Source organism: Helicoverpa zea, chromosome 5 (assembly GCF_022581195.2).
Source record: "Helicoverpa zea isolate HzStark_Cry1AcR chromosome 5, ilHelZeax1.1, whole genome shotgun sequence".
NCBI lineage: Eukaryota > Metazoa > Arthropoda > Insecta > Lepidoptera > Noctuidae > Helicoverpa > Helicoverpa zea.
This window is the reverse complement of record NC_061456.1, coordinates 6,788,317-6,932,495: the sequence shown is the minus strand read 5'-3', so window position 1 is coordinate 6,932,495 and position 144,179 is coordinate 6,788,317. Positions and strand designations below refer to the sequence as shown.

The following is a 144,179-nucleotide window of genomic DNA, read 5'->3' as shown; positions in this document are numbered from 1 at the left end:
TGGAACATATATGATGTAAACGGGATAACGAGCCCTGTAAAAAAACACTTAAGTGTGTGATGTTATAGCAATTACTTTTGACTGCTTATAAATTGTGACATCTACAAACCAAGAGTTATGACAGATTCTGGTCAGCAATTATTTTGTTGCTAATCGAGCCTCCAATCAGACTAACTTAAAAAAACATGAAGTACAGTTTGTGACACCTAATCTGCCTGATCTAAAATTTTAACTGATTTATTCGCTGTATTTTAAAGATTTTATCATACTTAGTCTTAAAATCTCTAATGACGTAAATATATTGCCCATTCGTTATCTAACTGTTAACATAACACTGTGACTGATTTAATCATAACCTTACCTCAATAATTGATTGAAAATGTCCCACAAAAATTGTATTTTTTATATTTACGAATCAGAAAATGCTTTACCTTCAGAGCAATAAGTAATAAAAAACAATGCAATTTCAAGATTTGATCAGACATTTCAACCAATTTTTGAAGCCTGTGAATGAGTATTAAAAGCCTTACAACCTTCGTTGCTTGTAAAGTGCAGGCCTAAATGGAGTTTTGAAGTATATAAGGTTCATTAAATTCCAATTTGAGTAGAGAGACTAAGTGGTTGGGTGGCAACGAACCGTTGATGTGGGATACCAATGACGCGTTTCCCTGGACAACATTCGATTATACTCAAGTAGGCTTCGTCAGCAACCATAAAGGTATAAAAGATTAACATAATCTGATTTTGAGTGTAATGTATAATTTCAATAAAATGTGATTAGGAATTCGAATAAAACAATTAATTTTTGTCTTAGAGTAATTACGATGAAATGAAAATGTATTCTTAACCTGCTTCTAAAAGAAAAATAAAGGAAAGAAAACATAAATAAATAATTCAAGATAATGGAAACTTCCAGAAAGTTCAATAAGTTGTGCATCTATAATTCGGGAAGTTAAGCTATACAACAAAATATGCATTTTGATTGTTATTTCCATAATAGTTATTAAAATAACTTGAAAATCAATGATATATGTAAAGTAGCCACAATCTGTGACGCGGCATTGAGCTTGAAGTTGACGTATTTCTTCCAAATAGAATAGTCTGGTTTTTACGCAGCGTGAGGTAACCGTTTCTAGGTTACCGGCTCATAGTCTGAATTCTTATAGGTCTAATAAGTTTCGTTGCCACTGGCTTGACCACACAAGACAAGAAATGGATCAGCTCAATGCTTTCACCTGACAGATATTTTCAGTCATCAGCAATTAATAGTGTGCGATGCAATGTAAAGAAAAGTCATAGACGTAGTATAAATTAATTATTTTTCTAGAAAAGTGGCGCACAATAATTCTCGTGGGCGGCGTGCGCGACGCGCGGCGCTAGCGTCGCTGCGCGAGCGCATTCCTAGTAGGAAAGTTGTTTATGACGTCGGAAAGTGTCACGTTGAACCATGGTGAACCGCGACCGGTGTCTTCCGCGGTAACTGGCCTACTCACCAAATTGTCATTCTATCAATCCGTCACCATGACTTTATCTTCGCCATCTGAAGGGTACTGACATTTGCACAGCTCCAAGACGTGTCGCGCTCTTGCCGGAGTTCGACATGAACCGTCACATTCACCGTAACACTCTTCTTTGTTCCAATGAGATTTGGCAAACGTACTGGCACTGTTGAGTGACTGTGTTTTAAGTCGTGCTGCTTAATCTTATGCCACTGATTACAACATCTAGATAATACTGCAATAAAATTTAGCAGCTTAATGTCAGTGTCAATCAGACTTTTAACTGTAACTTTTCTATTTAAACGCAATATTCATTCAGATTTATAATAAGCTAACTTTTTATTCGTCTGGGATATTAAAGTTACTTTTGTGCTTATTTAGACGAACCAGTCGCCTATTAACAACACCCTTAAAAGCTAAATAATGTATTCGAGCTCAGTCATAATGTTATAAAGCGACGATGGCCGTGATAGTTTAGTTGTAAGTGTTAGTTTGGTCGGGCTGCCGTAGCAGGCGTGACGCGAATCATCGACCTCTCTCGCCATTTGTAATGTTCGGTGGCGAAATAGAGGTCATTGACAAGGCCTAGCTCGCAGCATTATTCCATTTGAATCAACAATGCTTATTCAACGCTCTGTTCCCACTACATCAGTTTTCTTTCTAATGAAGAGTAATGGAAACATAATACGTGTTAATGAAATCCTTCATCTGATGTTTTTGCTGCACATCCGGCTTTTGCAAAAATATTACACCATCTATTGTCATAATTTTAGGATCATGCTATATTTGAGAAGGGTTTTCGTATCCTGTATTTCATTATTTTATTAATATTTTGATCGCCCGTTGATCTATTAATTGATGTTGTCTAAGAACCACGATTTCAGCTGTCATGTTGTCGAGGCATTCAATTTTTGTATGTGTGTATGAACAATGGCTTGCATAGCTAGTCGTGATCTAAGTTGGCGGAATGGGGGGCTTCGCTCGCCAAGGGTGAGGGGGGAGGAGGGGCGGCACGCACACTACGCCAACGAAACGAAAATTTGTGAGGTGAACGAACGCAAGTGGCCGCGCAACCAAACGTCAGGTTGATTCACTTTTCATCTACGCTCACTCTGTTATGGATATTGTTAACTTCTTTATTTTTGATATAATGAAAACTCACTTTTTACATTTTAGACGTTCTCATTTGTTTTTTTGACGCAATGCTGCAGTTTAGCACTGACTGAAGTAGTTACAGCTTAACTGCGATACTGAGAATTTACTATGGCTTTGTGAGAATAGTATTAAATATATACATTTTCAAGTTCCGTTTTATTGAAACACTCTATTTTTACATTTGAAATATTAGGCTAACTACCACTATAAGTTACAACAGGGACTTGTTGAGGCATATGCAATTGCGATCTATATTTATATATTACTTTAGAAGGATGAAAGTTAATTTTATGCAGACTCGTATGTGGTCTCCAATTTTTTGGGTAGCAATTTAAGAGTAAAGTCTCTCATTTTGAATCATCAAAATTGTTGAAACTTTAAACAACCTGAAAAGACAGGAAGACATATGTAAGTAAATTCGAGTCCACAATAATTAATCGTACACATTGCATCCTGCAATGTCCACTAGCGCTGTACATTTAACATTTTGTAATAACGCGCAAAGTATGAGTTTTTACTTTTATCGAGCATGTGAGTGGCGGTCATCGACCCCGCGGTGTCCGCATTTGGCGGGAATTCACAGTTCGCGAGCGCGCACTTTTCTGATACGCCACATACGAAACTTGATGACGACTACAATCAGGATTACTTGGGTTTTTACTTCTTGTGAGTTTACGTATGTGATTCATTACTTAAAACTATGACGGGGGAAATTTCTCTGAAAAATAACCATGACTGGTGCAGAACTTTCATGCAGGCTATAAATATAGCAAATCTTCAGAAAATATCTTCTTTATTTCATTAAATATTGTATACCTAAGTTAGGAATATATTTATTTAATGACTTTTAAAAATAGGTACCATTATCTAATATTAATGAGCAAAAAAATATTTGAAGTTCGTTTACAACTACAAAAATCAGAAACAAAGTTTAACACAAATAAAGCTAGATGAACAACACATACGAAATAAGACACATAGTTAAAAATCATCTAAGCAGGTACCAGTTCTCGACGTAGTGAAGTCAATGACTGCAGAATCACAGAATGAGTAGGGAAGTGGCGTTTATTAATACACTTATTATATAATGATGACTGATCGTACATTTAGCCTGCGCGTACACTACAAACTTTTAGTCGGCCGACTGGGGCGGCCCGTTGGTTGGAAAAATATGTTTTTTTAGAAAATCGTAGAGTCAATCAAAGTTTTTAATCGGTCTGATACCGAACAAATTGTACTTCCATTCATCTTTATACTGATTTGTGAGTATAATGCCCGTTTTCACCAACAATCTCTAAACGTTTCCCTTACTAAGTGTCAGTTAGAATAAGTGCTTTCACATTAATAAAGGTTACAAGGGACACTTAGGCTTTGGTGACGAAATTCATTTCGAAACGAAATTCGTATTAAGTGTTGCCTAAATGCTGTTAGGGGATCCCTAAATTTAGGTATTTGTTGGTGAAATTGGGCATAAACCAACTATCGGCCGACTAAAAGTTTGTAGTGTGAGCGCTTTTACTGTTCACAGTTGAGGCAATCAGGCGCAGTGCGCACGTTGATGTCGTTTGTTCTATCTAACGTTGCTCCGGCGCCTATTGTGTGCACTAGGCTTTGTTACCAACCATTTTTCATGTTACTCATAGCTTGTTATAACAGTGAAATAGTGTGATAAGTAGTAGTAAATGGTTTTGACAAATAATTTGCTATGAGAGATAATGAAACAGTTTCGTTTATTTACTACAGTAGAAACCATTATATACAGCACTAAGGACAAAATAATATTAATTGTAAATATAAAGTACATACATCTTCAACTAAAATTAACCAATAAGTACCTATGAGATTTTTTTAATTCACGACCAGGTACTTAATCCAATACGGGAAGTCTTAAATATAATCTAACGATGAACTTACTTTACAATCCCTTACATTTTCACAGAAAAGCAAGCATTAAACAACATTTTATAAAGCAATAAGAGTAGCTGCAATAAAGTAATATTAAGCATAATGCGATACACGCACTTATAACATCAGTATCGTGATCAAATCCTCGATAATATGTTAGTAAATATACCTTAGCAGTCTTGAAGTAATGACAGTAAACGCTTATCAGTGGCCCTAGTGGATATAGTACCGTTTATTATTACAGTGTTTAAAAGGGCTCGTGGCTAATTTAAAGCCACACATCGATCGATCAGAAAGTAAAGCAACGCTTGGTGCGGTCCGCGGATGGGTGACCCTCCTGTCATCTTGGGTTCTTCTGTGTTTCGGAAGGCACGATTATTTGGTGGGTCCCGGCTGTCATTTGAATATCTTTGGCAGTCATTAGGTACGGGGTCCCGGCTGTCATTTGAATATCTTTGGCAGTCATTAGGTACGGGGTCCCGGCTGTCATTTGAATATCTTTGGCAGTCATTAGGTACGGGGTCCCGGCTGTCATTTGAATATCTTTGGCAGTCATTAGGTACGGGGTCCCGGCTGTCATTTGAATATCTTTGGCAGTCATTAGGTACGGGGTCCCGGCTGTCATTTGAATATCTTTGGCAGTCATTAGGTACGGGGTCCCGGCTGTCATTTGAATATCTTTGGCAGTCATTAGGTACGGGGTCCCGGCTGTCATTTGAATATCGTTGGCAGTCATTAAGTACGGGTAGTCAGAAGCCAGAAAGTCTGATAGCAAGTCTTATCAGGGAGTGCCGGGTTGCACGGGTAACTGGCTTCAGGAGGTCAGTCTATGTAAAACACTGGTCCGCTGTAAAACACTCAGCTGCATCCGGTGAGACTGGAAGCCGACCCCAACATATTTGGGAAAAGGTTAGGCAGATGATGATGAATTACAGTGTTTAGGCGTTTTCACACAGCCTCTCAGTGACTGTTCAGACATATTATGTAGTGGGATGAAGCTATAAATAAAATTAATCTACAAGTGACTATGTAAGATTGATACCTTAGCTTGTCATGTATATAAATTATCTTAAGTTTGTTGAATGAGCAGTAGTTAGTAGCGGTTGTTAATCATTAAAGGCTATAGGCATAGGAACATTGACCTGTGTGTGTGGTCCTTCAAAATTTTAATATTTATTTTCGTGATTCTAATGTGGCCAGAAAATTACCCATATAATAAGATTAGTGATGAAAAGTATTAAATCATATTGTGTTATAACAGTACCTACATACATTGAGATTTACATGTTAGATAGTCAATTTAAAAAGTAAAATAAAGTTGCATTAATTTATCTTTGTAGGATATCTATGTATATGTATATGGATTTGACATGTTTCATCATAATGGCAACTAAAATTATAGGAATTATTATTTTTTACAAAAGTAGAGGTATTCTCTTTTCCTCCTAAAAGAAATACATTAAGACGTATACGATATGTTGCATTGAATATTTTCCGAACAACTTAAAAAAAGGTTTACTGTAAGGTTCTTTACACAACTTTCTTCTTCACAAACGATTGATTAACAAATGCAATATGACGTTGTAGAGTTTTTATTTTAATTGATATCTGCAGTGTTGCTGCGGTGTGCGCCTGAGCAAAAAGCTGAGTTTCCGCATTGCGCGCGCAGATCGGCGCCCGCGCCGCCGCTGCAGCTCGCGGGGAACATTTCCGCGCCCGTTGTCGAGCCGCCTGCAACACGACAAGAGGGAAACCTCAACAATTTAGTTAATATACGAAGACATGTTATTAAAAAGTTTGTTTTCAATGATGGTGCCCCTCACTGATATTATTTTCATCAGTATGTTCAAGGGCAAAAATAAAAATATGCATTGGAAGATCCATTGTTTATTCTATGATCTTATATTTTCAGCAAAGGATTAAGTGTTCGTGTGTTGCAAGAATTCCTACTTTGTTCTCACTAAGAAAATCAATTATACTGAGCAATAAGTCAATTTATACTGAGTGTACGTTTTAACCAAATCAGCATCTAATAATTCCCAAGTATTTTTAAATAATGTTTTCGTTTCATTCGATGTTTTTGTAAATGAATTATTGAATTTTAAGCGTAATTACATGCAACACGAACACATGATAGACAGGCCCGCCGCTAGCTGTTTGTTCGCCCGCGTGCAAAACTGATTATGCCGCCCTACGACTACATACGTTTTGTCAAAAAATATATAAGGGGGGGGGGGCGGATCCAGGTGGTCCGGACCCCCCCCGCCCATTCATATCCATCTTACTTGTCCAACAGAAAAAAATATGTACATGCACCGCTCTGATTGCAGAAAACCCACCTACTTTTGGATAAATAACTATTGCAATACATAACATACATTACACATAACTTTTTATTTACTTGAAATGTTCAAAGTAACCTAAGCCCTAAGCAGTCCTGGGTTAGCCCATAAGCAAACTAAGCAATTGCTTAGGGCATCAATGCAGTGCAATCATTACCCAAGTGGCCCCTATGTATTGAAAGATTGTGATTAACTTAAACTAACGCACTTAAATATCTATAACAATGTTTAAAGTCAGTAAAATACGTTATTTGGTGGGTTTCCCTTTGAAAAATTATAAGCCACTTTCCATATGTAAGCAAGCGCGAGCGGAGCGAGCGCGAAATTTTTATTTTTAAAGGTCACAAAACAAATAAAAATCACTGTAAATTAACAAAGCAAAGTCAAAAAGTAAGATATGCACAGAAGTGAAGTGCAAAAGCCGCGAGCGAAGCGAGCGCGATTTTTTCCTTAGAGTTTTCATGAAGTGAACATATCATAAAAAGCCATAACGGACGTGCGCGAAAAATTTTTATTCGGAATTGAATGCCTCAACAATTAAACAAAGATAAAATGCGATATCTGACATGGAGCCGCGAGCGCAGCGAGCGCGAATTTTTTTGGGGATGCAAAGGGTGAAACAGTCAAAATTGATAGGAGACGACCAAAGCTAGGGCGGCTTTTTCCGAAATTTTATTGGTTTAATTTTGCCGCCCCCTAAATAGCATTTGCCCCACGCTACGCCACTGGTTGATCTTAAATCGTTTTTAAGAATCTTTAATTTTGAAAATGTCCTTTCAACAGATGTACCTAACTGAAACCGGCAGTATAAGTAATATTCTTAGCGCTATTGCTGAGTTCGGAAATATTGAAATCAAATCATTAGTAAAAAGATATTGTATTTTTTAAATATTACGTGATAATTAACTCGCTAGATTTGCCGCCCCCTAGGACGTGCCGCCCGCGTGCTGTGCACGCGCTGCACGCCCGCTTACGGCGGGCCTGATGATAGAGAGTAATGAGCTGAAACGGCGATGAAATAGCGGTACATCACATATTGAAAAGTTCATTTTCAAAACTCGTTTGCAACCACAGGATCGTTTTAGTTCTCGGTAGACCTATAAATAGCGTTCGATTTTACGACATGTGTGGTTGACGGTGAATAACAATAAAGTGCATTGCGTGGTCCCGCAGGTTGACGACGCCTGTCGCCATCGGCGGCTAGCGGTTCGCAAGGTTTAGGTTCACTCGGGTTCATTGCCATAGTTTTGTAACCCTTCTTGTGTAACTCGCTCTCGGCCCTTCTCGCACACCTCTCACTTGGACTCATTATTGCACTTATTTACTTTTCTCGAAATGCCCATTCCATATCTCATGGCGTGGCGCTTCCTCATTGGACGCAGGTACATCTCAATCTCAGTGTTTAAATAATGTAATTAGCAGCTCGAGTGAGACGTGTGATAGAACAATTGAATCTGTAGGCAGCCGGGACGTGGGTGTTTGATTAATCGCGTAGGTTCGGTCACCATTCCTTTAATTATATGCCTTCGTTTATTGTCAGCTATAACTCATATTTTGCAACATTAATTTTATTTATATACAGGCGCGCCAACATTACGGAATACACAGACAAATTGTCTTTGCATGAAAGTATATCTAATGAAATAACGGGTTACGGCTGTTGGCCATAAATTATCTTCGAGATTGTTACATATTTATACAATATACATTATAATACAGGGTAATATTGACATTGAACAGTTTATGTAAATAAAACATAATTCCTTGCATTTTTTAGCCGGTCTTTGACCTATGTATTGAATTATTTAAGTGGATGGAAGTGTAAGAATGTCGATATGGTAAATGTGTGATGTTTTATTACATATCATATATCAATAAGAGTGTTCGAATGTGATGATGTTCCATGGTGTGGGTATGGGTATAATGTACATGCGGAATGTTTAATTGAGCAGTCGTGTAGGCTGCGGTTCCGCGTCTAGCGGCCGTCGACCCCGCAGCCTTTCGAGAGTATCGAACCGCATGGATTACGTCACCGCGCAAGCCTCCCCCCCATGCCGGCCTGATCACCGCGCCGCGACGCCTAGTGCCAACTGACGAACGAGCTATGGAATATTCCTATACTTCACTATTGCCCAAAAAAATGTTCGTTAAACTTTTTGCTGAAGGATTCAAGTTCAAAAACGATAGCTCAAATTCAAGGTTGATTTTTTTAACCCATAGAGATTTAAAACTATCATGTATTTTTTGCGTTTAGAAATTAATAAGAATCAATGTAGTTTTTTTTCGGAGCAGTTTTTGTTGGCTACCGCAATTAAGCTTTAGCCATGTAATCGTAGCAATGTAATAAACGTGCTACGCCGTAGTCGTTCAAACTCACGCAATAACGTGTAGCGCTCTCAAAAATTTTGGGCACAAAGTTTGGCGCTGGACTTTCGTTGGTTACGCTCACTCAGTCGATAAGGTAAACATCATCCAGTCAGCGGCAGTCATCGACCCGCGCCGCTCGCAAGGCCACTCGCTTACACAACTCGCCACTAAATTTTTATTGACTTACTTCTTTTGGACCTCTTTAATTTGTTTAACTTTACCAATCTAATCGAACTTTATGCGCATTGCGTAAGATAGTTGACTTTACAAGATCGTGTAAACCGACCCATGATAAATAATGCAAATGATGTTGAAATATAACTGTATGAGTAACTGAACTTAACATTCTCCTTAGCCATTTTATTTTGAAAAGCTCTTTGTTTTGAGCGAAGTCATACTAAACAACGACGTTGTTCTCAATACGGTGAACTCGAGCGATCGGCTGTGTAAGCGAGCAGTGTGGCGCGAGCAACCAACAAAAGTACTTTCGGCCGAGTAACGGGACCGCGCGGAGAAATGCTCTACGAAATCGAAACACGCGGTCCCGTTAGACGGCCCTCGCCCTAAGAGCCTGCCGGGATAATCTTGGTAAATCACAGCCGACGATCCGCCGTTACCTCGTATTAGTGCTCGTAATTTCCGCTGTGCTGGTTTACTGCATAGTTTCGCAGTTGCCTGTAATTTCGTTGAGTAGTTAAACTCAGTTTTAGATCTGTTTAATTTGTTTGAGAAACTATGCCCACTTTGCGGCATACGTGAGGTTAGCTGCTAGTTACGATGTTGATTACTTCAACGGTTCCTATCAGACCACAAAACATTTATATATACAGTTAAATTTTATAAGAGACATCGCAGAACCTGAAATGTATTGTCATCCCAAAACATTTCTAGATACGTTTCGACACGCATCTCTTTACAGTAATAAGTTAATAAGTTCTGCCTGACATAATTGGTACAGTCAACTTCAATCAAAGCATGTTACGAGGAAGCATTCTAACATCATTGAAAAAAAACTTAAGTAACTTTCATCGAGAACTATAAACTTTTCACAACAGAATCGCTGACGTCGCCATCTAGTGACACTTATAGATATCACTTCGCTTTCCCCCGGTATAAAGCTGTGATTATGTGAATAGAAGTAGAACTGCTCTACATTATAGAGTAGCTCCGCAGTTTATATAAAATTCACGAGAGGGCAGCACCTTCAACTTTCATATTAGAATGCAAAATTGTAAAAAGACTATGTCCAATTTTATCCATTTATTTGATAAAGAAATGATAAAAAAATCTTTGTTGAAATGAGTTTGGTAAAATAAGAAAAGAATACATTTATTTAATTTCCAATTTGTAGTCAAAATTGAGCTTGTTTTCTTCATTTTTCTTGGAAAACACGAAGTTCACTGTACCCATTACATTATTTGTTTTGAACAATAGTCAACATAGTTCGTGAATCTTTGGTTTTCAAATTGCAACTGTAAATTATTTGGGCAAATATACAGTTGTCGGGTTGCACCATGATTCATAAGTTTTGGGCGATCGATTATATTATTGTGTTATGTTGATAACGTGTCCTACATATTCTTAATCGGCCAGTTCTGTAGATATTAAAACATGCAGTTCTTATGAGTCAGCTGTTACCGGAATTGTTTTTTCCTGTAACTGCATTTGGTTGGTAAAATTTTAATTTTATCTTAGGGAAATTGTTGCTTTGGAAAATGTAAAAGATGGATAAGATGTGTATTGATTTTTAATTTTTATACTTAGTGCCAGAATGGGAGAATGAGGAAAATCAGAAAATATGTTTTTTTTCCTAAATATTTTTATTGGATTTGATAGAGTTTTAAGGACTTATATGCCCTGGACGTACTATCTTCTTAGAACGTGTTTACTTAATAGTACAGAGATCTTTATCCCCATTTTTTTATAAATTCAATAGGACATACCTATTGTTGTTTTTACCCAACTGTGTGAGTAATCTTTTTATTACCGAGCTTTCCAGATTGTTAATGTTTTTTTTTATTTCAATTTATATGTGGGCCAAAGTTCAGGTCATGTAGTTCAGCAAAAGTGTAATTGAGGAAAAAATATTCAAATGCATATTTAAATATCAAAATGACAGATATATCTAATACTTACTCTGTTTAGTTTACCTCTACACAGAGGTGACCATCAGCTACGTAAAAAAAATATTGATCTGAAGTTCATGTAGTTCAATTTTATAAACATCATGTACCCATTAGTGTATTAATAAAAAAACGCAAACACACAATGTCAAAGGTCACATACATCTCCCACAGCAATAGACCTGCAACAACCGCTCATACCATCAATCATGTAACTTTACATAAGGGTACATACAAGTGGTTCGTAAAACGCGTACGTTTTTTATCATTTTTGTTCTTTATTTAAAAAATAAGCGAATTGATTGGCTGCGCGGGTCTCGGAGCGAGCTCGCGCCGCGCGCAGCGTCCCTCCGCGAACCGACCAATAGGAGCAAGGGTCCCTGTGAGGGTGCTCGCCCTTTAACATTATACAAAAAAAACATTTTGTTCTCCAATGCCAAAATTTGGTAACGCAGCAAATTGAAAGATAAATCGATATACTGCTTGCAATTTTGCAATATTTTGCTGTTTCACAGGAAAGCTAATTTTCAGTTGTCAGCTTAGAGGTCAATAAATAGAGCGTGAGTCTTTACACGTAGCCGTATTTTAATTAAAAACCTGAAACCTTTTGAAGAATCTACACTATTTTAAAATGGTGAAGAATTATTGAAAAACAAGTGGGTAATAGCAATGAGCCAAAGGTAATTTACTAGAGTTGATGTAAAGATTATTGGTAATAGCAATGAGTAATAATCTTTACATCAACTCTAGTAAATTATCTTTTAATGTTATTTGGATTAGATTGAATCTGTATCATTAGAAATTCAGTAGCTCCGAAATAGTTAAGGTATCCTTGGATATCATGTGTTAGCAACCTGGGCCGTATATGTAAATACTAGTACTGCTCGTCTGTACCTCAGAAAAGAAGCGCCAGTTCTTTGATTCAATGGTACTTATGTTACGCCACCTTTATGACCAACTTGAATCTACCCATCCCTTGTTATCCGTTCTTTGTGACTAAAAAGAAAAAAGCTCCTGTTTATATTTGTGTAGTTAAATGTTTTGAGCCATGTTTGCGAAGAAATCTAACATCCACCTAATTCTTCTAAAATAAGGGTTTTTCGTGACAGTTGTCACTTTTAAAGAACCTTAAGTTCTGTTTGATATAATTATAAATTACATTTCACGTCCTACAAACCACTTTTTTGCTGTCGCAATCTTGTAAAACACAACAGCGTTCACAACTTTTATATTTTTTTTTTAAATAAAATTGATTTGTTGATCACTTTATTATATAGCAGCCCAATACAGACACTCAAAAATATCTATTGAAACACCCCAAGTATTATCAAATATTAGTGCTAAACCTACCAATAAACAAACTCACCGTGACTTCAACATGTCACATTTGATTCCGTCATTGTTCGCGACAGTTTGTTTCGCGAATATGTAAACTGTGGACGTGACGCGATGATTGAGTGACTGAGCTGTATTGTATGTGGGCTGGTGAGCTCCTCGATGTGTGGGCACAAAGTTGTTAGGCCGAGGGTGCACTCCCCCGCGGCTTGAGGCTGAAGTGCTCGCGAATGAGCCGCGATGAGATGATGACTTCACAGAAAATGTTATGTAAAAAATATAGGAGAATTATATGGCTGAATGCGTACTCAAATTAGTAGTCTGTTCTTATTTTTTTTTGTTTTCAGTTGGGAATGGGTTAAGTTTAGTGCCTAAATATGGCTTTTGCATATTTTTGTGAAATAAAAACAATATAGATCCCATTCTGAAGTCGTATAAGTATTAATATTCTGAACTAGAGACGTGAGTCAATTTCGTAGACAGAAACCATTGCTACGAGTATGATAAATTAATATTACCTGTCTCTATGAACACAACAAATGCAACTTATTTACACATTCACAAGAAGATGGAAGTTGAAAGATGACATAATCTACATATAGAATTAGTTGAACCCGAACCAGTTGCCTTTTTCTAGCGATTATTTTGATCATTAAATGTTCTAGAGTTATTGTTATACGCGGTTTCTTTACAGGATTTTTTAGAGAAAAGCGATAAACATAAATCAGTGCTTGAATCCGTCGTGTGCTAATTTTAAAATATATCACTGTTTATTGGCACGAGGGGTGGCACGCGACTCAATCCCGAAGAATAGTCTTTCCTTTAATATGAGGGTTTATTCGGAATCCTCAATTTGGTTTTTTGGGACTATTGTGATTTTTTTCCTAGCTTTTTTTGTATGGTCAATGAGGGGTCAGTTTTTTGGAAGCACCCCTGCCTCGTTGAGATTGATTGACAGGCAACGGTCACTCGCAAATTGCCATCTGCATTTATGTCAAAAGTAAAATTCTAGTTCGTTTTACCATATTTGGGGTTTTTTCTGTAAATTTGAAAAATAATAATTAAAAATCTATTGTTTAATAAAAAGAGCACTTTGCTTAATTCGCCAGAGGTATAGCAGATAGTAAGTTACTTGTACCTTACTTGTACCAATCGTTAAAGTGTTAGGAGCTTGCAATAATTTGTGAGTTCACATACTAGGTAGCAAGTATCTACAGAATTCTGACTTGATTTGTCTTTTAACTTACTGAGAAGTAAATCATTACAACAGACTAAACAGAACAAACTTATAGGTCTTTTTCTTTTGTCAATCTCCATGTTTTTTTTACTATATTATTATTTATTTTCTATTTCCAATATTCCGGTCTCATTATCGGACTAAGCGTGCCCATTGTCCAAGTTGAGGAGTATCGCGCGACCCATCACATTTTTTGTCACATTCACTTTTTCACAGCTAATATTTCTGCATTAATGGATAAAAAACCTCCCCTATTTACAAATAACAGGGACCTTTAATCCGAACGCTTATTAAATATAAATATTTCATGAAATATTATTGTGACTGATTTTTATGGCAGTTTTAGTGTTTTGTGAATCAATTATCGTATTCGAATAAAAAATGTATTGTGTGTTATATGTTCAATATTTATCGATAATACAGGTACAGATATGAACATGAAGATACCCCCAACTTGAAAAGCATTGCTAACTTTAAAGTTAGAGGATTGCCTATCAATTAATTTACATTATGATAGAAAAACAATCATGCGAAGAATATGAAACCAATGTGTATTATATTCTATTTAAGGTACAGTTTATTAACTCTATAATTTATGACAAAAGGAGACCAAGTGAGTAAGTAGTAGGCACATGATAATAGTTTATGACGTCGTCAATTAATAAAACAAACATCGAAGTTAGAGTTAGTATATCCACTGAAGGTAAATTATGCATGTTAATAAATAATTTAAAAATGTATAGGTAACTAGCTTCTGCCAGCGGTTTCACCCGCGTCCCATGGGAACTACTTCCCGTACCGGGATAAAAAGTAGCCTATAGCCTTCCTCAATAAATGGGATATCTAACACTGAAAGAAATTTTCAAATCGGACCAGTAGTTCCTGAGATTAGCGCGTTGAAACAAACAAACAAACAAGCTCTTCAGCTTTATAATATTAGTATAGATAATAACTATTAACAAAGTAAAATTTAATTTTGTTTCTTGAATATTAAGCTATAGCAATCAAAATTCATACCGAATATTGACTAGTTGAAATGTGCAAATGTTCAAAATGTGCATATATCAATTCGCATAACATTGATTTTGAAAAAAAAATGGAGCATTAACGTACGCGCGCCTAGCGTCGCATGGGTCAGGTAATTGTACTGCTTCCATGATTTTATAAACTACGGGACATTCCTGTGTAAGCTTAACTCAGTTAAATTCAGAAATGTTTATTACTCAATCTAGCTTTACAATGTAATATTTCTGCTGAGATTGTTAAATTATGTTTTTGAAACACGTAATATGATATGACGTGTTTAATATTGCAAAAAAAAAACTTTACATAATATTAAAATCGCAGTAAACAGCACGTTTTTCATACCAACAGTTTCAAGTACAAAAGACTTAACACATTCACTGCGTTACGGCAAGTATTTGGCCGTATTTGACTCTCAGCCAGTGCGGTAGCTCGTTGTCCTTGTTTTGCGTACTGTGCGGGGGCGATTTATCTAAGTTCCCTTGCGCGTAGGAATGAGATAGTGATATTTTCAATATTGTTGCTTTTAATATAATAATATTGTACACTAACAATATACGGCAAAATAGTTGCCGTAACGCACAGTAAAATAATTATTTTCATTCAGTGCGGTACGGCGAATATCTTGCCGTACCCCCCCAACCCCGCACCACACTGCATGCGTCCGCGCGGCGGTTCAGTGTGCGCTAGTGCTGGCCGTAAGCAAGACGTAACAATATTTTTTGTGAAAAATATTACGCGGTTCTGCTACAATGAGACGTTCACATAAAAAACTGGATTTGAGTAGAGAGAGAGAGGGGAAATCATCATCTTGATGCCAAAGATGTCAAGTGTGAAAATAATTCAGTGGAATAACTACCTACTTACTAAGTTTCATACACGTCCTTTAATAGTTTTTAGTTTTTTTAAAATTTGTCTGTTGGCGTAGTGGTTGTGGGTTAGATTCCCACACAAATCAAACATTCTTTGTCTAGTTGTCTTGGTCTGGGTGTATTTTCTAACTATACTATGCATTATATGTATTTGGGACTAGGTGGCGCTATAGTGTGATTGTGGTAGAATATAAATACATATTTATACATATTATATAATTAGGTTACATAATTATGTTGATTTATATAATAATATAACACTGATAAATATGAATATTTTATCTACAATAAAAAATATTTTTAAACCATCGACTATCATTCCAGAAGTAAACCCCATCCCTAGCATTTTTTCACTTCTACGCTGTACGGCATATATATTGCCGCGAATGAAAGATTTTGAAAAATCTCTGTATCTTTCAAAGTATAACAGAGAACCCGGGGCGACTGCAGCTAGGTGTATACAAGGATATAGTCTATCGATTTGTTGATAAAAACCATTGATATAGGTGGTTTCCACGTCTGTATAGGCTTTGAAAGTCAGGTTCTGGTACGGCAAAATAGAAGCCGTAACGCATATCAGGAAATATAGATACGGGCAGCATTTGTCTCGTATCGCACTAGTAGAAAGTTTAGATTTAACGCTGCCGCAGTGAATGTGTTAAACGCATTGCGTGTAGAACAACATCGACACTTATCGATTATATTATCGATAAATTAATAATAATCGAATAGTATCGTCTCGGATATGTTTAAACATGGTGACCATAGTCGGCATTGTGTCCACGAGCTGACCAGCAGATGTGCGGCCGGCTGTTTGTATTCAGTCGTCGCTCTGCGCATGCGTGCCCTCCACGAACTTTCGCAAATATGGCCGCCGACCAACTCACTTATTTGGCTTTATTTTAATTCTCAAGATTTTATTACTATATCATATCAGATTAATTTTGATTTGTAGCTCTGAAAGAGTGAAAGAAAAATACAAATAGGTACTTGCATTATTGTATTTGTCATGTAGCCACAAATTAAGAATGATGTTTAATTGTTTATTTTTTTAGGGGTTTTACATAAATTAAAATACTTGAATATCATTATCGATAGACTAAAATATTCAAAAAATTAAAGTTGAGAGAGACAATATCAAACAAGAGTTTAGAATACTTAAAGAAACGTCACAGAGAACAGACACGCGCCTCAACTTGAGTAATTCTATCAAAACAGAAATCAATTTTACTATTTTTTTATTATATAGTTGTATATATGGTTATAGGTATTTTGTCCAGTTAAAAGTTACGGATATTATCTTGAGGTAGGTTAGCTTTCGCAAACTTTGCAAACCAAGGGCGAAACGCATCTGTATCTAAGCTTTTCTAACGTTCATTAATTAACAGCATATTTGTATTAATGTAAAAGGTATCAAAATGAAGAGAGACACAATGTCATATATTTACAACAATAACTATTTTATTAAAGAGATTATTGTTTACTCACGTTTGTTTTGCTGCTGGCTTGCGATCGAAACCTTTAGGCAGAAGAGCTCTTTAAACTGAAATACCCTATACGTAGTTATATATTTAAAAATTCCAATAGCAATTTATTCGTCTCATAACAACAAACTGTTACTATTGTATTTACTTTTAGTAAATGTAGGCAGCATCCCCCGTCCATGCGCGTCACCCCAAATCAAAACGCACTACGCAGTCCTTCGGTAATCGCCACGCGCGACGCACTAGCATGTATACCACTCTCATTTTATACTTACGACACAATAAAAAACCTTATAAATATTCCTTAAAATCAATCAATCAATAGAACCTAAAGAAACCGGCGCGCTTTCAACACCCATTCGGGTTTCGTCACCAAGTAACAAGTGCGGTGTTATTGTGTATATTTTTTTGTAACACAAATTATGTTGGACGATATAAAAAAGCTATGTATGAATATTTTTAAGTAGCCGTGCTTATGTGATTCGGTCGTTGGGGTTTCTCTGTGAAGGGGCGGCTCGCGGCGTACATGAAGGGTGAGATGTTTTTATGTACCTACTGCTTGAGAACGATCAATTTGTCGAATGAAGAATCATTGAAATTGAACGCAATATTACTGTGAAATGGATAAAAATAATCTTATTGGTTTCGTGAAGAAAATAACAAATCTGTCTAACTATTATCTGCGAAATTAAATGTCATGTAAACAAATGCCGTTATACCCTAATTCTTTATAATCCAGAAAAAAATATAACATAAATGCATGTGCGATAACCTACTAAGTGCATCACTGTGCTATTAACCTATAAAAAGTTGTCAATTTTATAGTTTGGCGCAATAACCTAGATGCGTTGCATCCGCTGACCCCAAACTAAATAGATAAAAAAATACCAATACTATATAGTTCACTTATCTCTAATGTTAAACGCATAGTAAATTATATAATTTGAAGAAAAATAATTGAAGATAATTTGCAATACTATTGTCATTTTTTTTCTTCATTAAATTGTTTTATATTGTTTATTTAAAATGTTTATGTAAATTTTCATTAATTTTAAAAGGTCGAAATTGTATTTTTTCTATGAATTGGTCCGGAATAAAAAAATGCATTTCCAATATATATAGCAGTTCAATTATCACTTTACATTATATATAGCAGTGATTTAATATAATACAGCCTCATTCTAATGCAATTCAACTCTTTAATAATCTTTTAAGCCTCGGTTTATCTTACTTTCAAAACAAAGATAGACATGTAACTTTGTATGATATTTTTTATATTCTTATTTGCTTCTTGCAAGGTAGAAGATCTTTATGTACATGAGTTGGGCAAATCATCAAGTTTAAATATATGTAGGTACACATGAAATATAAGCTTTTTGAATTATTATTTCTTGTATCCAAATAGTCAACCATAGTCAACATCAACCTTAAAATTAAAATTGATATCATTTATTCCTAATAAGTAGATACGTAGAAACAATTAATATGAAATTGGTAAAAATCTAAGCGCATCAACTTAGCATGAAACTGAGTCACATCCATGTTATTCGAGCATAACGCAAAATAAATGGAATTGAAAGCTTAGTTAAACTTTATAATATAAATATCTAGTGATCTCTCAATAATTTATTATAGTGTCTAATTATTCGTAGAAGTATAAGAATGAAAATTTTGTTTTCGATAATAGTTTAATTGATCTTGACATGTGCAAAAGTAAAGCTGCTATAAATGTATTATGTATTTTAATACCCTTATGGATTACATGTGTAGGTAAATCGACCATTATAAAAATAATGTAAAACAATTGAATTCTAGCTGTAAACATCTAATTAGATTTTTTTTGCAGTAAATGTATTTCATTTTAGTTCCAGTTAGAAGTAATAGCGGCGATTATCACACTGCCCCGCATGATGCAGCGTAGTGCGTGGATGCGTTTTTTTCCGTTGTATGGAAATATCTCCGTTTGTATGGAAAACACGCATAGTCCAACACACTGAAAATGCATCCACGCGCGTTCATGCGGATCACGCACATACATGCGGAGAAACACGCACCCCCGCGCGTAGGTGCGGGGCGAGACGCAAGGTATGGCACACTGAATCCCGCAATGCCGCGCGTGATTTTGAATGGGCGTGACGTGAATATTTGAAAATGGAAGTCGCTGTGCGTGAATTTACAAAACGCACCTACGCGCGTGAGTGCGTGAAAAACCCGCACGATGATGCAGATCTGCACTCCCGTAGGAACGCGCGTAGGTGCGTCGACACGCAAGATGCAGCGTGATGCGGGGCAGTGTGAAGATCACCTAAGTCTTGGAAGATATCCTGATGTTTTTAAAGAAAAAATATGTGTTAATCTAGCGCGAATTTATTAATTATTTTACGTATTCTAATGTAGGTATTTATTGGATATTCTCCTTGACCAAATTAAATGTTTTTGTGAATAGTGATAAAATAAAAAACAGGTTATTTAGCTCAGTTCTGTTTATAAACAAACATCTAAACATCCAAATATCCAAACCCGAAATCTTTTAAATTTATAAGTAAGAAGTAAAACATTCTTGAAGTAAAACATTACTTAAAAGACCTTCTTTTATGATCACTGTGAAACTGCGGCAACAATGTATTTATCAGAAATCTAAGCCTGTAGGAAGCAGAAACTCAATCAGGAAGCTACTAACAACGGGTTTAAATAAATATTCGTCAGTTGTATCCCAGTCTAAAAGCTTTTCTAAAAGAAAAATCCGTTTTTCAGAGTGCAGCGTGTGCGCAGCGGCAGCAGCCGCCGCCGCAGCCGCAGCGGCCGCGGCCGCGTCGTGGGCAGCCAACCATGCCGCCGAGATCAGCAAGTCACCGCCACCTATCGTCGTCGCCAACGGCACTCTTAAGCAGCAACTGCAGTATAATGGAAAATGTAAGAAAAGTCAAATTTACTTAAAAATAGAAATTAGGCTTATTAAATAAGGACTTGTTCACGTCAAAAATCATATGGGACAGCACTCCCAAAAGAACTTTTTAACTTCAAATTACACAGGACAGTACCCCCAAAAACCTTTCACAGCTTTGTAGTGTTATGGCGTGCATGAAGAAACGGCGATGAACAAATTCCCAGCAACACGACAGTCTGTTATAATTAAATAAATATTATAATAAATATTAATTACATTGTTATATACATACAAAAAAGTAAAAAAAAATGGATGTATTACTATTAACAAGCAATTTTAAATTGACCATATTTATATAAATAAGGTTTTAGCTGGAAGCTACTTGCCGATTCATTAAAAATCCCGTGGAATAGCGAAGCACCAAAACATCTTCATAAGTTCATAGTAGTTACTTTTTTATATAGCCAATTATTTATCATGCTCATATGCTATTGTTACGATGACTTCCTATGTATCTTCTTATAATATGACAAAATTACTCATCGAATAGTATACTTTTTCTGTCCTTATTTAAATTGCTTCCATCAAGAACATTGGCATTCGTTTCCAATAAGAAAGCGTGTTATCTACTTGCCATAACGAACTTATAAGATTTTTCTATATTAAGCTATTTAGTTTATTGTTAGTATAAAACTGTTTTGTTAAAAGCTAATACAAAAATTGTCTGCCAATGTTACTAATACTTACAAAAATATCGTAGCGGTGGCGTAGGCTTGGCGTAGCACAGTCATAAATTAAAGAAGTCGATGTTTTAAATTCTTAGTTTCGACAGTTTATTTAGCAATCTTAAAGGGGATATTTTGAATCCAATTCATGAATCCAAATCTTTGAAACCATCGCTTATAGTTTATTCAATCAGTGCAATATCATTGCTCGATCTATTCCTAAAAGACTTCTTGAATTTAAATACAATTTCGTCTATTAAATTAAATAATTTTGAAACGGTTAGGTGATCTTCACACTGCCCCGCATCACGCTGCATCTTGCGTGTCGACGCACCTACGCGCGTTCCTGCGGGAGTGCAGATCTGCATCATCGTGCGGGTTTTTCACGCACTCACGCGCGTAGGTGCGTTTTGTAAATTCTCGCACAGCGAGTTCCATTTTCAAATATACACGTCACGCCCATTCAAAATCACGCGCGGCATTGCGGGATTCAGTGTGCCATACCTTGCGTCTCGCCCCGCACCTACGCGCGGGGGTGCGTGTTTCTCCGCATGTATGTGCGTGATCCGCATGAACGCGCGTGGATGCATTTTCAGTGTGTTGGACTATGCGTGTTTTCCATACAAACGGAGATATTTCCATACAACGGAAAAAAAACGCATCCACGCACTACGCTGCATCATGCGGGGCAGTGTGATAATCGCCTTAGCGTATTTACATCCGCAAATATTAAAATAAATAAATACTACATGATATCTTAGAGCAGTACACACTTTGTTGATACCTTTTGTGCATTTTGTTTACCAGCACCGTGTTGTATTTTGGTCACCGTGTTGTGGGAGCGTGTAAATATTACTGAAAATTGGTCACAGTAACTCATTATTGAGTTATATTTTTACTATAAACTCAAATTCGTTACTCAATAACTTACATCATTTACGTACGTTTAATCTAACATTAACTAGAGATATTCTTTTGTTTTAATATTGTAAGATAAATGTGTAAACGATTCGATGTTTAAACCAGTCAAGATGAAAGTGTAGGCGATCGAATTTAACCCAAACTCGAAATGAGAACGAAAGTAACCAGAACATACCTATTTTATAAATATTTTAGGGTGCCAGTAAGCACCACCCCTCGCAGGGAACGCCTTTTAAAGAGAATTAACATAACGCATTGGGGTCGCTTGTAGAAGACTCGGTCCACAGTACTCTATGGTCCCTGAGCCCATCGTTTTAAAGTTCCGCTGTAACAATACAGATGGCGCTACGACTTAACTACGTCAATGCCATCTACAGTTAACTTAACAAACTAACAAATTGGAAAGCACACCACGGTTTATGATCGTATAAGCTTTAAACGCTAGAGGACACTTTCAAGCTGGTTTTAACCATCTTTACTTTCCCAACGAATATTACTACTGCTTTTGGAAAAGAAGTGATATTCAACTTTACGGAAAACAAATTTTCCGTTATTATCATTCAAAGCTCATCTTTTGGAAAATAAAATTGATTTATTTCATAGTTTCATACAATGTTTCGTACAGTCTTCTCAAAAAGATAGGTTAGAGGACGTTACTGTCAACATTTTCCAAATGTTCATACACGATGATTTTCTCACTTTATTTTTCTTCGTTTTAAATACAAGTGTGGGAAGTGTGCGCCTACATTGTTCTAACTAAAAGGCTACGATTTGTTGGTTTGTACTCCTAGTTACAACATAAATTGCGCATTAGTTGATACCAGTAGGTACTGAATAGGAAAAACTGTCCCTACCAAATGTTAGAACCATTTGAATTATTAATATTTCTTCCAAGTTTATACGTTGTATTTGATTGACCTCTATTGTGGACAGAATGCTTAGAAGTAGCTGTTTGGTAATAATCTTTTCAAGGTCAACTAAATAGATGTTTCTTCAAACCCTTATGATTTACGAATTTATTACTCATCTTGTTTGTTAAGTTTCTGTTACAATATGAGTCAGATTTCTAGGAAGGGAAGTAACAATCGATTAATCAGTCCGTTTTAATTTACATCGAGTATTAGAAATTAAAAACTTTAACTAGCTTTTAGCTGGGGTGAAAAGATCAGTGAAAGTGAATACGACAATTGGTCGAGTTTCATTATTTACAAAACTTGTTTTTCTTGTGAGACAGCCATTGTCGCATATTGTTGATGCATAATCATATGTGGATTAGATCAGTGACAATGGGTTCGGGCCAGGTCGTCAGCATGTGACGTGTCCAAAGGGGACTCCTTTAACGGTTGGGGAGGATCCGTCCAAATTTCGCCAAACCTGGGTTACAACCGAAATATAGAAAAGCAAACGTGAAATTGTCACACTAGTAACAATGAATTAAATACGAATTCAGAGGGGATCAGTGATTTAAATAATCAAATGATTCATTCATTGATCTGTTTATTCAACTTTTTGAGATCATGGGATTCTTATTTTTTTAAACGAAAGTGCTCTCGATCGGTCTGTGTCCGTTTTTGGCATATCACAATACCTGTATCCATTTTTTTTTCAGAACAGCATAAAATCATTTCACATTTTAGAAAAGAGGAAAATGACGCCGCCATAATCTTCTATTTACTTATTTTACACGGTTCTCACAGCCATTAGCAAACATGTTTTGGTTCAGAGTTGAATGTTTCTAGTAATATGCGTGGAAAGTCTATGAATGCGGTTATTCGTTTATGAGTACCTATCTAAGTAATTTCTGTTGAAATAAACAAATGAACATTCTTGTTGGTTAAAAAAACTATAAGTATTGTTTCGATTGCTTGCGTTTTTGAGACAAGATGTTATTTATTTATAGATATATTTTTTACAGTCGACCACACTATAATCTGTGAGTGTTGTGCACGCCTATAACTGACTTATTTACACAGGACTAATAATTTTAAATTTGCGTAGGCAATTGTAAATAAGTTGTTGATGTGCCTTGTAAATAAAATAAATATATTGACCAGTTTAAGAGAGAAGGTTCATTCAATAAAACAGATTCCATTGAGTGTGTATCAGTTCGTCGTCGAGGTATCCGGAATAGATGCACACATGCCACAGACTCGGATGCGAACTCTGCATTCCGATCAAAGTTGTCTCCCAGAAGCTATGTTGACACACAAGTTTTGATACACGTTAGTTTTAACTATGCAGCTAGTTTAAAATTGTATGTGAACTTCGGTTTCACATAGTATTATATACGAACCATAACATAGTTTTACTCTGATAGAAATAAGCGGGTATCTACTAACTAATAATTGATAAAAAAACGCTACGTTGTTTGGTAAAATTAGAATATGTATTTTGAAAATATTTGTCTTGTGTATCTATAAAATACATAAGAACTGTTAGTATTTAAATGACGTATTTCATACCTGTTGGCCCCCGTGCATATGGGTTTAAATGAAAATAATTGACTTAGCAAAACATGGACGTAAAGTCACAATATTATAAACATATGGTAAAAACTCTATAATGAAATATCCCCCTTTTCTAATTCATAACACTTCCTTCGGTTTTAGATTATTTTATTGGAGAGAAGTCAGCAAACGATGAAAGATAGACGTTTTTTCAGTAAAACTTCTTAGTTTGCATACAGGAAGTCGTAACATGTTACGTAACATTGTTTATTTTGGTTATAATTCTGAAAATATAATAACAAAAGCATTTATCGTTGAAGGATATAAACAAAAAAAAGGCTTGGAAAGTTGGTCATTCCCAAAAGATCCCTTCTGCGGTCGGTTGTTCGCGGCTGCTATTGAGTATATTTTTTGTGAGGTTTGGAGATGTTGGGTGTTGTGAGCATGTGAGGTAGGTAGTAGAAGCCGTTCACCCTGCAGCGTGCTCGCGTCGCAGGAACGCTCCACGCTGGGCTGCCCGCCGCCGCGCCAACAAGTGACACAATTTGGGTTGGGGTAAAGCGGCCGGCGCTTTCGGGCGGTGTACACGTTTCGTTAGCTTCTCTATTTTAAAAACTACTTGCTTGACGATATCCGGGAAGGGACCGACCGCATCACCGCGGCGTCGACTCCACACCACTGTCACTCATTTTCGATGCAGTCGACCTGCGTACGCGTCGTTGGTCGCTTCGCGCGCACGCGCGTCCGCCTTTATGCACTTAACACATTTTTATAGTTAAAAGTTTTAAACGTGCAGAGGTAAATGAACTTATTATAAACAAAGTGCCTTTTTCAATCAGAGGATGTATGTTACGAAGAGGTGATATTTGTGGTGCCAGTTGATAATTTATAGTTACCATGAGCGGGAGGGAAGGCGGAAATGCAGTTCCCTCTTCAAGTAAGTACACACTTAAGATTATTTTTCTTTAAGATTTAAATTATTTAACCTATAGTGTGGCTGTTTACACAGTTTTAATATAATAATAGATAAAGGTGGAAAACACAACGAGGAAGCAATAAAGTCAAAAAGCTGTTTCATGTGTTGGAACTTGACATGGCCCTTATCGAACGGATGTATTGTACGCAATGCCCAGGGAGGCAATCACAAACAGTTCATCATTGAAATTATTCAAATTGAGGTTAATAGAGTCTCGTTTTACTGATGTCACACATATGTGTGCCATGTTTACTGGGTATAAAGTTGATCAACAACAAGATATACTAATTATAAATTCGTACTTCCTAATTAGAGAATGTCTTGTATGGTATGACGTCATTTTATACGCGATAATTATATTTTTGGTGAACCTGTATAATAATAATTTAAATTATTTAAAGGACTACAGAGTTAAAGAACTTAACTGTTAAGTTCAATTTGAAATGAATTAAAAACAAAGTGCGTATATTCATGAATGGACGTAGAGAAGTCCTTGTAAAACATGAGTATCAAGTATTGAATTGGAAACATGTGACGTGAACATTTTATCAAACAAGGTCTACGCATCGAGCAGTTAATTGTTTACTATTCCTACGATACCGTTTTAGTTGCTCGTATGCGTGCTGCCTGCGACTTGGCGCCGTTGCGCGCCGTTTTCGACTCTAACAACACTCTTATAAGCTATATACTACCAAAATACTTTCTATTTATATTTATCTGTGTGAGTGATAAAAGCTTGAATGTGTTTAGGTAAGCCGACTGCATTTTAGAAGGACCTTAATCTCGACCCCCACTCCTCTTGCACTACGTGTTTTTGTCGTCGACATACCAGAGTTCTAGTGAAGAACGCACTATCGATATTTTTATGCTGATTAGAAAATTGTTTACCTTATTACGCAACAACATTATCTATACGGACCGAGGTGTTGTAGCACATCCTCAACATGCGCACCTACCGCGGATACCTTTTGGGCGCAACTTTACGTTGTGCGTCGTAGTTAATAGTAGGCACTAAACAGGAAATTGTTTGTTACTCTATAAATGTTACATTTTTTTCTTGATTTAAGAAATTGATTTGTTTGTACACATCGCACCTATACACAAACTCAGAGACAGCATTCTGACAAACAGGAATTATCGTAGAGAGTTATTGAAGTACCATCCGGAATTTTTAGAAAGTCGATGTAAAGTGAGGTGACGTCCCTACGGCAGGGTCCGAGTTCGTAACCAGTCAATTAAATCCGAATGGTGGTACATTCGGCTGTCTCTTTCTCTCCTAGTTCAAGATACCCAAGCACAAGCGCCACTTGACGATGATTCACGTTCAAATTCCATACCTACGATTGATAACAGCAAAAAGTGGTGAATGGTACAATGTTTTAGGTCATTTCATTTGCTTGCTCGACATGCGTCCTACTATAATATCGGTATGCGTTTTGTTTACTACACGTGCGACTCATTCCATTCAAATAATGAATGAGCATTCAACATACATATGTATGCTAGTTTTTTATATCCTAATGGTTAACCTATATAAACTTCGTTTTACGTTTCTAGAAAACCATGATATGATTACATTTATTTTCAATAATAATCAAGGCTCTTCTAAATCAAAAATTACTGATAGTTGTTCTAATAAAGCATTGCAACGTGAATTGTGATTAATAAAAAATATATAAATGACCTAGAGGCGTTTAATTATGTACAAAAAGATAATTTGTTTAAATTAAGCCATATTAATAAATAAATGAAGTGTGAGCATCGTCCCACGCGTGTCAACAGGCATTGCATTCGATCACTGAGTGTCGATCTCAGCGTGTGATACTAATCGGCCCATTGGCCCGCATTGTGGGGCACAACACTATCAAAACATAACATTCACATCCTAATAGAAAATCCTTAAATGTGAGAAACATTGAGACACGCTTCAAAGTAATCTGTCATTACAATCCAATTGTTAGAGATGCTACTGCATGTAACACCAATATAATGTCTATTTTGCTAAGCACATTTAATTTCTCAAAAAGACAAGACTGGTATACTAATTTAGAAAAACCATTGAGAAATATGACAGATACGTAATACTCATAAAGACTGAGACAACAGATGTGTAGATCAACACGTGTTCGTTTATTGACTTCACTTTATTTTCATTCATAGAACTATCCTTTACCTCATGACGCTTAGCGAGGATAAAATAACAAAACATTATTTATTAAAAATGTATGTTAAATAAATTTGCAGATGTAAACAATCATTGGAAAACGTCATCTAGATAATAAGTAGGTATTGTTTGCAACTACTCTATGCGCACGTGCTTTAAGACAATAAATAGTTTTATTCATACCTATTAAAATAAAAATGATTCCTGCAACGATTCTTGAGAAATTCTGTACATAGTGTACATAGTATTTACATGGTGTGAAGTTTCGTAGGTATGAACAAAAGAAACAAGTCCTGAAAAAAAAAATATGTATCGCTCTTGCGTAAAATTTTCGAATTAATTGTAATAGTAAATATTTGAAAAATAAAAACTTAAAATGTCTGATCTAAGTTTCTCTTTCTATTCTATGATGCAGCATTAAACAATTTTTTATCATCATCATCTTCCTGCCCTGTTCCAAAGTCATTAAACTATTCTTTATATGATACTCTATTTAATTTAGTAAGTTTTTATTGATATAAAAAAAAGTAACTGGATGGGACATCTTGAAATTATATAGATCCTGGGATGTGTCATGTCTCAAGACTTTGACAATGAAAGGACTTTCCAAACCCTCTAGCCGTCAACGTAAATTATTGTAACAAGGCATGGGGTGCGCGCGAGCAGCAAATGTTCCACTTAAAATATGCGTAGAATTTCCCCTTCCTGCTTTTAAAATACCACGAGCTTAAATTTAAATTCCAGTTAAAAATAGTGCACCTAATCGCTTTAGGAACTGACAATAAACCAGTAACGTCACGATTTCTGTCCCGTGTTTTGTTATTAACGTCGAGCAGCTAAACATTTTTCGTTATATTTAGTTGAAAGTGGGACATTTTAATCAGTCCGTTGCACAACAGTCGTGGTAATTTGATACGAAGTAGAAGAGGCAGAATAATGGTTAAATATTTGAAGAGGCGCGTCGGTGTTGCATTAGACGAAACAGTGTAATGCATCTGTTGCATAGAAATTCCGAGGCACGTTGAGGTGTAGCGTGGAATGTGCGTAGTTGTGGCGGGGCGAGGCGCGGGCGCGCGCACCATGCTGAGTAAACAAAACTACAAAACAGGCACATAGTACGCCAGTCGGATGCGCCCGAGTGCTACCTCACGCGGTACATATACGTATATAAATAACGTGTGGCTACCGTACGCGCACTAATACCATGTATTGTAATGCACACACCACACTGCAATTTAACATGATAACAACTTTATTTCAGTGTAACAATCAATAGAAACTTGTTTCACATGTCAACAAAATGAAAGCTTTTATGAAATGTCTTTAAGCTTTCGGGCAAAAGCCACGTTTAGAATTATTGTAACTATTAGAAAAAAAAAATTCGAAACTTATTAGAAAATGCAGTAACGAAACCTAACTAACGAATTTTTGACTATATTAAAAAGCGCCCTCAAAATTACATGTTTTTTAAATGCAATTTGAACGGAGCTCTTTTTATTCTATAAAGAAGAATTAATTTATAGGATCATGATTAATTTTCAATTAATAAAAGATTTTCATGTTTATTAGAATTTGACCATTGCGCAGCAATATTAAACTTCAGTCATTCATAAACGAATAAGCTTACTTCTCTAAGAGTTACTCTGGTTATTACTTTAAAACCTTTAAGAATTTATGTTGGTCATATGACTTCACTTTAATAAATATTTAAATACTACAAAAACAAGTCTCTACAGAGAATAGAAAACATTATTTTGTAACGGCAAACAGTTTGGATACAAGTTGATTTTGGTTTGTATATTAAAAGTAAGCCTCCGATTGAATTTTGTTAATATGTAGCGTGTTCAAATGGATCCCACGTTATTAAAAAACAAGTCTAAAAGCTTTCTCATTAATGTGGGATAGGGAATAATAAATATTGAGTATGGTAAGCAAGGTGAGGTGGTGAGGCGGCGGCGAGGCCGGCTAGGTGCAGTGTTACGGCAATGAATGAAAAAGGTACCAGAAACTTAACCTAAATACCGAACATTCTTCGAGTCCCCGCCGCCGTCGCCACGTGTGCTGCCACCACGCTTTTACCGCTGCCGCCGCCCGAAATAATATGCTTAGCTTACATACCAACACATGGAAATGTATATCGAATTAGCAAACCCACCAATAAATTCTCATATAACTAACATTTGAGTAAGCCTCCGCGATACTAACGCTCGATTGATGAGAGAGCGTCGTGAGAACTTTTAGCTTGTTTTATTTAAATGTTGGTTTGTTTGCCGGAGATTGGACCCATATTATACATATTTATAAAACTGCTATAAGTACATGCTTTAGGTAGGTCACGATTACAGTATATGTTGCTGTAATAAATTAAAATTTCAGTATAAACAAAATGTATAATCTTGACATTAAAAGAATTGATAGCCCCATTTTTAATAGGTAGGTAATGAATAAAAAATCAACTTCGGTATTTGTAGTTAAGTCATTCACTACTGGGAACTAGTGAAAAAAATAGTAGGTGCTAATCAGTGTGAGTATGAGAATCGTTGTTTGTCATCTGAAGTATTTCCGGATATTTTTAAAGTTATTAGTCACTAAATATACTCGTATAGGTAGGAATCAGTGTAACATTAGGTACATTACTCATTGATGTTTTCTATGGAGACTTCACTTCCACTATTCAAAGATATTCTCCATTTTAATTTGCTTGAAACTTAATATGTTCAAACACACGTGGAATTAATAGGCATAGTGTAAAAGGAGTTGTCTTTTATTTCATTTGGTTCCCACGTTTTTATTTTGTTGTCTCGGTGCCCGATAAGGGGAACATATACCCTTTCTTCGTCGAGTTTACGATTGTAGGCCCTTATTTATTGCTAATAGATTTCCGAACGTTAGAATGTCTATGCATGCATTTTAAATGTAAGGTACAACCCGTACAACGACCCACTGAATGCAATTTAATTATCATCATTGGATTCTCTACGACCTTTTTATTAGAAAAATGTAAATGCTGTTTATTCTAGTATTTTTTTTTTTTTGATAAAGCTAATAGATAAAATATTATGCCATTCGGAAATATGGCATCGCACAGTTTGGATAGGTATTCAAATTATACATATTATGTTCTACGGATTTATTTAAACCCCCTTAAAGTTACAATGTCTCTTACGAAAATTACGCATAAAGCCTGTAAATTAAAATCGAAGTCTTAAAAGAGCTTTATAAGTTGCGTTTAAGACGCTACGAACTTAACAGTTTTTTCTGTAATAGTAGGAAGTTCAAGAATTATTTGGTAGATTTGATAACAGGTAAATGGGGAGCGGTGCGCGGGCGCAGGACAGAGTGGTGGTGGAGCGTTGCTAACAAAGTGAACTGTATATTGGTTGCAGGTGCAGCGGGCGCGAGCGGCAGCGGAGTCACAGGGGTGACGCGCCGCGGACGATGTAAGTGGTTCAACGTCGCGAAGGGCTGGGGGTTCATTACCCCTGACGATGGCGGCCAAGATGTTTTTGTACACCAGGTGATTGTTATCATTTTATTCCACGAAACGTGCACGCAACGCACATAATTTTAAACTTAGATGTGACGCAAATTCGAATCGTAGGTCGTACTGTTAATAAAGCCATTCCATTTACGATACGCTCTACGATAGTTAAAATAGTAAAATAAATCTATTCAGAAAAAATATTGTGGCGTATCTAGCGGTTGACCCGATAGTGCGCTTATTTGTTTGCTCGGCTTATCAAGGCCGGATGTTTTTTCTATACATTTGCGCCACCAAACTTGTACTTCGTTCGGCTGCAGCGACGCTAGCGGTAAAAACTTATATTAGGTCAAGTCTATGTTACTGGATGCCGATAACGTTGATTTTTTTCTCAAAAGCGATAAGTAAATTTATAGCCCATTGAAGGGACCCACAGTCAATAATAATAGTTAGCATAAAGTTGTTATTTTTATACCGAACTAGCGGGCCGCCTCGCAGCGCCCCTGTCGCACGCACAAATATTATAACTTTGTAGCTTACACTATATCGACTTTATTTGCTTTTACAATTATCAATAACCTTTCAAAATTGTGCTTAAACATGAAAACAAATTACTAAGTATTAGATCTGTTCGTAGTACATACATGAGCACATACACAAGCTTTTTTTGTGTACTGCTTTAGTTAACAATTTCATTTGTATAATTCGAGAAACGTATGTAACTGTTTGTTCATTTATTTTCAGAGCGTGATCCAGATGCCAGGCTTTCGATCACTGGGCGACGAAGAAGAGGTTGAGTTCGAGTGCAAGGAGTCAGACAAGGGGTTGGAGGCGACACGTGTCTCCGGGCCCTCGTCCGTGGACTGCCAGGGATCACACCGACGCCCGCTCTCCAAGAAACGGTTCAGAAAGATACGGTAATCTTTGCTAAGTAGCGTAGAAGGAAGTACCCAACGCCTGTATGTATGAACGATACTTCCTTGCTTGCGGACATTGCTGACCATATTATGGGGATGATGAATCTTATCTAACCACGTTAGTCACTGTTCTTGTGGAAGAGGAATGACATAATATCCAATATCCATGCTCCTAGTTGTTAGGAATGAAATATTGCAGATAACTTGAATAAAGACTTTCTGAACTGAATTAGGTAGCAATAATGGCGCCCAAAGCCTATTCTGACTTGAGAAGATCAGCCATCATAAAATATCTAAATCCTGAAATCTCCACAAAACCAACACATATGAATATGAAGTCTTGTAACATCTTTCATCTTGCATTTGATCCAGTAGGTATGTAGTGAGACACAGAGTTGGTTTTAATAAGGCCACGTGGTATTTTCAGAAGATGTAACAGGATAAAAGTGGTTGGTCTAAAAGCAAAGTTAGGATGTAATTCACAATGAAACAATACATTCAGATTATCCAAATAGGTAAAGGGCTATTTGGCCATTATTAACTGATGTCAAATGAAGGCAAACACTCAGTTATCAAGCCATTAAACTATTTCATGAAGTACCTAATAGTCAAACGATAACCTATTGAAATTAATATCGAACGATTACGAAATAATTTGACTATTTAAATGATGTTTGATATTTTGTTACTTGCTAGTTAACAACAGCCGTTATATAATGACTACTTATAGTAAAACATCAACGCGGAGTGAATCAGCAAAAACTACATTTGTGAGACAATTTATGGAACTCTCAGATTTCTTACAATGTCACAGAATATCTAAATGCTTACTGGTAAAAGTGTCAAATACTAAATCAGAGGGTTATCGTGTTCTCACCATGGGAAATTGTCGAAGTTCAGAGCACATTCATATTCTGAGAAACCACATTGCATAGACAGAAACTAGATAAAATTCTATTTTGAGCAATGTGAAATAGATAAGGGTCGATCGTCGTATTTTTTTAAAGTAGTTAAAATGACGTCTTTTGCTGTTAGTTTTGATTTTTATGAACCTTATATATGTTAGCCGAAGGACATATAGTGATACATATACCATGACATGTATTCAAATGAAGGTGATCAGATATTTATTCCAAGAACTACTAGCGTAAAGATTCAATTTAATAAATATTCGAACTGATGTCACCATGGAGTAAATAAAATGTATACCTAATAGGTATATTATTTTAAAAAGCATGTAGTTTTCTGCAAGGGATAAAGACATCCCTTTTTGCTATAAGGGGCATTTTTATAGCTTTAGCGGTTTTGCTTTCGTTTTTATAGCTAGCAACGCATGCACCTTTTGATTTTAAAATATAGAAGTTATCAAGCTTCAGTTCTAAATAAAATGTTCGATGTTACAGTTGCTACAACTGTGGCGAGTTCGCTAACCACATAGCTGCTAAGTGCAGCATCGGCCCACAACCAAAGAGATGTCACAACTGCAAGAGTGAGGATCACCTCATTGCCGATTGCCCAGTAAAGGTAACACCATTTTTATAAAATGAAATATTCAGGATACATGTACCTACCTAATAACTAATAAGGTTCTCGAAAGTCTTCTTTGAAATAAACTCCTACAGAAACCTGCCATAAGTGGTTTGAGTACTTTAACTACAGCCTTTTCTTCTGTATGCTATAACCATTTATGTAACTGTCATAAAACAATAATAATTTTCAAATTCTAGGTGGAAAAGAAGAAGGACGAAGGCAAGAGTAGTTCAAGCAGCTCCCAGGGCGGGCAGCAGGACAGCCCGCCGCACGCGTAACTCCATCACGTACTATATTCCAGCACCCGGCGAAACTTGGACACTTTCTAACGGCATTTCTTCGCTCTTACTTTAACTATGTTATGACGTTTCGACAACTTTAGACAAAGCTTATTTCCGTCTAGATATTCCATTCCAAATTGAAAGGACCCAATGGAATTACCAGGTTTTACTTCAAAATATTTTCAAGCGACCACCATCATCATAATGTTAACATTATAAGGACACATCTACCTCACTATAGTTACAGATAAACTATACAAATAAGTACAAGACTGATTGGTACAAATCCATAATTCTAGTACAAACTATACAATATTTACTTTTTAAATAATAATTTTAATGATAGTAATTTTACAATCTAAGTTTGCAAACGTAACGTAAGTACAAATTTTATGTGTTCGAGTGACCTTAATTCTTTTACGTATATATTGGTGTTTATCCAAAGTTAAGTGTGTGTTTATTTTATTATTACTTTGTTGCTTTATTATATTATGACCAACTTTATGTTAATTCTAGCTCATAATTAAGAAAACGACAAGTTAGAAGTATTACAACTGGCTATGAAATAACATAAAATTGTAAGGGTCTTACATACGCTTAACTCGGTGAAGAAGTAATAACTTGATACCTACTAAAATCAAAACAAATAGTAACATTTAAGTATAAAATCCTGCATTGTAATGTAGAGTACAAAACCTTCAAGGTAAGAGTAGAGCCCGCATATACATACGCTGCAAAATAGAATTTAATGTAAGCCCTTAAATATTATATTAGATGGTTAGCTTAGGCGAGAAAATAAATATCAATTTGTTTGTATATTTTTTCAGATAAATACAATGTAAACGTTGAAGTTAATGTGCCAAAGTCAAATTAACATTGTTGCAATAATTGTAGAAATATTATAATTAAGTGTAGATTCAGTACGATTTTCTATTACTTGCCCTAAGCATACGAATTACGAATGCTATACTTTATACAACAGATAGTACAAACTACGATAATTATTTTAGATTAACTTTGCCATGTATAACATTTGCGACTTAGTTTGCTCAAGAGCCTAATCATAATTAAGTAGAAGAACGCGAGTATAGTGTGGGTACTTAAACGATCCTGCAATCAGAGTTTACCAAAAAAAATATTACTGGGTAAGAGTATTCAAACGCAGATTTGGATCGAATGATGTACGAGTAATATAACTCAAACATGATGAAGGCATTTTTAAATATAAAGCCAATAGGGTAATTCATAATTAATGGAGTTACTTTGAAAATTAGAATCTGCCTGTGCAGTAAAGCATCAGTAAGTTACTCGGGAAACTAATGTGGTTGATACAGAATGGAAATTGTATGTTAAAATCTGTTACATTAAGGCATTGCTATCCAAAGAATTAAAGCGGCGTCCTATAATTGAGCTCAGAAGCACAAACATTGTTATTAGAAACAATAATTTCAGTATCCTGTTCATAATAAATATTTTTGCTATTGCAAAATATTTCCTACCCATCGATGTTAATTGAAGACTTTGTTTTTTACACACAAAATCTTTTTAGGTAGGTTTAGATTCACAATAATAAGGAGTAATAATCTACCTCAATATTTATGAATATGTCTTAGTTATTGTAGTAAAGATATTTTACTGTATTTGTTTTTAGGTTATAAAACTGACTGTCGTAGCGCCAACGAGTTATCAAGATCACTTAACATAGGCCCACTGAAACTGTCTCTTGCACTTTTCTTATTAAATTCTATACATATTTATGAATACTTCGTCTACGGTAATTTTAAGTAGCAAACCACATACACAGGTAATGTACAATTTGTCTAGTTAAGGAATAATTAATGTGTAATGTCCGCCTGCGTTAGATACCAATGAATTTAAGATTTTGTTTTAAGATTTTACAATTTCGTAGAACAATGTTCGATAAACCACTTTTTATTAATACTTATTAAAATGACATAGTACTTGTGTAACACGACAAAAAAGGCTCAGTTTACAGTGGTGCCTCTGCATTTTGTTTAACGGCAAAACAATGTTTGTATGTAAAAATTTCAATTTTTACTTTTGGATAGAAATATAATTGAAACATTAAATTGTAGAGTCGTAAATAATTTTTGAGTTAAAAATGTATGCTACATACTTCATTATTGTATGCACCGGGCACAGAAGTTGGAAAATTACTTAAAAGTTTTCAGATTACAATTTAACAAATTGTACAATAATTTTCTAGTAACTTACATGTTAACATTAGTTAACATACTATATCAACAAATAACATCAAATTATATGTCATTTATTTTTAAATTGCAGTTGAAAATGATCTGTGTTCGGTGACATGCGCATTAGACAAGAATTACAATCATGAATTGTTCAACATTCAGTTTAAACACTGACATGCTTGTTAAACTTGACCTACATTTTTCAATAACAACTGAAATCTTATCTTTTCTATAAATAATTAATTAATGAAACACTTAAATAGTAAATGGTATGTAGTAATTGTAGTCGGCATGACATCACGGTAGCGGCAGATCGGTTAATAGATATTATTCACTACGGGTCTTTTTGCATTTCATTTTATATAGCAGTAGTTATAATATAGTTTTAATTTATAAGATTTTAATGAAAGACTATTTGCAAACATCTACCTCATAATTTAATTACGTTAAATAGAGTTTATTGATAAGTTAATTAACATTTATAAATTCTAGCAATTATTATTTCCATAATTATATCTTTGCTGAATGCCGAATTTCTTTCTTAGAGTTTAAATTTTGTTTTTTATTATTATTCAAAGAAAAATAAATCTTAAAAAAATGTTGTTGTTTTCTTGAATTCCCATTTTTTATACCTTTTAATTTTAGTCGTTGGACAGAATAATAACTCTTATTATAAAAAGTTATACTGTACATAATTTTACACAAAGCGAACACATTAGACATGAGGGGCATTCATTCAAAATTAAAAACAACAAATCTCAACGACAAAAGGTTAGTTCACGTCAAAGTTATTTCAAAAAACAAACTTGCACCGAACCAAACGTCGAAGATACGTCAGTATTTTTTTACTCAAAAATTGATTTCCAAGTTATTTCACTTAATTGACTGATTTAAAATGGAATACCTTATTATAAGTAAATTAACTAATATAAATGTGACCGTACCCGTAATTGCATCTACGTAATGAGTTTCTACACAAAATGACCACGAGTGAGTGATGGTACGGTCCTTGGAGAGAGATGGAGCGGGGCGCGCGGGGAGCGGTCGGCGCGGAGCAGAGATGTCACGTTTTTCAGCGAAGCCGGGCGAAGATGGGCGCTCGGAGGATGCAGTAGTGCGGGGCCCTCCCCCCGGCCCTGCGCCCCGCGCTGACGTAACGCTGCCGTGTCCGCCGCCCGCCCTAGTGTGTGCCGCGCCGCGCTCCGACCGGGCCATCACGCACGCCGCGCCCTGCACGACATCAGTGCTAATCACTTGACGTTTCCCATTTTTGCGCTCTGGTTCTGAGCTTAAAAAGTGAATGAGGTGCATGACAAGGTTGTGCATACGTTTATGTACGTCCACTAGCTTTTACCCTGTTTTGTAATTGCCGTAAACACTCGACACCGCCCTTAAAGGCCGGATGCATCGGTGTCATTCTCAAATGAGTTATCGCGTTGCAAAATCTCGGTTCTTAAATTTTTCTAAGGCGTTGGTAGTTCATGTAATAGAACATTGGGGGTTAATTTAAATAATAATTAACTAACATTTTGTGTTTCAGTACAGGATAGGGGTTTTAAACAATTTCTTTTAATGAAGCGTAGTAGGGACCCAAAATGCACAGGAGTATTGATGTTATTTGTTGTAATGAGATCAGTATATGCTAGAGATTTTGAATCATTTGTAGTTATAGCAAAAACGTAGTATTGTTTACAGAAACAAAGTATCAAAATTAAGCAAAGAGATCAATTAAATACGGACTTTTAGGGGCAAAAGAGATAACTACACGATATTTCCTTTTAGGTCCCATGATATCTGAAGTTGTGTAACATTAAACAACTAAACGGTTAGTAAAATCTGATCGATTGTGTGTCAGCAGCGATGTGTATCAAATAGACCAGCAGTCAGCTCTATACACAGTATTGATAGTTGGATTATAGTTCCGATTGATATGATCCTACGGTAAGTTAGATGTGATCGATCCTGACAAGCGTATGTAGTGTAAACATTAAGCTTTTTAGTGATTAGAAGCATCATTTACTGCATTTTATATCTTCGAGCTTCCCAGAACGAGTCATCTGGTGTTTGCCTCGTGCATACCATCATCCATCTTCATTGTAGTTTTATTTATTCCAGCATCGATGGCCTTGAATTAAGATGAATGTATTCGTTATTTTTACAAATGTATAAGCAGCTACTACTCAATCACTCGAACTGTTACTTCAAGTGGTATGCCTCGGGTATACAACATTTGTAGTTCAAATGCAGCGGTGAATACTTTGAGAGCATCGAGACGGCTAACATAATATCGATCTGTATATAATTAAAGCTAAATATTTAACTCTTTAGAGGGGAATAGGAACATCGGCTGTGATAATGGTATTGAACATCACGACTTGTTGCACTAGCTACTGTCACGTCAAGCGAATTGGGCTAATCGATAACTGGTTCATCATCTTTTATACTTAAGTTAATACACATTTACGAGAGTAAGAACACAAATAATTGTTGTTACTGTTGATATTTATTTTAAACGAGAAACTTATTTATTTCTTATATCTTTTTATTACTGAATATAGCTAATTTATTTTTACTTTCCAACGTATTTGCTAACGTATTCTAAATTAAGTTTGTCTGTATACCATAGTACCTACCTTTAATGGCCACATAAGTTTTACATCGAATGACACATTGACGTTAAAACTTTTTGAAGGTAATAGAAAAGTTTTTCAAGTTAAACTTCCATTCCATTTACGAAATTGGTTGGCAAAGGTCTAGCTTTGGCTGCATTTCACTCTTGATAATTAGACTTAGGTGCACTATGCGGTGATGCAAAATTTGAGACCTTGTATTTTACTTGTAGAATATATTATTGTATAAATGCTTTCAGTTTTTAGTTTTCTTTTACAATTGTCATTTTTGTATGGATTAAGGTTCTCTGAGTACCCTGTACTCCTACCATGTTGATATATTTTGATTGCGCCATCTGTCCATTTACGACGAAACTAAGGAAGTACAGTTTTGGTTTTTACGGATGTAGAGGTCGCTACGAGCAACAATTAATGGCTCGGTTGATCTAAATGATGAAAACATGGTATTTGAGTCCCTTTATGAATTGAAACTGATAATTTTAACAATATAATAGGTACAAATTTTTTATATAGATCGATTCATAAATAAAAGCCTTAAGAGATTGACTGATTGCATCGAGTGCTCTGTAGACAGACTAAAGTATCAACTATTCTTCGGAGTTACTTATTTAATGCATAGAAATAGAAGTTTTCTTAGTCTTTCTGAGGAATCACTTGGTAACTGGGTTATATATATAGGTACTAGTTCGATGTAAGAATGTTGATGGTCTTCCGTAGCACCTAGCTAGACGCTATTTTCGCGTATTCACAATTATCCCTGCTAATATTATTAACGCGAAAATAACGCTGAACTGATTTTAATAAAATTTGGTACAGAGATAGAGTTGACCTTTAGAAAGATCACAGGATAATTTTTATAATGGACGTTTGAAGAGCTCTCTTGGAAACGCGATATAACCGAACTTGACGCGGGCGAAGCCGATGGTGAAAACTAGTATTCCATATATAGGTACTATATGTTTATTCCATATAAGTACATATGCTCATAAACATTCTTATCCCTTTTGTTCATTCCTTTTATGAGCCACATCTTTGTACCATACAAAATAGTAGGTCTAACTTTGGTCTTATAGATTTTCCCCTTCGATGCGAGGATAATTGATTGACTATGCCATTGACTACTTACCTGTGGCCATTTCATTCAGTATGGACTGGGAACCCCATCGTACCTACATTATGGGAAATAAGTTCAACCTGCAAAAACAATAAAATATAATTTGGTTTTAGTATTTTTTTAAAAACTTTTTTTATTTGGCTCGATGGCAGAAGTGACAACTTCAATGTAAACAGAAGTATTTGATTAGAAATAAATTATATATTATCGCATTAAAATTATTCTGTAAAAAATATAAGGAAGTCATAGAGATCACAGGTCAACAGTTCCTCTTAATTACTTATAGCGAAATGTATACAAATATTGCATTTTTTTAAATTACTTGTTTGGTCTAAAACATTTGCTGATTTAGAATTAAAAATATTTAAAAAGGAATTTATGCTTCGATTCAATCCGTGTTCGATTTTGTTCTAAATCATAATTACCTCATCAGACCACATAAATATCGTCCATACCATCGAAATTGAAATTGGTTCAGTTACTTTCAGAATGAACTCGAAACGCCTCATTTTCAAGTATCTTGCCACATTTTCAATTTAATACATGTATAGTTAGCAAAAAGTTGCCAGTATCTTAAAATGATTTAACTATAAGCTATAGTATCTGTCAAGTTACATCAAAATAGTTTTTACATGAAAGAGAAACATTCATACATCCATCAACCATACTTTAAAAAATCGCGTTTATTATATCAGTAGGATCCACTGAGGACCTAATATTCTACATAATAATATCAATACATATGTATATTCTACATTTGTACTTTTGATTGCTCTTTTCCATTTTAGAAGTCGTTATAAGTAACAGAGATTTCACACTAGCGATTTTTTGCGCGCGTAGCAAAACCGAGCGTAAACACGCGACACGCTACACGCGGCAAAAATCGCTCGCTCTGTTTTAAGCGTAATTTTATACCAGTACTTTTCGATTGTTGGCTCGAAAAAGTCGTGGTGGCCTAGTGGGTAAAGGACCAACCTCTCAAGTACGAGGGCGCGGGTTCGATCCCAGGTCAGGCAAGTACCAATGCAACTTTTCTAAGTTTGTATGTACTTTCTAAGTATATCTTAGACACTATTGACTGTGTTTCGGATGGCACGTTAAACTGTAGGTCCCGGCTGTCATTGAACCTCCTTGGCAGTCGTTACGGGTAGTCAGAAGCCAATAAGTCTGACACCAGTCTGACCAACGGGTATTGGGTTGCCGGGGTAACTGGGTTGAGGAGGTCAGATAGGCAGTCGCTTCTTGTAAAGCACTGGTACGCAGCTGAATCCGGTTAGACTGGAAGCCAACCCCAACAGGATTGGGAAAAGGCTCTGGGGATGATGACTTTTCGATTGTTGGCTGGCAGTGCCAGTACCAATCGACCAGTATCACTCGGAAAAACCGAAGGGAAAATCCGCTGGTGTGAAAACGCTTTTCTTGTCTTTTGACATGCAAAATTATTACCGTCTTACCACAAAAACTTTTAAACGTCAGTTTATGCCTTGTCTAAAAAAATGACAAATTATGACGTTGACATATGGTTCATTTTGCAGCCAATTTTTTTTAGACAAGTGTAAAACAGGGGTTTAAGTTTTTGTAGTAAGGCCATTAATGTTTTATATTAAATATAAAAGACGTACTAGTAATTATATCAAGACATATTTATTATTCTATAAAACAATAAGACGGTTAACTTTGGTCAGGTACGTTGAAAGTAAGAAATTCAGGGAATATATTTTTTTTCATTTCATTGCACGGTGCAAGCCTTAGAAAAATACTTTAATTGCTTTCAATCAGTCGTAATTCTCATGATTAAGTTGCAATAACATATTTATCTTGCGCACAACCATTCCAATTATGCTGTTGTTTACAACTGCATCGTTATTTCCTATACAATTTTGTAAAAGGAAAGTAGTTACAATATTACGTCGATATCGTTGATATATTGCGTTCTCTGAAACGTCAATTGCAGTACTTTTTTTAATTTTTCTTCTTATTTATTAAAAAAAGGCAATGATTTTTAAACATTTTAGATTTATTTACCGCTTTTGCTGTTTACCTTTGCCATGAAGACTGAAACTTTAACGTAAGATTAAAAAAGGGTCGATAAGTTATTACATTATAATATTTTGGAAACAAAATAGCGCTAGAGACAAAATCCTGCAGTGTAGGTATATTGATGTTTTAGATGAGCACAGGAGTGAAATGATAGGGCATTTGGGCTTAGCCTTGCGGAAATCGATACTAGTAGCCAGACCTGCAACTCACACATATTTATATCTACTCGTATGAGCGAAGAAATTTGAAAGGCTGCCTCGTAAAATGTATCCACCTCTGTCTACGTAGGTATTCATAATATTCGGTCATATATTGCTGTATTGCCAATAAAATAAAGTAGTCGTATTTCAATAAGCGTTCATGCGACATTATTTGTTTTGCCCAGAGATTTTAATTCGACAAAAAATAATATTTGCTTATATTGCACTTAGTAAAATCTATTTTTACTTATAAGAAAATCATCCCCATAAATAATTAATTTGATGAAACAGACGTGGGTGCATCACGATTAGCCAGTTAATTAATATAATTCTTGGTAAAGTACTATCGCTCAATGTCAAACGTGATTAACCAAAAGCAGAAGATTTACCCACACCTTCGAATCAGGTTAATTTTTACCATTTTCTTTTAATTAGTAACGAAATTAAATATGTTTCCAGCAAATAGTCAAATTATGAAGTCTTCAATAGAAGCAATAAATTCAATTCATACACCGCGTTGAAAATGTTGCTTTCCTCACCAAGTTTTTGTTGTTTTAAAACACGACGTCATTTCGGACAAAATGTTATTAAAAATTAAGTACTGAGGACAACGTTGTGTGTTGACAAGGGACATAAGAACAGCTAATCCAATTCATTTGACGGCTTCCCTACACTACCCGGCTGTGCAGATTATGATAAAGTATTTATAAACTCCGTGGGAACACTGTGGTCGATACTTCGGTAGTTCACCTACAGTCCATAGTACAAACCTAGCTAATTATCCATGACAAGTTACAATGTTACGATTGTTGCCAAAACAGTTCCAACCGCGTCGATACAACTGATGTTGCGGGTTCATGGTTGACAAATTGGAATATGAAGTGATATGTTGCCAAGCCATAGCCTAACGACATATTAATGTAATTATAAACCCTTAAGGTGATCTTCACACTGCCCCGCATCACGCTGCATCTTGCGTGTCGACGCACCTACGCGCGTTCCTGCGGGAGTGCAGATCTGCATCATCGTGCGGGTTTTTCACGCACTCACGCGCGTAGGTGCGTTTTGTAAATTCACGCACAGCGATTTCCATTTTCAAATATACACGTCACGCCCATTCAAAATCACGCGCGGCATTGCGGGATTCAGTGTGCCATACCTTGCGTCTCGCCCCGCACCTACGCGCGGGGGTGCGTGTTTCTCCGCATGTATGTGCGTGATCCGCATGAACGCGCGTGGATGCATTTTCAGTGTGTTGGACTATGCGTGTTTTCCATACAAACGGAGATATTTCCATACAACGGAAAAAACGCATCCACGCACTACGCTGCATCATGCGGGGCAGTGTGATAATCGCCTTACTGTATGTGATTTTAAACGATAATCAGCTGCGTTCTTCTAAGAAAACCATTTGATGATCTGCCTATTTTTTTAGCCGTAATTGATTGACAATTTTGACTGTTTGTATGATTCCATTTTGATAAATTGGTAATCGTTTGGATTCTAATACCCATTATATAATTGCATAATATTGTCTTTATTTAAGGATGATTGATTCATTGCCAGTTGAAGTTCGGTTAACCATCCATTTAGTGTTACTGCTGTCCGATAAAGTTTGGATGAAATGAACTGATTGTTAGACGGTCGAAGCAAACGTTGCATATACGCTACCTTTGGATGCGATGCTTAATGGGAAAGTTTAAATTAAATTTTGCAGGCACAGGGTCGTACTACATCAAGTTCAGTTAACATATTAGGTTTAATAACCAAATTATATGTAACCTTTTACCAACTGAATATCAACAGAATTTTTGATTGAAGAATGCATTTTTAAGACGTTAGTACGTATTTAAATGGTTAATCTGCATTTCTTTCTAAGGAGATGGCCAAAAGCCACCAAGAGTCAATAAAATTATTATTATGTGAGGATTAAAAAAATATTTCATATAATCTAAAAACCATTTTTATAACGTTTTTTTTTGATCATGATTTTAGTTAAAAAAAAAGTTTACTTTAACTGTTTCATGTTCAGTAGAAGTTGAATGTAGACTCGTGATTGGTCCGTTTCACATCGCTAAGTTATTACATAAGAGAGTACATAAAAGAGTACATAAGAGAGTACATAAGAGAGTACATAAGAGAGTACATAAGAGAGTACATAAGAGAGTACATAAGAGAGTACATAAGAGAGTACATAAGAGAGTATTTAAGAGAGTATATTAGAGAGTACATAAGAGAGTACATAAGAGAGTACATAAGAGAGTACATAAGAGAGTACATAAGAGAGTATTTAAGAGAGTATATTAGAGAGTACATAAGAGAGTACATAAGAGAGTACATAAAAGAGTACATAAGAGAGTACATAAGAGAGTACATAAGAGAGTAGATAAGAGAGTACATAAAAGAGTACATAAGAGAGTACATAAGAGAGTACATAAGAGGAGTACATAAGAGGAGTACATAAGAGGAGTACATAAGAGGAGTACATAAGAGGAGTACATAAGAGAGTACATAACGAGAGTATATGAGAGAGTACATAAGAGAGTACATAAGAGAGTAGATAAGAGAGTATATAAGAGAGTACATAATAGAGTACATAAGAGAGTACATAAGAGAGTACATAAGAGAGTACATAAGAGAGTACATAAGAGGAGTACATAAGAGGAGTACATAAGAAGAGTATATAAGAGGAGTACATAAGAGAGTACATAACGAGAGTATATGAGAGAGTACATAAGAGAGTACATAAGAGAGTACATAACGAGAGTATATGAGAGAGTACATAAGAGAGTACATAAGAGAGTACATAAGAGAGTAGATAAGAGAGTACATAAGAGAGTACATAATAGAGTACATAAGAGAGTACATAAGAGAGTATACAAGGGGAGTACATAAGAGAGTATATAGGAGAGTACATAAAATAATATATAGGAGAGTACATAAGAGAGTACATAAGAGAGTACATAAGAGGAGTACATAAGAGGAGTACATAAGAAGAGTACATAAGAGAGTACATAAGAAGAGTATATAAGAGGAGTACATAAGAGAGTATATAAGAGGAGTACATAAGAGGAGTACATAAGAAGAGTACATAAGAGAGAACATAAGAAGAGTATATAAGAGAGCACATAAGAGAGTATATAGGAGAGTACATAAAATAATATATAGGAGAGTACATAAGAGAGTACATAAGAGGAGTACATAAGAGGAGTACATAAAAAGAGTACATAAGAAGAGTACATAAGAGAGTACATAAGAAGAGTATATAAGAGAGCACATAAGAGAGTATATAGGAGAGTACATAAAATAATATATAGGAGAGTACATAAGAGAGTACATAAGAGAGTACATAAGAGGAGTACATAAGAGGAGTACATAAGAAGAGTATATAAGAGGAGTACATAAGAGAGTATATAAGAGGAGTACATAAGAGGAGTACATAAGAAGAGTACATAAGAGAGTACATAAGAAGAGTATATAAGAGAGCACATAAGAGAGTATATAGGAGAGTACATAAAATAATATATAGGAGAGTACATAAGAGAGTACATAAGAGAATCCATAAGAGAGTACATAAGGGGAGTACATAAGAAGAGTACATAACAGAGCACATAAAAGAGTATATAGGAGAGTACATAAGAGAGTATATAGGAGAGTACATAAAATAATATATAGGAGAGTACATAAGAGAGTACATAAGAGAGTACATAAGAGGAGTACATAAGAGGAGTACATAAGAAGAGTATATAAGAGGAGTACATAAGAGAGTATATAAGAGGAGTACATAAGAGGAGTACATAAGAAGAGTACATAAGAGAGTACATAAGAAGAGTATATAAGAGAGCACATAAGAGAGTATATAGGAGAGTACATAAAATAATATATAGGAGAGTACATAAGAGAGTACATAAGAGAATCCATAAGAGAGTACATAAGGGGAGTACATAAGAAGAGTACATAACAGAGCACATAAAAGAGTATATAGGAGAGTACATAAGAGAGTACATAAGAGAGTACACAAGAGAGTACATAAGAGAGTACATAAGAGGGTACATAAGAGAGTACATAAGAGGAGTACATAAGGGGAGTACATAAGAGGAGTACATTAGAGGGATATATAAGGGGAGTACATAAGAGGAGTATATAAGAGAGTACATAAGAGAGTACATAAGAAGAGTACATAACAGAGCGCATAAAAGAGTGTATAGGAGAGTACATAAAATAATATAGGTATAGGAGAGTACATAAGAGAGTACATAAGAGAGTACATAAGAGAGTAGATAAGAGAGTACATAAAAGAGTACATAAGAGAGTACATAAGAGAGTACATAAGAGGTGTACATAAGAGGAGTACATAAGAGGAGTACATAAGAGGAGTACATAAGAGAGTACATAACGAGAGTATATGAGAGAGTACATAAGAGAGTACATAAGAGAGTAGATAAGAGAGTATATAAGAGAGTACATAATAGAGTACATAAGAGAGTACATAAGAGAGTACATAAGAGAGTACATAAGAGAATTCATAAGAGAGTACATAAGGGGAGTACATAAGAGGAGTACATAAGAAGAGTACATAAGGGGAGTACATAAGAGGAGTATATAAGAGAATACATAAGAGAGTACATAAGAAGAGTACATAACAGAGCACTTAAAAGAGTATATAGGAGAGTACATAAAATAATATATAGGGGGTACATAAGAGAGTACATAAGAGAGTACATAAGAGGAGTACATAAGAGAATCCATAAGAGAGTACATAAGGGGAGTACATAAGAGGAGTACATTAGAGGGGTATATTAGGGGAGTACATTAGAAAGTACATAAGAAGAGTACATAACAGGTGTACATAACAGGTGTACATAAGAAGAGTACATAACAGGAGTATATAAGAGGAGTGCATAAGGGGAGTACATTAGAGAGTACATAAGAGGAGTACATAAGAGAGTACATAAGAAGAGTACATAACAGGAGTACATAAGAGGAGTGCATAAGGGGAGTTCATAAGAGAGTACATAAGAGGAGTACATAAGAGTAGATACATAAGAGGAGTACATAAGAAGAGTACATAACAGGAGTACATAATGGGAGTTCTTAACAGGAGAACATTAGAGAGTCCATAAGAGAAGAACATAATATGGTTTGTAGAGGTATAATGTTAGTGTACCTCGTGTTTATGTTCCTTGATGTAAATAATTTTTAAAATCAACATAAATTGAACGTAACTTATTTTTGTGATAATTTGAGAGTACATAACAGATACAATGATATCTCCATTCAGCAAGATATTTTGAATTGTAGCTACACAATAATCAATTGAAGAAGTCAATTTGTAATTTTTATGAATTCTGAGACTGAAAAAAATTATAATACAGCTTTAAACAAAAACCTTAGTTTTGTACGATGAGAAAACACGTGAACATTAAAAACGAAATTCGCAAATAATTTCCTTTACTCTGCGCTTTTCTGCTTCCAAGTATGTAATATGAAAATATTAAGAAAAACACCATTTGTATGACAATATTATTGTTTTAATGACATAAAATTTAGTTAGTAATTAACATTAAAAATCATATTTTTAATACACGATTCTAGGCGATACACGATAAGCTTAATCCCATTTATTGAATCATACAGTTACTACTCAAAAAACCTAAGGTTATAGTTACGAAAAACTAAAATTACATAATGCGTGGTTGAATAAAAAATTGCAGTTTTTGTCCAAATAGTAAATTCGATCATTGAATAATTATTCGGATACTATATACTACATATTATCGGATTTATAATATTACAGAGTAGCACGCATTCACGCGCGTACGCCTGCTACGGATAAGCGTGGCGTAGTAATTAGGTCTACGAAATAGCAAAAGTCGTAGCAAATGAGTGATGCGAATGTACTAGCTAGTAAATTAATCGTTTGATTATGATAACACGACAGTTGACAGTACAAATCTATACTAATATTATCAAGCTGAAGAGTTTGTTTGTTTGCTTGAACGCTCTAATCTCAGGAACTACTACTGGTCCGATTTAAAAAAATCTTTCAGTGTTAGATACCCCATTTATGGAGGCAGGCTATAGGCTATATATTATCACGCTAAGACCAGAAGGAGCGCAGCACCAATGAAGAATGTTTCAAAATGTTTCAAAAGCTTACGCTGCGTGCGCTGCGTAAACGGTTAAAGTTTCGCAAAAATCATGTACGAATTGTTCCCCTTTAAAAGTGCTAAAAAAAGTCCGCGACAGCATATGTCTATCTTTTAAGGTTAGCTCACTATAACTATTCCACGCGGACGAAGTCGCGACCAGAATCATTTCTAAATGGCAAAAATATTAAAATTAATCTTGCTTTTAAATATAGCAACCTCACACTACAATACAATATTAAAATTAAGAAAAAGTATTACTTATTATATATTTTAACTAGATTTTTTAATCGTTGCCCAACTAGTTAGAAAATCAGTTAAAACTAGTAATCATTTGTCTTCCCAAATTATCTAAACCCAGTATACCTACTACAGAATTCCTATGTAAGTAACATTGGCGTAGTGCAGACGTTATAAAACTACTTATCTAAGAGCCTCCTAGTATTCCGTGCAAGCAGTATTCCCAGCGGACTGAGAGAGATGACACACTCTGGCCGAATTTCATTGTCCATGTACTCTGGAACTACAGTGTTCGTATCTATGTCCTTCCATTCGATAATGGATTTTCATAAGTCTTGCTGCATCAGGAAAGCTTGTATAGTAAAAAAAACGAATTTTAAACTATCAATAATTATCATTGAAATCATATTTTTTTTGTTTCTGAAAATTACTTAATTTCTTCTTCGGTACTTTCTGCATTATTTTGCCGTTTATTTCAAGGGTGGAATGAGTGAACTCAAGCTTGAGGCTTTGCTATTTTTGGCCTGTGATGCAGACGACCGACGATTTCATCAAAAGTTTGTTTCTCTATTTCAAAGTAAGGTCAGTTTTAAGAGTTCTGTTTAATGAATAGTTTTTAGCGGTTAGTTTTTAGTAGTAGCCCTGTTCAAATCAAATATGTTTATTCTCAGGCTGCATTGCCTCAAAATCAAAATAAAAACCATAATCAAAACTTACGTATTTATTTTAAGTGTCCACCAATTGTTACCTTAGGTACATGTGACTTTATATTAATTTCCTATATAAATCATTTTTTCTCTAGTGGTGAGGAAATCTTACATTATAATTTACAATTGGGCAGCCGTATAAAACTTCTCAAAATAGGAGGATATACATTATCATAATACTTGAAGAGTCCATACGAACCACGGCCGTCTTGTGAGACAAATGACGTTTATACTACTCATTTGCTACCCACGAGTTACTTGGCCAAGATTATACAAAGTTATCTTACTGCTTTCAGTTATCATAGTTAATGTTTGACCTAGTCGCGCCGACGTGTATGGGCCGAGTGGTTTGAGTGGTGCCTCACGATATCATGAAAACAATGGGGCATTCTGTTTTGAGTTTGATACAATTATATCTCTACTAGATGCACAAATCTAGCAGATGATATAGAAATAAAGGAGATGGCCAAAAAAAAACCCAGAGTCGACAGGAACTTCATATGTATGATTGGATTCAGTATAATTTGTGGATTTTAAAAAGTATTTCAAAACATCTAAAAACCATGGGGTTCTCTTTTTATAACGTTTTTTCGATCAAGATTTTAGTTCACAAAAAAGTTTACTTTTACTGTTTGATGTTCGTTAGAAGTTGAATGCAGACTCGTGATTGGACCGTTTTACATTGCTAAGTCATTTGTTATATTTGACAATGTCACATGGCGCGATTTTCAAAGACAATTTCTCCAAAAACATTTCATAGCCAGTTGTGAAGGTTGCATGTAACTGCGAAACCTCTCCAAGTAGGTAAGGTCGGTGCTTAATCGTATCTGGAGTGGTTAAATACAAGACCTTTTAATCACCAGGCCAACTCTGAAACTATGGGGTTGTTACTAGTGGCTTGTATAATGTTAGTTTTCTTTGCTTTTTTATGTCCCTTGATGTTAATAATCTTTAAAATCAACATATATTCAACATAACCTATTTTTGCGATAATATGAAATAGCTCCTATACCCCATGGATTTCAGTCTGGATTTTTTGGCACCATCAAAGGTCTATCATAAAGAACCTATTGGTAACCATTTCATTGCTGTCGATTCTGGGTTTTTTTTCTATGAAAATTTGGCCATCTCCTTTGTATGTTAGATATTGGATTTGTAGAATTTTCACAAAAATATTTACTTACGAAATACGTTGCTTCTACAGAGAATAGTTACAAGAGAAGACATAGGTTAAGGTTTCAAATTGATCCCACTTTTGTATTGTTGGTTGCCATTTACACTAAAATGATTAAGGAAACCTGTATAGGTGGTAGATTGTATTTTTTTTTAATTTCCTTTTTATTGAATTCGATGCCTATCAAAGCTGAAGTTGAAGTAATTTCTGACCACATCAAAAGAGGTCCTAACTGCTGTGTGGAACTCCATTCCGAGCCCTTTGTTCTCGAGTTGAATACTCTTGCTTGTTTTCACACCTTCTGCAACCAAACGCACGTGCTAAAATCAAAGCAATGTGACGCATAAAATCGTAGCTTTTTTTCATGCTAGTGGTGGCTAGCTTGGTTTTCGAACCAATTTATTATTTCAAAGTTGTCACAGCTTTCGAATTTCAGGTTCCGAATACTAATCCTGCCGGCAGTGCTGGTTGCATCAAACGACATTCACTTATCGATTTCCACATTTTCTCTAAACACTTTTACTAAATGAACTATGTCTTAACCGTACGGATAACGTTTTTTGCACTGAAAACTAAGTAATTTTAACAAGTGGCAATGCAGCCTCAGGCTGAGAAAAACTTATTTATTGAAATAACTAACTGTATCAAAAGCTTACGATAATCTTGAATAAATAAGATATTATTCCTATTGTTTTTACTTTGCCCACTGCACGCAGTTTATTCTAGGTAAGGTTACTGTAAAAAGGTTTACACGCAGTGTATACTAGGTTACTGCAAAAAAGTTCGGACTGCATCTTTCACCGACTGGCCGATTAGACCATGCAGTAAAAGAATTTAGGTACCACCAATGTCTTTCTGCACAAAAACCACACATCTCCTAAGATCAGGTGTTGGGGGTAATGACACTCATGTCTCGAGAGAGGCACTTAGAGGTTGGCTTGCCTTTATTGGTTAGGGTGAGTAAACCACCATAGCCAAATTTTAAGGAGGTCTTAATGAACCTTCAATTTGTTGCTAATTTTTGTTTTTGTTGTTAATAAGCGAACCTGATTAGCCTGATAACCTAAATGTCCAGAAGTAAAAATAAAAATTGTTTAATTTTAGTAAATAATGCATGTTAGCTGTACATTTGAGGGTATGTGATGTTTTTTTCTGACGTTTCGTGCTTCGGTTTATTTTCAATCAAACAGGTGCTTTTTTTCTACTAAGGAAGTGTAAAAATAGGACGTGTAAATCGTATTTTAGATTAATTTTTAATTTCTTCACAACCGACTGAAATAATAATTATGTTAGAGTTTTACTAACCGAAATGGTTCGTGTAATATAACCCACGGCCGGTGTGTCGCTTTTTTTGCTCGAACTTGGCGGACACACTGCCGTGTGTCTAGATTATCTCACCACTTTAGTTACTTTACTCGTTGACCATATATTACTGGTGTAGAATTGCAATCCTCCTGCAATTATAAAATTGATAATTTCATAGAAACATGAAATAGAGCAGCCAGGTGAGAATATTTGATATGCCGACCTAAATTTCATGTTTGATTGAGCGTCTTAACAAAATAACCAGCTGTGCACTAGTCTGACCCAATTTTGCAAATTTTTGCTATTCTCGCGAAACCATCCCCAATTTCCGTACTTGTTCCTAACAGCTGACTATCAGAACTGCCATCAAATAGTTTTCTGCATGAAATATTTTATACCTTCAATATTAGCTGTTTTAGATACCCTACTTTTAACGTTAGGTCCTCTTATTTTGTTCTCAGTGTTACTGACTTGTATGAAGCAATATGGATTTTTTGTGTACCACATATAATTATGACGTTGTGTTGTTCGTAATTAATGTTCGCTGAACAAGAGATTGCATAAATAATTCTATATCTTTCGCAATAATCGCTCTAAGTAAAAAGCCAGCCAAACTGCGCATGATGAGCGTCAATATTTCATTGACCTCCAAACCATTCCTGTGACGGACATTATCTTATAATGACATTCTATAATAAAGCTGATGAACCAGTTTATGTGATTACTGACTTTATAGTACTGATGTTAATGTGACATGTCGTGAGCTTTAATGCATATATTAAGTTATAGGGGAAAATGTTTCATTGCTAATGATAGAAAGTATTATTTAATGTTTGTAATGTAATCCGTTCAAATGATTAAATAGTCGTGTTCTCGGTCGTAGTCTAGAATGAACTATTAAAGCCTTGGTTGGGCCACAGTAAGCATCCAACAGTCATGGACCAAAATCGAATGTTGTCTCGGGGAGAGTGCGCGCGCATCTCCCGCCCCACGCCGCACCGCTCCGAACGTCCATTGATGATCTTCTTAATCTCGATACATGTTATTAATACTATTTGTATGCAAACTCGTATAAAGCGCACATCTCCTCATTTTTTCTCTAAAGATTGATTTTATTGAGGAAGTGAGCTGAGATAAAGTTAAGGACATACGGGGGCGACACATCTCAGTGAGATGGAGGGCGCTGGCCACCGTATCGTTTGCTAGGTTTGGGCGTCGCTGCGTCTCGGCTTTCGGCGGGCGGCTGGTGCGCGGCGGCGGCCGGCGCGGCTGTGCGCACACAGCGCCGCCACGCACGCTTGTATCGCGACCCAGTCTGCTCTGACGTTTAGCCGAGCCGCCGGTGTCGCCCTGCCGCACCGTTCGCAAAATCGTATCACCGTACATTTTATTCTGCGCACTTTGAGATATCGGGAGATAATCGAAAGTGTTAGGTGTCGGCGGTGGTAGTGAGGTCGTGCGTAGAGGCTAGGGCTTGGACGGTGCGGCCCGGAGTGCCAGGGTGCGGGCGAGCTGCCGGCCGCAGCGTGCGAGCGCCGCAGCAGCTGGCGGTGTTTACACGCGGCGCCTGCATCCGCCCGAGCGCCCCGAGCGCCTCGAGCGCCTCGGTGGCTGTGCGCCCGTGCGCCCCGTGCGCTGTGAGCTGCAACATACAACACCCCTCATTTACTATTCAGCGCTGTGAATTTTTAACTTTGCGAACGACCGAAGATAGAGGTATTTAAATGCTTATTAAACCTGACTCTCGCAGAGAGACCGGCCGTAGTGCACATTAGTGTCACGAGCTCAGAGCATACGCATCGAAACAGAATTGTCATAGTTCATTCGAGTGATTTCACAACATCGTAAATATGGGTGCTAAAGAAAGCGTGGAGGCTGCTAAATTTTCTTCGCAAAATTGGAACAATTTCGAGGTTCGTAAATACCTTTAAATTGATTTGCACATGGAGTGTTTGTATTCCCCTACCTCCCTCGTGAATGTCTGTATTATGGGGCGTTTTTGCCATTAAATAATGATAAACTAACGTTATGTGAAATCATAATTAAAATTTCATGCACAGTAACTTTGTATCAAGCAATCAGTATATGCATGTTCACACGTTATGTTTAAAATATATCTAATATTAAAATGCAATAACAAGCTAAGCATATTTAAATTAAGTAAGTATTAATATTATATTGTGTGTAAAAGTATATGTATTGAACATTTTCGCTATATAATATGTAGTATATTCCCATTTTACTATAAGTATTTTAGACGATCCTAAATATTTAATTAACGTGTAACACGTAATCCATACGTTGACGGCAGTACAGCGCACTTATATGCCAGCTGGGGTCACGCAGATACATCTGAACATCGCCTGGACAATTGACCTAACGTTTATTACCTGCCATTATGTTATATTAAATTATGTGCAGAGAGAGCATAAATTATATCAGTATTGCCTAGGGATGTATGTATTCTATGTATATAATTGACACCGTTATATTGGAACCCTGCTGACTAACGCCTTCACGCGATATGATTGTCGCATACTATATCTGTGGCTAGACACTATACATAGCCGAGTAGCTAGCGCAGAGTGTACTATATCATATACACTTAAGTATTCAAACTCAATACTTTGAGTATATTTACCCTGAAACATGAATGATTTTCTACACACTAAGGTGTTTAAGTAATCAGTCAACATAGACTTGGCACTATCAGTGAGCAGTTGACGTAATGTTTAATGAATACGAACAAGTTGTGTACGAGTAGGTTGTATACTAGTAGGTTGTGTATAGCCAGTTTTAAATAAGAAGCCAAACTAAGCTGACCCACATACAGTCGGTATAATCTAACATGATTGAAGGCACTGCCGTGGAGATCGAAATGCTGCGTTAGAATTTTAATTACCATTCGATAGCATAGAGTTGGAGACTGAGACATATCGATGGCCTAGATACCTTCAGATCGAATAAACACTATCAATATTTTATTTTCACTAGTATCTGGGTGATCATTCCATACTATACAAAACTAAATTGATAGAAGTTATGTGCCTTTATGAATAATGAAATGCATACATATTATATGTACTTATACTCTTATGCACAAAAATATATAAACCTGGCTTAATTCATATTTATTACTTTTACACATAGCCAAAATATTGTCATCAATAAGTGCTTTTCTAGTATGAGAAAGTTACCTATTTCAACATCAGCACATTACAAGAAGAAGCCGAAGAGTTTTATCAATATTATATCAGTTTATAGAAAAAAATGATTTAGAATATCCCCCAGGTAGAATTTTGGTGATCCCCGCAATACCACCTGATCCGTATCTAATGAAAGTCGGTTCATGAAACTTGCATCTTAGTGAAAAGAGAGTGACGATCTATATCAACGTAGAGGGTTAGAAACTTTTACCTTATGAATAGCTATGGATACCTATATAAAAATATTGCCTACCGTACCTCAATATTAAATACCCATAGTAAAGGTTAAGGTAATATTGCGTTTGGAATTAAAAAGGAGTAGGATATTATAAGATGATGGCATACATGTTGATGTTGACTATAGTTAGCGAGCTGATAAAGGCGTGTCAGCTGTGGGTGACTTAATAATATGAGTCACGTGTCCATGTATAGTACCTTGACTAAAACTTAGCTCACGGTGTTGATTCAGTCGCACTTCGATTACCACGCTTTACAAAAAAAAAGCATCTAACGTCCTTTTCTGATTAGTAGAAAAAGTGAGAGACAAAGTCAAATTAACTATTGACCGGTGAAGCCGAAGAATAAGTGAATTCACACTTTCGGAATCTCTGTGTACACATATAAAGTGACGACGCTAAATGATTCCACAAATATACCACAGAAATAAATAAAAGCCATGTTGTGACATTTTGTGGCCACGTTTCAATATAAATTGTAATATATTTGTAGTTTTATATACCTTTATGTTTTCATGCATGTTTTTCTACAACATTATTTTTAGCTATAGTTATATTTCAGAATCACTGTTCTTTTACAAATCTTTTCAACACTTTTATATATTTTTATTCTTCCCTGAACAAAAACAAAAATAATGTTGTAGCTATATCGCTTTACATCCTTTTCCTATCAATTGCTCTCATTTAAACTCATATTTATAAAAGCAACATCTATAAAACAAATCCGTTCTATCCTTAAATTCCTTAACTAAAATGGTTAAATAATAAAATTTTGTTTTTTATTCCTCGACTATTATAAACACACACTACTATGTCAGAGATACACCAACTCAACATAAGAAGAAGGTTAAAAAGAAATTCGAATTTTCGAATCTGCAAACCTGTGCTGTGTTTACATTGAGTGGTAAGTTGTGTAAGGATGCAAGACGTTTGTGTTGTGGTTGCAGCATGCCGTTGTGAAACACCAGTACCGACACGGCACGCAGCGGTCGCAGAGCTTGAACCGCGGCCACTCGCTCTCGCGCACCGATGGGACCTGGTGACATCACGGGACCGCGGGTGAGTGCACACTCACTCGTGCAGCACTAGCCACGAGTATTTATTGAAGGGTACTACACAACACTAGTTCTCTTCGATACCCAGCAGGGAAGTAACTGCGAGTATTTATTAAAGCGAACCCATCGCCACAACACTAGTTCTCTTCGATATCCAGTAGGGAAGTAACTGCGAATATTTATTAAAGCGAACCCATCGTCACCACACTAGTTCTCTTCGGTAGCCAGTATGGAAGTGACTGCTCATATATGGCACCTCAACTAGTTCTATTTATATGCAGATCATACAGCCTACACCATAAAACCAGACGTTCTGTGCAATGTATATTCGGCCAGTATGCGATTATTTACTCTACTAATGATCTTTGCAGTCAGGTGAAGTTGCAATGCAGCTTAATATTGATGCTAGTTTGACTAATTAGGCATATTAATTTAATTTTAATGCAATTACATCTTAGTGGATAATAAACGTTCGTGGATACACTAAAAGTATCATTTCAGTTATAGGCATAGTAGTTACTTCTTAGCTGGTTTTTACTGCGCAGTCAAGGTGAACCTTTCAATGATGGCAAAACAGCTTCTGATATGTAAATATTGGTAAATCTTTGACCATTTGTATAAATATTTACGTAGTAATTCGAATTTTCAACATACTGTTTGGGAAAATAGAATTTCAGGTAAACTAATAGGGGGTTGAGGTATCTTAATGCAGGGTAGTATTATCAGATTATGGGCTATTTTTATGCAATTTTTTTCATTTATTTATTCTTGATCATATAAATTACATTATTAAATATTAAATATAAAAATAAAAAACATTTAAAAATATAAAAAATAGGTTGCCACCGATATCGGGCACAGGGTCCAAGGTACCGGTGGTTAGGGTCAAAGAGACAGAAACCTCCTCACAATACGTGCCGTATCAAGGAGTACTGCCTTCTGAATCAGTCCCTTGATCCAGCCGCCCAACGAGAGCCTCATGAGGTGTGCATTTATTATTAAGAAAATCATTACATAATATTTAAAAATAATGAGGTAAACCTATGTAAATATTACAGCTTATTAAAATGAAAATGTAAAATGCGGCGCAAAGGCTGAACATTCTGAATAACAAGACGTGCTTTAGAGTGTACATTGATATCTAGCTGAAATTAGGTTGCAGAGGTCAGGTGCTAGTCTGAGTGCAACTTTTATAAATATTTACATGAAATGGCTGGTCGCAAAAAAATATCTGGGAAAATTAGCAGCGAAATGCTGTCATCATACCAAAATAAAATATTTACTTGAAGTGAAACTTCATAATTAAAGGATAATAGAATATGTCATTGGTTGTTGCAACTAACATTTACAGTACCAAGTGTCTTATGCTTTTTCACCATTTGGAATAAGATTCAGACTTTTTATGTCGCCTTAATGATAAAAAACACGCTTTGTTTATGCTTTACTAACTCAACAAACACAGGTGCACAGATGCGTCTTAACGATTAACTAATTCTTGTAGGTGCTTACGTGCAGTACATATTAAACTAACTAATAGCTTAGCTTATACTATAAGTTTTGCATTCCTGAGATCAAATGAGGATACATGGAGAACATGAAGGACTGTCAGAAATCGTTAATAAGTTCTTAGGTGCCCAAAGGTTGCTAAAAGACTTTCGGTACACAAATGTACTTAAATAGCTAGTTCAAAAAAGCTTACCTATATAGATTTTTAAGATCTAATATAAAACCTCGATTTTGAATACTATAATTTTTAACATGATAACATGATCGAATGGCCATTTTCTTAGGTAGGAAACCTATTCTAGGAATAAGTTACGTTGATTCAATAGGTTTCTTATGGAAATGGCTACTGGAATGGTAATCTGTAGTGTCACGTGTTAATGAGTATCGGTTTCCAGGCAGCATAGTACAGTGCGCCGAGTGTGGCACGCGCACGATGGGCAACAAGCTATCGTCGTGTTCCTGCGCGCCCATCCTGCGCAAGGCGTACCGCTATGAAGACAGCCCGTGGCAGAACTCGCGACGAAGAGACGGACATTTGCTAAGGTAACTTACTTATATACCCTTAGCGAAGAGCACGTAAATGTCGGTCCAGCGCTTCATCTCTCTCGGGTAATTTCGGATTGCCGTCCCATCGGGCTATGAGAGTGAAGGAACAGTGAGTGCACTTATGTCTGCGAAATGCTTGTGCAGTTGGCTAATCTCCTTATATGAGAACAGTCACCGTAGCCGATAATCGGCTAGGAGGACATCATCACACCCAATTCAAATACTTCCAGCACTTGAATAAAATGTAACCTATGTCCACTAGCCTTAGAATATCTATGTATCAATGTTAATTTCAATTGATGAAGTAGTTGGTAGTGGTGTGATAGCATGTCAGCCAGAGTTACTTTCGCATTTATAATATCAGCAAGAATAGAACACGATGTCAGTCAAGTAGATAAAAATAGAGATACAGACCATATACTTACTTACAAACCTGTAATAGGTAATTCACATTGATAGAAATAAAACATAGGTACATATCGATTAAAATAACTTTTTTTTGGATATGGCTCTTGTAAGTTCAGTACCAGATAGTCCAGAATTGAACTATTATTTTCTAATCAAGCTTTGAAAGTGGGTATAGTTTACCTTGATTATAAAGGTCAACTTATCTTTTCTACCTGCGCAGGCTAAGAATAACTTGTGATGTGGTGAAAATATTACTACATAGCTAATTATTTGTTGAGGTAGTTTCGAGGCCTATAAGGTGATACCGTTTGGGTTTTCGGCCACACTAAAAAGAATAATATGTCAGGTTTTAAATTTCTTGAAAAACGTACGGATGTTATACAAAAGCGATTGGGATCCTAATTTAATTATAACAATCGCTGACAATTAACAGTCGCTGTTAATCTAATATCATGGAAAACAATATGAAAGTTTCCAAAGACCGCAGCTTCATTTACTCCATTGTACTTGTACCATAGTCCATCTGGACGTGCCTATAAATATTGGTGAAGTAAGTCAAACTAATGCAATACTTGTATCAACGACCTGACAAGAAGAAAGCAGTGTAAACAGAATACATCACGCTTATCTACTTTATTTGTTGCATCAAAGCGACTCGTTCTAATTTTACTTACTAACATGTTTCTAAGTAAACTTTATGCATCCAAACGTACCAGTGGAACTTTTAACTACATTTTATGCGAATGCAGTGGCAGTAACATGTTTATTTAAAAGCTGATGTTTTCTGTTCGGTTAGCACCTTGGTACGCGTTCTTAATTTGATTCATGGAAAATACACACTCGTGCATTGCTATTAAGTTATTAACTACTGTTATCATCCACTTAAAGTCAATACTTCACTAGTGTCAGAACAAACAAATAAGGATGCAAATGGATGCAAACAAACACGTTTGCTGTTTTATTGAAAGAATGCCATTGCTGAAAGTATGATTTTTGAGTATTTATGTAGAGAGAGTTCTATTAAAAAATAGTAGTTACGGAATATTCTGAATTTAGAGCAATGTTAAAGTAATGTTGAACATACGTAATTGACAAAATAAAAACCAGTTCAAATTATGTAAGATGAGATCTTATGAGGTTTATCAATATATTGTAATTCATATCTAAGTATTCCTAACCTATTAATATTCGCAGACTATGGGCAGAGGTATTCCACGTGTCCGCGAGCGGCGCCGGCACGGTGAAGTGGCAGCAAGTCTCGGAGGACCTGGTACCCGTGAACATCACTTGCATCCAAGACTCGCCCGAGTGCGTGTTCCACATCACCGCCTACAACTCGCAGGTCGACAAGATTCTCGACGTTAGACTACTGCAGCCCGGTACGTTATACTTAAACTAGCGACCTGCTCCTGCTTCGCACGGGATAACAGTATTTCCCCACTATTCAATGGATGTTATTATTACATATATCCCTTCCTCTTTAATAACTCTATCTATTAAAAAAAAAACGCATAAAAATCGGTTGCGTAGTTTTGATGATTTAAGCGTACAAAGGGACATAGGGATATTGGGATATAGGGACAGAAAAGTTACTTTGTGTCATACTATGTAGTGATACCACTAATAATCGTTTATACGAAATCAAGAGAAAAAGTCATCATCATTAGTTTTATATCGTCCTACTGCTGGGCACAGCCTAGGCTTCCTCTTACGGAAGAAAGGAAAAGACAAAGTATAGTTTTAAAAAAGATTATATTCTTACACTGGCATTGAAGAAAACAACTAAAAACAGTTCAATCATACAGTGATTGAAGTGAAAACGTTCGGTGATGCAATGTTTATAAAATATTTTCTAAACTGTTGCTGGCTGGACTTCTTTGGTTATTTACAGCCGTCCAAAAATAGTCGTACTAATGTAATATCGACATAAATCTTTCTTATGTGTTAAATACGCGGATGTATTACATTGTGGGCTACTAATAATAGCGGCTGATTCGACGATTATCGGTACATTAGCAGTGAGAGATCAAATGTTAGTTCGACTAAGTTTGGTACAGTGAAAACTTATTTGGGGTTTTGAATAATACTTTTAGCAATAATTTAGTTGACCTCAATAAAGTTGATAATTCTATGTAGGTAGATGTATGTTAGAAAAAGCCTTCTTATTTATATTCTTAGGGATAAAACTATTTACCGTTACATCAAAGACTTTAAAACCACTTATTTACTTTATGCGTTACATAGATATAGGCAAGGTACACTTTTATCTGACTAAATTTACCTAGTCAAGGTAATAAACCTGACATATAATGATATAATCAAAGAAAATAATATATTGATATTCTATTTTTATTTCAAATAATACCTACTTAGTAACTGATCTATTACAATAATTAAGTGAACCCCAGTGTAAAGCAATATAGCAAACAAGTAGCTCAAAATTACCATGCTGAACTACTTTAAGACCATTATTATGATTGACTTACAAAACATGCTTTTGGTGCGGACGTAAAATATTGTTCCCGAAATAAACAATTTTATAACAAACGTGGAGATCACTGACAGTGTAACTCCTACATTTTACTAGGGCAATTCGGCAGATACGACGCCAGCGGCTCTAACCTAGTTTTAAATTTACACTGGATAGCAAGACGAGTAATCGACCGAATTCACCAGTACCAACGTCCGAGCATTATTTCCTTTACAAGCTTGCAGTATTAAAACTGTTGCTGAACTCATTTGGGTTCAGATATGAAAACAATTGAAGCTCGCTCATTGTCTGTCTGAATATTTGCTATCCGATCAAAAGATCTATGTAGTATAGCTATGCACTTGCTGTTATTATATTAATTTGTCCAAATATATGAATGATTAATGTTTTCAGGCACTCGAATCGGTCAAGCGTCTGAATGCTTCGTGTATTGGAAAGATCCCATGACTAACGACACATGGGGCCTAAATTTCACTTCTCCCATTGATGCCAAACAATTTAGGGAATGCTGCGTAAGTATCTTAACATTAAGTGTATGTCATTCCAATACATTATACCATCTTAACTAGATCCATTGTTAAGTCTTGAAGTTTATTTCTAAAACATAAATACATACATCGAAACCTAAATAAAAATAAGACCCAATAAATGTCAAATAAATCAAGCACTTTATGAATCTTGTTAATAAAACACAACAAATGAATATAAAAAAGCTATAAAACATCAAAGCATTTACGTTCACTTGTAGTGAATTAACAATTTTTATGATTATAGTCACCATCATTCAAATTCTCCCGCAAGGCTTCATCAAGCTACAGCCTGAAACTGGAGCCTCCTGGCAACAAGCAAAAGTTCAAGGCTAAGAGGAAGCCACTCTCTACACCTGCAAGCCCTAATCGATCCAGGTATTCATATTATTTTCATTACTATATTACCCTATCACGAACTGCCATGATATTAATCGTTTTGTTGAAGCAACTAAATGCTGACTTATTTCAAAATTCGTCAAAAATACTTGATCAACTGGGGGCCTAAGCTTCCCCAGTACCAAGGTGTTTAAACTTTAGGTATTTTTTTCTACAAAAGACAACACAGATATCAAAGGGGGTAGCGCTTAAAAGTTCCCATTGTACCAACTCATATTATTAAAAATTGCTACAGTGACCTAATAATTTCACAAAAACATGATAATTATAACCTGTAATAAGTAAAAGCCAAATATAAGGAGTATTAAAGTACAATACAAATGGATAGTTGCACAAAACTTCGCATAAATATGTTTATATAGTCATAAGGTTAGTGAGTAATGACCATTTGTGATTATAGTCTGACCTACGGCCGCGAGCCTCAATGCACATGCATGACGCAAGAACAATACGCACGACTGAGAGCCCAGGATCCACGTTACCGTGAGTATATTTATTTATTTAAGTAACTTGTACTCTTGTCCTAAAAAATAAAAAAAAACGATACATTGGAAATCATGCAATGCCCCCGGTGCAGCGGAGGTTTATACTATTTCTTGTTCAGAATTTCGATAAATAACACAAAAAAGTTTCCACCATATTTGGACAACATTGGAAAACATAAAAAGGTCAGGCTCCTGTTTCGTAAATAATACACATCATTGCACAATTATTCAAGCAGAAATTGCACCAATAAATAAATACCAAACACGGATCCCAATAATTAACTAGTGGTCCTTTTGTAGAATGATTGTTCTAATGTAATGAAATGCATAGGCTCGTCGACTCTGCCCCGCACTACAACCCGTGCGATCGAGACGGAGGCGGGCGCTGCGGGCGGGACTGCTGGCCGCTCCGATAAAGTAGCCGCTGCCACTTCATCCACGTCACTGTATGACAATGTGTCCAACTCGCAGCCAGCACATCAGCCGCCACCTAAACGTCAGTATCGAAACGAGCAACAAACACAAAACAAACATCCGAAATGAGAACCTCCTTCTTTTTGGGAAATGGGTTGATAAAACAGAAATACTCAATGAAGTAGAATTTTTACAATCATTACCTTCTGTAGTTACTCTTTAGCTACGATTAAAAACCAATGTCAACCAGCAAAAGCTAAGCAGATTGAAGTTGATTTGTAATAAGATACTTTGATCTCGTGAAATATTTTTCATTGTCAAGCAGCATTGTTAGGAAGGTAGGTTGAATAAGCTGAACTTTTCCAACAAATCTATAATGATTTCTTCTTTTCAATTTCAGCGGCATCTCGGCAGTCAGACACACAGCCTCCGACACGACCCCCGAAGTCACAAGAGACGTCGACTATGACTACGAATACTTCTACAGCTCCTAAGACTGTCACTGCTTCAGTGGGAACGCATGGCACTAACGTAAGATCCTAATTTATCAAATCATGGCCCTCTTTTACATACAAACAATAGATTAGAATATAACCGTAAGCTCGATTAGGGAACTAGGCAATCAGCTTGCAGAACAGCATTCATTTTTGATCTGCCATAATGATAATGATGATGCGGCTAATCTCATGTTGACATTTACCAGACAAACGAAGAAACTCAAGCAGGCGGCGGTAGTGGTTCCTCTCAGCACACTCAGGACCTGAAGTCAGAAGGTGTGCAGGCTGGCGGCACCCTCACGTCTTCTAAGTCTTCGGCTACCTCGACGCGCTCCGGCAAGGAACACCTGCAGCACATGCCTAAGAGTGTCGACTATGGAGACGGCAACGAATCAGTACGTGTAATCAATTTACTATTGCTTGATAAAAAATAGACATTAAAAATCAATCTGTCTAATGCCATTGACTTAATGGTCTAATGCAAACATAATCATCGTCAAACCATTTCTTTTTTTTTTAAGCAGAAACAATATCGAACACAAAGTAATATGCTAACCTTTTTGGAAACTCAACAGGACTGTATGAATTTTCAGTCCCGTGAATCGGATAGACATGCGGCCCATCATCACAACGTGATCAACAATAATACTTCAGGATCGCGGCGCACTAAGTCCAAGAGCACTGAAGATATGAACATGGGTGAGGAATTTGTATTTCTTTCCTATGACACTAACCCCAACACGTCTAGACTGATCAAGCTCATAAAGCAGACCGATTCACATTCTATCACTATATTCCACTCGGCACTTGTGTGATTTTAAGGAAATACACAAATGTAACATAACACATTTAGATTATCATCACAAGAGCCTCTTATAACAGTAAAGTTTAAATACAAAACATCTGTGTGCTTAAACAGTTGATTAAATTCCACAACATTTCACCCACTTGCCTTTAAAACACTGAACAATAAAAATAACATGCAAAAAAATCATTTCTAGAAGAAATGATTGACGTATTACTTTTAGACTCGAGCACTTTGAAGCGCATGCTGAAGCCGATGCCATCGACAGACAGTCCGGTGACGTCACCGGAGATGGGTCGGCGCCGGTACGGGGGCGCGGCGCCATGCCCCCCGTCCTGCGGCTCGCACGGCCACCGCCATCCGCAGCACATGCACCACGGACACTACTCACATATCGTCAACAATAACAGTCGCCAGAGCTCGCAGCGGTACGTACAACTTGCACCAGACACATGCTTACCTTTTGCTAACCTTCATAATCGAAAACCGCTATTCCTAGAGCAACATATTTTTTACGTGGCATTGAAATAGACAGGCATTGCAAAAAGACAGGCAAACTGAAAAACAATCAATCTTCACTGTTTGTCTATAATATTTTCGGAGTCAGTAACACCCTGCAAGACTGGGAATTCTCACCAACTTTTTTAAACTCACCTCTTGTTTGTACAGTCGCGGTGTCGGGGTCGGTGCAGCACCCAGCGGCTATCCTGGCCGTGGCCTATATCTGGAGTTGGGTGGTGGAGAACGGGACATGTCGCCTCCGTCGGACAATGTGATGTTCGATAACCAATGCTACGCGACCACGCCATCTTCTTCAAATGGCAACTCAGACCAAGAGCCATGTCAGCGTCGCGATTCGAGACAGCATCATCACGCGGTAAGTACTGTTGTTGCCCAGTGGGGTGGTTTGAAAGAGTTACTGCTGCCCTGGTACATAAAGGGCATGATGGATTGAAAAAAGTTCTGCTGTAGTCCTTTCAAGCTTGAACATTTTAATCTTAACTAAGCGAAATTCAAACTCATACATCTTATCTTGAGTATAGAGCTCACAGTCACACAAAAATCAACCCTTCAGAAGATCTTCCTTCTGACCTGAAAGAATTTAATCAATTACCAGTTTAGTTTGCGAAATTGCGAAACACTAAACTAATTGATATTGCTTTTATGATAAGAACACGTTTTTAGTTATTAATTCATTTTAGTCGCAGCGATTTTAAAGCTTTTTAAGCTTAGAGCTATTCAAAAACTATTCTGTATACTTATTACACTACAACTTTTGTTTTTATGTAACGAGGCCCTTACATAATACAACTTTTCCCCCAGAAGCCTTGCTTGTCCCGTCAAGCATCACAGTCGAGCGCCACTCCAGCCCCCGGGTCACCCACCTCGCGTCTTCTGCTGGAATATGAGATGCATCTGAGAAATACTCTGGCCAAGGGCATGGATGCTGAGAGCTACAGTCTGCACACATTCGAAGCTCTGCTAAGTCAAAGCATGGAAGATTTAGGTATGTTACATTGTCATTTTATACTTTGTTGGTTTTATACTGCAATTAAATTAACTAAATACGCTATCGATAGCGAGCGTCCATTTTACCTTCTCTTAATAATATTTTCGAAAAATGTTATTAACACTAAAGAAACATGTCACTATCCTTTAAAGTCAAGTCACATAGTCAAACTCCCTCTCCATATATTTATTAATATTATTTTGTCACACCTATGCTAGTTCATTTTGTATTTTAACTGTAAATCTACATTTACCTACTCGTATTGTCTCGTTTTGCCACGTAAAAAATGTGACTGGAAGCCGAAGCCCGATCTAAGTGGTTCGGAGCAATCATACTAGTTAGGTACTTATGATTACTTCCCCTTTCGAAATTGTAGTGTGATAATGCCCTTAAAGTTTACAGTTGACGATTGTGTTAAACTTGAAAGTTGTTGTTTATGACTTAGAGACTTTTCTTGACCGTTTAAACAAACACTTATAAAATTGATTTTGTTTAGAATACAACGACAACGTGTCATCTTCCAATCAACGCAGTCCATATCCACCGAGACGACGTAAGTATCATAATAAGAGCTAAAGTAAAATCTTTGAAAAACTTTAAAGTTTGGCTTTTTGACACTTTTAAAATTTAATTATTAAATAGCATGTAGCCAACTTTGGTAAATCTAACTTTAATAATACATTTTTACAACATAAACTGCACACAATTCAACCTTGTTTAGATTTAATTTCAACCCTTCTTTGTTTTGTTGAGGACCGACCCAAGAATCAATTCTACAGTCTTTGAGACACCTTAAGGAGGCTGCGATAAGGGACCGAGGTGATAACAATTGATTATTTATTGTATGAATGGTATCATTGCATTACTGTGTATATCTATGCAATATATACCTATGTTGGAATGTTAATAATTATTATGTATTCTATTATCCTAACCTGTTATTATGTTATGTTTTCTTTATTTGTTTTCAACCATGAAGACTTTACGTTCTTGTAAGAAAGCATGACTCACATCTCTGTTTCTCACATTGTAATAACATAATATTCTTTGTCACCTGTGGAGCAAAACAAAAATAATACAAGATGATTATTTTATGCATAGTAAATAGTAAGAACAGACTAACCATCAGTGGTGTTATTTCAAAAAACTTGCCGTTTGACTCGTGTTTAAGAAAATTTTGTGCTCAGTATTTTTTTCTAAACACTAAGCAAACGTCGGTTTACCTTTTTTGTATCTAATAAAAACGCAAATGTTTTGCTCCATAACCTGAAGAACACACACTGTATCTTGTATTACATATTATTGTTCCTATGTATTCACGTAGTTATTCAAGTATCTAAGTTTTGTTTGATTTGTGTAATAAGTTCTTTATAATAATATTTACAGGGCAAGACCAAGTTATTGCCGCAGGTTGTTTGAACCATATTTTGAAAATAATCATCATTAATTTAATAGTAGGTGGTTTTAAAATAAACAATCAAAACTGTCGTAATATCCACAGTTATCTATGTATCAATGTTTGTGTCATGAATTCGAAATTGATATAGGTATGTAAAATGTGGTACTTCAGTTCATAATTAAACTTTAGGTTAGGGCAGAAGTGCCGCAACTGAACCGCATAAAAGTTTTCAGTATCTAATTCAATATGGCAGGACCTACACAATCCAGCTGTAAAAAACTTTGCAATCTAAAAAAAGAAAAAACAAGCTACTAGATCAAATGAGGGTATCATTATTTAAATGTGCATTTGAAAATTGATATTAAAGTATATTTTGCAATGCGTATTTTTTAAATGTTTGTATTTTTTGAATAGGTACTTAGAGAAATATAAAAAAAAAATCATAATAAATCCTACGCACTCAATAGGCATGGGCATGGGCGGTGTCCGACCCCGTCTTTTCAACAAGAAGCTAGGTGCGACTATGCGAGTGCCCCGTGGTTTTGCTACAGGCAGATTTTTGCGAAATAAAATCGATCGAACATTTAGATAATATGTAATTCTACTGCGTAAGTGTATTAAAAACGTCATTGGACAAATTTGATTTTAGAAGATGGGACTTACCACACTTGCATCCCAAGTAAGCAACAGTAAGATACTGTATGCTGTAAGTCTCAAATTGAGCATTTAAAGAAAATTGCAATCTTAAAGGCGAATTTGAAAGGAAAATGTATAAACGTAGTATGGTCAACTATAGTTATTGATTATGATATGTTACAGGTTTGAAAGTAATTAAATATAAGGGATTATCTTTAACTGACCTAAAAAAATTAGATGCGAATATGGTGTTATTTTTCCACTGATCGCCCACTCTTTGATAGTTCTGCATGATTTCTAAAAAGGTCAAACATCTAAAAACAAATAGGGGTCAGTGCCCTGAACTATGAATTAAATAAATCCTACTACTTATTGCTAATAATATTGTTCTAAAATATATTGTTGTTTTGGTAAGAAGCAGCGTCCCAGTGCTCCGGGGGAGGCAGCCGATCTTCAACGTTGCCGCTGCCACACCGACTTGGCGTCGAAAGACAGCATAGTGCAAGATCTGATCGCGATGGATATTACAGGTTCATATTTTCATTATTAGTACATTATTAAAACGCCCGGGAAATAGGCAATTCGAGTATGAATTACACGGGGACTGTAAATCATGCTCTGCTAGGCCTAAGCCTTCACTTTTAGAAGAAGGGCAATTAAAAAAACTAATTTTTACATTAAACCCTTATTAATTACATACATACTTCAAAGGATATTTAAAGTGACATACGTTATTCGTATTGGGACAATTATCTGCCAATTTGTCCTCTGATCGTAATTCTAGTGGCGTATTCATTAATCTCCATTTAACTCTGTATACGTGCAGAACTCATTTTAATTATTTAATGTTATTTTAGTATACAACAATATCATGAATAACAAATGAAGAATGAGCTTTTATTTTATATTTAAGTCGAAAGGCAAACACAATTACGGTTACACTGCCAGAGTTATATAGGCGGCCCCAGAACTACAACATTGTGCAATATTACAATATTATTATATTGCAAAAATTAAAAGTTTATGCAATATTAAGCCTATATTAAGCCTGTTCAATTTAAAAATATTGCACAATTTAATTGATAGTCTGGGAAGCGCCTAATAATACCCTTATTTCAAGAATGATAAAAGAGGTCAAATCAAAGAGTATTTAATAACCCGATCACGCCTTTTCCTAAAACGTTGCTGGAGCGGTGTAATGTTCCAAATTCAAAAAAACGAAATGGATTTGATTTCATTGTCCGTAAATTCGATCATTTGCGATTCTTATTTTGAAAGTTGCGACAACATTTCCATGCATGTTTAAGAAAATGTGCTTAGATCCATAGAAAGCTGTTAATGATAGCAAAGCTAGTTTTAGATTGGTATGGTCATTTTAAGACATTGACCGTTGAAAGCGGGTACTAAAAGACAAGACAGTCTTTCGAGCAAAAGTTTATACAAAGGCTGATCCAAAAGGTGACGTTACAAATCTGCAATAAGATTCCTCATGATTAGGGGCACACGAAGATACCCGGTGTATGTTCTGCGATTATTAGTGATCTCCAAGTTATAAATGTTAAGCTGCAGTTCTATTTTGTCCACATTTATAGCTTTCCCAGTAACTCTGTCATACAAAGGTACATTATTTCATTATATAGAAGATTGGTACATGCAATAAAGGCGGTTACAAAACTCTTTGTATATCGAAATGAATACTGGCTGTTTGAAATTTTCACTTTAAAAAAAAGAATATAATTTTCCCGCCTTCCATACTTCTGCGTCTTTACTTTTGTAATTATTTATTGTTTTGTTTTATTGTGAAAAAAAATGTTGAACGTAGTTTTGTTTTCAGTGATCGCAATGAACTGATGCGCGAACGCGAGAGGGATCGAGAGCGGGGTTATTTGAGTGATCATAACACCAGGTACGTTAATTTATCTATGTATATATATAAAAATGAAACCCGCTTTCCGTTGTGACGACATAACATATGAAAACGGCTTGACCGATTTGGCTGAAAATTAGGGGGGAGTTAACTTAGACCCGGGAGAAGGTTTTAGGATAGTTTTTGTCACCATCCGGCTACGAGACGCGGGTGAAACCGCGGGCGAAAGCTAGTACTATAAAAACATGAATTAATAATTAATGAATAAGATATAAATGCAAACTTATAACTATTAATAGCTTAGGGAAAAACGACTTGTAATGGAAAGTTACCGGGCATCACTAATTAAGCACGCGGCATTATTAATTAAATCACGAGCCTTTTTGAAAACAAGTCTGAATATAAACGTCTGAGATGTTTACAGTAAACAATTTTGAGTCAGCGTGACGAGGTCTTATCCGAAATAAAAACAGCCACGAGTTTCAGTAAAAGAAAAAAAAACTTATTTGAATGTTTTCATTCAGCGAGTTTTACTTTCTTTTTTTTTAAGTACATAAGCATAGCTACTGCATTCATTGTTCCAAATTCAGACTTCGTGTTCTTTACTGATGCAGAATTCTCTAGCGCTAGAACCTATTAAGTTTCCAGGAAACGCTAGAGCGCAAAGCTAAGCCCTGTTTTGTATTCATTGACATACGTTAGGGTGCTTACATAAAGAAACAGGTTTCCGGTACAGACAAACCTGTACGCGTAGGTACCGATCAGTGCAGGTATAATATTTCAATACAATCTTATTCACTCACTTATAAAGAAACAGGTTGTTTACCTGTTTCAACTTACCTGTTTCTTTACAAGTGAGTGAATAGGATTGTATTGAAATATTATACCTGCACTGATCGGTACCTACCCGTACAGGTTTGTCTGTACCGGAAACCTGTTTCTTTATGTAAGCACCCTTACGTGCAATCAAAATCATATCGTTCTTTGACACATTTTCTCACAAATACCTAACGTTTTAAAATGGTGTAGGTATGTTTTTCATTAATAACATATTGGTTATTGGATTTGTACTTTATGGATTGGTAATAGGTAATTCTAGTACGATTTTTAAAACGGTTGGAACCGGCAAATAAGCACTGCCATAATACCAAAAAACTATAGGCACACGTATATTTTTATCGCTTTTATTTTTATGGCTTTGTATGAGGTATGAGAACAACTTTTCATTTGTTGCAGGGACAGAGTTCGAGATCGCGACCAAGGGTACCTGAGCGATCATCAATCAAGGTCAGTATCAAAAATAATATAGTTTTTTCATAAATTATTAATTATATTAGTAACCTAGGTAGGTACGTCTGTCTTCAAGGTATCTTCCTGACTATGTAACAAATTGTTTCAAACGGGTCTCAGGTCACTCCTTTTAAATTTGGGTACATTATACAGGAATGAATTTTAAGCAGTGTGCAAAAAAAACTGGTGGTCCAGAATCGTTAACAGAACATATCTGCACCATCAGTAAAATTTTTTTTTTCATTCTTTTGTCCGCCCTAAAATCAGCAAAATATGGATACCAACTATTCTTACGCGCGCCGAGCGAAGCTCGCGTCAGTAAACCGGTTTCGCGTTGCCGCCGTGCATACTATGACGACTGTGACCGTACAATCGGTTACAAAATAAACATCTTTCGATATCAATAACTTTTCTTTTTTGTACTAAAACACTGTTACTGTTACAGCCTTTTTATCGTCCCACTGCTGGGCACAGGCCTCCTCTCACATGGAGAAGGATTGAGCATTAATCACCACGCTTGCTCAATGCGGGTTGGTGATTTCAGACTTTTTATAGTCCAGGTTTCCTCAAGATGTTTTTCCTTCACCTTTTTATCAGCCATTGGTGTCTAAGTATACTTAGAAAGTACATACAAACTTAGAAAAGTTGCATTGGTACTTGCCTGACCCTGGAATCGAACCCACTAACTAAAACACTACAAAATAAAAATATACGTATCTATAAAACTTATTTAACTATAAGTTCACAAAGTTTGCGCACTGGATAAAATTCATTCCTGTATAGGTAAATAGGAAATAGTTTGAATTTTGAATACCTACTTGATTGCTGAAAATTACAGCATACATAGGGTTTTCACATCGAAATCCTTAACCAGGTTATAGCATAATAGCTCGATCGTTCACTCTGGTCGTCAGTTTTGAACGGATCGTCAGCTTTAGAGAGCGATGAAATTATGTACATATGAGGTGTCTACTGGGTTCGCAAATTGCAAGACAAGCCGATAGTCACCACACGCCTGAACCGAAACATTTCTCCTTTTGACAACATATCATTAACGGGGTTATGTCAAAAAGGGACAGAAGAAAATCATTAATTAAGAAGCCGAATTGAACTACTTAAACGTGAATCTCTGATGACAAGCTCGGAGCTCAATTCCCTGCCATGAAGACTATTGCGTGTCGCTAAGTAAGCTAGTAAGCTTAAGGGAGGCAAGCGCAGAACTAAATGTCAAATTAGACAATATTATCCCGGTAAATTACATAAACGTGTTACACTGTAATACTGAAGTAATTAATCTCCTTTTTCTGACTTCCATTCCTGGCAAAGAAATCAGGGTGTGGCAGAAGCCAAACTGCAGGAAAAAGATGAAATAAATGCCCACATAAAGATTTCATCCGTCTTTTGGTCCCAAAAGTATACCATTTAGTTATAAATGTTAAATCAAATCAATTCAAATACAGTAATTGGTTTTCAGTGTGATATAGTCCAAATGACTATCTTACTTACAGGATTTCTAAACAATTCCTCTTAAATATTGTCAGAAAACAGAAATATTCAATGACAAGTTATTAAGTTGCACTTGGATTTATGAAGCAGCAATTGATACGTTTTGAATTTTCTACCTATTATACTTTTGTACCCACAGACGCAGCTTCTATAACAGAGGCTAAGCTCCCAGTGCTAGCTTGAAATTTTATTATAATTTTAAGCAATTAAGCTGCACAAAATATATCTTATCAAAATGTTCAGTACCCACACTCAAGACACTTCGTGTTTAAATATGCAATTAGTTTGATGTGAATATGTAAATTGAGTCGAGATGCGCTGCATGTCTGCTGGATACTCTGATTTAGATATTGCAACTGCAAAATTATAATAATATACATATTTATATACTATAAAACTGCTAAATTATAATAATATGTAAGCTAGACAGACAGAGCATAAAACTTGAATTCAGAAAATTGCGTTATAATAATTAATAATAATTGAACAGACCGTGAGAATAATTATTTTAACATTTTGGTAAAGCCTCGTAATTCGATAGCTCTCTACATTACCTATCGAAATTATCCATGAACTAAAGCTTAATTAAATGATGTTTCATCAACTGATGTTTTGATGACAGTCGCAGTGAATAAAACCGCAGCCAATACAAATAGTAGTGTAAGTACTTTTTTAATGGCAAATTGTATTGATTCGGTTCAACTACATTATACGAATGTGGAACGTTAGTAAAACAATTTTCAACAAATGAAATGCCTACGTTACAAAAACAGTTAATAACCAAATTACAATTAATGATCGTAGATAAATAATTCAATTACATGGTTTAACTCATTGCAGATAAAGTGAAATTAATTAGTGTTTAAAATAATTCAGATTATTTAACTCGTGGCCATTAATTTTCTGTTTTAATGCGTTGTGATCTGACTCAGCAACAAACATGCAATACATACACATTACAATTGTACGTAAGCTAATTTCAAAATTATTTAAAAATTGCCGTGGGTAATATTCACTGTCTTTTATTATTGAAATTATTTTTTCTTCTAATTAAAATATTTTCTTTTTGTCTTACTGCTTTGATCTTTATTAATAGGATAATTTTAATAGGAATAGCTATTTCCTGTTTATTAAAACGTTTCAAATTGGTTTACAATTGTGATTTACTTATTTGTATTCTATTCAAGTCTTAAGGAGGGCTAAGATACTTTATAGATAGTTCAACTCAGATTTGCGCGCGGCCCTATGTGTGCGTCGGCTTGTAAATATACAACTTTCATTCGTGTGACAGTGACGTCGTCCGAGCATGACGTGTTCTCATCGCTTTTTGTTATGGGTACAGTCGTTTACGAAAATGTCTAGTTCTTCACGGAGAAAATGTTTTAAGGAGTCAGGTAGCGTTTCAAAAAAATGAAACAACATTCAAAGCTTTTTATTATTACATTTTACAGTTTATCATTATTTTCTCATACGGCTTTTCAAATTGACATTGACAGTATCTAAGAAATAAATGAAGTGAAATATCTAAGATGAATTAAATACTCCTTACATATTTTCTAGCTCGGGGTACGCGGACAATAAATAAATGTGTGGACTAAGAATGTAAAAGACCTATAATTTAGTATAATAATGGAAACAAAATGTATGGGGAATTTTAAAAAATTATATTGCTTCGCATAATGTCGACCAAAATAAGACGGAAATAATGAAACTCATAAATGAACGTTTAAGTCAAATTGATGAAGGGATGTTGGGTAATACTTGTCGACATGTACAAAAGAAGAATACTATAGACATTTTGACATGGAGTCAGAATTTATAATTAACATTGGTGAAAGTAGCGAATCCGAAAATTCATCATTTGATTTTTCAAGTAGCGATACAGAATCATTATAAATAAATAAACTAAATTACGTAATAACTGTACTTTAAACAGCCGTATACAACCCCTAAATAACTGTATTTGTACCCGACTGTACCTCTTGTCACGCACACAAAGTCACTGTATATGTACAAGGGTTACCCACACATAGGGCCGCGCGCACGACTGAGTTGAACTTACTATACGAAATTTTAATATTAATATCTAATCTTCAACGTCTGACTCCATAACACGAAAAAAAAATTTGGTTCTATGCTCTGTACTCTAACTTAAATGTATACAGCCCAACTAGAAAAGTATACCTAAATGTTTATGGTTACAAAGCCCCATTAAAGGTGTGGAGAGGCATAAATTGCGCTATATACTTACGTTCGTTCTTGTGAAACAGCGGAAAGACACGCCTGATTTAGTAATCTAACCACTTTGGAAGATATATTTTCTTTGAGCTAACTATTGTTATTTTTCAAGTAAAGCCCTTCGCTAAGTAGTTGAACGAGGGTAGAATCGGAATAGCTATCTAACGTAACGTGGCTATAAGCAATGTACAATTTCGAGACCCGGTTATGGGACTTCTTGCACACATTATTGTTTTCGGAATAATTCTCCTTAATCCGTTAAGATACCACAATATGTATAGGTACAATAATACCTACCTGTTATTACTTAATCCCTTCGAATGGCTTTGTGTAGGCGTATAGGTAAGGCAATATCATAACGCCTGTATATTTTCCTAGCTATTACGTCTTAAGTTTTACATCTACAACTTTCTACTTATTTCATGTATATTTCAAGCTCGGACGGATTTCAGAAACATTTTCGTACCTCAGCAATTTTGTTCGTTTGAATGATTAAAACCAATATATTTCTTTAATGACACGGAACGTGTTTGATTCGTACAACTTCACAATCATTCAATTTGTTAGGTATCGATTGAATGTCAGATTGGAACCGCAAATATTGTATTGCGAGCGCGAATATAACATGCACAGGTATGTGCTTATTTTACGACGCTTAATTTTACTGATATCGCTCGTATTTCGACAGTTGTGTGAGTTTTTAACAAGAGAAACGGCAGGTGTCGCGAAATATTATTTAATGTAATGGGACATTTATTTAATACAATAAATTCGGATTCTGTAAATTTTATATGGCAATCGGATCTTTATTAAAAAATCAATTTTCAGCAGTGTTCGTTTCCACAGAAATTATAGGTTATCCATTCGTATAAACATTAACTGACCTAATTTAATTGGTTGTACAGATACAGATGGTTCAATCGAGTTTTACTTAACTACTCGAAATACTTTTCAACGTTTTGTAATTTGCAAATAAAGTTAACCACAGCAATACATGATATGATATTTTTCACTATTCTTACGAATGGAAACTATAACTCGTAGTAATGTAGATGTGTTAACCAATTACCTAGAACCGTTAATTAAGACTGTATCATTTGAATAAGGTAAGCACTATTAAGGGACATTGTACCGATTTGAAAAATTGTTAGATAGCCCAATGATGAATGCTGAAGGGTACTTTTTATTATCAACAAAAGGTCCCAGTGCAATAATCATTGTATGTATGTACCTAAAAGGTGATACTTTCTAACCTTTTTGCAGCCTATATACCTAACAGAGTCGGAAAATAGATACGGAATTTGAATTTTAGTACTCACAATGAAATTTCAGGACCGATTTAGACGAATTTTTAATTATCAAGATCATTGAGCTCTTGGAAGTTATTTACTTAATTTCTCACTAAACCACATAACAATTATGTTTCCTTGTAGATGTATTTTCTTTTTCAATAATGTTGTTAGAAATTGTAATCCCATGTGATCGTCGAAAAAGTCAACTGTAATACTTTTATCAATTACATTATTGGTAACATATGTTATTTTGGTAAAGGAATGTTGATATTTCGTCCCCACAGGGCCCATTGTCGTGTAAGTAGGGTTAGGTATCGATCGTACGCCTCAGTTATTGTCGTAGTTATCGTTTTTCCTGAGTCACGTATGTTCCCGGGTACTCTTGGGACAGAATTAGCCATTCGCGAACCAAGCAATTTTTGTAATACTAAAGGGCCGACAATAATTTATGATGCTTTTGATATTATTACACAATTTCACAATCTATAATCCTGTTCCTCGAGGTCTATAAGGATATTAAGTCTGGCAGGTCGACCCTTATTAGATGATTGAATAATGGAGATGTTGAAGATACTCTACAAATTATACCTTATATGAAATAATTTTGCTTTTTTGTGAGAGATATTTAATACTGTACTGCCAACAGTTCGTTGAGCCATTTTCTTTGAGTCTCAAGCGCAATGATTGATTATGTAAACAAAAGAATCCCCCGTGTTCACTGTACCTAAGTCAAAAAGGTATATCATCATTTTTACGTACTTGCTTTTCCGTATTTCTTACATAAATACCGAGGCCTTCAGCTTTAATAACTACGATACTTCAAAGAAAGTATTCATGATCCTGTTATTACCAATTTGTTTTCGTCGCAAGTACTCGCATATTTTATTTCCTTACATAGGCAGGTTTGTCTTTATATATTTTAAACACTATATTGCACCATGACTTAAAAAGTGACGATACCTTAGGAGTCATGTTCAAAAAGATTAAATTAGCTCGATATTGATTAATTGAAAAGAAAACGATTAGAAAGCTCTATATTTTCTATTAAAAAAAAAAAAACTTTTCCGTAATACACATAAAATAAGTAGAAAACGAATATGGTTCCAATGACAGTATGTAACTTAAAGTTTATGGATCTACTTTTCATTTAAATGATTTCGAAAAGCACCGTAAAAGGTACTTAATTAATTAACAAAATGAAAACAAGGTGCCCGATTGCAAACAACCTGTTTAAAATCATTTCCTTTTAACTGGACCTTAAAACAACTTTGATATTTTTTACCAACATCGTCTATTTAGAATAACATTCCCTCGTTAATCTGACACGGAACAATGGCGTCCAATCCCATTGGTGGGTCCATCCCAGTCTGGATACGTCCATTTTAAATTAGTTTAACTTTGGATAGCTTGTTTATTTTTCATTTATCTGAGGCATCAAAAACGGAACTTTTACTTGGCAGAGTTCCTTTGTTTCAACGTAATAATAATTATGCCAAAATAATAAAATAAGATGCTTTTTCTCAGATGTGAAAATTAAGTTTACAACGACTATTACATTGTTTAACTTTTTGTAAAACATAAAAATAATTAAATTGTAACCGGAGAGAAAATTAAAGGCAGGCTCAAGGCAATATGTGTAATAACAGAGATAGAATCTTAGATAATCATGTTGCCCAAATTTTATAAGAAAGGTGACCTCATGTTATTTTTGAAATGAATAATATACCGTGTGCATATTCACGTCTAGTATTAAAGTCAGCATGACAATTATAATGTACGTTATGCACAGTTTCGTGAGCGCATCCCGGTGCGCTTCATGCATCGGTGAGTCAGCTCGCGCGGCGTGGTACCGCCACTCAGACGGGTGGCGTGGTGCCCCTCCCCCCGGCCCCCGCCGCTCCCCCTGGGACTCCCTTCCCAGCCTCCGCCATGAAGGCAGCCTTAACGACTCGGGCTACAGGAGCAACAGGGCTGACAGCTTCGAACAAAGGTATGATCACTAATACAGATGCAGTTATAAAAAGTTTTTAGCATAAAACTTTATACGCGTACTTTACTACTTTATACTTAAACTTCAAAACAATTTTACTATCTCAGTTGTGTTTTATGTATTTTCATTTATTTTTCATGGATTAACGCAGACGTTTTAAGAAATGAGGAATGATGTGTCTAGATATAACTGTCTCTTGTACGACGACGAACAATCATTAAAGCAACATAAAACAAGATTTATGTATCCAAAATGTGTAGGTATTGAATACAATAAATACGTCGTCATTCGAAGCTCAATGTTCATTTTAACAAATGTCACCGAAGAAGATTGGCAGTGAAATCCGAGTCCAAATTAAGTTCTCATTACTGTCTGTCTATCGAAACTCGACCTGAAATGGAATGAACGGATTTTGATTCCCCTGACAGGTCAATTTTTAATAGGTATTTAATTCATTATGCAAAATGGAGAAACGAAAGTTTTCTATACCACTAACTTTAATTTGTTCAGTAAGTAATATTAATTGGCCGATTCAGTACCTACTTACGTACCGACGTAATTTACAGAGACTTTTCTAACTTTTCTTCCTCGTCGAAATAATTTATTGACCTTTATATCATTTTCAATTTGAATGATACTTGTGAGATTACGGTAGATAGAAGAGTATGGAAGACGAACACGTACTGTACCTACCCCAAATAGTAATTGGGATAAGGCCAGTAGGTTACAGATGATGACGATAATGTTATTGTGCTTTGTACTAACGGCTGTTCCCATATTCTATCTATGAGTTCATTTGATTACTAGAGATACAATTCTGACGCAGAAAAAGAAGTGAAGATTGTTTTTATATTTCCACTCATTCAAATCTGTTTAAATGTCCAACAACCAAGAAACAAGTAAAATTATTTTGGAGGATTCAACTCAAATCTATAAACAAAATTAACTTCATTCCCACAGGGGGTGAATTTTATTTATTTGAGGGTCGAGACCAAACTCAATTGAAAAACTTTCTGGACACGGAAACATAAATATACTTACTAAATATAAAATATGAACATCTTTATTCTGTTAGAGACATATTTCTGACCTTACCAATATTTTCCTGTAAATATATTTTTAGAAGAGTAAAAAAATACAAAAGAAAAACGAAGGACTCTTGGAGCACTTCCCGTAGATGACATTTTATACGTACGGGTATTATTACTAAGCCGGGTATTATTCTGTTTAATCTATTTTTACAACGTATTTTCTTAATAAACATAGGTAAAGACGAGATATTTATTAAATTAAAATATTTCTATAGAATCGCCTATAAATTAATTCCTTTATTTTCCATTCTAATTGGAAGCTCCGAGCCCAAGTCAAACACAAAATCGTAAATCAAAAGTTAAGAAAGGGTAAATATTGAGCTTCTGTTTCAGGGGTGTTTTCGACCGGCAAGACAGCGTTCGTTCGGAATATACAAGCGATCGCGAATCAACGCGCTATGGGATTGTTCAACAAGCTTCGATTGATAGCACCGACTCCAGAATCTGCTACTTGACATCGAGTGAGGTAAGTTATCCCTCGTACTATTGTTTTCCTACTCGTAGCCAAACTTAGTTTCTCTTATTGCGGGAATTCTCAAGTTTGAACAAAATCACGTACTTTATTTACTTTTCTTCATTTCTTAGTTACAACTTTATACGTCTAAAAATGCTCCATCATCGCCATCGACAGAACGCATATTCTTTTTAGTTTATTACTTAACATATTACTTTTCTCTTAAGTATTCAAATCTCTTAGTTTACATGACTTGAACCTTTAGAAAATAATGTTTTAGTATTTCCATCTGATTATTTTCGAATCTTAAGTACGATGAGCTCGTGCTGCTCTATGCCTTATAAGTTGGATTTCAATTCTTTACAATAACGAAAAATATCAATATCATTTTAATGGTAATGTCATAATTCGTATTTTCTACCTACGCTTGGTATATGTATATCTTAGTCCCAGTTCTATCAAATAACCTTGCGCGGAACTGAGTATAGCAGCTCCAAATCATGAATACGAGTTAACAAGCATAGTAAGTTGACCTCGTTCTTTGTCTGCATTCAACAACTCGGTCTTGCAGTAAGACAATAGCTAGCTTAGGCTAATTTCATAATACATACCTTCCTTTACACACCAAAGAATTATAATTGTTTGAACCCAATTAAGTACCAAAGTTAACAAAGTAACTGTTCAAGCATAATTTTTGCCTGACTGGAGTCAAGACTTTGAATCTCCACGGGTTGGTTAATAATACCTTTATAAATAAATAACAGATAACTTTACCTTAACCACCTACAGTTCAAACATTGTGTAGCTAATTGAGTCGAACTCCACAAATTGTAATTCGTTCCAAACGAATCGAGATCTAATTGTGAATTCTACGTGTCACACTAACATCTGTCTTACGAAATTCACACACGTATTTTGATTTTGACTAACGGTTTGTTTCATGTAGGTAAGTTCGCAATATGCTACCAGACTTAATACAGTGTTATGTCTTTGAAATTAGGTGGTCTAGGCACATTAAGTACTTATTTTCTTCTTATTTTTATCCACCTTGCGAGATTTGCTAAGGTTCCGCATACCGGAAAGATCCTATTGCGAAGAACTAAATACAAAACTGAAATCAAAGTTACTCGGCCCGAGTAGAAAAAATCAAGTCTGAAAATTCATAATGAAAACAATGTAAAAATGTAATATAATATTTCTATTCAGCCTTTAAATTCTAGCCATAGTCCTATAAATCGTAGGATAAAGCACTTCTGAGCTTTATTAATCCCTCACCAGCTGGTAATCTATATGTAAAATACGTAGCCTACTGTTATTTGAATTAATTTTATGCCCTTTGTGCCATTTTGTCGTACATAATGAAGCGGCAGGTACTAGCTCATTTACGTACGCCGCCTTGACCTGATTGACGGTCATCATAAATTAAATTAAAAAACAACGGATAAGATATTATGCTTCCAAAACACGAACATAGCACTTGTTTTATTTCGCTTCAACTCTAAAGCTAAATATGTATTCGGTACAAAGAAAGTATTACGAATTTTGATAGTGCACCGTGTGTTAAAATGGGTGTGTCAAAATTTCAAATTGTCTTGTATTATTATCTACGGAGTTGTGTTAAAACTTGTCGAATGTTATTAGTAGCAGGATTTATTAGAGTAGTAGCTATTTATGGCATTGTGAAGCCAAACGAATGAAAAGTAGTGTCGGTCGGCGATGGTCTGAGGGCGAGATCTGGGATGGTTCGCCTGTGTTCGGAAGCGATCGGCGGAGCCTGCGCGGCACGCGCGCTGCGCACTCAGCTCCTCCAATCGTATCCTGAACGTAGTATTAAAAATATTATTTTGAGGTTAACTTCTCTCACTTGTAACAAAATGAATAGAGGCTAATCGTGGGTTCTAAACAAGTAAATTTGTCACAAAATAGGCGTGTCGAATGTCGCGAAAGAGAACGTTGAACCGAAAATTGAGACGTTTCGTGTGTGTAAATACAAAGCTTTTACTATCAAGTGCACGGACAAAGAAGAGTTGCGTCGTCCTTGCTACGCTTAGCAGCGATACTCAGTTGTAATGTTCATGGTTGTCATAGTTGAATCATAAATCGAATGAAACTATTGTGAAAATACGTAGTATTTATAAACATATCCTGCGCGTTGAAGTGAAGTCAATTCAAAGGCCTACGTATGAGTGAATTGTTGACATAAATAAATGTTCCATTTCCGTTAACAATAAGAAGATATTTAATATAATTAAATATATTATATGTTACTACTTAAGTAGAGTTCCTGCCTGTATATCGCTTGATCCACCTGTGATAATTCGTCTTCGTAATGAATGTTAACCTGTGTTTAGGCGTTCTAAAGCTGCCAATTTTAAGTAAATAATTGATTAAAACTCATAGAGTCTTCGATGTTATTCTGTTAATATTGTAAAAATGTTCATAGTCTTTATATTAACACAGTTGTAGCAAGTAAATATTTACTATTGTTAGATGTAACCTAAATATAAACAAACAAATAGCAATCAAACTCCAGGACATTCACCAAGTGACATTGAAAATTAATTATGTTTGCATTATAACTTGCATGGGGGCCATCAAATCTAAGAATGCTGTATTCTTAAAGGTATTGTCATTTTAATAAGTAGTCTATAAAATTATTATTAATTAATTAAAAGGAGTTTGAACAATTCAAACTCTAACATTCCCCATGGTTTGTATTATGAATTTAATTTATCTCTGTGAGCATAGACAACTTCGACTATAATTAGCTAATGAATACTCTTCATGTGTTCTTTCAATTCAGTGATATAAAATTGCAAAGGTTAAGAATTTACAATATTTTATTTATTTAAAACTGGCAATAATCCACATAGACAATTATTGTTTGTCTTAAAAAAATGTGTCTATCCGGTCTCTAAGTTCCTTATAAATGCACTCGTATCCTTGCTTACAAGAACTTTCCTGTGCTAAAGGCAAGTTTATTTTAGCTTGTTTGTTCAGCGCCACCCTCTCTATTTCACCGTAATGGGATACTGAAGGCCTAATGTTTATTCTTGAACGCGGCCACGAAGGTACGGCCACTGTAAATTGTGTCAAGGTCGAGTTTCTATTGATCCCCTTCTTTCGTAGCGAGAGCCGACCCGTCCCATGTGTTTTCCGGTTTATACATTCTGATGTGTATAATTATTTCAAGACCCAAAGGACAAATTGAATAAAAAGGGTTGGATACTTGGAAGTGATTTTTATTGCATACCTACGATCTTTTATGTCACTTGACGTTTTTTTATTCTGTGTAATTTACTTGAGTGTTGTTTTTGTGTTATCTCAGAACTGAATATTAATTTGTTATGTTATGCAATACTCAAATGAAAAAAAATTATAAGCGTGTTCGTCAAACAGATATCGCTTCTAGATACGAACATAATATAAGGCATTAGGTAGTTTACTATCTTAAAATGCTTCAAATAGTTTACCTGAATAACGTTCATAATTTGTGTATTATTTCAATAAGATGTCTTTGTAGAAAATACTGAAAAATAATTAAAAAGGTAGAAGTTAATTTTCGAAAGGGCTTATGAAATGAAAAATAAATGTTTTTATTCGTTTGAGCCGCCATAAGACCTTTTTAATTCATTTTATCAATTATCTTGTTTGGTGATTCAGCAATTTCCTTTAATATAAAAATGTTCCTTCTGGTGACTGAAATTCGTAATGTTATAAATAGTTACCAAAATGGGAATAAATTAACGCTCATTCTGGCACGTACTTACTATTAATTTAGTCCCAAAGAAAAAAACAGCAAATTATACTGCTACGCCTTAATTAACAAGTTTTATAATTAAGTGCTTTAAACGCACTAAGTAATGTTTTTAAGGTTAATATTTTCTTTTTAGGGATCCGTACCCAGAGGGTAAAACGGGACCCTATTGTTTTCGCTCCTCTGTCCGTCCGTCCGTCCGTCTGTCACCAGGCTGTATCTCATGGACCGTGATAGTTAGAGAGTTGAAATTTTCACAGATGATGTATTTCTGTTGCCGCTATAACAACAAATACTGAAAACTAGAATAAAATAAATATTTTGGGGGACTCCCATACAACAAACGTGATTTTAAATAATGGTACGGAACCCTTTGTGCGCGAGTCCGACTCGCACTTGGCCGGTTTTTTTATAATTATACAAATCTGTTCATACTAAAGATCAATAAATCTACTAACTCTTATCCGATCTGATTGTTTATATTTTTCTGTACTTTTGTCTATGATGTTACATCTAACTAACAAAATATACAAAAAAAATATACAAGTTCCTTTCCCTTCTGGCTAGTATAAACCATTTTTCTTTAGTGACTAAATAAATGGCTAGGAAAACAACTCAACATGATGTATATCCGCAGGAAACGTGTTATACGCTGAAGACAGGTTTTATATCATAGGTAATGCTAACCCCATTTGTTACGAAAACATTTAGAGGCTATACACGAACAACATTTTCCTTTCAAAACTTATTCCAGTATAATGTTGATAGTAAATATATACTTATTTATGTATTAAGAATGTATTTTTTGTTACAGGTAAGTAGCTTTTGATAGCGCTTTTTAGTACTGAAAATTGAGGGTAAGTACTTAGATTAACACATATTTTTGATTACTGGAAAATGACCGTATCGAGTACAAATAAGTCAGCACTCATAAGTTAAACTAGGTAAGGTAAGGGGCATTAAATAAATTGAAAATGAGGAAAAAGTGGACAAAAATGGTAAAAAATAATGAGGTATTTACATTTTCTCAAAACCGCTGAATGTCGAGCGATATTCATTGTTTTTTTAAATTGCATAATTGGCTTCCATATAAAACAATCAATAGTTAAAATAAAGTCCAAAAAATTGCCTATTTTCGGCAGTCGAACAAAATGGAAAAGTATCCTTATAAACATGACTGATTCGCTTTTAATATAATGAACGGAAAAGGGGAACTGAAACTTCGCTTAGGATCCGAATCTATACAGGGTGTGTCGTTCACAATCACATTAAACTAACTAACAAAATCCTATAGCATATACTTTATGATATTCTATGGCGATTGTAAAAAAAAATAACCTAATCCATTCAGTGGTCTAGCCACAGGAGTCATTTTCCGTTTTTCTAATTTATAACATCATGTGTAAAGCAGAGATAAAGTTAGGAGTATCGAATGTTTTGACCAGTTGACAGCTGTCAGTTTTCAAGGGAGAATTTCAATTGTTTGTAATGACTGACTTTTACATGGTGTTATAATTCTCGCACATTTTTATTCTATTTACTTTGTTTGAAAAAATCACTTTTTTATTTTTACGTATTTTTTCTTTTTTCTTTGTATGAATCGACATATATTAACCAGTATATTAACGCATTTCATTTAATGTGATTGTGAACGACACACCCGATATAACTATAAATCGTAATGACTTTGATTGATTGTCGATTTATACATAACATTCATTATGATATTCCTAATTAATAACCAAGTATTCTCGCATAATCTCATTAATTTGTTAAACAGATATGCTTGAAAACCAAAAATCTTAAATCTCAAAAATAGGATTAGGTACACCTTACCCTTTGCTGTTGCTACGTATCTGAATAAAAGTATTAAGTCATCTACAAAAGCTTAGCAGTTTCATAGCACATATATGGTATTGACACATTAAGAGCATTTTACGAAGAAACTGAATGATTTGTGCACACATCTATGTACATTTCGTTGGTAGATGCGTTAGAAGCTACGGCCTGACCCGTAGCATGATATTGTATTACGTCAAAGCAGGAATGTCACCCAGTTCAGCTATTAGAAAAACAAGTCATCGTACCATTCACTTCTTATTGAAGCGTTTGTAATGGAAAGTCTAAAAAAGTTATTTAACAGACAAGCCCCAAGAATAGAAATTCCTATCTAACGAAGATCCTGAAATAGTACCGAGTGACTACGAAAATTTCCTGAATTACTTTCTCACTGTAATTGCAGTGATAGAAGAAAAAACCTTGCTACCTCTTTTTCCCAAATACGGTCCGTATAAAAATACATTTCAGACCCATTCCGCGAAAGTGGCTCGTCTGATATTGTTGCTATTTATTTTATACCTACCCCACGGCAACAACTGTGAAATACGTCTTCCCCTATTATGTTACAAGGCTAGCGAACAGCCTTGGTTTGAAGTTCTATTTTTAAACCTTCGCTACTTGATAGAACTGTGACGATGAGATCGGTGATAGGTGCGATAAAGATAGCTCAACGACATTTGATATCGTTTTATACGTTTTCGTTTTTTACAGATTTTTATTTTCTTACAAAAGCTTTTGTTACTTAAAATTGTTAATTTAAGATCAGTTATCATTTTTCAACGTTGGCTAATATAAATATTTGGTAAATTGGAAATCTTTTACAATAGAAAGAGATATCGCATCGATCCAAAAGGGCGTCGTTAATTCGTAAATCCATCAGAAGCTCGCCTGAAAGTTAAGATTTAAATTAAAATGAGGACATGTCATTCGCTGGCCTTGTCGAGTCTTATTGCAGAGCGATAGCCGTCGGTCGGTCCGGTCGCTCGCATCGATGTCGCATCAAGCTCTGCTTCGCTTGATACGTGCATTGGCGTCAGTGGTGGCGGGCCGGGCGCGGGGCGGGCGCGTGACGTGCGGGGGACTGTAAAGCCTCACGCCTGCGCTCTACCCGCCAGCGCCATTTATCCTCTTGTAACATACTCTTGGTTCGTTTGCTAGGTCAATTATCTTTAACGTATTGAAGCATGGACGATACGTATTATAGTTTCAGGTTGCTTATAATCTTGATTTATCTACCTGCTAATAGTAGCTTCTAGAGATTTGTAAGTTATACAATACTCATTTAATTGTAGTAATGAGCCTAAACATAATCTGAATGGTTATTTTATAACCATCCTTTTTATAATAGCCCAATCATTTAGAATACCGTGCGATAAAATTTGAAAACGTAGTAGGTTCATTAAATCGATTGCGATGCTCAGCCAGAGAAGCAATCATAATTTATGATTAATTAACTTTGCTTGTTCACTGCGTGATTTTCCAACTTCCACGAGCACTGTTAGGAGATAGAATTGTTAACTACCAATTATTCTAACTGATTTAAACAATGAGTATAAAAGAAGTTTCGTAATGGAAAAACAAACAAACACTTTTTAATTCACCAACTTTTTATATAGTATACCGACGCACGACGTGCTTTAATAATGGAAATGTAGTAGTTACGATATACTTGGATGAAATAACATTTTCTCCGGGATACCTACTTGTGAAACACATTCAAAATAATAGGGTGTGAGGCCCGGCAGGCTCCGAACGGATGGCGGCTTGATGACATTTTGCCTGAAGATGATACATCGGCGAACAATTCTACTTGTTTTGTAGTAAACTTAACTTGAATACGAAGTTTGTATCATGTAATTGAATGATAAATCTTTGAAAGGAAAATCAAGAGTAACTTTAGTATGTAGGCACTTTCTCTCCTGTCAAATATACTCATATTTAACTTAATACACCTGTCACAATGCTGGAATGAACAAAGTCTTTTATGACTATACTAAAATGAATGTAGGTATCTCAAAGTATAATTGACCGTTTGTTTGGATGAGTTGGCGTGAATATATCCCTACTATCCAATAGAAACGTAATATAATATTACAGGGAGAATAGAATACCTAATCAGTAGGATTATAGTACCCTTTTCAACCCAATACAGGTACAATGACTCTGAATATATGTATTAAAAGGTCGACCGTTTCCATGCCTCCCGTAAATAAAACAAAAAGAAATATTCAATAGGATTTCATGTAGGCTTGAATTTTATTTATTGTGTATGAAGGCTCCTACGCTGAATGTGAAGGAAAGTGTGGGCCCGCCAATAGCTTCATATGAAAAAAAAATACAATTTTAGACTAGATGTATATACACTACAAAAAAAAACAGCTCCGGAAACATTCAATTCCCAACTGTTATAAAGAATGAAGGGTTCGAGTATAGCCGTATGAGTATTAGCTAAACAATGCCGCAGCCGATTGAGTTAGTTTTAAACAAAGCTTGACCTGAATCTCGATATTTTTTACTAGGCAAGAAGATAAAGGTTTAAAACTGTTTACTACACTCCAGCAACAAAACCCGTAAATTTTACAACAATTTGCCACCTCCTCAGCCGGGTTCATGAGCACTAAACTAATAAAAGTGTAGTCATAATCTTTGGAGGTAAGGCGGTTCGGTGATAACACTAAACTACCTTGCCGCAGATTATGACATTAACCATTCCTGCGTCCCCGGGGTCGTTAGTTCTGCCACTCTACAAGCAAGGGTGAACTTCGTACACTCAATGACTGACTCTTTACCGAGAATTATTTATGACAGTTCCGCCGATGTTTTATGGCACGATGGCATTTATGATGTTTTGGTGTCAACTGGAATTTCAGGCATAAAATTGAAACTCGTGTAAAGAATGTTGTCTGTTATGTTATTCGTGGTATGACGAAATGCTGAAAATTCAAACATATAATGTACATGATAGAGTTAATGCAAAGATTTTTCCACTTAATGATTACCTTTTTATAAATGATGAACTACCTAATTTGTTTATTGGTTGAAAAGGTGAGTGATTTTTGTTTAGGAAGCAATAAAGCACCTTATTGAAAATTCTAAAGCGGGGTGGTTACCTCTCGAAAATAGTGATTTCAACGTACAACATACCACATTCTCCTCAACATGATAAGGGCATGTTCAATAAATGTTTCAGTGAAGTTTCTTGTAAGTCATATAAGATGTAAACAGTTTCAAAGAACATGAATAAATACTTAAAGTTGTGAATTAGGAAGGAGGCGCCGAGACACCCCGCGGTTCCCATCCCCAGACACATTATTATTTGCTTCAATACACAATCCGCCATCAAAACGTAAAAATTGCCTCGAGGTAACTTATTTTCGTAGTTTTACGCTCCGCTAACGAATATTAAAAATGATGGACGACTATCTATCACTACCGGTCCGGTCTCCGATGTTGATATTAACGAAATATACAGGCGACATCAAAGCGGGAAAAAATGATATCAATCAATAATATGCCATGGCGTGCCCTACTAATCTCACACAGAGTAAATAACCCCTGAAAGTGCATTCACCTCATGTTGTAGCCGTAGATATAAAAGCGCACATTTTATGTCTTTTTACTTCTTCAGCGTAATACGAAGATGGTAAGAATATTTTCCGCGTGGGAAAACTCGGCAGCGAAGCGTGACAGGCGCGCGATAACGTTCTGCTATGTTGTACTCTAATTAGATTAAGCCGACACTGAGCAAAACTTCGTCTGCATTATACTATTTACTTAGTCTATTCAAATAAGGAAATCTTTATCTACAACGTAACTAATCCTTTACGTTACAAATTGCATCCTGATGCATTTATTAAAATTTAAGATGCTTTTATTTTAAACCTCTTTTCTAGTTCCACGAGGGCTAAAACTCATTACGTACATTCCGACGTAACAAGTTTTAGTTTATAAGATTTGATTTTAACTTAGTTGTGTCTTTGTCTCAGCTGGCTTGAAATTTTCAAGTAAATTCTGATTTACTTGTTGTAGTTTTAAAAGACTGATGACATTCGTTAACACCGTCAACACCCCTGATGAAGTTTTCCAAAAATGACAAGAAAAGATGACTATTTTTAAATTAGGAAAACGATTACAACATATTTTGCCAATTCTTATATGAAATCAAGACTAGTTTAAAGTAAGGACTTAAAGTTTCATGAGCCTTATTTACAGCTTATAGCTCTATGATAAAAGCGTAAAATGAATTGCTGTTTAAATATTTATTAGTTTTCTTTTAGTCTGCAATAATCAATAGACATTCATATCAATGTCAGCATTTATTTAGAAATATGCTTTAATTTGATCAGAAATAAATTGAAACGGCGAGTTGTTATAACGCGTGGTAGGCGGGCAGAGCGGGGCACACGGGCGCCGCCCGCCCGCAGGCGCGCTTGCTCCGAGAGCGCCCGAGGACTTACGATCGTTTCATTCCGAATCGTAACGAAGTTCGACGATCGCAACCACCCTCCGTTGACGCGTGCTGGATCCAGTCGCAGCGAGGGCCGCCAGGGCGTTGGAGCGGCTCTGTGTGTGCCTAGTGCTTGGTTATGTAACACAAAAAACTTATTTATTTATTAACTTAAACGAATGAACTCGTGACTTGACTATAGACGTGCCGATAAACAATGGTTAAATAAATAAATATTAATGTTCGTGTTCCCCGTTTACTTACTATGTGCAGAAGTGATGTGTACGCCTATCCTCGAAGCGATTGAAAGCCTGTACAGGTTTATCGTTTGCTTAAAAATATTCGATTGCATCTAGTGCATACACATGATTTACACAAAGATACTTGAAAAAGTGTAAATCATTATTCATATTTATGAAGTGTGATTATAAAGGCAGTTGTTCTTAATTGTAGTTAAGAATAATATTGTTGTTTGAACAATTATTAAATTGGAACGTTATGTATCTACGGTACTGGAATATCGAATCGACGTAATTTATTGATGTATAACCAAGCAGGTAGCAGAAGTATAGACGGCAGGTCACGCTTGTCATTGTTGTTCCAATTAAAAGAACAAATAGAATCAAACCAAACTGAATTTGGCGCAATGCAGGGCGCTTGGATGGAAACGTCCACGAGTTGCGGTGACTCATTCCGAATCCATAATTGCTTAGTAGATCTAACATTCAGTGCAATCTCAATCACAAATGCGTGTATTGTTACATTGTATTTATTTTAACTAAAATCACTCACAATTATGATAATACAGATTGATTTGTTTCGTTACATTAAAATGAAAACTTTTAGAATCCTATTGTTGCAAATATTCCCGTCGGACATGAATAAAGTTGCAACCGTTCACATATTTGAACAATATACAAACAAAGCCGCTTGTTACTTGTACATTATGTGTTTGATGTAGAAGAAATAGAAGATGCAATAAAACATGACATTTCCCATTTCCAACATTTCATATCGCGCTCGGGTTGAAAGGTAATGCAAGCGCTGGATACGATTTGCGGTATTGTCAATGCCGAGTTGGTATTTCGACTTCAAGTATTGTGGACGACGTTTAATATTTATGTACTTTTCTATTTCTCGTGAAACTCTGTCTTTGAGAAACTTGATTTATGGTAATGCAATCATAGAAGATGTGGAATATTAGGCAATAATCGCTGTTTGAAACAATATTGTTCCCGGCAAAAGCTTTGTCTATCAATTATTCAAAAAGTTTTTGCCTTAATGGATTCCGCAATAACAAAAATAGCAAACAGAAGGTAACGGCTTAACGAGGGCAATTTATCAGATCCAATTGAAGATTAAATTCCATTACTTTATCGCTTTGCGTTATTTGCAAGCGGTTTGTTTCGATGGCTTTTATTACTCAATTTCTACATAGGTACACACATACCTATACCGACCACCATTAAATAATGACTTGGACACCTACTTGTACTGTAATCGATACATATGTTTTGGTTAAATGTGATCATTAATATTACCAGTAGATACACAATACATTATCGCATTTGATAGCTTTCTTTTTTTGTCATTCGAATCTCATAAATGGGTATTCTTCAGCAATAAGCAATTTTGATCTTATCTCGGTAACAACATATTTCATTCCGTCATCCAAATAATATCATACAATGCCGCTATATGGGTAGATATATCATAACATCAGGCTTGTATTGAAATGTAAACATTCAATCCATTTCCGGACTACAAGTCAAAAATAATATCATATGGAGAACACCACATCAGATCGAGTGCAAATTAAAAAATCAATGTTAACAGAGCACTAAGATCTGAGATATGGAGATATTGAAAATGTTTACGCAAACAGTTTACTCAAATACTAGCCATTCGACGGTTTCAATTGGAAACGATTTTAATTTTATTGGCATGTTGCATTCGTACGTCATATTTTTATTATTCAATTTATGAACTAGTCCAGCAGCCCATCGCATCGCCCAAACGGGATGTCGCTTTGCTGTGGTGTGTCACGCCCTACTTCACTTGGAAAAGTTCGCGCCAGCTATTAGCGTAATTAAAACGCTACCAAACTACAAAAAGATTCATCACTAGCATGCCGTGAATACGTCCAACTTATATTTTGTTAAAAGAATAACTAACAGAAATGTTGCTTCTGAAAGATTTCATCTTGGTTACTTTGCAAGTTTTGTTTAAGTAGGGTCTAATTATTACACAACTTTGAAATATAGAATATGTAAAATACGTTTTATTGGACTGTTTTCCTGAGTCTTATTGATATAAATCACCACGAGATCGACTAAATAGTATAAAAATATCTGGTTAACAATTATTCTGACAGCTTGTTAACGTCTCTGCCGGGAACAAGCCACTTCAAACGCAGAACGTTTTATCGGATTTCTATTATAAACGCCTACCTATTTATTTACTTATCATTCTATGCTTCGCTTTCCATATTGTTATAAAGTCTCTCGTACGTAATGATACCTATATTAACATAGTACCAAGATTTACTAAAATCCTGACAAATCATAAATTAGAGTTGCTCCAGATAATTTTACTGGACTTTCAATGCTTGCAGACTTCAATCCCTCTTTTTGATATCCTGCTAAGACAATTCGCATTTCTTTATGAAAAGTTTGACACAACTTTATGAAAACTTATTAAATTGGCTTGGCTCGTGTATATACAATATTTTATGTGTGTGTGTTAGCCATCAAGAATTACTTAAAGTATCTGACATATAGAATAACTGACCTTCATATCACACTTCTTCTCATCAAGTCTTTTTCCAAAAATAAATGATATATGATATATATAATGATAAACCAAAAATAACACCGATAATCTTAAAATGAAGTGTATGAAAAAACTTTAATCTCTTATTTAAATTGCAATAAAAATTGTGTCATAAAACCAGATTAAATAGTTACGTAATTACGCTTAATCTTAAAAATGACTCTAAAAATTATAACAGTGCATTAATGATGTTTCTTCGATAAGAAGTATTGAAATAGTGGAGTAGGCGGGCGCGGGCTATAAAAGGGTGTTGTAGACGCGTGATGAGGTGACGCTCGCGCACCGGCCGCTGACGCCGCTTCTTGCCAATGATGGTGGAGACGCACCGCGCGCCGCCGCCTCGATGTGCGCGCGCGCTCGAGCCTCGCACCAAGCCCGCCTCAGCTTCAGCGCCGCCCTCGCTGTCCGGCAGCGGAACTGTCATGCACCTGCGTCGTCGCCGACACAAGACTGTTCACTTCGGCGAAAATCTCTTGATGCAAGTTTGTGCTGACCGGGCACACTTAGCAGCGCTTGGAGCGAGGGTTCCCGATGTTTCGTTTTGCCATAAAGCACATACAGGACTGCGCAAAGGAGATGCCCGCTTCTGCTGTGTTGCACATCACTGTTGCCTAGCCGCAGGGGCTCTCGTAGCATTAACGTCCAGCGATCGACCAAAGCCGCGCCGAGAGCGTAGTGTTGACTCGCATTCAAGTGGTGGTGAAACTGGGGACAAAGGGGAGAGCAGCGGCGGCAGTTCAGTGGCAAAGGATCCCAAACGTAAATCTAAACATCATCATCATCATCACCATCACCATAAAATTCACAACTGTCCCTATCACGACGTTGCACCTCAGCCTGAAGATGAGCCCGATGAAAAGGCCATTGTTCCAAAAAAAACCGTTTCGCCTTATCTCTATATACCTAGTAAGTTAGAGCCTAATGTGCAACAGTTATTCAGCTTTATTGAGAGCGTACTGAGTGCCTGGGCAGCAGAAGAGGGTCTCACCAGTACCGGTGAATATTCAGAGCCGGATGAACGCATGGTGCGTCGGCGTAAGCTAAACAAGTACAAGAAACGCACTGATGTGCTCAACATTCGACGTATTGTGTATGATGTATCGATTCTACGTGGAACTAGACTTCTTGGCAATGTGAGATTTCGTCACTACCATTGGAAGGGAACCGCACAAACCTGCAATGAAGCTTTTCTTAGAAAGGTGAGATATTGGATTCCTACAAAATAAAAGTGTAACTTTTAAACAGATCATAAAACTTCAGAACTTAAAATAGACATAGATTTGTTAAAATAACAACGGTGGAAGTAAGACGAAACAATAGAGTTGAGAAGAAAATACGCTGAAGATACCTAACATTTTGACCTTATTATAGTTTCCTCTTAGTGGAAACTGCAATTTCCTTTTTGCTAATGAGGGCTTTTATTTTCTTTACTCTATTTGAGCCATAAGCAAGGCTTTGTGAGTTTTGTTTTCTTTTACATTAATTAGTGTTTTTTATTATGCTCATAATTAATCATTTAAATTACGCAACTCACGCTCATACTCCCACATCCCATACTCTTAGATATTGCTCTTGGATATTTTATTTACTTGCCTACCTGTAGGAAGTATCTAAGTACAAAAAGTTTTGCGTGCGTCCTAAGCACACACATACTTGCGTCTTAAATTCACGAGGAAACGTTTTCCTTAATTTTTGAGACACGGATAGAAATTCAAGTACATTGCATTTGAGTAGACGGTAAACGTGCAATTTTTTTCTTGTGTAGGTACTGGTGTATGCTAGATTCACTTGCCTATGTGATAAGAGCGCTTTCATACTATCGGATGTTGCGGTGCGTATAGGTTCGGTTTTTTAAGCGCGATACTTTCTGCACTTTTGTCGCGCACACGCGGTAATGCTCTCGCACGATATACGCGTTACAGCGTGAAAGCACTGTAACAAGAAAGGGCGGATGGACGTATTATGAAACTATGTAGGTATTACGTTAAACTGTACCAAAGTTGAAGTTTGTTCCGGAGTTGCCATTCCCAGTAAACTAAGCGAGGTGCAATTAAAGTATTATATCTATATAGCTATAGCAGCATTGCCAATTTGAAGCTTTGAGTTGCCAAAAAGGAATTCAAATTTAATGCAATTTATTTCATGCGATTTGCAATTCACAGTACCTAAGCTTCCCGTACATTTTCTCGCAGGAAACATTCTCATATATTTGTATTTAAAATAATTATTTTTAGAACATGCAATCGATGTCAACGAGAGCATGTATTCTTCAAAGGTGCATGACTCAATTATTGTAAATTTTATAAATATGTCGTGGCATATAGTTTGTTTTTCGTGAAAGGCGGAGGCAAGGGCGCTGTGCGGCGTCAAGAGCCATCGAGCCGAGAGCACGCCACCGCGGTCCGCATGCGCCTCAAAGCAACTCTTTTCTTGTATACTGTGTTGTGATCAAAAGCGCAAGATACAACATCATAACAACTGTTTTCCTTTAATATTATTATTGCAAAAAGTTCATAAAATTAATTTAAAAAATCTGTAAAACGGTCAAATACATTGTAAACTAAACCACTTTACTTATTTACAAATAGATTTTATTCAAGCACAGACGCCACAAGTCGCCAAAGACATATCTATAATATAGGAAGGGTGTAGTGCAGTCCAGGTAATAGGCATGATGACAGTAATCAAAAATCATTAAAATAATATATTTATTAAATTAAACTTGAAGCTTGGAATATAAAACGCGCATTGTTTTCTTTATTAATAATGTGATTAATGTGTATTTTTATTAAAAAAAATTACGAAATAAGGCAATCCGCCATGATATCTTGAACACCAATCAGAGCTCGTGACGTCATCTCTCAAAACAACTCGCGCGAAAGCGCGCGAACGTCACATTTCGTTATTGTGAACTTCCACTACGATCTTTGTTTTTAATTAATTAATTGTTTATAACACGAGTTATGGAGCCCGGATTTATCAAGGCAAACAGCGCTAATTTGCCTAGAATTGAAATCATAATGCTGGGAGAGTTTTTGGCATCAAATAAAGATTTTTGTTCAGCTGAATTTAGAAATGTTAAAACTTCCATGTAAGTATACTAGTTTAATTAAAAGAACTTCCATGTAAGTGTATTAGTTTAATTAAAAAAACTTCTATGTTAGAATATTAGTTTAATTAAAAACAATTTTAGTTATAAATAATTCCTTAAAATTACTTTTGACAATGTATTTGTTATCAGGTGTAAATGTTAATGAAATCTATTATCATGGTTCTACCCTTTATTTATGAATTGATTTTTCTTTTAGGTCCTCCAGGCCATCCTATGGTGATGACGCTGTGAGTTACGTACAGCTGAAACGCAAAAAATAAAACAAAAAAATAAAGTTGTACCCTGGGCAATATTGCTTTTGAATCTCAAGTTTTGCCCTTGCAAGTTTAAGCCACTTGTTTCGTATTTTTTTATTGTGAGGAACGTACACAAATAACTTATCAGGAGTTGTTTTGGATGTGTTCTTACACTGGGGGACCCCACAACACCTATGCACTTTCGAATTCATATTTAATAACACAAAAAACTTAATTATTGCACGAGCGTTGTTTACTTGCGTCTTGTAATTTCAGTCGTGACGTCACAAGTGACGACATGACACTGACAAGCGTTTTCGCGCCGGATTCAAAGTGGGCAGAGAAAAATGCAATTATTTGATAAAAAAACTTCGCATTTTCTTAAAATTAATAATTTTTCATATAAAATAGACGTATACCTACATCATACAAAGGAATTTAAAAATTTGTCATCATGCCTATTATAAAATACAAGTAATTTAGTAAACCTACAACTTAAAAATAGCCTACATACAACTTAAGAACAGAAAATTCGTTTCACATACATATACTACTTGTTCTTGCATGTATTGCTTATGACATCCGGTATCCGACCGGCAAACAAACATAGCACAACAATATGGTGGATCAAAAAGCTTTTAAGAAGTAAATTAATTAATTAAATTCATCTAAAAGGAATCAATCTGACAAAAAGTTGATAGCGGAAAACATCGCTTTGATATTTTAATTACTTACTAGAAAATAAAATTCACCGTAAGGAATAATTTTGTGAAGAGTAATGAAAAAGTCTCGTTTAATACTCGTTCTTGTGCTTTGCACCACTATGCACCTAGCTTCGTACCTGAGGGGCGAAGTAACAATTTCAAAAGTGGAAACGAGGGTGGTCTGGGGGTGCAAACTACGTTATACTGTAAAATGTTCAAAGTGTCCAAGCTTGAACTTATGTTGTTTGAGCGAGATTTAAATGACGTCAGAGCAGATATTTTACATTTTGTTACCAAGTTTATTTTCCAGCGTTTTATACGTTTAAGTACTTGTGGTCAATTATAACATAATTTGTTATCAACTGAAAAAGGTTTAGTAGATCAAATAACAAAGACGATTTAAGTATACCTTTTACGTTATCGCCACATACACTTTCTCGTTCTGACACGGTGTTATTTGTACGCAGATATCAGATGATGATCGCATGTCGCTGACGACGGCGGTTTCTGACGAAGAGGATCCCGGCGAGAGCGCGATGAATTCTCCCTATAAAGGCAAGCAGACTGGCGCCGCAGCCGCATCGTTCAACTGCACAGGAGCCGTCAGGAAAGCTGGGTAAGTCCTTCTCAGAAAATTAAAAAAAAAAAATACAAATTGGGACAGTACTCCCGCCTAACGTTTATGCAAAAGAATAATATGTAATGTACCTTTACCAAAGAATCTATTCAGTACCTGAATGATTTCTGATCATTTCCCATTAGCTAAATCTTGGTTAATACAAGTTTTAGCGTAATATGTGCTTTTCTTTGAATTAAAAAAGAAATATTGCCTTAATTAGTAAACCGACCATGGTCAAGAATATAAAACACTTTTTTCTTGTTTAAGTACTCAAAAATTCAAATTCTTTAAAAAAAGGAAACTTTTTGAGAAAGCATTCAAAATTTAATGACTTCACTAATTTACCTTATAAGAATCTTTTATGTCCCATCTAGAATGGTAATTAATATTATGAGTTAAGATCCCATAAAAAAAAATTCGTAACATATTCGATACTTCACTATTCCAAATAAAGTTTTTTCATAAGTACTCAAGTAAATAAATATACACTCTTTATATTATGTTACAAAATAATATTTTTGTTGATTAAATCGAACTCTATCAATATAAGAAAAACCGGGATAAGCAAAAATAAAAATGACATATAGGGGTGGACGGAACAGTGAGAGGTAAAATATTGATCATGATAAATCATTACGTTTAAAATATAACATTTCTCTCCGTTATTCTGCCCTTTTTCCGTAGTTCTCTCTTCTTAAAGGAAATACCATGCTCAATATAACATACCTACATAACTTTTACGTCATATTATATTGATACATAATTTACGTAAATCTATATAACATATATTATGAGAATGAACATTCAGTTTTTGTAAGGCAATATTTCTAATCGGCTTCCGTGTTCTTTATCTACGGATTCAGATAAATTATACACAAAAGTTTTACCTTAACGACATAATACTTTAAATATCTATTTACATAGTAAAACGAACGGTGATCATCATTCAAAATAAGTGTGAATTATAATTATCGTCATATCTGTCCAACACTGAACTGACTCGCAGTGCTCCGAACCTCCGTCATGTCTCGAGCACAGGCTTTACGTTTTGTAAGGTGTAGGTCATGGGGGTAGATCGATAAGGTTCTCGAAAGTTCGACTACGTACTCGAATGCATAAGACCTACATTCTATAAATTTATGTTCTGGGACATTCGAAAGTTTGACCTGTTTCTAGAAATTTCTATATTACATATCGAGGATAATCTATTATAAACTAGTAAGTGTTTGAAGCAAGAACATTCTGTGTCATTGACATTATAAGGATTCGTATAAGATCTACTTATGACTTAATTTGTTAGACAGTACCCGTTTTTTAAATACTTTAACTCCTAATCCCATTTCGTAACTTACATTTTTGGTTAGCAGAAAAATGTGGTTAAGATCGTAATAAGATATCTTTTAGAAAATATTTTTTGTAAAGCTAACTTATTATAATTTTTTATAAAAAAAAACTACAATAAAAATAAAAGAACATCATAGATATCTGTTTTGCATGGGTTTCCCCTTACTCCCACGAGTCTAACAGCCTGATCATCAAGAAAGTATCGTTCTTGATTAGCATGAGAACAGCTACCATCGTGTTATGTAACAATTATTTTTATTCATGTTCATGGTTTAATTTATAAAAATCGAACAGTAACATGATATTAATTAATAAAATCACTCTCACCGTGATATATGTTTCACATGTTTCATTGTTTGTATCGTGCGCTTACACCGACACTTCATTGTGCACTGTAGCGCTCGTAGCAACAAAACAAAGGCTTATATATTTATTAATACCTGTCCTTTGTGCTGTTTCGAGAAGCCTTAATAAATGTAAGCGAGGAGGGAAGCTAAGGAAAGGAAAATGACGCCGTCCGTGTGTCGGCCGCCTTCTGTCGAGTGTCATAGTCTCTATTAGGAGAGCCTACGGCGTGCTTTATGTTCCTTGATGCTACAATTCCTCTTCCATGAATTCCAAATGACCGCAGGGAAATCTTAGCCGTGACCTATTCAACATCGTGAACGTGTAAAGTCTAAGCAGAAGAGATGATGGTGTAAGCACTTTCTATCTACTATGCATCCTTACAAATCTAGCCAGGACATTGAGGCAGCTCATTTCTCTATTACCGCTTACACTATTCAATTTGGCTTTCAAAACTAGTTGGAAGTTAATTAAATCCAACTATTATAAAGTAATTATTAGAGGACTGCACAGTAGTTGCATTGTGCTAGATCTGCATTTATCTACCTTTTAATGGACCGTACTTGTTTGTTACCTACATGTTAAATCTAATTTTATATTGTAAACCGTGATATAAGATATACTAGGAATTTTCTTCGTTATCTATCAAAATACAATGATTTCTTTCTGAAACTCTACTATATAGATTAGTTTTTATCTGGTATTGGTTAAAAGAGATAATAATTATTGCAAGATACCGATTATTACATTTATCAACAAAGTTTTTTTGACCGTTATAGTAAGACTAATATCATTTTTCTTAGCTGCTCATATATACGGAGGTGCATCTATTTAGATACATAGATCGTCTATCTACGTCTATCTAGATACGTAGATCCTACTTGATTCACCTAACCTCAGTTTTTTTTGTAAGTAATCTGTGGTGAAATTGACGTGATCAAAAATAATTGTCAAGTTTTGGCAACGCTGTGTGAAAATATTACTTACAATTTCATTTAAAATGTAAGTAGATGAAGCGATATAAATCTTACATTCAATTAAAATAAAAAATGGGTCTCACCACGATATGGTCTATGTAATCCAGAGATCTAAGATCATGTCTACTGTTTTTTTTAAAGCTTACCATGAAGATAAGGGATTCCACTTCCACATTGTTTTGTGCACGGACAGACTCAAGACGCAAGACCAAGGCGCGAGTGAAAAAGATATGCCCAACACCAGTGAACGTAATTATTTGGGCTATGGAAATTCTCGGAAAGCGCTCAAAGGGTGTACCTTTAGATAAAATACGGACTCTCATCAAAAATCACTTCATTCTGCCATGCAAGAAGAAAGACATTGACAAAAAGATAGACATGACTGTTATGTTTGCTGTCTATTTTGGTATTCTTGAAGAAAATAATAATTTATTCTTCCTCAAGCGTCCAGATCATCTGTTCTAGCAATTTTAAATTACCTTAGTACAACAATATGTAGTAAAATGTGAGTTAATATAATTTACTAAATAAAAATGCTGTAAAAAACTAATCCGTTTTATTTGTTCTAAAGCAAATAGTCTGCATCTACGCCTACGCAGTGATTTGTATTTCAGTATGATATATATTTATTACATGATTAACTTACTAATACTAACAGATGTACTGTTTAGTAACTAATATCAATATGCGTATTTGATGTATTTTGTGATACACCTTATACGAGTGCATTACAGACATCATACGTACACATTTTGCGTGCCCTGTTGGCTGTTTTACTGAAATAATTTTACACTTAATTGCATAAAGTCTGACATTGTATCGTCCACGACTGACAGACAGACGTGTCCTCTCTGGACGTGTCCTCTGCAGCACGCAGGCTTTTGATGGATTGTCCAGTTACAAAATGAGAATTCACATAATTTGGCAGAACGGACTTGTCAACCTGCTTACTGTAATTTGAAACACATTGGTGAATTGTATAGGCTAGTAATTTAGGCGTAAGTGGATTGAAGCCATTACGTCTATATTAATGAAGAACCACGAAGGAGAAAAGACTAGCGGAGATGCCCTAACGCAGGTAGGTCACGCGCCTTCAGGTAGGTCAAATACGTCACGACTACGTCACGGCAGGCGTGGCTGGACACCGCCCATATACCGTCCTTTACATCAAACTGACATCTTGTCATAGTTGTATTTTTACCACAATTTCAACAGATTTTATTTGTTACTCGATTAAAACGATGAAATGCGCTATCATTAATTGTAGAAATTGCTCAGGATCCAAACTCAAACATACCATAGGATAACATTTCACGTGTAAGTAATATTTTAGCTTTAAAACATATTTTTTGCTAGAGACATCTGTCGTCGAATAGCTGCATTTCTAGAACCTCTAAGTGAATTTGTATTATTTTCGTATCAATCTTGTATCAATGTATATTATTGGTACCAATTTTTGCCTTAAAAAGCAGCTTCATTTTTCCTTGCATCCTACAAGTTTTTTTATAGATTATTTACAAACCAAAACATATGATATATTATCATGAAAATTGAATATTATAAAAACACCATCTTTCGGTAAGTAGTCGACTTACGTAAATTTGAAGTAAAATTGCGTTCATCAAGACAGAGAGACCCGTTACAAAATTAAGTGCTACCAGACATCGAAAATGCAATCACCCATTCTTAAAAAAGGTCTTATTTAAAAAAGCTGCAATTATCTTAAAATTAATCATAACTCTAACTATGTATATTTATTTATATTCATCACTAGCCGTTTTCCCGCGGTTTCACCCGCGTACCGTGGGAGCTACTGCCCGCACCGGGATAAAATATAGCCTATGTTACTTGCAGATAATATAGCTTTCTAATGGTGAAAGAATATTTAAAATCGGTCCAGTAGTTTTTGAGTTTATCCATTACAACCAAACAAACAAACAAAGTTTTCTTCTTTATAATATTAGAATAGATCAGCAATGTTTTACATAGGTATATCTCTCTTGCCGTACATACTTTTTGAATGTACCTTTACTCAGAGCAACATCCGACTCACATAAAGTCTGCTACTTATTTAGTGGATGCGCCGTTATGATACAGTTGTGAAAACTCTAATTTGATAAACACTGTCCCTATAATTTTAATTCCCATTTTTCTTGGTGAATTTCGTAATGTGGCAACATCGAAAATAACAACAGTCATCGCAGCACGGTTCTAGAACAAATAGAACGAATTTTCGTGCTTGTGATGCCATAGTGGCTAGTAGACGAACTAACACAATGCCATAAGTTGATACTTAAATTACACCATGGGGGTATTTTAGACCCGTGGTGAATAAAAATGATTTTTCATCGAGTCTCCGTTAAATAGTTCCTAGAAACCTATTTCATTTCTGGAGGAGTAAATAAATTGTTGTGGGGCAAGTTCTCTGCACAAAATAATACTTATATAACAATTAATTTTCTAACTTTTTTATCTCTCTCTTTTTCTTCGTTCATTTCAAATGAATGCTTCTTTAAACTTTCTAATTGAATTACTATTTTAAAAGAATTATTAATTTTGAGTATTTACTTTACTTTTGAGTATGTCACTAGTGGTCGATGTTAGTTTAGGGTTAGATTTTAATCATCCTATTCCACGCTAGATGGATTTACAAAAAATGGGTGGCTTCCCATAAAAGGCGTATAAGGGTGGAGCACGGGTGGAGACAGTAACGTTCCTCGTCCCCCGCTCACCCGAATTTTGGCGCGCTGCTTTGTTAGGAGATTTTTCGTTAGGGCATCTCCGCTAGTCTTTTCTCCTCCGTGTGAAGAACCTACAATAATTCAGATAATACTTTTTGGTACACTGGTAGACGCCAACTCGCCAAAACACAAAGGTAATCAAACTTATTTGCAATCAATTTCCTCCGAAACTAGATAACTTCACGTTATTATAATAAGGTTTCATCAGATGCCTTAAAAACACGCCACTTTAACCAGTAAAACAATTTTGTCTACGTCGTCACGTGTAATTGCGTTGTCACCCGTTACTGGTAAACTTAATAACAAACTTACGAGGCGTAAGCCACGACTTAGCTACTGTAACGAAGCCGCGCTACCTGCTACTGATATCGAGATAAATTCACGTTCCTCACATAAATTCACGTTTAATTATGTTGCTATCAGCTAATTCATAAATCAATGTGATTAAATAGACTATAAAATATGTCCTCGTATGTTTGTAGTTCAGCAATTAGTACAAAATTTTGACATTTTTCACTTTTCGTTTCGTTCAGGTTTTTGAGTGTGAAGAAGTGGCTGCTTCGTAAAAAGCATCAGATAGAATTGGCTCGCAAACGTGGCTGGAAGGGGTACTGGGTATGCTTGAAGGGCACTACACTGCTCTTCTACCCTTGTGATTCCCGCGAAGGCCGCTCTGTAGAAGCCGCTCCCAAACATTTGATCATAGTTGATGGAGCTATCATGCAGCCGATACCGGAGCACCCCAAGCGCGACTACATATTCTGTCTTAGCACTGCTTTTGGCGATGCATACTTATTCCAAGCACCGTGTCAGGTAAGAAAACAACTAACCTATTTATTGTGAAGATTTTTAGATCTTGTTAGTGATCTTGATTTTAAATCATCATGAAAAATTCGTAATAGGTAAATTAAGTAACAAATATATTAATTCGTAGATTGAACTGGAAAACTGGGTGAATAGCATACATAGTGCATGTGCTGCTGCCTTCGCACGTCACCGTGGAAAGACTGGGACCCTTCATTTACTTCAAGAAGAAATATATCGCCTTGAGAAGGCGATTGAATCTGTAAGTAAATATAATACATTAATCATGCTCATTGGCCTGCCATTAACTATTCAGGGTTGATGATATGTCTTCTTACCCTATACCTATATATTACTTTTCATAACATTATTTCTAAAAATAGGATTTTACCACGATCATCAACCGTGGATTGTCATTTTACATTATACAATAGTTTTATTACAATACCCATGAGATTCTTAAAATTTTAGGTATAAAGTTTTCGTCTGACTTAGGTATTATTAGGTATTATATTCGTTTGTTACTTTTTTGATCCGTCCAACGAAAGTTAAAATATAAGCATATACCGAGACACCTTACTACTTTCCTGCGAGCCACGTGTGTATTGTACGCATTTAAAAGAATTAATGTATGAAAAGGACACAAACTTGCAGATGTCACGCATATTGAAATCCCCACGATATTAAAAACAGCCTCTATGATAAAGCGGAACACTAGGTTAATATTGATCGCGACTAAACAAAATGAAAATGCACTATAGCACAAAGTGAATTCCCGGAGAAGTTATACACTGCTCAACCCAAACAGCGCATCGCATGACCTAAACCAACAGAGCATTGTTTGACTACCATGAATGTATTTTCGTCGAGCGATTTCTACACTCTGCTATGTCTACATAATCACAAAGAGCAATTTCATGGGGCGCCTACCTTCACGTCGTTAATCCTAGTTGAATAACAAATCTTGTGAATGCATCACGTCTACTTGAGCGAAACTGTGTTAAGACAAACTTTATATAACTTGTAAGTTATGCATTTCAATGCAAACGAGGTATCGATATTATACTACTACATACTTTTATACCAATTTAAGTAGTCCAGATTAAAGGAAGATGGTGCAAATCTACGCACAAACCTCTTCTCCGTTAGGTACTCTCAATGTTATGTATTTAACAGAACACATATGTGAGCTCCGAGCCGAGTCGGCGGCGTGCGGTTCGAAACGTTCTTCGTGTAAATCGCGCCAATTTCTGACCCGCACGGGGTGACCGCAGCACGCATCAAAGCCTTTGTGGCCACCTCACACTACTCCATATTTACCACATACGAATACGCTCTGTCAGACATGTATTTTCGATTAACTGTTACGGAAATGAAGCAAATACCATGCGATTGTCTGGTTGCATTGATGAGAATTGCATTGGCTAAGAGGGAAATAAAGGAGGTCACACAATTTAGATGTAATTATTTATTAGTAATGATTTTTTTTTTACTTGAAATTATCTCAATAAACCAATTACCTTAACGATAATAAACCTTTTAAGGAACGGCGCTCAGACACCCTGTTATAATTTACTATCTTAATTAGAAGCTACAAAATGTATGACTTTATGAATTTCAGATGACTTCTTGTGATGCAAAATATTCAAAATAGGTACCGTAATTAAGGTCGGAAACACATGGTTATAGTTAGAAACAATCTATTTTATCACCGTGATAGTTATCACAGGCAGGTGGAAGCACGCGCTTATTAATATTCATAGCACACGTCATACTCGGGCGCGAGTTAGACGACCGCGCTCGGACTATTCAAAATACGTCACATGCACTCTTAACGTAAGCCCAGTCGTCAGTAAGTAGCACATTTTTTGCATAAGTAACGCTCTGGACAATTACAGGATCACAAGCTTAAACATATGGCAGATCTGCAACAGTCAGTAGTTTCTGATCCCGAGACTCGGGCACAACTGGCTGTCCAAATGCTGCAGTGGGAAGAAAACCTTGAACGTCTACACTGTGAGCAATTCCGATTGCGTTGTTACATGGCGAGCCTTCAGAGCGGCGAACTCCCCAATCCCAAGGTAAATGGTTAACGAAATCGAGTTTACTGCTCGCAAAAGTGACCTTACCTAATGAAGTAGTAAAATCTCCATAACTTTTTATTGTCGTCGGCCCACAAAAACTTTGTCTGTGGCCTCAGCTTGGATTTATTCCGGTGATTCTCAACTATGGTACATGGAAAGTTTCGTCAAAATTTTCTTTTTATATTATATACTTTCAACGTTACTCATGTATACTCACCTCGGTCACCACGATGAATCATGTCACTTGAATTTCATTTACGCTGCTCACCAGTCGTTAATAATCCTGTGTACCAAATATTATTACGAAAACAACGCGCTGATCGTAATTTATCACCCGATAATAAGACAAGAGAGGGGTGTTGAAATTGTCAAGTGATTTCATCGAGGTGACAGAGAAAGGAAATTTGTTGGCTTCGCTATCAAATTGACAGTTCCGTTGACCGGGGGAACGGGGTTGGAATCTGTTACGCCGCGACCCATGTCACGGGACGTCATAATGGTCCCCAACATGCGAATAATAAAAGTTGCTTACAATTTTGCACAGAAATGGGTTTGATTAACGGATATATCAATATCCTTTGAGGATAGAAATACCTATGTGAATATTTTATGATCCTGCAAGACACACTGATGTCTGAAGCCAAAAATGTTAATATTTTCTTTACTAAGGATTTTCCTCTTTCGGTTCAGTGATTTTGATAAAAAATGCTGTACTGAAATAATAGGTTGATTACTATAATAGAAATATCTGTGACAGTCGCTGCTAACTCACGTCTCCCGTGGCACAAAGAGTACACTGAACAAGCTGGGAGTGTTCACGGTGTCATCTTTCCACGCGTTTATCTGCGCGCGGTCGCCGTCGCTGCTGAACAACTTGCTGGCCGGGCGCGGCGCTACCAAGAGGCGCGCACCGCAATTGTCGCGTTCCAACTCTGGATCCAGCAGGCGCTCCATGCAGGCAAGTGTTAATTATATTATCCTATAAATATATCCTTATTTATTAAAACACTGATAAAATTTTACAGATGATTACGGATAAGCTTGAGTTTAAAAATAACTCTAGTATTTTCTCTATATCTCTACGAAAAAACAGGAATCACCTTTTTCTTTCAAAATGGAAGAAATATTTTTAGCTTTTTGTATTTCAAAAAACACATGGAGGCATACTTTTGCTAAGTCAAACTTCAAAGTAATATGTACTTGAAAAAGGACATTTTATTTAAGTGCCCACCTGACATTTTTCATTAAATGTTCCGTAGAATGTGCTACCGCTACGGTTGTGTAGTAGCTCTTCAACTCGCATAAACCCAAATGGCCGTAAATTAATATAAGTATTCTAATTCGTCCGCTACTTTGGATGGGGATTTTTTTTCGGAATCGTCAACTGCAAATCGAGCAACATCTTTCATCAATAGCTTATACATATAGGTATCTTAGGGATTAAAAATACAGGAACATCGGGACACAAAAAGAAGTAAGCACACAAAACATACTGCTTTCAAAAAAAAATCTTATAACTTAATAAGGTTATAATTGTAAGTTGTTAGAAATAAATCCACCCCTACTCCGTTATAGACCTATAAAAGCAGTTGTATTACTGAATATGGCCGTAAGTAATATACGTGAGCGCTTTTCCCTCAGGTAGCGGAGTCATTTGGAAGTGTACAAACGTGCTTCATACAGACTCGCATTTAGTGAATGTGCTTTCGTAATCATTTACTCTATTTATTAGCTATAGAAGAGCACGAACAGAAAAAAATGGATGTAAATGTCGATCCGAACGTTGGGATGTCATTTGAAAATCTGAAAGCTCCCAACAAAAAACAAGTAAAAAACCATACGAACAGCGTAAAATAAGAAGCCTGAAAAAGTACCGAACGTTTTTACATTATCTATGTGGACTAATAAAGTAAGATAAAAGCCACAACAAAGCTTCCGAATTGGAAATGCCGATGTGGCGTGTCCCCTAATCCTTGGCGAGGTCGTAATACAGAACGTCACGAAAAAAGACTATTACTCGAGACAAACCGCTCTCCGCTTACTGCCAGTCATTACTTAATGTTGTTGTTTCAGCAATCCTACCGTAATCACAAAATTATGTGTAAGCAGATTGGACAAAGTTACGAGTTATCTTCCGATCCAACATTTGTACAAATTGTTACAAAGACAAGGATTATTATTTGCCTTATTCATGGTATCTACCATGTATGGTGGATTTATTAACTTGTACACTATTATTGCGAGTAATGGAATATTTGCTTAGATTCTGAACTTACTCTGAACTCAAATTAGAAAATACTTTTCATAATTTGATCTTGGTTCGGGTAAATTCGTGGTGGAATAATGTATTATAATAATAATATTATCTATTCACATGAAGCAATATGTACAGTCAGCACCAAAAGTCGATGAACAGAATCAACATGACAAAACACCTGTTCACAATAAAATGCCATAAGTTATAGTCGCAACTAGGGAACAAAATAGACTGTACACCAGAAACTTACAAAAGTCGTTAAACACGAGTATTTCAAAAGTATCTGTGCACTAGTATTCCTAAAGTCGCTGCACACCATCAATCCAAATGTCGCTGAACATCATTGTATCAAAAGTCACTAAACAGCAGTAAATACAAAATTAGGTTAACAAAGTATATTTTTAATGTTGCCGTGTGTTAATGTACTTTTGACGCTTATGTTGTTCAGCTACTTTTGGGACAGTACTTGCATGACCTTAATAATGTATGTTAACACGTTAGTATCTATTTCAATAATTTTAATAATTATTTTGGAAATACACTCTTTTGCAAGAAAAGCGGGCACCTATGCGAAATCTGAGTTTTAAGGACTTTACGTGTATTTCAAAGGGTTTTAATGATTGTAGTATGTTTCTAGCATCAAAAGGGTTAGCCAAGCATGCGTGAGAGTGTATTCTAAATTGGAATTTTGTACAATTGCTAAGAAATTGGTTAAACCTTGTTTTGGACTAATTGCTGGCAGAAAGTTCGTCGGTGTTTTGAAAAGTTTTTGAAGTGATTTTCAGAAAACTGATAATGCAGTGTTAATTAATGTACCTTTTTGTTAGATCAAAACATTTTTGAAAAACTATGCGTATTTGATAAAATTTTCACCTGCTCTAAATGGGCTATACTGATGATTGACGGCAATGTTAAGAGTTTCGGTATTTTAGTGTAAAGCGTTCTTCTGTTTAGATATTATACCCACGTGTTTTAAAATATCGCTTTTTCATAATTAAACACTATTTAGAGGAGTATCAGTACATTGGGCTGCGACAAAACCAATTTAAAGTAAGCAGTGCCGATCACAACTCGTCTCCTTTCGGCCTTTAACATTTTTAAAAATCTTGAAATTCTACAAAATACAGAAAATAGCGCATAGACTGTGAGCACGAGGTCTTAAGGTCTCGTAATCACTGATTTTCAAACAACCTCGTCTCTTGGGAAACTCCGTAGACCTCCGAAGATCTATGAGTCTGAGCGTTCAAATAGCATGTTTTCATCCCACTGACATTTTATTAAATAAACTTGCCTGTACCGAGATTTACTAGCATCTACAGCACTTTACTGCTTAAATCATAACAATAATTGGCTATATGCTCATTTCTTAAGAAACATACGTTTGGTCAATACTTTTGAATTCTTGACTCCCTTTCAGCGAAATCATCGTTTAGTAACCCGATACCTATGGAGTTATAGAGAGCTTCAACGCGGCAATAATTAGACTTTTTAGATAGCTTAAACCCTCCTCATCATTTTTCATGTGGTTAATTTTATCATTTATCACAAAATTTGGTATTTTTTAATGTCAAAGTACGATAGGAGACGAGTTGCGATCGGCATTGCTTACTTTAAATTGGTTTTGTCGCAGCCCAATGTACTGACACTCCTCTAAATAGTGTTTAATTATGAAAAAGCGATATTTTAAAACACGTGGGGACAATATTTAAACAGTAGAACGCTTTGCACTAAAATACCGAAACTCCATTGCCATCAATCATCAGTATAGCCCATTTAGAGCAGGTGAAAATTTTATCAAATACGCATAGCTTTTCAAAAATGTTTTATCTAACAAAAAGGTACATTAATCATTAATTAAAACTGCATTATCAGTTTTTTGAAAATCACTTCAAAAACTTTTCAAAACACCGACGAACTTTCTGCCAGCAATTAGTCCAAAACAAGGTTTAACCAATGTCTTAGCAATTGTACAAAATTCAAATTTAGAATACACTCTCACGCATGCTTGGCTAACCCTTTGGATGCTAGAAACATACTACAATCATTAAAACCCTTTAAAATACACGTAAAGTCCTTAAAACTAAGATTTCGCAACGAGGTGCCCGCTTTTTTTGCAAAAGAGTGTATTTCCAAAATAATTATTATAATTATTGAAATAGATACTAACGTGTTAACATACATTATTAAGGTCATGCAAGTACTGTCCCAAAAGTAGCTGAACAACATAAGCGTCAAAAGTACATTAACACACGGCAACATTAAAAATATACTTTGTTAACCTAATTTTGTATTTACTGCTGTTTAGTGACTTTTGATACAATGATGTTCAGCGACATTTGGATAGATGGTGTGCAGCGACTTTAGGAATACTAGTGCAAAGATACTTTTGAAATACTCGTGTTTAATGACTTTTGTAAGTTTCTGGTGTACAGTCTATTTTGTTTCCTAGTTGCGACTATAACTTATGGCATTTTATTGTGAACAGGTGTTTTGTCATGTTGATTCTGTTCATCGACTTTTGGTGCTGACTGTACCTACTTACTTATGTTATAAATAAAACTCTTGTAGGTCCAATCCAAGCCCGTCTTGACACTTCTATTCAAATAGCCCTATTTGAATAGAACTGTCGGCACTAGTGAGCGGAGCTCGAGATTTGCTCTCCATGAGTCGCTATAATTTAATTTGAAATAGGGATTTGCTCTGAAGTGTTGATTTAGTTTAGCTATTTCGTTTGTTCTAAGTTGCGTCTTCGAATTTCATTTCATACCGAAACTATTTTCATCCTTCTAGGAACTTGTGATATTGAGAAGTTATAAATGGCTGAGGGTAGGTTTTGACGATGTCTGTTAATGATGCCTTTGTTGATTTTATCAACATTAATAATCCTTGACATTTGAAATAATATATGATATAATTGATTAGAAAAAAGAAAGTGGCTATGCAATGCAACACGTAGTACAATCCGATGTTGATATGCTGGAAGCAGATGTCCCGCGAGGACGGGGAGGCAGCCGTGCGCGTGTCGCTGCCGGAGGGCACCACGGCCACGGTGGGCGTGCGCGAGGGCATGTCCGTCGAGGAGTTCCTCGCCGCCGCCTGCGCACGACGCTCGCTCAACGCCCTCGAACACTTCGTCAGGGTCAAGAAGAGGCGTGACATGGAAGATCACAACTATTTCGTGCCACATCGCAGTGATCTCATTGAAACCTACGTAAGTTAAAATATCTTTCCCTAACTCTTCTCCACCACTTTCAGCATCTTGAAAATTCCAAAGTTTTTCATAAGCAAAGAAAAACATTTTTCTAATAATTTCTTGAACTTTACGACACAATAATAAAAATTTAAGAAGTATCAAACTTATAAAATTTCCAACGCAGGCAGTAGCTACTAGCTTCGAACTAAGTTACCTACTTTTTATGTTAATAGTTTGTTAAAAAACTGAACATAAGTTTTTTTTTTTTAAATGACGATCTTTTAAACTTACGTACACAATAAAAACAAACAGGAAAAACAAAATCAACTCCTCGCTTAGGCAAAAACTCGTCTACATAATTTGTATTCACAAACAAATATGAAAGATAGCCTTTTCATTAATTAGAATCACGATAGTGCTTGACACAAACGTGAGGCTACTGTAAAGTCAGAATAAATATGAGGTACACATTCGTGCAAGTGAAAATAAAAGTATAAAATGTTTTGTGACCGAGGTTGACATGAGTAGGGTCTGACAGAGCCCATTCCGTCACAGGCTTCACGCGACACAGCGTGGAAAGGTTATCAAAAAGTTATATTACTGTTACTTTAGGATCAACGAATGCGAAATGCATATGACGAAGTTAAATCCCATTTTGCTTGTTGTTTGAACGAATTCTATTTGTGAGGATATCTCGTAATCCTTTGAGTAAACGGTAAAACTGAACACAACAAAATTTTGAGGGACGAAAATGATTTCAAACAAATAAATATTGATGCTTTGGGTTTTTGTATTGTTGTAAAAGCTTTTGGGGTTGTTTCTTCGTTTCTTCTTACGTGTTACAAAGCATTTCTGCAAGTTCAAACTTAACGTTAACAAAAGATATAGAAAATTATTTAAGGCCTTGCTCAGTTTTAAGAAATTCATGTCACATATAATATTTAATCTTCAGAGTCGGTAGCTTAATCTCCTTAATTGTGTTTTAGAGTAAGGCGTTGTAGTTGTGCGGGGAAGGCTTACACTGATTGAGGTCCGACAGTACAAGGATTATATTCTACCTACCCCTTATCATGATTTTAAACAAAAAGCTATTCAAGTCTGTCACACTCATAATAAAAAACATATTTTGTCTTTGTGTCTAGTGTAGGTACATTTAGTAGGTTGTATTCTATAAAGATGTCTACTTAATTATTAAATTACCGGCTCTTTATGAAAAGAACTCCACAATTTAATACTTTCACACGAATAAATTACAATACTTAGGTGGGTACGTGCTCCACGAACAAACAATGCAAAAGTCACAACTTCGGAAAAGTTATTTAAAGTAGGAAAATGTAAATTTTATAAAATGAATTTATACATTTTTCTTTTTGCTGTTCGAAAAAAATATGGGTATTCAAAGTTACCTTTTTCAGTCATATTCACATAAATTGTTCAAGAATATCCTCCGGCTAATTATTTAGTTAGTCCCACAGGACCGAGTAAGCCCATCATCAATTTTCCGACCGTGTTCCATGTGGACGGGTTGTCACTTTGTCTTCAAAATAAACAGACCTATGTCTCATATTTATAACTTCGGTGGTAGCTGTTTGTTTTGCCCATTTATGGCACTAGAGAATGAAGCGTGTCGTTTTGCAAATCCTACTTGACACATGTTTTTGACCACGGTCGAGAAACCCGACCTTTTTAACAGTTCTGTATTTGAGCAAAACGGTAAATAATTCCAAATGGAACTCAGCTTTTCTTTTCGCTTCGAATTAGCAAAATGCTAAGCACACTGTACCTTAGTTATATTATTAGACAATCATCAAGTACGTAGCATGTAACATTGCTATTGATTGTTATATAGTTGCACACACACGAAGTTGTTGAAGTGTGCGCCAAGATCCTGTATCAAGTGGAATTACAACGCACGACGCTGGAGCAGATGTGGGGCTTCAGCGTAGAAGCCGAGCTCATTGAGAACGCCGAGCGACAAGACGAGCTCTGCTGCTACGTGAGCCGTGTCGAAGACAAGAGCGTCGCCATGCAAAATGGTAATTTATCGCCGCCTCACGTTATATTTCCATCTTTACCGCCTGCATTTCGCTGAAGTTTATAAGTAAAATACATCATAATATTTCTTGTGATAAAAGTTCTACGAAATCTGTAGCTTGCATAATATATTTTATGCAACGCGCCAGCTAGCCGCATTCTCTTTCATTTTATACTCTCATCGCTGCTTTTACTCTATATAACTGTCTCAAATCCATCTGCATTTTTAAATGACGTCCGGTCGTATTTCAGAGCAATAAGAAACATTTGAATTGTATAGAGTAGTAGATATTGAACTTTTAATTTACGTTGCTCTGTAATATACTGTTCAACCCACGTTCAACCCATATTTGAAAAAAATATGAACAATCATTCCAAGTACAGTCTTTTTCATTTTTCTGTCAGGTATAATCAAAGGCGACGAAATAATGGTGATCAACGGAGCGATCGTATCTGACCTAGATATGATGTACCTGGAGAGCGTTTTGCAAGAGGAACTGTCCCTCGTCATGATGATGAGGTATTTATACCTATCAAAGTGGTGTACTTTTATGGCCATAAAATAAATTTAACAATCTGCATCCTTAAATTTATATCAAAATTTCCTGAAATTGCATGAAACATCAATGAAACAGTTTGAGTTCATTAATCGAGAAGCACGGCGTCGAGAGGTCGTTAAAATACAATTATTCATAGCAGATACCGACGAGAATATTTCTTAATATAAAAGGTCGAACAGCGTTCCCATTTAGCGAGATTCGAAGTACCACTGACAAACAGGAAAGCGGGCGCCTAGCACCTAATAAAACGGAAGTTAAAGAGCGCGCAGCCGGGGCAGGGTGGAAGGCCTGTTCATCGGCATTTCCCGCCCTCATACACCTGACCTTTCGCGGCCGCGACAAGTTTACTGAAGCGCTCGCTGCGACCTACATAGTGCCCGCCTGCAGCTCTGCGCCGGCCTCCACCTGGCTCCGGCGCCCGCCACCGCGCACCAGCCATTGTGAACGACCGCAATTGAGCCTCTCGACGTTACCGCACCCGCGCCGCCTCAAATAATGCTTCCCAACAAATGTCATCTCGAAACAAGCACTCGCGACACGATATTATTATTGTTGTGAGTTGTTTCATCTTCCCGCTCGTATAAAGCCTTTCCGGCTTGAAGGCGCTCGGTTTTATTGTCTTGTTAAACCTGGTGAAGTTTATGCGTATAATTAAAGCATTACGTAACTTACATTACACACCGATGTAACCCTATATAGGCTCAAAGCTAACTGTGCTATCGTGAAACGTGAAACGGAAAAGGAAAAAGTGAAAGCAAAATAAAGTACACTTTTACTTAACGTATTTTCCAAACGTAATATCACCACATAAAAGTGGTGTTCAATTCCGTTTTCATTTCAAAGTTGCGATGTCGTTGTTGCCTTAATTGTTTTCGTTTTATTTTCATAATCGCAATGCTAGCGCTGGAAGCGAGTTATTGGTGCCCACAGTGTTATTTACTTTTGTGTGTTATATAACTTTCTACACAATAGCAAGGCATTCATATACAATCCAGAAAAAACACATCACGTGTTGTTTCTGTAAATCGAGTAATCCCGTTTTATGGTTGGGAAGAAGATTGTTATTTAGATATCGGTTTGAGCAGCGATTTATACCCAGGTCGTCGCGCACGGAGCCGCCGGAGCTGACGGGCGTGATGCGCGCCGCCACCGACGACATAATCGATTCCCTCGTGTGCCCGCCGCCTCCCAGCGAGCCGCCAGTCATCTCCGACGACATGATATCCGGCCTCATCGTGCCCGCGCCCGCCTGGAGTGAGTACTCGACCACATCCACCTCGCCCTTCACTTCACTACTCTCACCACCTACGCAAACATCTACCTTTTGTTTGACTTTGTCATCAATCGGCTGTCCTTAACTTTTATCTATTTTTGAAACTTTTATGTTGAACTTTGAATAATTAGAATATTGAAATTAATGTTATACCTACTACAGTACATGGTCTATGTTCATTCATCATGTTTTCATGTGACCCGCCCACGGCCTCTATTTTTCACTTTAGATGACGACGCATTTTACTTAGCAAAACGTTTTTAGCTTACGTTTTGTATTATATTACCCCCTTTGGCTCGCTATTTGAAAGTAACCGCAACGTCATGGTGATTATTTCAGTAATGCAATATAAGAAAAACATTTATTTTCGAATACAACATTTCTGCTTCATGAAGCATTCACATTTATACACTTATAAATAGATCTTCAGTTTATAAATCGTCTTGTTTGTGTAAGCGATTAGGCACTCCACTGCATTCTACACTAAGATAAATCATACGGAGACCGAATAATAATGTAATTAAGTAATAAAAGCAAATGACATAACTGTTGTATATTTTGTTATGCTATAATGCTTAGCATGCAACTCTTCAATAATATTTTCTTTTACGTAATAGTTGGCATCGCTACAGAATAGCCCTGAATCTTCATTTTGGAATTGTGGCTGTCAGCCAGTAATGCCTTGTGCATAACAACTACCTATCGCACGATGCGGATTATTTATCGATCATCGTTACCACGCCGGGATTCCGTTCATTGTCGTTATTTATACCTATGCTGGTTCAGCGAAAGCATTGTTTACCGTATACACAATCATCAGATGCTGTGAAAGCCACAATCAGAATGCGATACGATAGCAATGTACCTACTTGGCAAATACTGTTCCACAAGCCTTAGTATACAGAAGATATGCCAGTACGCTTATTGAACGCTGCGCTAGCTCGTCATGATTGTGTTATTAACTTTGTAACAATAGGTAGTTTACATAGCGCAACGTCTTCTGATAATATAGCCACACTTTGCTTTCTACTTTGCACTAAGAACCTTAACTAATTACAAGTAGTCATGTTTAGCACTACAGCTCTAAAGCTGACCTATTTAACGGACAAACATTTTTAATCCCCGAAAAAGCAGTTAAAATCTGCTTGGGTCATATTATAAATTTAATTCGTTCTGCGAAAGGCAGCCTAGTTTTCCTTATGAAAGAAGTAAATTGAGAATTATTATTTCCTTGCGAATTTTTTCCACTCCTTTTTCTTTCTTGTTTCTAGCTGGAGGCATTTCTGTTGGCGGGCCATTATTTAAAGTTACCGATCCAAATTGGTGCTCTATCTAAAGGTTTGCAGTAATTTATTTCACGGCTCGTGCTCCAGCCACATAAGAGGCAATTATAACCACGTATTGACTCGACGTGTAGTTGTTGTTTGTTTTATGACAGTTATAGGAGTATCGGAGTGCGGCTTGACGCGACCTGACTTCGAATCGCAGTTGGCCAACAATGGAAAGCTTTCACGCTAGCAAACACACTATTTATTACGACAAACATAGTGAACATATCATTCGTCTAATGGGTTTTCAGGAAAATGTCAGTGCTACAGTGTTAAAAATACTTATGGATATATGCATTTTAGTACGTTCCTTCATACAGTTTTAGGTTTTTCCCCCATTAAGTGGTATGTCTTCATGACTTTCAAACACAATGAGTTAAAAATAGTAACTTTCGCTGCTGTGCTAATTCTGCAACAAAAATACCGGTACTCTAAATAAAGGCCACGACCTCGCCTAGGGCTATTTGCTTGTGTCCGATGTTGACTTACCGCGGCCAAAAACTCATTGTGTGACTTCTTGTCATAAAGCGGCCTTTACATGAAAGTTTCATCACGAACAGTGTAATTTCCTCTCATGTTATTGAAATCTGAGCATCTCTTTTCAAACCAGTTTTATTGAACATTTTGATTTCAGAATTCTTAATCTTTTCGTATTAAAAGAGGATTTGAGGAGAGATCGTTAGTATTATACTGAATGCTGCGTGAGCATGTGTGCCAAAAGACATATTTTTACAGCTTAAATCTATATCGAGTCGGTTCAAATATCAAAGAGATAAAGAATATGATTTGATATAGCAACGTTTTAAGTAAAAGGTAAAGGGAACACACAAAATGAACCATTCAATTTTGATTTTGGGGAAACTCTTACCCACGTTTAAATTCCGGTTTAGAACATAATAAAACTCCGAGAGGCGTCTCTCTCTATATAAAGTCTTTCGTATTTATCATGCCGAGGTAATTTTACCTGTACATTGTGCCTACTGTTATCCATCTACTTGAATGATGGATATTCATAAAACTTTTGCAATTTCTTCGTTTCTTATAAATATAAACTGTGATTTACATACCTACTTGAAACAATATTGGTAATGAGTTTCACGGACCTACCAAGTACATACTTATTCGTAGTTTACATTTTGCGTGTACATACATAGCAACATCATATTTGAAAAATCAACATATCACTCATTAAAAACTTAAAAGCAGAAATTGACTTGTAAAATGCAATACAGGTAAGGAGTTGTACAGCCCGGACCAAGACGGGCACGGCGACGCAGTCAGCACTGGTCCACCGAAAGTCAGCTCCCGAACTAACTCGTTCGAGATCGAAAATCTGCTTAAGGTATTTTACAAAATGACAAAAAAATACATTACCACGCTCGTCACATGCACGCCTTTGCGACTTAATCCCCGATTCAATTATCTAGCTCTTCGAGAATATTCCCGTTTTATTTCGTTAGCGTACCCGCATGGTAATGTCTCTCTCGAAAATAATAATCGTCTCTGGAGATTCAGTCAGCGTCCCCTATTATATCCCTTCCTCTACCTTTACACATTTATAGATATCTATTGATTTTATCATTGCCGAAAATATCTCTTAGAATAGTGACTGAGATTATGTTGGCGTTATCTATCCCGTCCGTTTACGTAGATTATATTAATTGCTCCGGAGTACCTATTGTTTTAATTGGTGTCTCTTTCTTATTAATCTTCGCTTTTAGGTGTAATAAGTTTGTAATTTGGTATGTAAGAGCTTATGTATTTATAGAATGTTAATAAGTACATGAGACATTGTCATTGGTACGACAAAAAGTTACCTGTATGTACCAGGGACCGATTTTACGTAGAGTAGGTTACCTTACATAAACTGAAATTAGGGCCTAACACAAGAACCAGAATATTGTAAAGTCCTATATTTCGGCATGATCCAATAACGTGTGGTGGGACAGAGTGCCGAGCAGGTGACGGGGTGGTGCCGCTCGCCGGCAGAGACTCGGCGCGGCAGCCCCACCGGCAGCGTGGCCAGCGCCGCGGCCGGCACGCCCTCGCGACACCTCTCCGATGCCGATAAGCTCAAGAAGGTACTCCTGGAACTCGTCGACACTGAACGAGCTTATGTCAAGGTAAGAAACCACTCACGATTCACGACTTGCCACTATGTTCCTAGCTATGTGTTCTTAGTGTAGAGATTACGTGTTTCACTTTTATTTTCAAAGAAGTGTATAATTTGTCTGTCTCTTCTTAATTGCGAATAACGAATAAAATAAACAATTTCTAATGTACAAAGTATCCAATAAAATACATTTTACTCGTAGATAATGGGCACCATTTTATTTTTCAAAGAAACGATTGGAAGTAAGAATATGGTAACGAAAATTCCAATTTAGGTACCTGATCAAATATTTTCCGCATTTCAGCTTTATTGTTAACTAGGTAAATAACATTTCAAATTAAAACTAACTGCGCTCACTCGCTAACTACTAGTAGTTATCCGTATAATATCTACAAACTAACAAGTTGGAGACACATTCGCGACTAGTTATTCCGACTTGATTCGGAACTCCTGATCTCCTGCGGGTAGGCTGCTCCCTAACTCAATAAACGGCTGTTATGATTGCTGAATCTGATTTCTACCGCACGATTCAATTTTCAGATTCAAACAGCTTTACTATTTGAAAGATAAAGTCGTTTCTTTCATATAAATATTCATCACGGACCCAAAGTTTTGATGGATTTATAAAACGTATTTTAAACTTTGTAAACCTAGTCGCACCTGCTCAACGATATAACTGCCTGCTATCGATTAAAAAGTTACTTTTAAAATAAATCCTAAATGGGGTTAATTTAAAATTTAGAGCTACTTTGTGATATTCATAAAAAAACTTTAACCGCAACCAAGATGTTTAATGGAGGCAAACGAGAAAGTAAAGCTATTAAACAATGCAATTTATTTTTATTTTCTTATAAAAATCTGGCTTACTATCGTCTGATAGCATCTTCTCATAGAGATAGAAAAAAATGGTGATCGTTTTGTTATATCACCTCATGTAATGGCTTTACGTCGAGCGTAACAGTGTTATAAGGAAACCCTTTAAACAGTATCAAGTACCGGACAAGATCTCATTACACGCGAGAATACATCGAAATGCTAAAATATATACAGCTGTACATGTATGTACGACTAACTTTTGTATCACTGGAATGTATTTATACAGTGAGCCACTCACTAATTGCTGCACAATACAGGGTTCTACAATATCAAAGCACTCATTAATTGCTCTAGAAATGCTTCATGCAGTATAAGACTTAGAGCTACACAATGACATACCTAAAGCTCCTACTTACATCATATTTATAGATACACACGCCTGTACAACAGCAGTGTTGAACACGTTTTAATCGAGTTTGAAACAAAAACTTTAAATGTTAATTCAGACACGCGTAGAATGTAACACGGAGCGTTATTGCTTCCAGCACCTGAACAACTTACTGGAAAACTACCTGGAGCCCCTCAAGAAGGAAACTTTTTTATCAAACGCCGAGATCAACGCTTTGTTCGGCAATATTCAGGAGATAGTGACTTTCCAAAGACAATTCCTGCAAAACTTAGAGGAAGCGCTTGAGGCTGAACCTAACTTCCATCACTTTGAATTTTCAAACCAGTTCAAGGTACACAATAACCATTCTTTTGTTGTATTAGCGTGTAATACTTTTTCATTTTCTACAGCGTCTATGCTTTCTTTCAGAACGTACTTTTTGCGGTTGGGAACGCTTTTCTGTATTACGTAAACCATTTCAAATTGTACAGTTCTTTCTGTGCTAGTCACAGCAAAGCTCAGAAAGTATTACATCCAAGTAAGTGTACATTTCTGTGGTCTGTTTTATTGCAGGTGTTGTTTGTGTGCGTGATTAACAATATGTTATCGTTGTATTGTAGATGAAGGTAATCAAGCTTTACAAGAGTTTCTTGCGGCTCGAAATCCAAAACAGCAACATTCATCAACGTTGGAGTCGTACTTAATAAAACCCATTCAGCGGATATTAAAATATCCTCTTTTACTTCAACAATTGAGAAATTTGACTGATGTAAATTCGGAGGAGCATCTCCATTTAGTGGGTAAGTACCTTGACATTTAGATATTGTTGTCTACTTTGCTTTGTTTGTTGTTCTACTAAAGTTATATCTTGTATTTTAAATAATTTCAGAGGCTCTGAAAGGCATGGAAAAAGTTGCAGAGCACATTAATGAAATGCAACGAATACATGAAGAATATGGTGCTATATTTGATCACTTGTTTAGGCAACATCAAAAGTCTTGCAAGCAACCTATAGATCTAAGTCCTGGTCTGTATTAAAAAATGATTCGATATAGTATTAATATTTAATTCAAAGTTTTGTGTAAAAAAAAAAAAAAAAGGTAAAAATACTATAAATATATAATTGTATTTTAATCTTTCAGGCGATTTGTTATACTACGGTGGAGTAGAATGGTTAAATATTTCAGACTTTTTAGGAAAAATTAAAAAGGGATTGGAGTTGCACGCAATGTGCTTTGTATTTAAATCGGCTGTTGTCTTCCTCTGCAAAGAAAGACTGAGGCAGAAGAAAAAACTTATGGTATGCAATCTTCACTTTTACTTAATCGAATTCGCTTCGTATCAGTAACATTGAATAATTTTTACGTTCAACATTTTAGGGAGTGTCATCCAAAAATAGTTCCAACGAGGTAGAAATTATCAGGTACCAGGTACTGATACCAGTAACCGAGGTGCAAGTTCGGGCCTCCTCAGCCAAAGACATGGACAGCCATTTCCTGTGGGAGCTCATTCATTTGCGGAGCCAACTGCAGCGGCGCTCCGAGAAAGTTTACGTCCTGTCTAACAGGTGCGAGTTTGAAACTATGATTGATTCGATTACCATTCCGGTTGGACTTTAGTTTTCAAACTATTTAAATGATAATGGTGAATTGATGCTTTGTGTTGCTTAATCAATTTCAGTTAAAGTTTGACAGGAACTTTTATCCGATCGACAGTAATAGAAATGTATTCGTGTTAAGTTTTTCTGGATGATAAATTACTTGTGCGAGTATGGTTTATAATATTTGAACCTGAGGATTTATAATTTTACTCATACCTGTCTTGATTGGTATAAAAGTTTACCAATGCAATATTCGTCAGTGATCAACACAACATCTATCAAACGATTGATTGTTGAAGAGTCTACAAGCATCCTTTTTCTACAGTACGGCGGATTTTCGCAACGCGTTCCTCAAGACGATCCGGCAGATCATCCGCGAGTCCGTGCGGAACATGTCACTGCCGACGTCGCGGCCTGCGCCGGCGCCGCCCCGAGCGCCGCACACTCTTGATCGAGACAGGCCCAAACACCAGGTATTTAATTTATTCATACATTTATGTACACAGTAAATATGTGACTGGTGCTTATTTACTGTCCGGTAAATGTTGTCTGATCTCAGTATATTCAAAATAAATACAAGTATTTTCTTTGGCTTTGACGTGGAAAAATCGTGTGAATCGGGATTTTTAATACTTATGTGTTATTTTTGACAGTCAACAGTTATCCGGATGCATATTGAGATTTCTGTTATTTTTGCCTAGGTGCAAGTAATGCAAGGATCACAAACCCTTGGAAAAACAAAGAAGCCTAAAACTACTGGACAACGATTATCGGCAGGAAACATTGAGGTACGTCCATACTTCCATAGAATAAGTATACTTACGTACACTATTAGGTACATTCCATCTCAACTTATTTGCCTTAGATATTAAAAAACACATTTTCTAAGAATTCATGTAAAGTCGTAGGAATTAATGAAAACTCGTAATTAATGCAATGTAACTACCGAGCTTCATTGATATCCATCCAAACCATTACACCCAAAGAGAAATCAAACATATAAATGTATGTCATCACAAGCTTTCGAATTTACATTATTTGTAGGATAGAATTAAGGGTGTATTTTGTATACTCTTGCAGGTAGGCGACTTATCGCGCGAGAACTCTCAGGATGCTGACGAGCCGCCGCCGGAGCCTCCTCCCGAGGAACCCGCCTTCAGGCATCGCAGCAAGACTCTTGGTGATGCCACTGGTTAGTTCACTCTATTACTTTAGCTTATATTTATTAACTTCTCTATTAACATAAAAAGTACTGAAATGTTTTTTCCTTTTTATTCAACTCTAACGAGTCTCTATACCTCTATACTTAATGAAATGTAAGCTTTCTAGTTTTGGTATATTATGTCTATTTGCCCTATCTTATATTTATCCTATCTTTCACTTAACTCAAAAGTTGTGAAAAAGACAGTTTCTATTAATAACTCTTTCTGTAAAGTAACTACTAATTTAATCGAATCATTAACTTCATATACCTTTGTATCCTTGAGAATTTTTATTATTAAAACCATGCAGCTTCAACTTAACCCTAACACGTACTGACGCTACTAACAGAGACCATAGTGAAACGCGCGCCTCCGCCGCCGCCGCCCGACGCCGACAAGTGCGACCCCGGCTGCAAGTCCGAGGGTGAAGACGAGCAGCCCCCACCGCCCGCCAAGCGCGGCCTCGGCAGGACCCCCAACCATCTCACGCTTAGGTACGAGTCTACCCTGCTCCATGTGCTGCGAATGGCATATTGAATTGATTTCAAGATGATCTTATACTTAGATGGGAGAAAAATATTGAAATAAAAAGTAAACTAGCCATCAATTTTGACAAAAAATTCGTGACTTTCGTCCAAGCCGTCACGGTTCTGTACATCATATCATGCACGACATGCAAGCATAAACTATAGTGAAATTTCTTCCACAGCACGACATCGACGCTCAGTGCAGGCAGTACTGGCAGTCAGGCCCGGCTCATCCAGTCGTCACATCAACCCACTCAGTATCAACCCACCATGGTAAAGGAATTAGGTAAGCAAGAATCTCAGTCTCTCAAATCATCTCCTGAAAGAAAGAGCACGACAGCACCGGAGAAAAGGATCAAAGTTATAAGATCCTGCAGTGGCAGTAGCATTAATAGGGATAGGTCCCCCAATCGCTCCGTAGACCACACATCACCAGACCGAGATCGAGTCACGAAAGTCATTGTTTGCAAATCTCCTAATAAGTCCAGCCTAAAGCAAACCAAAACTTTGCATCGATCACCCAGGGGAAGCTTTGACCAATCGAAATCACCGCGTGGATCCATCGACAAATCACGATCCCCGCAGCAGAGCTTTGATGGATCTAGATCACCACGTGGAAGTATCATGAAATCACGAGAAAACAGTATAGATCGAGCACGATCACCAAAACCAGCACCAAAGAAAGGCATTATGCGAACCCCACAAGCCAGTTTTGATAAATCACCTTGCAAATCACCAAATTTAAGCCGAAGATCTTCTAAGTCAGGTGGAGAGAAATTAGCACGTCTTGGAACAAATTCCTTAGATAGAATGACTCACTATTCACAACTAGCTAAGGCAGAAGATAAAGCTATTAAAATGGGCATCGTTGTCTCAAAGTCTACAGAATCGATTGCTAAGGCTATTGAACATCCAACTTGTGTTCAATGCTACCTCTCTGGGAAAAAGCAGAGTAAAACCTCCTAGCATAAGGGGAAGGGCAAGTCGCCCAAATCTCGACGAAAGTCAATGACTGCGCAGTCGATTCTAACTTCATCGGACCGCAGCAGTGTCGAGACATTGGACGACATGCCCCAGGAGCGGGCGCGGTGCACGCCCACTCGCCATCACGAGAAGAATGAGTTTGATCAAATACATGTCTAAAAATAAATAAACTCACAATACCCCCGGACCTTGACAACAACGGATTATACCCATATTTATCGGAAAGTACTTACCAACAACTCAATTTAATAAACCATGTTAGCCTGTAAAATCAGGCATTCAATAATACTTATACAAAAAATAATTTATTTGAGGTGCAGCATCACCAACTTTCTGCGTTCAAAAATTTCAAATAATATGATGAAAAAATATATACCCGTCTAAGACATACTTATTTTACAAGACTCTACCTACTACCGATTTATGACTGACCGATTACCAAAACGTGGAATCAATTAAATTAAATAAGGCACACGACAAATCTCGGGCCAAAGACAACATATAACAATTTAGACGTTCAAATAAATGTATACGTGAAAATTTTTAAATCATCGTAATTCAATGTCACAGAATAGGAAACTGTACTAGACATAGAGTTTAATTCCACGACTCTCGACGTAGTTATAAATGTACCTCCCTAAAATATAAGTAGACACAATAATTAAAACCGTAATATTATAGCATATTAAAGTTAATCAAATCCTAATTCTAGATAAATCCAAGTGCTAAGTGTTACATAATAATGGCTGTGGTATCGTACTGATGTTAATCCTTTTATCATCTTCGTCATAGTATTCTTCTTGTTAATTTAATTTGTACTGTTATTATACATCCCGATAGATTTAATGTATTATTGTGTAGATGGCCATGGATTTGTATCGTTAATTAAGTCTTCCAATTCTAAGTATATATAAGTATTGATATTAATTTACTTTATCTCTCGCATTTCTTCAGTACCTGCTCAATTTAGTATTAAACTTATCAATTCATTAATTATATTCCGTAAACTATTTTACAATCCAAACAATATTATATACATGCCATTGTACACTATACGTAATACATAATTATTTTTATTTATGGCATGACAATTTAGTTATTAAATATATGTACTTATTTACACACATGTACCTATTAGGTAGGCAATTTCCAAATATTTGCACTAAATTAAAAAAAATATAAGTATTGTGGCGAACTTTAAAGCTTTATAGCATTTATAGGCTGGTTGTGTATTGTACTAACGAAACAAAGGATATCGTCAATATTAATACTGCTCATCTTACTCTATTAGAAAAATATTGAACCACATTTATGGACAAATTACACACCTGCGAGCGGAATATAATAATGTTAGATACTTAAAGCCATTACCAAAAAAGTGTTTCAGATTTTATCGTATAATGAATTATTGTAATTCGTTACATTGGAAGTATTCGTCGGACTACATAATATTATATCCATTATTGATATATGTGAAACCATTATGCTAAACAATCTACTAATAAATAGGCTATATATCCAAATATAATCTAACAAAATCAATGTAGGCAAATACGCTCTCTTCGTTCACGTAGTGCTTTACCTAACCTCTGTAGCTGTGCACTGGTTCTCTGTCGAGTTAGATGATGCACCCACAAGCAGTAATGAATGTCATCGTATATAAGTACCTATCAATAGTGAGTAAAGTAAATAATATAATCAATACATAAATAATCGATCGGTGCACCGTAGATTCTATCGTCACTGTGTGTATCTAGGCTACCGCTTAAGTTAAGTAAGTAGATGTTCTATCTAAACTAGTGGACGCCGCCCATGCTCAGCAACGCCCTACCGCTTGAATGTTCGATGACGACGCGACCGCGGCGGCGCGCCCCCGCCCCCCCCTCAACACTCATCAAACATTCAACTCTTTGCTCGCGCGCGAACACCCGGCGATCGGTCCCATCCGTCCAAATTCCGTCGGCGCCCTGCGCGCCCGCAGCCGTGAGATAATCTAAGCCTAGATCATGCGACACTTGTTTCGTTGATATTGCATGCGTGGTTGCCACAGTACAGTCTAATTTGTTTAAAATTATTTGTACAATTATAAATTAAAACAGCTTTCTAGTACACACGATACAAAATAAAGTACATGGCACAGTGACTTAATCAAATGATACAATATTATGATAACCGAGTTTCAACAATTTTCCTGCAATCTGGTGGTGCAAAGTCATGACTGTACTGTGGCATTCCCGCATGCAAGCTGTGGAACAAGCGAGGTGTGACGTGGGCTTTATAAAGAGTTCGGTGTTTGGTGTGTTGTAGGATCGCCCGTGTGGAAACCGCGCGACATGTCGAGCAGTGCGGGCGGGGGCGGGGGCGGGGGCGGTGGCGCGGGCGGCGCGGCGCCCACCACGCTGCCGCGCTCCACGCGCGCGGCGCCGCGCCCGCACCACCTGTCGGCCAGCCGCAAGTCGCTGGCGCCCGACCACCGCCACTAGCCGCCTCTAGCCGCCACTAGCCGCCGCGCCACGCTCCACCCGCGCCGCGGACGCACATCCCCACTTTTGTTGTCCGCCGACTACCGAACCTACAATACTCAAACCACTTTGCCGTGCGATGTTAACTTCCACCTAAGTTCTTCCCAGTTCCCCTTACTTTTTAAATATTTCTAATTTGCTCTGAACTTACGTTTTAAAGCTCAAAGATTTATCAACCTGTGTTCAAATCGTTCAAGCATTTGTTTATATTTTCTTTGAATGAGCTCAAAGTATCTTTGTGTTAGGTGCATAATCCACTGCTCGTAACGAATAAGACTGCGTGCGGCTATTTTGTGAGGTATAGTGTACCTATCTAATAATATTTAAAAATAATTTGACAATACCCTCGTTTAAACAACTCATAACATTGGGACATTTTTTTGTGAAATGAACGCATTGTAAAAAATCTAATTATGAATCCATGTCTGAAAATGTAAAAAACCGATAGCTCTACATATTGCACTGATGATTTCTTTATAATTAATAGGAAAAAGTAAATATATCGCGTTGCATTATTTGTTATGGGGTTTGAAAATGAAATGTTGACTCAACAAAACGCGCTACAGTACAGTAACGCATCGTGTTACCTTCCACGTGGAACATAATTTGGTGTTTCAGTATATAAATATCTGTTGGATATGAAAATAAACCTCATATTAATAGAAAATAAGTTTTATTTAAAATCGACCTACATGAAGCGTTTATTTAGGTAGGTCTATTTTATAACTACAAATAAATGACAATATCAATAGAAAGTCAGGAAAATTATTGAGTCACATTACATAGTTTAATTTCAGTAATGAATTGTTATTGGACATGTTACTTTGACGTCGAAAAGGATTACAAACTTCGCGTAGAACGGTATTCTCGTAATAACGCTCACACCATCGAAAAGTAATTTATTTACACGTCTTATCGTAGTCACAAAGCATGTCACCTCTATACAGAGATATCTATCCTCGTGAAGACTTTCTACTTTAGCTTTATATAAGGCATTCCTTTACTACTTGTTTAAACATGCGAATATCCTATAGATTCGTTTGTACGGACTGTTCTGTGCCAAATTAGGTACTCTCTACACCTCCTTGTGCTTGAATACTTATCGTGAAGATATTCCTGAATAAATAAATATATCGTGAGAGTAGTTAGCTGTAATGTATTTGCGTTTCATTTTCGTCACATTGGCAACTCACTACCCTATAGTTCAAATGCACTAACCCAAATGGAAATATACACTAGGTAGTTTTGATAATAATTTCTCTTCGTGATCAAATTCGAAAGTTCTATCATAGGCTAGGTGAATGATATAACATGTATCCACAATTTGAGTTCAACTATTAATTATTGAATGTATTATAATTATTGTGATTGTTTGTTTGCTGTAATATATTGTAAATGTGTTGACTGCAGTCACAGAAAACTTTTAACTGGATCGACGACACACTTCCAAACTGTGATATTTGCAGATACGACATCCGTATTGTTTAATAATATATTACTGTTGGAACATTCTGTCACTCACAGGGAAAGGTGTTTATAAATTCTTGAAAATAAAATAATGAATGAGTTTACCATTAAGCAACGGAATTACAGAGTGTTTCCGACTTGCAGCAATATATTATGTATCGGATCGTGCCTGTCGATATCTCGACGGAAGTCGGGCAATGTCGAGTCTCGTAGCACTTGGTGGATATTTCTTGTCGAGACATATCATCGGTGGAGCTGCCTCATTCAGCTTACAAGTTTTCTCGTGATCTAGTTACTGTTTATTAATTTTAAATATGTTGCAGTAACCAGGAGTATGTATACACAGTATGCACTATGATGTTTAGATAATACCTGTGTAATATATATGTATATTATCGTGACCACATTATACTTTGACTTATATTGTTTAAGTGTTTGTTTTGTGACTTATTGAAATAAAACCGTTTATTAATATACATATGTTAAAATATTCGAATTTAATAATTACGAACTTATACAATCAATTTATAGATTATTATTATACTAAGAAAATTATAATTAATAAAATGAATAAACAAATATGAGTGAAAAATTAAATGAAGGATGAGCTCATTAATTGCGATTGTATTTCATACTTCAATGACATTTGAAAGTAAAGTAGGAAAATGAATGAATATTTAGAAAGACTTATTGAAGTAAAATACGAAAGTAACTAATGTTATAATAAGTATTGAACTTTTATAATTTGTTGTTGATATGGTTTGCAGATTCTGTTGTTTTGTCATTACTTTATATCAATGTATTTATCGAGAGTAATCTCACCCGTATACAATGTTAGGTATGTATAACCGTTGGCAAACTGCTTTACACATTTCAGAAATGGTTCTTCGCAAGTCGATAAATTATTTGGTGCACTACTCATTATCTTTTTCTATAATGATTACCGGAATGTATTTCTTAATAATCATTTTATCTTCCAGAAACTGTATTTATAGTTCGTAGTCACCATCTCGTTTATATCTTTAGACTGACTATTTACTTACCCGCAACATCTCTGTGTTATCATTTTGTTGAATCGTCTAAATTTAAAGTGCCTTCACATGTTTTCACAAAAACGTGCCACGTGTGTTATAAGTTTCATAGATGAACCATATGATAAATATAAAGTAGTAAGTCAACGCCTGCTAAATGGGAAACGGTATTAATTCTAGTATCCTTTAGTGGCTTCCAAAACAACTAGTCTAATTTACAATTTAAATGATGTATTATTGTTTTCATAAGTATTTGATATGTTAAATTTTGTGACACATATGGAAATTACTTTTTATTGCTTATGAATAAACATAAAATATGATATACATATTTCTACTCTTTTAATAACCCTTATTTATTATCATCCTAATTTTTTCAGTATATTGAATGAGAATAATTAATTGTTGTATATGGCTACATGAGTGACAGGAAAAGGTGTATACGAATAAGGCCAATTAATAAAACAGCGATATAATCGGTACAATGTGTTTATTAAATCGTACATCGACGTTCATAAATCAATCATTTCAGTGTTTCCGGATTCAAAACCTTACAATTTGCTAGTAAAACAGATTTTCTAAATTGATATGAGTGAAACATTCAAAATATAATTAAGTAATTATTTACAAGTTTAATAATAATTATAACTAGATAGTTACATAATATTTTTTCATTATATACTTTTGTTCAGTAATTTTAACTGCCTCAACAAATTTACATAAACTTACGCATCTAAATTTTGTTGGCCTAAAACTTCAACGAATCTTGAAGGAAACTTAAAGAACAATTCACTCATACCCGACCTCAACATTAGGTAAAAACTATGGAGGCCCATTAACTACAATATTTTAAATGATTTAAGTTCATTATACAGTCATTTTTTATTATTTAATGTATAAAGAGTTTAGCTATTTGATTGTAAAAGTAAAGTAAATACTTTTGAAAAACTACGTGACGAATTCTCTAGAATCTATGTGTGGCAAGAAGGTAAGATTGAAAAATATTATTCTTAGCAACGGTTTAGTTCTGAATCCTATTTAAATCCCATAAATGAGTGCTGTTAAAAATATAGGTATACACTTACGCAGACAAAGACATATAAGACAGATGAATGGGAACTACTAACAACAAAAGAAACTATTAATTTGAAAAGCGATACGTCCAAAGGCTGACCAGGGTTAGTTTGCACGAAAACTTTCATGGTAGACAAAATTGTGATACACTCACTCGGGAAGCTCTATTTGTGAACACCTATTATAATGTATATCGTTATAACTTTATTTACGGTGTTTACATCTCTCTACAATAAAAATTATACTCCGTCCTAATACTTAAACAAATAACAATAGGGCTATCTAAGGAGATGTATATATAATAATATACATAATATATGTGGCACTGGCTACATTTGTATTTTATTATATTTGTTATAATTGTAACCCGGATAGGCGGCTGTTTCCTCGGTATTGGCTCCTAAGAGTGCGTTCACTCATGTATATTGATTTCGCTTTAAATGCACGCCATGTAGGAATATCGTAAGTTCATCGCACCTTCTAAATAACATTTGACGTTGGAAGATATGGTGTACACACTTATTACTCAAAGTCATACCTAAATTGATTGTTCTAAAACTAAATAAATACAATCGGATTAAGTATATTAATGTAATCTTAATAATAAACACTAGATTCTAAAATCATACTTCGTTTGATTCTATTAGTTTTAAGTAACAAAATATTTTCAAATGAATAAACTTTGCAATAAAATAATTTAGTGCACACCACAATTATTTAAATATATAGTAGATATTTTTAATATTACATGTAAAGATAATCATTAAATAACTCTTAATAAGTTCATTACAATATCTATCAATTAATGAAATACTCGATTTAAAAGAAGTTTTATTAAGCTATTATATTTTATTATGGTGTTTCATCAAATTATGCTAGAATAAAATTCATCCATCCTAATTTCATATCATATTAAATACGTAAGGCACTCCATTAATTTTGCTGTTTTTTTTTTAATCGAAAAAGACCGAAAATACTGTCACACAAGTTTCCTCTATAAAAATGAAGACCACTGGAAGTTACTGTTATCATGCACCGCACATTATAAGTTAAATTTATTTAAATATTAAGCTCGAAACAAAGTAACTAACATCAACTTCAGTTTCTGCTAACAATTAAACAGATCTAATTCTAACAACAAAGTCGACGGGCTCATTACAAACGTATACCCATGTTCTGTTATTGCAATAACAGCTGGATTCGTTGTGGATTACAAACGGGTAAGAAATAATTCGGATGTTGGGTTCGTCTACTCTTACATTATTATCCTCATAGAGGTTCACGAAAGCTCGTCTGATAAACAAAAAAAACCTCTTCAGATTGAATATATTGGTAAAAATGACACAATTCAACCAAAAATACCAAATTTTAATGTGAATGACAAAACTTACATAGCAATCTATTTTAAAACATATTCATACACAAACAACTCTATCACAGACACTAATCATTTACAAAACTCAATATAATATTATACTCAGTTTCTAAACAAGAAACGACCGTGGTCGTTTGACACCAAACAACCATAGATAACTAAAGGTAACAACGGATATAGTGTTGAAATATTAATTCAGGTAGGTACTCTGTAATCGATGACCATATGACACACGATGTGATTCTGTCGTGGTTACGATTCTAAATGAGAATTTTTAATCACGACAAACACTTTACATCAACGTTGTTGGACCCTAAATATTTAATTAAAAAGCCATTTTATTCATAAGTAATCTCTTTAAAAATTTTATCAAATTTAACTACCTATTTATACCTACATACATGACTTGTTTCATTACTTCCTGAAAAATTTCGAATGTTTATAATAAGTCCGCGCGGCGTCTAATAGCCCCTTCAAATATTTATTTTATGAATATTATTGCAATAGAAACAGAGGTAAAATCAATTTGTCATATTTAATTTCAAAATAAAAAGTAATTTTGATTCAAGAGATTAGTTTATTAGCGTTGAAAGATGGAAAGGTAATTATTTTATTCGATTAATAATCTTACAAATATAAGCTTCTAATTTGTTTGATATTGTTTTCATTTTCATACTTTAAGTTATGGTTGTTATGTTTTTATTTAAAATCCCAGAACATTCATAAAGTATTTCGTTGAGCTTATTGCGCATCGACTGCACGCCACCGGGTCGTGTATATTTGTCTAAACGTTGGTCCCTATAATTGCTATTGTAATGTTATGTCGTACATAGCAACGCAGAACGGGGCGGACGACACCGCGCGCGTAGCGGCCGGGCTCTCCGAATAAAGGCACATTGAGTCATGATTCATTTGTTATCCTATATGCAGTACCTAACCATCACTTTTACTCGTTATAATATTTCTCATTTTTGAAGATCGGCCTAAAACTAGTTAAAGGGAATAACTAATTAATAATCTACTTTATATATGAATTAAAAGTCACACCACTATTTTATCCGGTCTTTTTTCGTACACTTTAGCAATTTTGACATCCCATCATAATAGTCCTATAACATACAACTCCTCATCTCAATTCTACTCATTTTGGCAACATGGTGGTGGAACTACAATTTGTCTAATTTAACTAAAAGGCAAATTTGCCTAAAATTAGAACTAGGGCAAAGATCACTTAAAAGTTTTCTTCGCATTTGATCTCCCTCGAGGAGGGCTGCGAGGCAGGCTGTGACGACCATTGAGGCTCAACCGGGCCGTCCCATTCTGGAAACGACTCGTACATAAAATTATCAGCGGGGGTGTCGTCAACCGCTATCTCGGTCCGACTAAACGCCTCGGCGAATTTCCCAATCTCCGTCGAGCCGAATGCTTGCTGAAAAGCAGGCAACGGAACTACAGGCGGGGGGCGCTTCACCTCGGGAGGGGAGCGCCGTGCCTCGACGGGGAAACGATCGCGTACCGCGCGACTCGGATCGTTCTGCGTCACGCCCGGGTTGAATTCTGGCGTATTTCTCTGCCTCGGACCACCGTCTCCGTTGAAAGGCGAATCTTCATAAACAGGATATGGTGTTGATCTTCCATCCTGTTGGCAGGGTTGGTTCTGGCTATGCAGATGAGCACCCTGAAAATTAAAATGATTTATTACTGTAAGTATTTTTCTGCAAGCGACTGCATGGTGTGCGTACAGTTAATTTTATCATTAATTGACAACATCAAATCCTTTTCTTTGTCGTGTAATTTGTAAAATGCACTTTCATACTTAAAAAGATATGACGTATATACTATGCAACATTTTTACAAAGCAATATTAAAGAGTACATCAATTAATAACCTTCATTGGTCGGCATTCGGGAGGATACCGCATATGGTCACGCGAGCAGGCGGAGCGTTGGGCCCACCCGTTGGCTGCGTTCGCGCCACTCCAACCACCGCCACCCATCGCACCCATCTGCTGAAAAACAATAATTTAAACCCATTAATATTAAACAAAAAATTAAAATTCTAATTTAGTAAGAAACAAACATAGTTGGGAAAAGGCTCGGAGGATGATGGTGAATATTAAACAAAAACTATCTAACCTAACAAAACCAAAACAAGATAATTAGTATATTAATTAAATAGGATACAAGTCGTAGTTACCTGATAATGTGGCCACATCTGCGGTTCGCAGTACGCGGGACCCCGACCGTTCATTCCACATTCTAGCGGTGGCTGAAAATTAAAACAACCATTTTATTTCCTGCTTAATCTATAAGAACCTTTACATTTTTATTCAATACATTGAAATAATTAATAATACAAGAATAATATTTGTGAGCAATAAAATATTAATGTTAGTGATATCGATAATTTTAATCGTGCTTTACGTTTCGTACAAATATTGTGACTCAGACAATTCTCAAGCACCTATGTATAAATATGTATCGCTGGGGGTTGAACTGCTACTTTTATTTAGCAAAAACAAAAAAGAGTTGAGCGTCATTGATTACGGGGGACCGTCTGTCCCACGCGTACTTATCGATTCAGACAGCTCGCCTGACAGACAGCTTACAGCGAATTCCACACTGAAACTGCTTCCGATATTCTTTCACTTATTTTCGCAGGCATTTTCAAACTTTAGATAAGTAAAAAAGTAAATGCTTGCAGTATAAATATTTAAGTGCCGAAAGATGATTGAAAACATATCTTTATTCGTTATCGTTATTGATCTTTACGTATTTATTACATGTCATTTAAAAGAAGTTTGTATGTATCATATCCTACCCACGAATATGCCACGTATATTTCTAGCACTAAGTGTCGTTATTTTAACATCCTGATTTTACATTATCCAGACAGTACCTATCCAGTCACAAACAATTGGTGATAGTAATCATTATCAGCTAATCAATAAACTTTTTTACACGATGCCTATTTTCGTGAAATAAAATGTATGAACACCGAAGCTGTAAATGTGAAACCCTAACCACGGTGCTGAAATTCTTACCCAAGCTTTTTCAAAATCGCCGAATACTAAGCTAACAAAGTACTAAAGGTGGTTTTCTTGAATGAGGGTTTTCCATGGATACTATCTGTAGTATCTAAGATATACTCAAGAAGTCACCAGGCTTCGAACCAACGACGTATCTGAACTTGCAAATCGAGCTATTTACCCGCTTGAGCCCCTACGACTTCTTATAATACTTAACTAGTTGTTACTTTCTTGCTAATATGACTACCTATCGTAAATGAGTAACATCGAATGTACAAGTTTGTTTAGGAATTGAATTTATGTATTTAAAATTAATAAACTAAACTTTCTTCATAAGTTAATAGTGCGACAATAAAAACCGTCTATCGCTACGAGTTTTTTGTTTGTCAATATTTACATGGAGCCATGGTGAAATATGTGCACCCAACCTGTACACGAGATAATGTTTAGTGTGGCGCTGGGGTGTGTGGGGGCGGGTGGTCGCGGCGCCGATCGATGTCCGTTACTCCCTGTGCACCGTTGCGTTGCACCAACTGCATTCATCATCACACATCACCAATGCACCTTCATTCACCCCAATCATTTCAAAAACATCATTTTGTACACTACATCAACCTAACATGCATAAATATTTAAAAAGTTCTTAAAAGTCGCGCAATGTTCAAACGACATATTAATCGTGCTACGGTGCTACGCCGCTGCTACGGTGCTACGCGGAATCAACTTCACAGTTATTTTTGTTAGATTACTTCGGTATTATTTTGAAGTTTTCTGTTGTAATTTTAATATTGTGTGTAGTTGTTTTTAGTAATATTTAATTTATTTAGTTCATTCTTAATTATGTGTATTATGCATGCCTGCTTAAATAGCCTTGCCACGTAAAACTTTATAAAATGTTTAGACAAAAAGTTTTGTATAAATATTATTTTATTATAAACTCTTTTAACTGAGAAGCCCATTTTCTATGAAATATTACAATTTACCATAAGATTATGCATTGTTTCATAAATCAACAAGTTACAATAATAATACAGCACTTATGCTAGGTAATCTGAACGTTTAGGCGTTATATAAACTCATAACTGGCTGAAAACGGTTCATGTGTGGGGGAAGTGGAATAGTGACGGGAGATTTGCAGAGGCTAACTAACTATCGAGCGGCAAGCGGCGAGCGCGCGAACCACGTGACTTATCGATCAGCGCGGCGCCCACGACACTCGGAAAAATCAACCGCTGACAGCTTTCATAGGCCACCTCCACCTCTCGACACCCCCCCGCCCCGCCGCGCCGCCCCTCCCCCCCGCCCTCATTAGCGCCTTTGTGACGCTCACTTGTCTCGTAATATGACGCCGTAATGATACCACTTACCACTCGATTATTCGTTAACTTTCCCACTAGTGGACTGCCGAAATCAGACGCGAATTTTTGAGCAAAATTCTTTTTATATGTTTATGATTTAAATATGTTGTTAACACTTGAAAAGGAAAAGAAACGTCTACTCTATTAAGCATAAACACTGAATAATAGAATCTCATAGCACCGCATGTATTTAAACTCTTCTAAAACCTAATTTGTAACGTCTGAGTAGAAATGACAACAAACTTTTGTTTTCAATGAGCAGTCATTTCAGAATTTGCACAACAAACTTTCCCTGACTGAATTTTATAGTGTGTTGGTTGAATTTAAACTCTATCTGCAATGCTTACGATTGATAATGTATGTATCTACTACAGAGAAGTGAACGTTAGTAGCGAATGAGGATGTCAACTGTCCTCTGACACTGACCTACATAATTTTAACTAGTCTTTTTGTATGCCGATGACCTATTCCACCGTAATTCGATATGCGATGTACTTACGTGACAGTTCAGATTCTTAAATATGAATACTACAAACTATGTTTATTTAAATAACTACACTGTTTTTATTTTATGCCAGCAATGATAATGTTGGTTTTGCATCATAAAGCCTTCGAACGGTATCGCGTAAGGTACGAGATAAGTACTCATTTATTTCATGTAATATTAACATTCATAATTTCCATAGTTCATTGTGGCATAATATTTACATACTGCTCTAGACTGACTGGATAATAGATATGTATCAGTTGCGTGGCGTTCTTGAGCATATTGTAAAGATCAGCGGAGGGGAATAGGGCATTTAATTGTATTCGTTGTTTGTAAGTCAACTACCTCAAGCCACTTATGTTCTATTCTATTCAAATTCAATTCTCCTTTTCTATGCATTACTCGAAATAGCCTCGACACAATACAACAAAGCGCCTCGTAAGTATTGGTGTTGCTTACTCACGAGGAAGTTAACGTAACTAATATTATTTTGACATTTCTATTGAGAAAAAGGAAAGTTATGCACTCTTTACTTGGTCGTAAAATACTTATCATCAGCAGATTTCTCAACGATTGTTGTTGTTGTTGTAAAGAGCTAATAAAGATTTCATTGGTTTTATTATGTTTTGATTTGAGTGACATTTCTAATTTAGTTTTAGTATCTAATAATCGTGAATGTACCGTCATTAATACCTTTTAACAGAAACGCAACCCGATTAGTCAAATATTCTTCAAACTAAATGATAAAACCAAATAGCGAAAAAAAAAATTTATGACGTTAATAAATTAATAATGCCGTTTTAAATTTATTTACGTTATAATTCTCCTTGGAATCAGACCCTCAACATAGTTGGGAAAAGGCTCGGTAGACTATAATGATTAAACCCGCACTTACAGATACCTAGACGAGTGTGACGATGATGTAGGATTTTTGATCTTTCAAAATTTTGTATACGTAGTGTATCGTTATTATGTGCTTAAAGTATTTAAAAGAGTCCATGTCATCTGGTGGATAAGGCAGGCACAAACTTATGTGAACGAGATTGAATCCGACTTCGGTCTAATGATATTACGATTGAGGATAAGTGTAACGTGGACACCATTAACCAAGCTGGACTAGCAAGTCTGAAATCGTCAATCCCTTTTGAACGAATGTGGAAATGAGCACGTACTTACATTAAAAAAAGGCTTTCTCCCAGCAGTGGTTAGTAAAAGGGCTGGTGCTTAGTTTAATAAAATAAAAGGGTATATACTGACCGTGGGCGGCAGAGGCAGTTGCTGCGCAGGCGTATGCGCGCGCTGCTCCCGCCGCGCCAGCGAGCGTCGCACGCGCGCCTCCTTCGACGCGTACCCGCCGTAATCTAAACAACCATTGTTTATCACTCGCGGGAACATCACAATAGCACGCGTCAACATACGACAACACCGATACTCATTACTGCCAAATTCTGATCTGAACCGCACAAAGGGCAACAGGTTGTAGTATCACCAATATTTATGAAACCAAAAGAATTGATATATTTATTTTATTTATTTACGTATCTTTCAAAACATGTCATTGAATTACGGCCAAAGAAACCTATCTAAAATATACTGCACATCAACAATACATCTACAGTTATATTACGTTGACTGACTTTGCTGAAGTAGCACTCGCGGAACCTACGTCATAGTAGGTGCCATTTCATTTAAAAATCGATCATAGGTGTATTATGTAGGTACGAGTATGTAGCGATGCAGCAACGCCAATCGAAACCGTGACCCTGAACGTAGAAGATATTTTGTAACGTAGACAATATTTTACCGCTGATAATTTTGCTGAAGTTGGTAAAATAATGAGTTCACCCTACATAATTTTTCCGCATTACCTACATTAAAATTGATGTCACAGTTTAAAATTTATTTATTTCTGTGAAAATGTTTACCTTGCAAAATCGATAATTATGAATTCGTTTTAGGTTGACCGACATAAATTCAGTACGCGTTACGTGACTTTAAAAGACAATTAAGTAGTCACACCTTCAAGAATCAGTTTCGGAACGTTCCCAGCAAAGCATGGTAATTACCTATGACAATGCCCTTGTGACCGCCTATTGCATGGTCATTGGGAAATCCAAGTTCAGTAGTAATAGTCTTCCAGCTAACGAGTTGCCGATTGTAAAATGTTTGGAGTTTCTGACTGGCTGGGACAGTTTCCACGAACAATATTGGTAATAAGAGTGTCATGCGTGACTTTAAAGATAATTGTATTAAGCATGTATGCACACAAAATGGGTCGCTAGAATAAAATCTCCCATCATAGCTACTACTACCAAAAATTTCAGGACACAGGAAACTTGGCTTAACTTCTCTAAGATCGTATGTATGTATAAAGAGCAATATTTGAGGTAATCAATTTGTTATTAAGCTTCGTTATAAAAATACTTTCAAGTTCAAAAATACGTGATTATTTGCAGCATACCATTGATGAATACTTGTTAAGTTCCTAGTGTGTAAACATCAAAGTAACACCCAACCTGAGGGCTTGATCACAGCATTAATCATTTCGATGTCATTTAATCTGCTTGCTGCGAACATCTTATAGTGCTCTTATCTGATCTGCTACATTAATATTAATACATATTTATAAAACAGTTACTTCGCACCCCTACAGATTTTATTTACATTATAATATTTTTCCGCTCAATTTCCCAAAAATATATTTACGGAAGCAGCATCATTACTTTTCATATAACTGTTTAAAATAATCGCGTCACAATCATTTTAATGATGACCGTACTGCAAAGCTGTCAAATTGGCAAATTAATCGTTCAAAATTAAAATACAAATTGTTCGTTGTCGGGTTAAATTGCGCAAAGAACTCCATCTGCATATTCATTAATCGCTGACCTGGCGATGACTTTTTTAATGATGAATGTATAAACTAGAATGGGTAAACAAGACAATTTCTGCTTGCATTGTACATATTTAGTAAGTAGGCTATATTCATGCATGTTATATTCAAGTTGATGATCAGGCGCTAGAGTCTCGTAGTCGCGTAGTAGTGCGAAAGTCGTTTGATGTGTTACGTAGCATTTATAAGGAGTTGAGCGGCGGATAGCGACACGGGTGTTAGTACCCCGGTCAATATGTAGAGTGGCTGTGCTGTGCAGGCGATCAATCGCGTTGCGGCGTGGGGCGGGCGGGGCGCGGTGCGGGGGCCGGGGGCGAGCGACCACCAGTAGCGCGCCCCCCCCCCCCCCGCCGCCGCCACCACTGACATCGACACGTGACGTAGACACCGAGAAATCCGCCCAAACGTAAACATTAATTCTTACTTCATTCTTCATTGTTCAGAATGTCGCTTCGCGCCACGCGCGCGGATTCCGATCTCTCTCGTATTGGTAAACAAATTCAGGTCGACGCACAGCCGTGTAGTCAGGCATGTTATTGTGCTAACTAGCTCCACTGTTATGTGGAATATACGTGAAATAGTTCAATACTTGTAATTCAATTACGTTCAAGGAATTAGTTACTGTATATTTTGCTGCAGCACTATAAGGCATGCATTATGGGGATTTTTTAAGAGTATTCGATAGTAATTATCACGAATAGCTGACACAAACATACAATAATATTAAAACTAACATAGCCCTGCATTTAATTTTCAATACGAATTAAATAAATTGATATTCTCTACTGACGTTAAAAAAACATATTGCAATAAGTAGTTTAATAAGTCAAAAGCACCCAGTTCGAGATTATTGCTAGATATACAAATACATATTTTTCAGCGCTTATGGGAATTTTGTGTGCCGTTTCTATATTGCATTATAACCACGAAATAACGTCCTTTACGGAAAAAGTATATAATTATACAACCCTATAAAGCATACCCTATAATTACTAGGCCAACTGAAGATTTAATTAAAAATAATAATAATTCTAATCTGGTTTCATCGCAAACCGTCTTATAACCACTTATGGGAAATTAGACTTATGCCAAATGAATTGTAGGGATCGCAATAAACTAATTAGTACGGATCGATAGCTTGATGTTATTTTTAAATAACGTAGGTACCTAACTTTGTGGCCCTTGCAAGTAAGAGTACATACACACGATAATGTAAGATTAATATAATTAATATCGGCATGGTTACTGATATTAAGAGACTGCATTGTTTTCAGAAACGATCACCAAATTATACATGCTAATTAATCCTTATTTGTAGTTACTAGATTCATCATAATTTTATCACTTTTAATAAGCAGCAGCAGTAGTTAAACACCAATATTTCGGATTGATATTTTATGGGGCATTAACAAGAGAGAGTAATTTTTTTAAGTGACTATTGTTTTTATGTTGTTGCATATAAGGTCTGCTACGTCACATTACAGAATCGTAGCATTCGTTAAAGTTAAAAATTGTGTTATACCAATAGATTTAATTGGATTTAAATTGGTGAAGATTTCGCCCAAGTATTTTTGCTAATTATACGTATGTACCTACGTGGGTACTTAAATACATTGGCAACCTACATAATACACCTCTAGTTGAACTAGTTGTATCTACGTGTAAATAAGTTCCTGTAAGATATACCAACCCATAGGCATGACATGTTCATGGTGCATGTGGTGACTGGGGTAGTCATAGCGGTAGTAGCGCGCGTAGGGGTCGTGCGCGTGCGGCGCGTAGTAGGCTTGCGCGTAGGGCGCGTAGGGCAGCGGCGCGTACCCGTAGCCGTCCCAGCCGGCCGCGCCGTACTGCCCCGGCCCGCGGTACTCGCCGTAGTTGCAGCAGTCCATGGCGCCCTACGCGCCCGCCGGCGCACGCGCACCCCGCCTCCGACATCCTCGCCCGGCCGCGCACCGCCACATCACCGCACTCTTTCGCTCTGACAACCTACCACTATTCAAAACTCGACAAGTTCATGACTATAAAACCCACTCTCCCAAAAAAATAATTGAACTTTACGTCAAATATAGGACTATTTAATTTTAAACTATCAAACAAAGTTTGTGTATAACAATTTTCGTAAACTCTGAAAAATATTTCAGAGTGCGATGACTACGCGTAGAGATCGAGCGCAGTTTCGCGGCGGGAATCGGACGCGGGTGCGACGTTAGTTAGCGAAAAGAGGTCGTTCGAGTTTGCCGGCGACGACGAGAGATTCGATGGACGAGGGCGGTTGCGGGGCGCGGGCCGCGAGGAGGGGCGACGCCCGCTCGCCGGCGGCTCGGCGCAGCGCGGCGCTCGACGGACGCCGACTGAAGGCGCCGCGGAATCGATACGCCGCCGCCGCCCGCGGCCGCCCGCCGCGTGCCCTCGCCGCCCGCACTACCTGCCTGCGCCCGTATTGCGCGCGAACTTTGTCTTCCCCGACGGAATTTTATATTTAGAACCATGGTGAAACGATTGATCGATACTTTGCACTATTAATTAGTACCTACACACTTTCACTCGATATTCCAGAGGGAAAATACCCGCTCACTTTGTAGCTACTTTCTCATTACTTTATTTAAGTTTTAAGTGTTGTAAGTCTTCCTGCACGATTTTCGCTATAGTTATTGATGTCTGCGAGTGGTGCTTCCGCAGATTCCTGCAGTATCTACCGTCGTTTGGAATCCGCGAGGAAAAAAGTTTAGTTTGAAATATTTGGAGGAGTTGCGCTCTGTTTGTACAGTCAGGTGGTGGATACTTGCAAAGTTTTATCGAATTGCGCGTAGGCGGCAGTGACCCACATCGGCGACAATCATGTGGCGCATCACCCGCGCCCTTCGTCCTCCGCCTGGCACTGCCTCTGCCACACACTACTTTCAATAAAACCAGCCGTTATGAACGAACTTACTTCTGTTAACATTGCAATCACGTTTCTCCCCAGTCACATCATACTTATTGCAAGTTGCCAGCTGCGTAATATTCAAAGTTGTAGTTCCTAATACATTCATTATCTGTTTTAACTTTTGAAGTTAGGGCGGTTGGTTTTAAACCGTTCAAAGTTTGCGTTCATTGGTAATTGGGTATTCTTAGAAATAGATATCATTTGCGAAGAATATCTAATAGGTAATGTTATTATACCTCAAAATTACAGAAAGTTTAGAGAATAAATGCAAAGTGTAACTATGATTTTTAATCCATTTAGGATAGTTATAAGTAGGTTCAGCTATGTAGGTTGCATTTTGAAATGGATCACTCATAAATTATATCGGCTACATCTAATAAGCTAAACGTAAACAGTTTTAAAATCCTCGATATTTAGTTAAGCCGAAGTTTTATACCGAAATATTGGAGATAAATTGCTGATCAGTGAAGGAAGTTCATTGATAACTCAATGCAAGACGTATCAACTTTCAAGAAGGCAAATTTTCTGCGCTCCTGTAACTCCTGCTAATGTGCTCTACCAGTTTTAGCAACAGAGATTTTTATTTCAAAAACATACTTAGAGTATGGAGTATATAGTTACCAGGAAAATGAACTCCATTAAGTTTACATATATGTTTATATGAAATAAACCGGCCAAGTGCGAGTCGGACTCGCGCACCGAGGGTTCCGTACAAATGCTGTATAGATAAAAAGTGAGTTTCGCGCCAACCGTTCAGTTCAGAACAATCATAGTTATGGTAATTTCGTGAGAGTCAAAATAGTTAATATTTTTTATTTTATAATATAACTAAAATAGTAGGCCAGTACCTTGTAAAAGTTATTTTATTGAAGTTATTTATATACAACATTTTATAGTCATCATTCAGAAATCTGATTGAAAATAACTAATTATGTCTTAAAGGTCTTGGGGCATATCTGACCCGCTTTGTAAAAAGTGGCGGACATGAATCAAAGTAGTTTTAAATCGTGGAGAATGGTATGACGTTTCTTTGAATATAAATATTTTATTAAAATTCCATGGAGACGAATGTCCAGGATCGTTTGAAAAATATAAAAGACAAGCAGTTTCAGAGGATTGTACAGGTTGCAATGCTAGTTTTTATTGTTAAAGACATTTCATAAAGAAGGAAGGTGCCTATCCGGATGACCAGGATCTGATGAGGATCTGGAAACCCTGAGAAATCGAGGGCAACTCTTGAATATTGTAGGCACGCATCGAGTCATAACCAGACATGTGAGTGTATTTTTGAGGGTAATGGTAAACGGTGAAGGTTTGGAGCTGATTTGATTATGGAGACTACAGAGAGTCAAGGGAACTCCCGAACGGTATGTTGCAACTACCACGTGTTTGGGCTTATTTTATTCGTATTGGCGAAGACTTTCCACAAAGATAGGTTTGACTGCCATTGTGGGATCGACAGCTAAGATCAGATATAGTTATAGGAACTCCTTTACAATTTATAACGTAACCTTGTGTTGGAGCTTATTTTATTTTAGGTGATGAGAATTCACTACTAACTTGGGTTAAAGCAGCCATTGCAGGAATGGGATCTTTTATTTTTGAGGGATTAATCACCTAAAGAGCCCCAGTTTCAGGTTTTTTTCGAAACCGCCTGACGACTTGTAGCTGTCGAATTGTAACAACGACTTCTAGAGAGTAGGATTCGGGGCTGCTGGCTTTACGTTTCTAGAGCCTTGACAAAAGTGTAATTCTGTCCCTTTCTTTGTTTTATAAAGTCGGCATTATTTTATTTTGTAGCATTTTACAAACAAATCCAACTTCAAACATATAAAAAAGCAACAAGAAAACAAAAGCAAGAAAGAAATTAAAAAGATGTTAGGTGCATCGGTCTAGAAGTCGGTGTCTAGAGGATGCATCTATATTTATTTAACCACCGAGATCTAGACCGATGCATATAAACAGTTTTCTTGTTGTTTTAGAAGTTGTTTTTTTTTTTGTAAAAAGTTTTTATTTTTAACTTTTGTGAAAAGTTCTCGTCAATACGAATAATATAAGCCCAAACACGACGTAACTAAAACATACCGAGTTCTCTCGACTTTCTCACGTCTCCATCATCAGATAAGCTCTAAACCTTCACTGTTTGAAAGTATCACCAGACATACATCTGAGAATCAAGTTTTAATCCTATGCATGCCTACAATTTCTGATAGTTGCCCTCGATTTCTCAGGATTTCCATCATCAGATCCTGACCTGATGACAACGGAAATAAACGGCGAGTATACTCTTTCACTACAAAGAAATGATTTCTCAAATCCGTCAAACTTGGTCGTTTAAATTCCCCATTGAAATGAGGAAAATATTTGATGTTTACACCTGATTTTCTCTAGATTCCCATGGTTCACATTGATGCGACTAATGATCAGAGCCTTTATCATTATACTGTGCTATATTTCGTTCGTATCCGCCGTGGGTATGGTTTTCATACTAAGGTGCCCAATGACCTTTGAATGATTTAAAATTTTTCACAGTTTAGAGGCCATTATATTTAAGAAGTGTTTGATATGAATTTCACTTTTTATTCAAAACTTTACTCTACGCGTT

The 144,179-nt window shown here is 36.0% G+C and overlaps 3 protein-coding genes and 1 long non-coding RNA gene across 16 annotated transcripts; 2 read left to right on the top strand and 2 right to left on the bottom strand.

Annotated features, from left to right (window-relative positions):
• Positions 1-24,840: 24,840 nt before the first annotated feature.
• Positions 24,841-36,484, top strand: LOC124630546 (protein lin-28 homolog). 2 transcript variants are annotated; one of them, XM_047164501.1, is made up of 5 exons: positions 24,841-25,259; positions 30,849-30,979; positions 31,688-31,845; positions 33,264-33,384; positions 33,588-34,110. In XM_047164501.1, the coding sequence occupies exons 1-5, from the start codon at positions 25,220-25,222 to the stop codon at positions 33,666-33,668; spliced, it is 531 nt and encodes a 176-aa protein (XP_047020457.1). In that variant the 5' UTR covers positions 24,841-25,219; the 3' UTR covers positions 33,669-34,110. The 2 variants fall into 2 exon arrangements, with proteins under 2 accessions (XP_047020457.1, XP_047020456.1); XM_047164500.1 differs by having other exon boundaries at positions 24,852-25,259; positions 31,688-31,860; positions 33,588-36,484.
• On the bottom strand, positions 34,248-38,813 carry LOC124630547. Its single transcript, XR_006984438.1, has 2 exons — positions 38,521-38,813; positions 34,248-37,117 (listed from the first exon to the last, which is right to left on the bottom strand). It is a non-coding gene; the product is annotated as an uncharacterized LOC124630547 (long non-coding RNA).
• Positions 38,814-52,744: 13,931 nt separating this feature from the next.
• LOC124630403 lies at positions 52,745-128,757 on the top strand. Of its 12 annotated transcripts, none has more exons than XM_047164296.1 (44): positions 53,170-53,359; positions 55,836-55,947; positions 57,845-57,992; positions 59,598-59,782; positions 61,288-61,406; positions 61,696-61,799; positions 62,221-62,303; positions 62,637-62,801; positions 63,120-63,250; positions 63,423-63,611; positions 63,792-63,915; positions 64,245-64,449; positions 64,691-64,898; positions 65,345-65,528; positions 66,028-66,084; positions 66,285-66,350; positions 67,985-68,096; positions 69,401-69,472; positions 70,670-70,720; positions 77,549-77,749; positions 79,174-79,306; positions 96,689-96,837; positions 102,781-103,060; positions 103,182-103,313; positions 104,950-105,132; positions 105,893-106,093; positions 110,379-110,603; positions 112,435-112,621; positions 113,025-113,139; positions 114,279-114,433; positions 117,013-117,122; positions 117,730-117,903; positions 119,255-119,449; positions 119,527-119,635; positions 119,718-119,897; positions 119,987-120,124; positions 120,240-120,397; positions 120,477-120,664; positions 121,023-121,170; positions 121,399-121,485; positions 121,778-121,889; positions 122,249-122,393; positions 122,609-122,712; positions 125,718-128,757. In XM_047164296.1, exons 3-44 carry the CDS (start codon positions 57,883-57,885, stop codon positions 125,891-125,893), a joined length of 6,150 nt encoding a protein of 2,049 aa, XP_047020252.1. In that variant the 5' UTR covers positions 53,170-53,359; positions 55,836-55,947; positions 57,845-57,882; the 3' UTR covers positions 125,894-128,757. The 12 variants fall into 12 exon arrangements, with proteins under 12 accessions (XP_047020241.1, XP_047020252.1, XP_047020251.1 ...); XM_047164295.1 differs by having other exon boundaries at positions 61,669-61,799; positions 63,810-63,915; XM_047164292.1 differs by having other exon boundaries at positions 61,669-61,799; positions 64,218-64,449.
• A 146-nt stretch (positions 128,758-128,903) lies between these two features.
• On the bottom strand, positions 128,904-140,960 carry LOC124630748. The gene is made up of 5 exons (XM_047164729.1): positions 140,336-140,960; positions 137,010-137,113; positions 133,076-133,147; positions 132,768-132,887; positions 128,904-132,557 (listed from the first exon to the last, which is right to left on the bottom strand). Exons 1-5 carry the CDS (start codon positions 140,535-140,537, stop codon positions 132,111-132,113), a joined length of 945 nt encoding a protein of 314 aa, XP_047020685.1. The 5' UTR covers positions 140,538-140,960; the 3' UTR covers positions 128,904-132,110.
• Between the last annotated feature and the right edge of the window lie 3,219 nt (positions 140,961-144,179).

Coding starts and splice junctions, on each gene's coding strand:
- LOC124630546 (XM_047164500.1), top strand. CDS start 25,220: ATGAGCGGGAGGGAAGGCGGAAATGCAGTTCCCTCTTCAA. Junction 31,861..33,263: donor AAACGGTTCAGAAAGATACG/GTAATCTTTGCT, acceptor TCGATGTTACAG/TTGCTACAACTGTGGCGAGT. Junction 33,385..33,587: donor TTGCCGATTGCCCAGTAAAG/GTAACACCATTT, acceptor TTCAAATTCTAG/GTGGAAAAGAAGAAGGACGA.
- LOC124630403 (XM_047164285.1), top strand. CDS start 57,883: ATGGGCAACAAGCTATCGTCGTGTTCCTGCGCGCCCATCCTGCGCAAG. Junction 62,802..63,119: donor ACATCAGCCGCCACCTAAAC/GTCAGTATCGAA, acceptor TTTCAATTTCAG/CGGCATCTCGGCAGTCAGAC. Junction 66,351..67,984: donor GGCTGCGATAAGGGACCGAG/GTGATAACAATT, acceptor TTTGGTAAGAAG/CAGCGTCCCAGTGCTCCGGG.
- LOC124630748 (XM_047164729.1), bottom strand. CDS start 140,537: ATGGACTGCTGCAACTACGGCGAGTACCGCGGGCCGGGGCAGTACGGC. Junction 137,114..140,335: donor TGAACATGTCATGCCTATGG/GTTGGTATATCT, acceptor ATGGTTGTTTAG/ATTACGGCGGGTACGCGTCG. Junction 132,558..132,767: donor CCGAATGCCGACCAATGAAG/GTTATTAATTGA, acceptor TTTAATTTTCAG/GGTGCTCATCTGCATAGCCA.